This window comes from Equus caballus, chromosome 13 (genome assembly GCF_041296265.1).
Source record: "Equus caballus isolate H_3958 breed thoroughbred chromosome 13, TB-T2T, whole genome shotgun sequence".
NCBI classification, from domain to species: Eukaryota; Metazoa; Chordata; class Mammalia; order Perissodactyla; family Equidae; genus Equus; species Equus caballus.
In genome coordinates this window covers 4800936-4924291 of record NC_091696.1, presented here as the reverse complement: position 1 = coordinate 4924291, position 123356 = coordinate 4800936, and the positions used below count along the sequence as shown (strand labels likewise).

At 49.7% G+C, this 123356-nt stretch overlaps 3 protein-coding genes and 1 long non-coding RNA gene across 10 annotated transcripts; 2 read left to right on the top strand and 2 right to left on the bottom strand.

Annotated features, from left to right (window-relative positions):
• Positions 1–15957: 15957 nt before the first annotated feature.
• GRID2IP (Grid2 interacting protein) lies at positions 15958–51716 on the bottom strand. 4 transcript variants are annotated; one of them, XM_023655234.2, is made up of 22 exons: positions 51290–51716; positions 45441–45595; positions 36886–37134; positions 36579–36664; positions 33872–33941; positions 33288–33382; positions 32796–32979; positions 30130–30284; positions 28989–29132; positions 28655–28752; positions 28358–28475; positions 27278–27633; positions 26440–26856; positions 24459–24546; positions 23636–23713; positions 22918–23114; positions 22451–22606; positions 22221–22307; positions 21282–21411; positions 21074–21192; positions 20175–20339; positions 15958–19927 (listed from the first exon to the last, which is right to left on the bottom strand). In XM_023655234.2, the coding sequence occupies exons 1-22, from the start codon at positions 51701–51703 to the stop codon at positions 19856–19858; spliced, it is 3633 nt and encodes a 1210-aa protein (XP_023511002.2). In that variant the 5' UTR covers positions 51704–51716; the 3' UTR covers positions 15958–19855. The 4 variants fall into 4 exon arrangements, with proteins under 4 accessions (XP_023511002.2, XP_070086807.1, XP_070086805.1 ...); XM_070230706.1 differs by having other exon boundaries at positions 28989–29129; XM_070230704.1 differs by lacking the exons at positions 45441–45595; positions 51290–51716 and adding an exon at positions 39773–39925.
• Positions 51717–65240: 13524 nt separating this feature from the next.
• LOC138916971 (uncharacterized) lies at positions 65241–72921 on the bottom strand. The gene is made up of 2 exons (XR_011424248.1): positions 71970–72921; positions 65241–69682 (listed from the first exon to the last, which is right to left on the bottom strand). It is a non-coding gene; the product is annotated as an uncharacterized lncRNA (long non-coding RNA).
• A 28-nt stretch (positions 72922–72949) lies between these two features.
• On the top strand, positions 72950–86607 carry ZDHHC4 (zinc finger DHHC-type palmitoyltransferase 4). Of its 3 annotated transcripts, none has more exons than XM_001493488.6 (8): positions 72950–73102; positions 73511–73678; positions 74346–74469; positions 75241–75314; positions 75819–75997; positions 77614–77739; positions 79323–79567; positions 86260–86607. In XM_001493488.6, exons 2-8 carry the CDS (start codon positions 73620–73622, stop codon positions 86539–86541), a joined length of 1089 nt encoding a protein of 362 aa, XP_001493538.3. In that variant the 5' UTR covers positions 72950–73102; positions 73511–73619; the 3' UTR covers positions 86542–86607. The 3 variants fall into 3 exon arrangements, with proteins under 3 accessions (XP_001493538.3, XP_070086803.1, XP_070086804.1); XM_070230702.1 differs by having other exon boundaries at positions 73010–73124; XM_070230703.1 differs by lacking the exon at positions 72950–73102 and adding an exon at positions 74126–74227 and having other exon boundaries at positions 73538–73678.
• A 1174-nt stretch (positions 86608–87781) lies between these two features.
• On the top strand, positions 87782–101116 carry INTS15 (integrator complex subunit 15). 2 transcript variants are annotated; one of them, XM_023655231.2, is made up of 6 exons: positions 87782–88235; positions 88708–88929; positions 90973–91138; positions 95184–95708; positions 96540–96579; positions 100307–101116. In XM_023655231.2, the coding sequence occupies exons 1-6, from the start codon at positions 88044–88046 to the stop codon at positions 100506–100508; spliced, it is 1347 nt and encodes a 448-aa protein (XP_023510999.1). In that variant the 5' UTR covers positions 87782–88043; the 3' UTR covers positions 100509–101116. The 2 variants fall into 2 exon arrangements, with proteins under 2 accessions (XP_023510999.1, XP_023511000.1); XM_023655232.2 differs by having other exon boundaries at positions 87895–88205.
• The last annotated feature ends 22240 nt before the right edge of the window (positions 101117–123356 follow it).

The window sequence follows — 123356 nt, the reverse complement described above, 5'->3', positions numbered from 1 at the left end:
CTTGCTAATCTTAAGAGCTTTACAGGCTTTCTATCTTCAGGATTTCAGACAACGTGTAAGAGGAAAATAAAAAATTAATCCGTGATGTCATCACTTAAGATAAAGTCGATATTGGGGGTGTCTCGGAGGACGCGGCTTCTGTGAAGATTTTACTATTCTGGGGAAAGGGTGCAAAATTAGGTAGAAAAGTGAACATTTCTGTAGGAGGAGAAAATAAATCACAAGAAATTACTAATGGAATGAAGCTGACAAGCAGCATCTGCTGCATAATTTGCGCGGGCCCGGTGCAAAATGAAAACGCGAGGTCCCCGGTTCAAAAGCAGGAAAAAAGTGCTGTGAAAGGTACTAAAGAATAAAGCTTTTCCCTTTGTTTTGCAGCCTCTCTCGACTTGGAGCGTTCCCTGTTTGCTATTTAATGTAAAGAAAAAATAAAAATTTTTCTTCTAAGTAAAGAAAAAATAAAATTTTAAATTATGATCGTGAATATTAACATTTGTCTTTATATCCGGCAATGTTGGTTTTGAATGCAAATATCACAGCATTTAACATGGATGTGGAGTCCCTGAAAGTACATAATTTGTATTTTGTGACTTGCTTGGGAAGGTTGCCCAGAGCTGGCCAGAGGAGATGAACGCAGGCCGTACCCAGGAAGGTTGGAAGCAGGAAGAGGGAGTCCCTCAGGCACGGGACAGGCCAAGAGAGCACACACACCTTTGGGCATGGGGATACTGGTTGGGCCAGTGCTGTTGCTCCAGTGGGCTAGGGCCTGCCTTGGACTCAGATGAAGTATGCACATGGCCCTGATGGCTACTGGTTTCCTCTCCCGCCAGCTGACCTTGCTGGGACAGAAAGGTCCAGCCAGGCATCTCCCCTTTCCATGTACCACCACCTCAACCCATGGCAGAGGGCAGCTCTCAAGGTGCCAGGACACGATAGGTACCTGGATCAGGGATGGACAAAAGACTTGCCACTGCCAAGTTGACCACCAAATGGTGGGATGGGCACTGCCTTGCTTTGCCCAGAGAGACCACTGGGCACACAAGTTGAACCCCACCCACTTTGACACTGATGGACCACTCTGCACCTACGCCCAGGCCCCCACCTAAGTGGGGGGTGCCAGAGGTCACTGGACAGGGGCCGAGAGGATGAAGCACTGGTCGCTCACCCCTGAAGCCAGCCCTGCTGACAGATACCACAAACAGCACAAAATCCTGAAAATAACCCAATATTTTTATTAATTATCTCGCACACTTGCGTAATACTCTTTTTCCTACATTTTTTTCACTGCACACTCTTTGGTCTCCTCTTCATAGAACAATGATTTTTTTGTGTGTTGGGACCGACAACTTGAATAGTGCAGAACATTGTACTTTTTTCTATTTTTTTATTGAGATATAACTGACATAAACCATTGTATTAGTTTCAGGTGTATGACATAATGATTCAGTATTTGTATATATTGTGAAATGATCACCACAATAAGTCTCATTAACACCCGTAACCACACATAGTTACAAATTTTTTTTTGTTGTGATGAGAACTTTTAAGACCTACTTCCTTACCAACTTTCAAATATACTATAAATATACTACAAGGTATTATTAACTATAGTCACCATGCTGTACATTACATTCCAGGACTTATTTATATTTTGTAAATGGAAGTTTATATCTTTTGACTACCTTCACCCAGTTCACCCCTCCCCCACCCCAACAATGATTTTGAAATTTTGTTTTTTAAGATTTTATTTTTTTCCTTTTTCTCCCCAAAGCCCCCCGGTACATAGTTGTATATTCTTCGTTGTGGGTCCTTCTAGTTGTGGCATGTGGGACGCTGCCTCAGCGTGGTTTGATGAGCAGTGCCATGTCCGCACCCAGGATTCGAACCAACGAAACACTGGGCCGCCTGCAGCAGAGCACGTGAACTTAACCACTCGGCCACGGGGCCAGCCCCTGAAATATTTTCTACAGAAAGAATAGAAAAGTGATCTTTTCTCCAGCATAGTTGATTGAAATTTTTTTTTTTGATAGTTTGGAAACATTTCTTTCATCTTCTCAACTTGTATTGGTAATATCATGGAAATTTTGAGAACTGTTGTCACATCTGGGAAAACCTCCATCAAGTTATTTCATATAAAAGCGACGGGATTTCAGAGAATTTTTAGTTATCTGTGTAGGGACTAACATGTGATACTTTTCGAACTGGGGATGCTAATTAACCAGCTTGTTGGCACTTCTTGTTGTACTTCTGGTTTTGGTGGTTTTGCAATATGTCCACAAATTACTTGAACTTCCCTTAAGAGGAGAGCTTAATTTGTCACCCTTTGAATGTTGTCTGGACTTGGTCACTCACTTCTAACAAATAGACTATGGTAGAGATGAAGTCATGTCACTTCTCAGACTAGATCATAAAAGATATTCTTGCTTCCTTCTTGCTCTCTCTCTCTCAGATCACTCACTCCAGGGGAAGCCAGCTGTCAGGCCGTGAGGACACTCAAACAGCTGTCTAGGATAGGTTCACGTGGTAAGAAACTGAACTTTCTTGTGAATAGCCAGCAAGGAACTGGAGCCTTCTGCCAACAGCTGTGTGAGTGAACCATCTTGGAAGCAGTACTCCAGCCCCAGTCAAGCCTTCAGATGAATGCAACCTCGGCTGATGTCTTAACTGTAACTGCTAATGACAGCTAAGGGGAGAAAGATAGTTAAAGGGAATAATTAAGGGAAATAGAATTAAAAATAAAATCTCCTGCCAACCCAGTAAAACCTCTGCTCAAAACGTAGAAAAGAATTAAACAGTTTTCTTACGGAATAAACATCAAACCAAGCTGTGATGTGCGTCACAGGCAATCTGCTAAAGAGATGTCAAAGACAGAAAGGAATTTTACCCTTTTATATAGCCAGCCAGATATGACCTATCACATACACGCGAATTGTCTTTGTCCAAAAGGAGAAAGAAAACTTCTCATATATTTTCAACAAGCAGGAAGTTATAACTTGGAGCCAGGCACATAGGCTAAACTCCCATAGAGATGGAGATAAGGCGCCATCCTTTCTAGTGTTCACATTGCAAAGAGATGGCTCCAAGGCCTTCAAGAAAGACCGTCCTAGGATGCAAAACTGGCAAGAACCTTAGTTGGCTTTTAAAATGATTTACATACATCTGAAAGAGACAGAGAAAGGACTTAAGATGACAAGTTTTTACAGGAAATGCTGAAAGAAAAGGCATGTGTGGTGGGGAGGGGTGTCTTTCCCTTTTGGCACCATGGAAATTTTAATTTTTTTAGATTTTTAATTACCCAACCTCATGATCTTTCCTGAGCCAGAGTCACCTCACAAAGCTGCTCCCAACTTCCTGGCCTTCCCAAAACTGTGAGATAATAAATATCTACTACTTCAACATGCTAAGTTTTGGGACATTTTGTTACCCAGCCACAGACAACCAATACAGGAGTGATGCATAAAACATGCAACTTCATCCAAAAACACAAACACCTTTGTTTGAGTTCTACCAGAATTTGCGTCTCACCCAGGGGTACAGGGGAACTGTGATCATTCTATTTCACTGGGTTTTCATAAAAACAAGTGAATTATGTGTCCATAACTGTATATACTGGATTATTGAGTCAATTCATACAGAAGAGAATTTCTATTCTGACAGTGTATTCCTGAGAACCCAATTCTCCACTCACCACTTTATACTTTTACTGGTTGGAAGGATTTTTTGCAGGCTAGCTTCTGGCCCTGTACACTGCACACCTTGTTTCTCCCCACTGGACACAGAGATGTGCCCTTCAGACCCCGTTTTAGGAAAGGGCTTGCTGTCCAGCTACAGGAAGTGCAGTCAGGCTCCAGTTGTCAGCATCTTCGGGGTTGGCCTCAGCTACAGAGAGCCACCTCACCCAAGGTCACGCCTGTCATAGGGTAGCCCATATCTGCTTCCAGTGACTGAAGTGAAAGGAGATGTAAAGGCCTGGCCATTTCCCCTTGAAGAGGAACTCTAATGGACCATATTTAGTCTAGAACTCCGCAACATGTGGCCAAGACTTTGCTGGGCCTGCACCACCATTTGACTTCTCCATCTCCCTAATCCTGCTTCCTTTTCTTCCTTCCACAGGTGTGGATTCCTAACAAACGTCTCACACCCCAAACTGTCTCAGCGGCGTCTGCTTCTGGAGAACCCGTCCCTTGACAGCTGGAACAGGGTGGGGTCTAAGAAAGCAGATGATTAGATGAAGTTTTGGGGCTGGATCCCTCACTGCCTAGCTGGCAATAGAGACTCCAATGGTGGGTGGAGCACAGACAACCCCTGGCAGAAAGTAGAGGTCCAATTATGAAAGCTTTTACGGGTGGTGGACTGGGAGGTGTACCAGTGGAAGAGAATGCTCTAGCGGATACAACTTATCAGTCAGTTGAACCTTATGGAGGAAATAATAGATACAAGGTCAAAAGGATGGATCAGCTACTGCTAAGTGTCATTGATACTCAACATCTATACAAAGACAACAAAGCTGAGGGCAGGTAACAGGCCCTTGAAAGGCAAGCTGGAAAGCCAATGGGCCTCTCTGGCTATCTGCAAAGAAGTCCCCCAGCCCCTACAGTGGGAGGGCGGAGTCAGGGCTCAAGCTGGACCCTTCATAGTCCCGGGGCTGAACTTGAAAGAAATTTAGATGCCCAGCCAAAACAAGTCTGTTATGTCAAGATCAGGGCCTTGGCTGGGAAAACCTGGGACCTTGACACACGGGATGGAGATGTTTGGGAGGAGGCCTCAACAATTTCTGGCTCTCTAGACTACCCTGAAACTTTTGAGCCTGCAGAAGTGCCCCACTCTGCACCCTGCCCCAAGAGCTGGCACTCCCTGGAGCTGGAAGCCCATGCAAAGGCCTCTCCCAACCAGGCAATGTGTGCTCCCCCCAGGACCTGTCCTTACCTCCCCTTCGGGCCACTAGGCCTGTAACTAGAGTTAAGTCCAACAGAACCCCACTGGGGATGTGCTGCTGGGCCTGATAAGAGAGAAAACGGACTCTGCTCCAAGCTGCAAGACCATGCACAGAGTGGGGAGCCAGGAAAGGAAGAGGGAGTGGATTCTGAGGGTGCTCGATCAAGGCTGGGAATATAAAAGTAAATAGGGAGGGCTTTTTAGACTTGGGACTCCAGGAGATGGTATGAAGTCGCTCTTAGGATGTCTTCCAGAAGCCTGGAAAAATGATGGCTCTTGATGAGTGAAGTCAAAATGCTCGAGTGGCAGACGGTGGAGACGAGATTACGTTCTAGGGGAGAGCCCAGAGGACACACCCTTCACCGAGGCACGAACTCAGTTGTTCTCAAACGTGAATGTGCCTTAGAAGCACTCGGAGGGCTTGTTACAACACAGTTTGCTGGGCCCCATCCCCAGTGTCTGATTCAGTAGGTCTGGAGTGGAGCCCAACAATTTACTGCTGGCCTGGGGCCTGCACTTTGAGAGTTCTCCCGGAGGAATGAGTGGCGAGAGGGGCACCAGTGCCACTAACGAGCTCTGTGGTGACTCTCCTCCCTTGGCCGGCCTAATGACAGGAGGAGCCGTTACAGAGCTTGGCTCTTGGAAAGCATTGGAGATGAAAGGAACCTGCAAGAGAGGCCAAAAGCCAGAGGGTTGCAATGATCATAATGACTGGCAAGGATGATGTGGCAGCCAAGGGGCCTGATCCACAGGGAGCTACGGAGATGATCTGAGAACATGGTGTTCCCAGGGGCCAAAAGGATGGGCCTCTGACAAGGGTACCAGTCAGCTACTACCATCCTTTGCTGCCTGCAGAAATTTATTGACACCACGAGCTCAGAGCTAATTGATGTTTGATCAACAAGCATGGGATCCCACATAATACTGTGACCCCCTGGAGGACCCACTTTTCAGCAAAGGAAGTGGGGAGAGGGCTGGGGGCCCCTTGAACCATGGTGGCATCACATGCCACACCACCCAGAAGCTGCCACCTAGGTAGAATGTGATGGCACAGCCCGTGGAAGGCACAGCTGAAATGCCAGCTCAAAGGCAATGCTCTGCATAGTGGGGTGCCATCCCCTGGGACATAGTGTGTGCACTAAATCAGAGACTTCTGCATGACACTGTATCTTCAGAAGGAAGAATGCATGGACCTGGGAAGCAGGGAGTGGAAGCAGGAGTGGCCCTGTATATTAGTTATCTGTTGCTGCATAACAAATTACCCCAAAACTTAGCAGCCTAAAATAACAAACATTTATTATCTCATGGTGTCAGTGGGTCAGGAATCTGGTTGCAGTTACCTGGGGGCCTCTGGTTCAGGAGCTTTCACAGGACTGCAGTCAAGGTGTTGACCCTGGCTGTGGTCATCTTAAGGCTTGACTGGGGGATGACTGGGGACGTTCTGTTTCAAAGCTCACTAACATGTTGTCGGCAGGCCATGAGCCCTTGCTGGCGTTGGCTGGAGACATCAGTCCTTTGTCATGTGGTCCTCACCATACAGCAGCTCATGACATGGCAGCTGGCTTTCCCTTAAAGCAAGTAAGCAAGTAAGTACACTCAAGGCAGAAGCCCTAGTCTTTTTGTAACCTAACCTTGGAAGCGACATCCCACCACTTCGGCTGCTGCAACTTTGGGCTCTGCAGGGCTAGCGTCCTGGTCCCCAAAGAGAGACACTTTCACTAAGAGACACAAAAGAGTCCACATGGGAGTCTGATGGGACGGTAAGCCATGGCTGTTGCTTGAGCGCTTGGTGTTTCTTGTGTGTAGGGACCCCCATCTTCACAGGGGAAATTGACCCTCACATCAGGTGGAGGCAGGGCTGCAGGCAGGGCTGCAGAGCCCAGGTGATCCACTTGGAGCCTCCTGATATTCTCTTGCATGCCTGATATTTGCCTTCCTTTCCCAGGCATTGATCCCCAGTAAACCTCTTGCACCCAGCCTCTATTTCAATGTCTGCCTCCAGGGAGACCAACTTTTGACACCTCCAGTGCATGGTGTTCTAGGACCTGTTTGTGTCTTGATATGACCTCTGCCCTTGCGTCTGCACCAAGTGAGTTGGCATGAGTATTCCCGGAAGCCATGCATACATGGGGACAGCTAGCAGTCACACAACTGTACACGGACAGGATTGTGGACCTCATAAATGTATCCCACTAAACCTAAACCGAATGTGTACCCAAGGCAACTTCCTTGTAGCCAGACCACGGAAACGCCTGTGGCCTCTCCATTAACACTTAGAAGGCAAGGGAGGGAAAGGCAGAGGAGAGACAGTGATCCTAACCAAATGTGGTTCAATTATCTCACTTGTGCAAAATTTGCAAGAACACATGACTCTCTGAATGCATTGTTGGAGCCCCTCCCAGGGCCTCGGAAGTGGCCCCTGCAAGTGAGGGGCGCTGGAGCTTAAGCTCGTTCACTTCACAGTAGATAGACTGCGAAGGATATTTTGTAACATCATTTTTCTTTTACATGCACTGCATATATATAAAATGTAAAATTGCATCTTGTTTTAAAACAATTTAAAAAATTATAAGCATTCTTCCTCATCATTAATTCTTTCTGAACATCATTTTTCCATGGTACTTCTTAAACTTTTATGATATCTTTTTTATAATACAAAGGAACACATGCTCATGATAGAAAATTAAAAAATATAAAAAGGTATGAATAACTGGGGAAAAAAAGTCACCTGTAATCCAAAACTTGGAGAGAATCATAGTTAATGGAGAACTGTGTGCTCTGGAGCTGAAGCTCAGAGAAAATGTGGCGTTAGATGGGGAGCCCCCTCCAATGACTCCCCAGTTCCCGGGGGAGGTCTGGAGTTGCAGAGTCTTGCCGATTGTGGGGTGGGATGGGGGATTTGGACGGTGTCTTGAAATGAGGTGTCAGCAAATACAGACTTATTTGGTGAGACTGGGGGAAGCAGTGGAAGCCCAGCTCCAGACAATCCCTTGAGCCCTTGAGGGGCCTCCCTGTACATGAAGAGGGAGGAGAGAGTGGCTGGTACTGTGACAGCCTGCCCCTTAGTTATCCCGGCAGGAAGGTCTGGGCGGAGAGCCTGGGACGGCCGTTCTGCTGGAGTCTGTGTTTGAGGCTTCTTGGACACAGCAAAACCTGGGGGAGCGGCAAGGAGAGGTGAGTTCTTCACCTCTTCCCTTCACGATAGAGTGCCGAGTGGTTATGAGTCTCACAAGGTATTTAGAGACCTCTTAAAGGTCTGAAGGCTCCACCCCCAGCTCAGCCAGTGGGATGGGAGGGGGACTATCTGGCAGCTGTGGTAGAGGGACTTCAGCAGATGGAGTCCAGGGCTGGCCAGGGCCTCCGCGTTGGCAGGGCACCGGGGAGGATGATCATGTGTGGTAGCCCTCAGTAACCACCTGGTATGCATGTGCTTGTGTAGTCCTCTCCTGCTCTGAGTCTGGGCTGGGCCTGTGGTTCACTTTAACCCAAGGAATGAAACAGAAGTGATGCTGTGCTGGCTTGGAGCCTGGCCTTTAAGGAGAATGGTAGTTTTTGCTTCCTGTCTCTTCGGAAATGTTCTTATGCAAGCCCTAAGATGCCCCATGAGGAATATGGCTATCCTGCTGGGGAGGCCAGCATACAAGGAGAGACCTATCTTACATGGCTGAGCTAGAAGTAAGGTAAGATGTTCTCAAAAACCAGAATGACTAAAGGGCAGGAATCCGGAGACGGAAAGAAGCCCTGGATACAAAATTGGCCCTGCGGGCTTCTCTTGATGGCTCCTGGTTTAGAAAGACACAGGAGAAAAAGCTCGTGCAAGATGAGAGAGGGATAGTGTTGGACATTCCCACATAAAATAAAACCCTCAAGAGATGACACCCTCAGTAAATAAAGTAGGGGAGAAATCACACAGAGGGATAAGGGCTTGTCTTAGTCTTGGATCTGGGTGAAGGGAACAAAAAGAAAAAAATCTCCCCTGAGAATTCTTAATACAACCCCACCCTCATGTGAGTTTCAGACTGGAATTCACAGTACCTGGGTGGCCAAAATACCTCCCAAGAGAAATGCATTTTAAACCCAGACTTTAAAGAATTTCCACACTAGCAAGATTCTAAGAATAAGAGTTTCTAATAAAATATTACAAAAACACAAGGAAAAAAGCCACTGTGAGATAGAAACAGCAGAAATGAGAAACTGCAATATCAGACCTGCAAAAAACTTCAGTTACCGGAATTAGCAGACACACAGAATATGAAATAAATGTGTTTAACATGTTTAAATAGATAAAAGGACGGAAAATGTGCATGGGGAGCCAGAGATTATTAAAAATAGTCAGGCATATTTGAAAAAAGAACCAAATAGAACTTTTATGAAAGAAAACCATAATAACTCATATTAGAAACTCAATAGGTGAGTCAAAAACAGATTAAACACAGCTAAAGAAAGAATTAGTGAACTAGAAGATAGATATGAAGATATTAAACAGAATGTAGCACCATGAGGCAAAAAGACAGAAAACATGAAAGAGAAGGTTTGAAAGAGAGGGTTAAGAGACATTGAGAAGAGAGAAAGAAAGAAACAAGAATGTCTAATTGAAGTTTCAGAAGGAAGAAAAAAATTAAGAGAATGAGAGAGAAACAATATTCAGAAAGATAATTACTGAGACTTTTCCAAAACTGATTAAATATCCCAATTTTCAGATTCAGGAGTCCCGCGAATCCCAGATGAGGTAAAGCAAATGAAATCTCTTTCTAGACACTGAAGAATGTCAAGAGCAAAGAGAAAACTTTGAAATGAACCACACAGAAAAATACATATAATCTGCTGTACTGGCTTGGGTGGTGTTCCCTCATTCCTCGAAAATTCATGTCCACCTGGAACCTCAGAATGGGACCTTATATGAAAATAGGATTTTGCAGATGTAATTAGTTAAGATGAGGTCGTATTGGAGTAGGGTAGGTCCTAATTCAATGACTGGCATCCTTATAAAAGAAAACAGAGATGGAGACACAGACACACACAGAGAACACCATGTGAAGACACAGACACACAGGGACAACACTATGTGTTGGTGGAGGGCGGAATGGTGCATTCATGAGCCAAGCAGTGCCAAGGATTGCTCTTAACCACCAGCAGGTAGGAGACAGGCATGGAACAGATTCTCCCTCAGAGTCTGCAGAAGGAATCAACCCTGCCAGCATCTTGATTTTAGTCTCTGGTCTTCCAGACTGTGAGAGAATACGTTTCTGTTATTTTAAGCTATCCAGTATGTGGTAAGTTGTTACAGCAGCCCAAGTAAACTAGTACAGTTACTTTTTACAACAGAAGGATTATTGGACTGACAGCCGACTTCTCAAGACCAAAAATGGAACTCAGACACCTGTGGAATAAGATCTTCAAATTGATGAGAAAATATGACTGTCAGCCTAGAACTGTCTACCCACTAAAACTATCTCTCAAGAACATGGGTGATAAAAAGACATTTTCAGGTGCAAATACTGAAAGAATTTACTACCAACAGACTCTCACTACAAAAAATTCTCAAATAAAAACGATACTTGTGGAAAAATGAAAATGATCCCAGAAGGTGTGATAATTCAGAAGGGTGTGAAGATAAGAATTCTGCAGTGGTGGAAATTTTGGGAGCCCTCCAAAAACACAAGAACTCAGCAGCCAGCCTTTCATTAGGCAGAAGCTCTTAGTCCAGGGACAACGGGCCTGACTGTTTCCCAGGACGGAGTTTTCCACTTAGCGTGAGAAGAAACTGACAAAATTAAAAATGCCTGCTATACCAGTAATCCCTTATGACTCAGCAATTCAGTTGCTGAATCAGCATTTTATTAGTTACTGTCCATTTACACGGCATCTGTCAGAAATATCAGTTGGTTCTTAGTATAAGGAAAAGCTAATCAAGATTTTGGGATGAATTTCTTGAGCAAATGAGAAATGGCTCTATACCCATGATACAGGTATAAATGTTATTTATTTGGGGGATCTTTAGATAGGTTTTGGCAACTAAGTAATGTGTTTTCTGCAATTACTACGTATTACAAACACTTCTACCAATTGGTAAGTGTAAAAATCTGAGACATTCTTAATATTTTGGGCCACTCATTGGCAAGCATAATTTCTTTCACTGATCCCCTGTTTTTGGACGTCCTGGTTGCTTCTAATTTGGCCCACCCATTGGCAAGCACTGCAAAACAAATTGATTTGTATACTGTAGTAAGATGTTGCCAAATTGTATAAATATTTACATAGAGCATATACCTGTGTATTTCAGCAATATGACTGGGGTGCTATCACTTATTCTTTTTTTTTCTGTACGTGACAGAGATTCAGAGGAAGCACATGACAACTTTTCCTTCTTAAACATAGGTGCATAAAACAACCTTGTATCAGGGCAACACAAAGTTAAACTCCAAAAGTATCCAAAATACTTTGAAAAATTTGTCCTCTTGTCATCTCTCCCTCCATTTTGGAAATAGTATGTGCATATCTTTTTTGGTATAGAGTAGGCTTTCTGAACTTTTTTTTTTTTGAGGAAGATTAGCCCTGAGCTAAATACTGCCAGTCCTCTTCTTTTTGCTGAGGAAGACTGGCCCTGAGCTAACATCCCTGCCCATCTTCCTCTGCTTTATACATGGGACGCCTACTATAGCATGGCTTTTTGCCAAGCGGTGCCACGTCCACACCTGGGATCCGAACCGGTGAACCCCAGGCCGCCGAGAAGCGCAATGTGTGAACTTAACTGCCGCGCCACTGGGCTGGCCCCTCTGAGTTATTTTTTGGTAAAAAAAATATAGCACATTGGCTCATATTGACATAGTCATCCCTAAGAGGTTTGTAATTTATTTTCACTCTTTTCTACAGCTTATGAGATAAAGTTTCATTCTTAACTAAGCATCACCAAACGCTTCCACATACATTTCAGTTTGCTATGTAACGTAGTGCTATAAAATTGTACTTCGTTTTCTCTTCTCATTTCTTTTTGCATGTAAGTTTGCTGTGAAATGTGAATCTCTGAATGAGGTTATGGCTGAGATTTACTTCTGCATTTACGTATCTGAGTCCGTGATGTCTTCGGAAGGACCATGAATTATTTCCTTCGTGTGTGTGTACATATATAGGTAAATGCCCCAATACACACACTACACACACTTTTGAATAATATGAAATTATTTGAAGAGAACAACTTTCTGCAGACTCCTTCACCAGTTAGCATTAAATTAGTGATTGCTTAAAGACCCTTGACAATCTGAGGATAATTTTCCCCGGAAGTAGATTTAATGGTTGATAACAGACACTTAGAAATGGCAAAACAGATACATGGCATGTCCCTCCCTCTTCTCTTTCTCCATAGACTGGTTTTCTCTGCTTCTCTGGCCCACCTAGCAAGATTCCGTCTCTTGTGTTCCAGAGGGCAGCCATAGTGAGGCTGGAATCTCTAGTTTATTTTAAATTCTCTGGGGAAGGATTCTGATTGGCCCAGCTTGAGCCAGGGGTCCAAAGTCCAACAAACTAGCCAAGTGGGGAATGGCATACATTATGGAAAATGACTGCCAAGGGTCCGTTGGGTGTACTGGAGGCGGGGCAAGGGCGTGGCCAGCCCAGCCAACCCAGAGAGCACACCACCCCCCTCCAGGTAGCCAGGGCAGGCTTATTAGCTCCACTGAAAACATTCCAGGCATCTTCTGGCTTCAGAATTGGGGCCTTCAGTCTAGTCCAAAACCTGTTCTCTGATTCCACATTTCAGCCCCCAAGACTCACCTTTTTCCAGGATGACTGATAGTACGGTTTATATTTCCATGAGGAGAAAACCCACATCCCAGACAGACGATCACATAGAAGTTAGCATCAGTCGCTTCCCCAGCATCAACATTGTTCTGCTGTGAGTGGCAGACAACACCTGGGGACATCAACAGTCCAGGCCAACTTGGGTTGCCCCAGTTAGCCCTGTTTCTGCATTCTCTCCTTATCGACGGTTCAAAAGTCTTGTTTCATCCGAGTTCATCTTGTTACGTTCAATTTTGTATTTTTATTCTTTCCTTATTAAACCATAAGCATTCTTCCATGACCTTAACAATTCTTCAACATTTGAATTGCTGTGTTACATTCCAACACGTGACTGTTGCATAGCTTATTTCACTGGTCCCCTCGTTCTGGGCATCCTGGGTGCCTCTGACTCCACAAAGAACAACCACGTGTCTCAATGTCTATTTGCATTGCTGATTATTTCTGGGCAGTGAATCTCCTAGTAATTGACATGACCCATTTCACCGGATTGGGGTGTACAATGTCATCACGGAGTTTTTAATGCTTAAAGCACAGTGATTCTAAGACTGCTGTGGCTCCAACTGGCAGGAAGTATGGTCTTTCTCCTGGGGATTCCCTCCTCAAGGAGATTCTGGGGGATCCCTGAGGGATGTGGCCATGTGCTGCAAATCTGTGCTAGTGGCAGCCTGACACCCTGGCCTGGCTTCTATGCTCAGAGCCCCACTTCTGCCTGAGTGGTTTGCATTCCCGGAAACAATTCCCTCCTGATACATACAAGTTCTACCAACACAACTAAGGTCAGGTGATGGGGCAGGGAGCTTCCTGGCTGATGCTCTCATTCCACATCAGGGCGTCTCTCCCCTTAGCTCTCAGGGTCCAGCAGGGTCCAGCTCCCTGTTCCTGTCCGTGGATGCTTAACAATGGGGACATCCATTTCTTCTGTGAAACTTGCACACTCACCCCACACGGTCCAAGGACACACAATCACTGTGTTTCTTCAACTCTGGGGACATCAGGAATCCAGTCAAACTCTTTTTAGAGAAAATATTTTCCTTAGCTTTCGGGGCACTGTTGAGATGAAGATGCAGTTCATTTGCACGACCAAACATTTGGTCTGTGGACCAGCATTTGGTTTCACGATGACCTTACAGTTTCCCCCCAGAACACTGCCTGGGTCCTGCCTTCCCATGACTAAAGTGCCCATCGGGTGAATTTCCTAAAAACAAAGGGCATCTTCAGAATAAGGTAATCAGCGTCTTTCCACCCAGAAACCAGAACTGCCAACGAGCCCTAAGCACAGCTCCCTCGCTAAAATTTAAAAACGAATCACATCCCTTTCCCCCACCAACCCCCAAGGTGGTGTGAATGTGTCAAGTGGCACAGATGTTTTATTTCAGGGGTTGCAAACTCACAGCTGCGCTCCATCTGGCTCACAGGAGTGATTTCTTTGGCTCACAACTGATAATCTTCCTTAAAGTTGTAAATTGGTTGCCGACATTTCATCAGGACATTTTAAATAAAAATCTGGATTTCTAGGGGCTGGCCCCGTAGCCGAGTGGTTAAGTTCGCGCGCTCCGCTGCAGGCGGCCCAGTGTTTCGTTGGTTCGAATCCTGGGCGTGGACATGGCACTGCTCATCAAACCACACTGAGGCAGCGTCCCACGTGCCACAACTAGAAGGACCCACAACGAAGCATATACAACTATGTACCAGGGGGCTTTGGGGAGAAAAAGGAAAAAAATAAAACATTTAAAAAAAAAATCTGGATTTCTAGCTTCTGTTGAGAAAGCCTGAAGATCATGCGTTACAGAGCTTGCCTTCACGCATGTGCGTCCACAAGCTGGAGGGGTTGGAGATTCCCCTCTGCGGACAAGGCACCCACTCTCCAGCTCCCTGGTGCCCGGCCCTCTCATTGTCTCTCCCTGTCCCTGTGTGTCAGTTACGCGGCATCCTTGACCTGTGTCCTTGCTGTCTTACACCCGCCCGCTTCATACGTTTGCATTGCTTGTCTGGCGTCTGTGGACTCGACTCTGCAGCCTTGTTTCAGGGTTTCGGATACTTGTGACCAACTTTTATAGAAAGGAGGCAGTCATTTTCTTGAGCAACTTGGTAGCCTCCCACCTTGATGTTATTTCACTTTGATTTAATGGGGAATTATTGAGCACTTGCAGTGTGCCAAGGCTAGAAGAAGCTGGGACAGTGGGAAATCAAGCTGATGACAGGGTTGTCAGGGAGTAGACACCTGGAAGCTGAAGCCTGGGTGTGGGAGAATTTGCCAAGGGAGGGTACACAGTGCCCAGTGCTGCTTAAATAAAGGTCAATTAAGATAAGGCCAACGAGCACTCCCAGTGGCTTCCTGTCAGGGGCGATAGCAGGTTTCTGGGGATGATGGGAGAGAAAGCCAGATGGCGGTGTGCTGAGAGGTGAGTGGATGGTGAAGATGCAGAAGCAGCGAGTGTGGACAACAGCCCTGAAAGGTGTGCCTCTGAAGGAAGGCATGAGAGGGCCAGTCACCGGGGTCTAGACCGTTCTTAGAGGGCTTAAGGGGGAGGGATGTTTACAGGTGAAGAGGAAAGAGGCAGGGAGAGTGAGTTGTGGCCACTGATGCCGTGAGATGCCTGGGAGCTTGGGGAGGCAGGAATGGAGGACAGACAGAGAATTAGCTCTGAAATGGAGTTGGGGGCAAGACCTGAATTCCATGGGATGGAGATGAGGGCAGGTGCACCGAAGAGTGCAGATGGAGGAGAAGGGGGGGGAAAATCCTTTCTCTTTAAAGCATCAGCTCGATCCAGAGGTCTCTGAGGCCTCCTCGAAACTAGGACTATCACATCCTTGGCACCTGATAAGGGAGTGTTACGGGCTGAATTTTGTTCCCCTTCCCAAATTGGGTGTGGAATTCCCAACCCCCAATACCTGCATTTGGAGACAGGGTCTTTAGAGAGGTACTTAAGGTTAAACGAGGTCATAAGAGTGGGGCCCCAACCCAACAGGACTGGTGTCCTTACAAGAGGAAGAGACACCAGGGATGTGTGCACGCAGAGAAAAGGTCACGTGAGGACACGGCGGGAAGGCGGCCATTTGCCACCAAGGAGAGCAGGCTCTGGAAACCAAATCTGCCCACACCTTGATCTTGGACTTCCAGCCTCCAGAACTGTGAGAGGACAAAGTCCTGTCGGCTAAGCCACTCCATCTGTGGCATTTTGTTACGGTGGCCCGAGCTGACCAATACACGGAGGAAGAGAAGGGGAGGAGAAAAAGAGGCACGGGCTTTATGTTGAAGTCACCAGCATCTGTGGCCTTGGAATGCCGAGATATATACAATCATGTTAAGCAAAGAAAAAAAGAAGCTATTTTCACTCAAAGGATGGGCTTTGATGTAAGACAGACCTGAGTTTTCCATCCGGCACGTCGCAGAACCTTCCTGAATTTCCGACTTTATTTGTAAAAAGGAGATAACAAAACCCACCTCCGAGGGTCGCTGTGAAAGGAGAATGAAATGAAACGTGGACAACATTGAGCACGCTACCCGGGAGACAGCCGATGGGACGAGGAAAGGCAGAGGGTCACTAGGCTACGTTGTTTTGTTAGCGCGACTGAGCCAGAAATAAATTCCCAGGGCATAAGGGCTTGCATTCACAGCTTGTCATTTGGTGAGGAACGTGGGGGCATATGGCGCACACATATTCGCTCAAATCTAGGGCTCTGGACTGACTCGGGTGTAGAAGCATCATGAAAGATAACCCTAGGAAACCAAACTCAGAGAGGCTGACCTGTAAGATGTTTGCACCCAGCATTATGCCTGGCACATAGTAGGCAGTCAGAAAAGTGTTGGCGAATGCATTTATGAATGAAGAGAGCTCGCTGACGATGTTAAAAGACTGAACATCTATAACCACCTGTTGACGGGCGTATTAGTCAACTTTCTTAATGTTGCAAGTGACAGAAACCCATTCAAATCAGCCTAAGCCAAAAAATTAAAATAAATTTTAAAAGTTTACAAATGGAGGGGGAATTTGTTGGCTTAGAAACTGACAAGTCCAGGGGCTGGCCGTGTTGCCGAGTGGTTAAGTTCGGGCACTCTGCTTCGGTGGCCCAGGGTTTCGCCAGTTCGAATCCTGGGTGTGGACATGGCACTGCTCCTCAAGCCATGCTGTAGAGGCATCCCACATGCCACAACTGGAATGACCCGCAACTAAAAATACACAACTATGTACCCAGGGCTTTGGGAGAAAAAGGAAAAATAAAAAAAATCTTTACAAAAAAAAAAAGAAACTGACAAGTCCAAATGTCTGCTTCAGGCACGGTTGGATCCAGGGACAAAGAGATGTATGGAGAGGTCTTCTCTTCTCTTCTCCCCTCCTGTATTGGCTTCACATTCAGGCAAGTGCCCTCCACGTGGTAGTCCTGGCAGCTCCCTCTGAGCCTCCACCCTTTATACACCCAGCAATTCATCCAGAAGAAAGGGAGCCTCCCTTTCTAAACAGTTCTAACTTGATTCTTGAATTGACTCTGAGTCACCCAGCCAGAGTCATGAGACCATCCTTATCCAATCAGCACACTCCAGGGCCTGGGAGGAGGGGAGGGATAATTTCCAAAAGGAAGAACAGGGAGCTTTCCCCAACAGAAGGGAGACTGGTTGTTAGGCAGGCACTGCCCTCTGGACTGAGTGCATCTGGAGAGGAGTCCAGTAACTCACGGGTGACTAGGGAAGCGAGAGTGAAAAGCATGCCACCTGAAGGACACATGAGGACGGGGAATCAGAGCTGTGCTGGGTCCAGGCAGGCCCGGGGCCTCTGAGGAGTTTAAGGAGGCTGCGATCTGCACCAGGGTGCCCGGCCAAGGAGGCATGTTACGGTAGACCGATTGCCAAAATGGCCCTGATTCTCCGCCGGACCCTGAATCTACACTCTCTGCAATGTGGTTTTGCAGCACCTCTCATCAAGAGTGGAGCCTATTTCCACTCCTCGAGAATCTGGGCTGGCCTTGTCACTTGTTTTGACTATAGAATGTGGCAGAAGGGATGGTGTGCCAGTTCTGAGCTTAGGCCTCAAGGGGTCTTCTGTGGTTTACTGATTCTCTGGGACCTCCGCCTCTGCCATGTGAACCATCCTGGCTATCTGGCTGGAGGATGAGAGGCCACATGAAGCCATCCCAGCTGTCCCAGCCAAGGCCCCAGACGTGGGAGAGAGAGCCCGACACTACTGGCAAAGCCGCCTAGACTCAGGGGAGACTGTAGATATCCAAGTGAGTCCACTGGGGCCAGCTCAGATCAGAACCACCCAGATCAGAGCTGCTCATAGACCCACGAGCAGTAGTGGCTGCCATTTTAAGTCACTGAGTTTTGGGACAGTTTGTTACACAGCATCGTGTGGCAAGCAGATAACAGCTACAAGGCATGATAGGGAGAGAAGCCAGCTAGTGCCTGGCTTGCCAACTTGTGCCCCCTGGCACCGGGCTGGATCTCCTTGGAGAGGGTGTGTGTCTCCAACTTGCAGGAAAATGCCATATGAGCTATCAAGGGCTGGAAGATGGCCCGTTCACAGCCTGGCAGAGTCTATAAACTCTACGGATCTCACACGGGGATTTTAATCACCTTCTGACATGTTTTTCAGAGACACAGGCTTTGGGAATTCATGGAAATGACCTAGCTTGAACTGCAGGGGACAAATGTACACTACAAGCTGCATCTGGGCACATCCCCCCCTCCCCACTGAATTACACATTTTGGTTTAGCCAGTTTTATAGGGTGGCTGTGAGTGGGGAACAAGGAAAGAACATACATGGCCTCAAAGCGGGGTCTGTGGGAGACCGGGAAGGCCTGAATGGGTCCCAAATACCACGCGGGCGCAACATTAGCCATTCGACTGTAGTGGGAGAAAAAGAATCCAAGAGACGAGCCTAAAGCCCATTTCAGACTTCTCTGGAAGAAAGTTAAGGAAAGAGATAATGGACGCTGCCTGGCGCCCAGCGTTGCCAATTGGAGAATGGAACGGATGAGACGCGTCAGCACATCCTCCCTGCCCACAGCACCCTCTGCTCCCAGAATCCAGGTAACCTCCTCCTCTACCCCAGTCCTCACCAGGGGCTCCACACACTGAGCCTCTGGAATCCCAACTGTGTCCCGGATTGAGTCATCTGCCCCCTTAGCCTGTGCCACTCACCCAACCTGCTCCAGGGAACATCACCACCCATCCCCCACCTAAACATCTCTCTGTTCTCTCTGCCCCACCTCGATGACCCCTATCCCACTCCGGGACTCCCCACTTCTGAACTGGATCTAAGTTTGTCCACTGGATAGAAACCTCAGTTCTGCAGTCCGACGGAGAGTTTTCCTAGCCCTTCCCTACATCCCTGCCTGGCTTCTCTCCCGCCTGTCGCCGTTCTGGGCTGCAGCCAACAGCAGTTTCTTCCAGCTTGCAAGACGCAGGCTCGGGGCGGTGCGCGCGCCCCCAGGTCCCTGTACCTGGGGCTCTCCTTCCTGCCTGCCTTCTTCCGAGCAGCCCCAGGAGGCCCGGGCTGGGTGAGGGACCTCCAGGCCTCATGCCCACTGGTGCGGCAGTTCAAGGGGGTCTGCTCCTTCTCCAGGGTCCGTGCTCCGGGAGGTCCTTGCTCCGTCCGCGAGGGCGTCCCCCGGGCCGTTCAGAGCAGGCTCAGAAAGGCAGTTCAGACATCCTTCCTCGGGGCCGGGCGCGCTCTGGCCAAGCCGCCGAGGGGCGGACGCAGACGCTGCCCAGGGGCCGCGGCCACTTCGCAATCCCCGGCCGGTCACAGCGCCCGCTCCCCGGGACCCCGACGTCCGGAGCCAGCACTTGATCGAGGGCCCGGGCGCGCGGCAGGGGAGGCGCAGGAAGCCGGCGGAGCGATGGGGAAAGGCCGGGCCCAGGGCGCACGGGAGGCCGGCCTCGGGGTCCGCTCCGCCCCGAGCCCCAGCGCTCGGAGCCGGGAGGAGCGCCCGGGCGAGCCCCGCACCTCCGCGGGCGGGCGGCCGGAGCTCGCCGGCTGAGGTAGCTGGAGCCGCGGGCGCGGGGGGCGCGGCGGCGCAGGGTGGCCGAGGGCCCCGCGGGAGGCGCCAGGGGCGGGCGCGGGCCGGGCCTCGGGCGTCCGTCTCCGAGCTCGGGGCGCAGAGGGCGCGGGGCTGCCGCCGTCACCAGGCCAGAGGTGAGACCATCCCCGAGTTGCGCGTGCCCTCCCCGGCCTGCAGGTCGCTGAGCGCTCGCTGGGGAAGGAGGAGCACGTGCGCAGGGGCTTGATCAGCGGTCGCAAGGGGTCCCTGACACCCGCCCTGCCTCCTCTCCCCACCCAAAGAGCCGAGACCTACCGGCCCTGCCCCGGTTGGGGGGGGGGCGGGGCGCATCACTCGCTGGGGGCCCTTTCCCAACCCGGACTTGAGAAAGTTCCCCCTCTTTTGACCTCTGGCCGTGACCTCTCCTAAGGGGCCCCTTAGGCCTCCCACCGAGGCTCACCTCGAACTTGCTCATGAACTCCGCAAAGATGCCAAAGAAGGCCTCGGAGGTGGTGGCTTTGGAATCCTCGCCGAAGAAAGCCAGCGCCTTGCCCAGCTCCTCCATGGCTTCCCGCTGCAGCCCGTCCAGAGCCCGTAGCACTGGCTGGGCCGTCTCCAGGAAGGACTGACGGGCCTCCGTTAAGGAAACTGCAGGCCTTCAGGGTGCCCCCAGGTTCCCGGGCAGTGACCTCAGATAGCAGCCCTGCTGCCCCACTCCAGTCTGCCCCAGGCCCTTTGCTCAGCTGGCAACCATGCCCTGTTCAGAGGCTCTGGTCTGTGTGCCACTGCCGTCCAAGGTCCTGAAACCTGCCACTTGCAGTCCAGCCTCAGGCGTTGCACTGACTTCTCTCTCTGCAGGGCAGCTCTCTTCCCAGCTGGCTCTGCTCAGATGTCACCCACTCCTATTCCCCAACCATCCACTTACAGTAGCTCCCTGTCACTCTCTAGGCTTACTCTTTCTCCCTTTGTTTCTGTAGCATTTGTCACTATTTGTGCTCACTGAGAATGTTCTCTTCTCCTGACTGCCTTTGGCTGGCCAGGGCCTGACAGGCCTCTCCTTGTATCTTGTGACTTAGGTCTGTGCTCTGCCACCTATGAGGACAGATGGGGCAAGGCAGTGGCTTTAGGACAGTTGAAAGAGTGCCTCCTCAGTTGCACATAGACTTGGCATAAGTGCTTAGATTCTAAACAACCCAAGACGGACGCTCTTCCAGCACCCCCGGACGCACCGCAGCCTCTGCCCAGAATCTCTGCTGCGACTGAGACTGTTATGGTCTACAGTGGCCACCGGAGTCATAGCCAGCTACCTGACCACCCCAGGGTCCACTTGGGTACTGGGACAGGCTGCTCAGAGGATACCGCCATGACCACAGCAAACTTGTCCTCGCTGGAGGGGGACATGCTCTGGCAGGCGGCCTGTATCTCACTGATGGTGCCATGGAGGTCAGCCAGGTCGCTGGCCAGGGCCCGTTGGTTCACTGGAGAGAAGGGGACAGGAGTCTCACGGGGCCGCCCTCCAAGCCCAGGATGCCAGGGCCTCTGCCTCCCACCCGTCCACCCAGCCTACCTTTGGCAGCCAGGGGCACGGTGGGCAGGTCCTGAGCAAAGCCCAGGAGTTCGGGGAAGTGCTGGCTCAGGGATTTGGCAAGGATGTGCAGGAAGGTGGACTTCCCGTCCACCGTCTTGGTGGAGTTTAGCTGCAAGTGATCCCCAACATGTATCCTCCTCAAGGACCCCGTGAGATTCCTGGTCACATGGCCCAGGTACTCTTGGTCTTGCTTCTCCCGCACCACGGCATCCATTCTTGGCCCTTGACCCTCTCCAACTCCCAAGTTATAAATCAATTACTAGCATTCCTTCCTCGGAAGCTCTTATCTGTGGGATGCCATAGGCCTCCCCACAAGCTGAGGTTCCCTGGCCCACATCTTTGAGACCCCCCCCAGCTAGGGGAGGCCCCCCAGGTCTTCCTGTCCTTGTGAATTTGCCCTTGTCAGCAGGTACAGCCCAAGAGTCTCTCACCCCAGGGAAGGTGGGGAGCATCCCTCACAGATCTTCCCTCTTCTGGTTTTCTGGAACCATCTGTGGCCCACTGGAGCCTCAGACATCCTAAACCATTCATTTCTACAAATGAAGTTTTTCTTCCTCTTTTTTAAAACAACAAAAGGCACCCTGGGGAAAAGTCCCAGAAACACAGGGGGAAGGCTGGGTATTTGAGCTGTCCTCTTGTGGATCCTGGATCTTTTGGGGGTAGGACTGGCCTGACAGTGGTGGGGGTGTTGAGGGCACAGAATGTACCAAGTGGAGCTCCATCTCCACACACCCTCCCTCCCGCCCTTTGCTGTAGTCACATCCTGGCCTGCAGGCAGCCAGTTCTTCCTCCTGGAGGAAGGGCTCTCCTTGGTCACGATGTTCTCTCCCTCCCTCTGCCACGACTTGGGCTAGGCCTGGCCTCCCCATCCTCCACGGTAGACCAAGCTAATTGACTATTGCGGACTGGCCCCCTCACCTCCGTCAGGAAGTTGATCTTGAAGCCTGTGGTCTTGTTGGTTTTGGGCTGTCCATCGTTGAGATAGTTGCCCATGGCCAACACAAACTGTGGAGAGGAAGGTGGGCGGGTTCTGCCTAGGTCCTTACCCTGCTCCCCTAACCCCCTGGCCTATCAGGATGGGCCTCCAGACCGGAAGCCCCGGGGACAGAGAGGCAGGTACAGTGACCAGAGAGGGGGTGCGCCCTGACCTCCAGGATCTTGGCAAGCTTCCGGCTGTTCTTGAGCTCGAGGGAGGCCTGGCGCAAGCACTCCAGGCTGCCCCGGATCTCTTCTGTCTTCTCCTGTAGGGTGGCCTGGAAGTGGAGGCTGCGCAGGCGCGTCTTGTATTCAGGAACCGACAGCATCTGCCACGAAGGCAGGGCCAGGATTCGTGCATTCCCCCTACCTCCCCAGGAGACCCACTGCCCCACCGCAGCCTGGGGTGACGGTTAGCTGGCTGCCTGGGCCCCGTATTCCCTTAGGAAAAACAAGCATAACCTCTGGGGGGCACCCTTCCCATCTACCTTGGACCCCGGGCGGGAACTGGCCATTACAGGTGTAAAACTGGGGCTGAGAGTTGTGAGCGCGGGGGCGGTAGGGGAGCGAGACCCACGCAGCCCCCAGACATAGCGGGAGCCCGGATGGAGGCGGCCGGGCGGGGTCCCGGCCGCGGCACCTGCAGGACGAACTGGTCGGGCTCGCTGAGGCGGCCGGGCGCCTCGCGGAAGGCCTGGTAGCGCTGCTCCTCGTCGGCGTCGGGCGCGAAGAGCAGCAGCTGCGCCAGGTGCGCGGGCTCCAGGCGCCGGGGCTCCATGCTCATGAGCACCTGCCGCAGCTCGGCCGGGCTCAGCTTCAGGTGCGCCAGCAGGATGGCTGCGGGCGGGGCCGCCAGGTGAGCCGGGGGCGGGGCCCGGGCAGGAGTGGGCGGGGCTTCGGATTCACCTGGGCTATTGGGTGGAGCCTGAGGGGGCGGGGCAGGAGCCGGGCCAGAGATGGAGAGGGTCCCTCCCGCGACCCATCAAAGGGCGAGGGCGGGGTTCTGGAGGAGGTAGATCTAGAATTGAGAGGGGCCTGTGGGCGTGGGACCAAGGAACTAGGGAGGGGCCTGAGAGAGGGAAAGTAGAGGATGCGGCTGGAGGGGAGGCGGGAACTGGGGAGGCGATTACACAGTGATGGCGGAGCCAACAAGGTGGCGGAGCCAAGGCCGGCACCTGCGCCCAGGTGGGATGTGGCTGGCTGTGGGACCTGGGAGGGGGCCTTCGCCCAGCCAGGCAGCAGGTGTCAGGGCCCCCATGGCCTGATCTGTCATCCACCGGGGCAGATCCGAGGATCTGAGGCCCAGATGGAGGGCCGACTCCTGCCCCCCACCACCCCTGGACTCCCCAGCCCCTCACAGGTGTTGTAGGCCTTCTTATGGGACAGGATCTCCACCACCTCCTTCTTCCTGAACGGCTCAGGCCCGGGCACCGGCTCTGGAAGGGAAACTGATGGTTTAATGAGGGGAGGCTGGACTGAGGGCGCCATGGGAGGGCCCAGGAGGGGTGTGGCCACACCCAACAGCCTAGATGCCCCCTGACCAAGGCCTTGACTGAATCAGCTCCAGGTGTCCACACTCCCCTCACTCCTCAGCCTCCTACTCACGGACTTTCGGATCCAGTCTAACACACTCAGCATGCGTGGTGCCTGTCCCCCATCCTATCCTCTCTCCCCTGGGCCTTAGGACTGAGCTGGCCGAGTAAGGAGACCCAACCACCTCTCGACCTTTCAGATGCTTCCTGGATGGACACGGCCTTTCTCCTCCATCCCAGGACCACCTTCCACACACAGTATCCCTGGCTGCCTGGAGCCCCACCCAATGTAGAGAGGTACCCAGAGAGGGGTAAGGGGAGAAGAGACCAGAAGGGCTAAGATATCCACCTTATTCTGGCTGTGTGACTTTGAGTAAATTACCTAGCCTCTCTGCGCTTCCTCAGCAGTCAGTTGGGGTGATCACAGTCCCTACCTCAGAGTCATCACAGGATTTGTTTAGAAGCAAGAGTGTCTGGCATCTGGTAAGCATGCGATAAATGCCAGCTATTATTATTATCTCCATTTTGAGATGGGGAAACTGAGGCTCTGAGAAGTTAGGGACAATGGCACTCAGTGCAGACCTCAGGGACCCCAAGCTCCCACAGAGGACCTGGTTTCTGGGCTTCCCCGGGGCTCTCAGCCACTCACTAGCAGGCTTCTGGGTGCCAAAGTGGAGCTCCAGGTCGAGGTATTTCACCATGTCGCTCAACTTGTCATAGTCAGAGTCCTCCCCGAGCTGCGAGGGAGCGGGGGAGGTTCAGAGTGAGGAGGAACGCTGGCAGCTGGAGTGCCGTCCCCACCCCACCACCCTCTAAGGGCTGCCCTGGCAGCTCCAGGAGGGAGGGCCCCCATCAGGCCCCAGGATAAGCCCAGGGGCAGGAGGAGACGCAGAAGGACATCATCTAAGTTGTCAGGCGGTGAGTCAGCTCCTCTTGTGGTCAATACCACATTCACACCTGAAACACTCTCCGTGCAGAAGCCAGCAAGCTGTGCCGGGGCAGGGGAACAAGGGGCTATAAGGGACTGGAGCCAACCAAGGGGGCTTAAGGAGATGGCCGGGGGTCTGGCCCTGTTCCGAGGTGTCCTTTGCAGGGAGCCAGTTCTCCAGAGATGCCCTGGGTTCCTGACGCCGAGGGAAGGGAAGCAGGCAAATGTCCGGGGCTGGGAGCTGGACAGGTGGCTGTGACGAATGGTCTGGATGAGAGGTGACAATCTGGAAGGGCCCTAAGGGGCTCGGACAGGGAGTGAGGATGGAGTGGTTGCCAAGAAGGAGATCCCAAAGAGAGGGGAGGCAGAGAAACAGAGTCTCATAACACAGCTGCTGGGTGGGGACACCTGGTGTGGATTTGGACCTGGCGAGATGCGTGACCTGCATCCCTGTGTCCACCCTCAGTAACCAGTGGAAGGACCACTCTGTGGAGCAAGGCTTAAAGACCCATCTGAGGCTGGTAGGAGTGAGGTCTCCAGGGGCCCCAGTAGGTCCCTGTTTGTGGCTTTGCCCTGCTGAGCATCTTCATCAGCGACATGGAGATATGCACTGATGCCAACTTGGCTGGGAAGGCAGGAGACAGAACTGGGACCCAGGAGATGGCAATGGGAAGAAATGACAAGCATGTCCCACCAGAGTGTGGCTACATGTGAGGGCATGCTATTGGTCTCACGAAGATGAAGGGGGTTAAGGATGATGGTGGGCATAAGCACTGAGATGGAGCAGCCCCAGAAGCTGGAGAGATCCCAGGCCACATTAAAAGGAGTATCATGTCCAAGACAAAGGAGGTGAGAACACTGTTTTCTCTCCTGAGCTGGTTAAGCCCCACTAGGGGTTCCATTTGGGGCTTGCCCTTTGACAGAAACATGGCCACTGGACTGTGGGGCTAGAAACCACGCTCTAGGGAAATGATTTAAAGAACAGGGATGAGGCGAACCTTGCTCATCTGACAGACTGGTCGGTGTGTGGATAAGAAAGTATTTGCTCTGCCTGATTTCAAAGGACAGAACAGAAAGCAGGGCGTGGGAATCTTAGGGAGACAAGATTTCAGAGCAATACAAGGAGGGATGGGTAAAACTGTCCAGTGAGGAAAGGGATGCCTGGACAGATAGTGAGTTCCCCATCACTGGGGGTGTTCAAGTATATATTGGCAGTGTTGTTTGGGAGGGAATTCAAGCATCTAAGTGGACGGGTGGAGGCTGGTGTGTAGGGGTTTGGACCAGCTGTCCTTTTAAGAATCCTTCAGTCTTGCCTCCTGGGAATTAACTACTCACACTAGAATGTCCGACAGTTTGAGGACCTGTGATTCTCTAACCAGATGTCCTTCTCTTGGCTCCAAGAGCCAAGGGGAACTAGTCAGACCTCAAGAGTGAGGTTTCAAGGTTGAGTTAGTGCCATATCTGGGGGTCCCCATCGTGTCACTGGCTTAGGGACACAGATTGGGCTTTGATGCCAGCATCAACCACCGAGCTGGACGTGTCCCTGGGCTGGGCCTCCATTCATCTTCTGTTCAGGGGTGGGAGAGCCAGGGGACATTCCAGCTGATGATGGAAGAGGCCTGGAGATGAGTCTTGTCTTCAATGCTGCTGCCCAGGCCACCCACCCCTCGTGCTGGGCACCCCTGGGCCCCGGGTCACCTACCTGACCCCAGATGGTGCCTTCTGAGTTCTCCACCTGCTCCCACCGCAGGCGCTTGACGCTCATGTGGCTGGTCTCACTGCGGCGGTGGCCCAGGCCCCGGGACAGCATGGGGGGTGCACAGGGCACGGGTGGGGGTAGGGGGGGTGGGGGCGGTGGAGGGACTGGGTGGCTGTGTTGGGTGAGGGGCTTGGCTAGCGCCTGAGCGGGGCCCCGGGCACCGTCAGGGGTGCGCGAGCTGGGCTTGGGGTCATGGAAGGGCAGGGGCGGCGGCGGCGGGGGGCTGAGCGGGGGCGGGGGGATGTGGTCAGAGATGGAGGAGTAGGTCAGGGAGCTGCCTTCCTCACTGCTGCTGATGCACTCGCTGGCGCTGCTCCGCTCGTTGGTCACAAAGCTGGCCTGGTCGTCGTGGAAGCTCATCTGGTGGGGGCAGAGCAAGGTGAGGGGAGGGCCAGGCTGGGCCGGGGGATACTGGAGCATGGGGCAAGGTGAGGGAGAGTGGGACAGCCTGGGGACAAGGATAGGACAGTCTGGTGGGTTAGCCTGAGGCTGTGGGTGGGATGGCCCAACAGGGTAGCCTGGGACAAGCAACAAGGTAACCTGGGGCAGGGTATATGGGGTAGCCTTGGGTAAGGGGTGTCAGAGCTTGGGTCAAAGGTGGAACAGCTCAGGGAGTGGGGTAGCCTGGGACAGGGTCTCGGATGGACAAGGCAGGGAGAGGGGTAGCCTGGGGCAGATCGCAAGGGCAGAAGGCCTCTTGCAGGAGCCCACGGACTGCTCCCCTTCATAGGCCCGTATCATACCTGGCCCCCTTGCCCTCCACGTCTGCCTGCCCGCTCACCTCCTCATAGTCGTTCTCGGGGCTCAGGAAGTCATCCACGATGGCGACCCGGGGCCCCAGCTGCTCACTCAGCACGTCCAGGAAGCGGTCGGTATCCTGGCTTCGCGAGGGGTGGGAGAAGGTGAAGAGCTTCCTGCGGCTGGCTGGGCACGCAGGGGCCGGGCTGGGGGGGCTGTCAGAGCGGGTGGGCCCGGGGCCGGGCTGGGGGGAGGGCGCCCTGCTGCTGTCCAGGCTGGCGTACGGGTGGGACTCGGAGCTGCTGGGGGAGGCCGGGCCCCCTGAGCACAGTGGGTAGTAGCAGGGGGAAGACAGGAGCCGCTCGCTGGGCCAGGAGACGCTGGACGAGGTCCTGGGCCCTGGGGGAGGGGGGGATGGAGTGTGAGGACCCCTCTTCAGTGGGTACCTGGGTTCCAGGTGCAGGCTGGAGGGGAGGGGCCCAGCTCAGGCCGGTTCTGGGTTCCTGAGCACATTCCTTTCCCTCTCTGCACACCGCACAGGAAGCCCTTGGGTGACCTTGCCTCCCCAGGCTCTTCCCTGAGGGTGACCAAAGGCCAGAGTAGTGGGGGAGCACGGCCTAGCCCCAGGCCAGGCCAGACTCCAGCTCATCTTGAAAGGGACACCAGGGTGTCCAAGGGCCATGAGGCACCTCCCACACCCAGCAGGCCCTTGGTTTACAGGAGCATCACCCAGGGGTCCTGCCTTCTGAACTGCAGAGAAACCATCATGGGTGCCCTGTGAGCAACTGTCTTCCCAGCTGTGCCATTCACAGAGCAACGCATGCACTTAATAGTTTATCCAACAGCTCCATACTAACTTGGGGACTCCTTTGGGGCAGCCCTCTGTTTTTCTAGATCCACAGTGAAGGTGAGGATCAGAGGGGACATGGGAGGGGCCAGGACAACCCTGACCTTGATGGCCCCTAGCCATGGAGGCGGCTGGGGTTCCCCACAACTCAATTCTGTGACCATGGAGAAAAGACGGGGCTCCAGGAGGTATGTCTGGAGGTGGGGGCAACACCAGCCAGCCAGGAGGACAGAGGCCAGTGCTGCCCTCAGGAGCCAGGGCTGGCCGAGCCCCTACCTGCCGTGCCTGCCGAGCTGGGCACTGGTGGGGAAGCACGGGATCTGGATGTGGTCCCCATCTTCCCTTTGAAGCTGCTGCTCAGTCGGGACTCAAGCTCTGCATAGACAGCGGACATCTGTGCGGAGAGGAGGCAGGGGTGAGTCCACCCCACCCTCACCTCCCCCCACATGGCCCTAACGTGACCTCAGAGGCCAGGCCCAGGTGGTCTGGGAGGCAGGGGTCTGCCCTGGTTTCACGGGCCACCTTTCCCAGCTCCCCACTGACACCACCACCAGGAGGGCACAGAGGTCTCACCATCTTGGGGTTGGGGGTCTCAGGGAGAGATGTGCCGTCGCCTGCTTGGCGCTCGCCTGGGATCAGAGGAAGAGGCATCTCGGGGCAGTCACTGGGACCTGTCGGGAATCAGGAGGGTGGAGTCCCCCATAGGGGGTAGCCTGGTGACTGCTTCTGAGCCCAAGGCTCAGGCCTCAGCCAACCCCCAGCGGGGAGCCACGGAGAGACCCAGCAGGGCCACCACTCGGCCCACTCCCAAGCAGTGCTCATCTCACCAAGCCCACTGTGCAGGTGGGAGAATGGAGCCCTGGTCGCACCCTTCCACCCACTCCAGCCTTTCGGTTGCCGGCCTCACCACAGCCCAGGCTGGCCTCCAGGCCCTGGGACCGGAGGCTGCGGCGGCAAAGGGAGGAGGCCCTCAGGGAGCTCCGCGGCTGGGGCTCAGGCACTGGCTCCAGCTCTGGCTCAGGCTCCAGGTCCAGCTCAGTCTCCGGCTCTGCTGTGGGCCATGAAGGGGAGATGGGCCCCTTGTCCTCTCAGCCAGACAAGGAGCCTCCAAACCCCGGGATACAGGGAAGGGGAGGGCAGCAGCCGTCTGCGCCGATCTGTGACCCCTGGCCCTGCTCGGCTCTAGGACAGCTCTCAAGGGGAGGCCCTGGGGTGAGAAACTGGGTGCCGGAAACAGGAGGAGCACAGGGGTGGTGCTGGCCAGAGGCAGGAGGCCGGGCGGAGATGGCCACAGCCCACCCCCCAGGGCCTCTTCTCACGGCAAGAGCTTAGGACCCCAGGATTCCAAGGTTTCAACGCCTAGTCACTGCTACCTATAGGGGCTTGCACAGTGAAATGGAAGCTTCCAGGTCTAGGCAGATGTGTGGGACATCTGTCGCTCAGCCTGCACCCTGAGCTTCTTGCTAAAACCCTCAATGCTCTCCCAGAAAATTGTGGGTCCCTGGGACGGGGGATAGTGGGCACACAGAGGCCAGCACGCAGATCTGCAGGCTGTGAATCGCAGGCACAGAGTGCCTGGAACAAACCCACAGGGCTTGGCACGCTTTTGATTCCCAGGGCCTAACTGATGAAGAGCATGGTTCTGTGGGCACATGGGGCACAGTGTAACGGGCGGCAGCAGTGGGAAGCGGAGGCCGCACGTGGCCCAGCAGGCCCTTGTGTGTGTTTGTGTACATCAGGGCCCACCAGGCAGGTGTAACCTGGCGGTGTGCTCATAATCAGCTCTGTAAACAGTGACCACACGAACTTCTTGACCTGTGCCACACTTCCCGGGGTGCACAGCACAGTCACTGAGGTCACTGCTATTTTGTGGGTGAGAAAGCTGAGACCCGGGGCGTGGGACCAGCCTGGGTGTGTTGGACCTGTATCTGCATGGCACGTGGGCACATCCGAGTGTGGCAGGAGCCCGGGTTGGCTGTAATACAGCACAGGTGGGAACAGGTGTGTGGCTCTTCACCTGGCGGGCTGGGTGGTGGGGCGGTGCTCACCTGTCATGGCCGTGTAGCCCAGGAAGCAGGCGATCTTCTCCTGGCAGAGCTCCTGTTCCTCGTAGGTAAGCAGCTGGTAGATGAATTGCCAAAGGACCTGCTTGGCAGGTGTGTCCAGCACAGGGTACACATCGACGATGAGAGTGTCGATGTTCCTGTGGGAGAGGGCAGGAGCAAGGGGCTGGCCATAGGGGGCGGGGAGGGAGTGGACAAGGGGGGCACTTCCGGGCCGCAGAATTCGGGCTCAGGCCCTGCCCTCACCCTCACAAGACAGAGAGGAGGGCAGGAAGGCAGGCTCTGGGGACGGGCCACCCCAAATCAAATCCTGCCTCTGCCACTTACCAGCCAAGTGACCTTTCTCAAGTTATTTAACTGCTCTGTGCCTCAGTTTCCTCATCCATAGAGTGGGGACAAAAATAACCTCTACCACACAAAGCTGTTGTGAAGATTAAAATATAGACAGTGTACTGGGAAGACTGACTCACTCTATCAGGAATTGGCAAATGACGGCCCGTGGGCCAAAATCCGGCCCACCACGTGTTTTTGCAAACGTTTTATTGGAACACAGCCGTGCCAATTTGTTTATATATATTCTCTGGCTGTTTTCAAGCTACAACAGCAGAGTGGAAGAGTTTCAATAGAGACTGCATGCCCTGCAAAGCTTAAAATATTTACTCTCTGGCCCTTCATAGAAATAGTTTGCCAATTCCTGCATTATGTGGACAAAATAAAACTGGATTCTCACATAACACCACATCAAGATGAACTCTAGGTGGATAAAAGACCAAAGTGTGAAGGATAAACTTAGAAAATTAATAGAAGATAACTCAGGAGAATATCTTTTGACCTAGGGTCAGGGAAGGACTTAAAATTTCAAAGCCAACATGAGGCTCAAAGTGTATTGAATTTGATTATACAAAATCAATGCTGTCTGTTCAAAGAAGCGAAACTTGGACCCGTTCATATTAGATACAACACAAATAACAAGTGGGAGAAGATATTTACAACATCTAAAATTAACAAGGTTTCAGTATCTGAAATATACAGGGAACTCCTGCAAATCAACAAGAACAAAACGCTCAATAAAACAAAAACGGATAAAGAGTCTGAAGAGGGAATTTATAGAGAAGGAAAAGGAAAAAGTTAACAAGGATATGAAAAGATGTTTAAAATAATTAGTAACTAAAATAACAAGATGTCACTTTATGGCGAACAGCCTAGCAGGAATAAAAAGCTGGATTGTCCCAAATGTTGGCGAGCACGTGGGGACAAGGGAGCACAGGCACGTTGCTGGTTCAAGTAGGAGTGGTGCTCTGGGAAGCAATTTGGCACCAGCTAGTCAAATTCAGTAAACAAATATCTTAATATCCAGCAATTCTGCTCTTGGATATCAATTTCAAATGAACTGTACACAGTTCCACAGAGGAATGAACACAACAGTGTTCATCATAGTGTTGTTGTGGAAGCGACCTAGTGTGCATCACCGGGGAGGTAAATAAGCAAGACACTGGCTGCGATCCACAGGAATCCGGCTGCAGTTATAAACAATGGACTAAATGTACACAGAGCAACGCGGACTGATCTAAACACATAGCGCGCGGTGGAAAAAAGTCAGATGCAGAATGCAATATACAGCACAACGATGACGTAAAATAAAAATACATCACAGGAAATAGCAATGCCCACTTTCCAAGAACACCTTCAAACGAAAGGATGCCCATTAGGCTCATCAGACTGGAATCCTTGGGAGGGAGAGGGATGGAGACCGAAAGGGAAGGAAAGGTGGAAGCAGCCAAGTGTCCATCAGTTGGTGAATGGATAGACCAAATATGGTCCAGCCACACAATAGACTAGTACTAGGCCATAAAAAAGGAACAAAGAAGATGCTATGACTTGGGTGAACTTGGAAAATATTATGCTAAGTGGAAGACGCCACACATAAACGTCTACATAGTATATGATTCCATGCCTATGAAAGTCCGGAACAGGGAAATCTATAGAGAAAGAAAGTAGATTAGTGGTTGTGTAAGGTTGGGGGCAGCAAAGAAGCAGGGGGTGGTATGAAAGAGTGCGGGCTTCTTTTTGAGGTGATGAAAATATCCTAAAATTGGAGCGTGGTAAAGGTTGCACCTCCTTCTGAATATAATACAACCGGTACATTGCACACTTAAATGGGTGAATGGTATGGTATGTGAATTACATCTTAATAAAACTATTTAAACAAAAATGAAAAAGGAATGAACAAGTGAGGGGCTTCACACAGACCCTGTTAATGACCCTACGGACCAAGGAGTGTGATAAACGCAGCCTGCTGCTGCCGGGGTGCATAAAGAAAGACACCAAACCAACCCCTCAGGGTCTGGCCAGTGATGAGGGCCCACAGGCAAGGGTCTTATGAGGGTCCCACCAACAATGCTGCTGGTGGTCACTGTCTGCTTCACTTGCCCAGGTCACGTGACCAGGAGGTTTCAGAGTCAGGGTTTACTCTAGAGCAGCCAGAGTGGCCCCCACTCCCTTGGTCCCCTGGTTCCAGCTGCCGCCTTCTTTGAGCCTCTCCCAGGAGAAGGAGGCTGAGGAGGCTCAGGCAGGGGGACCCAGATGGTGAGTCTGGACAGGATCAGGGGCCCACCCGGGGCAGGTCCCCACCACCACCCGGGCCCGGCCACCTGTGCTGGAAGAAGCTCTCCAGGGCCCGGCAGACCCCATAGCGCTCAGGAGGCGTGAGCAGGTGCTCCAGCTGCTGGCTGAAAGTCCTCCCCTGCACCCGGATGCTGGACGGCAGGATCTCTGCCACCCACTGCAGGGAGGTGAGCGCCGACGACGGGTTGGGGGAGTCCAAGGAATCGGAGTCTGCCGAGGCCACAGGCATGAGAGGCACAGGTGACCCGGTGTCCCCAGGCCAGGTGCAATTTCCCTGGCAGCTGGGGCCAGGGGACCTCCTGAGCTGAAGTGAGCACCATGCATTGGAGGGCACACCCGCTGCCCGCCCCTGGGACAGGGATGGAGGGAAAGCCCGGGGCAGGGTCCCTGAGGCGGCCCCATTGGGGTCTACAGCCCCTCCCCAGGAGGGAAGCTGCAGGTCTGGGGGAAAGGCAGAGTCCTCTGCAGACTCGTCAATCCCACACACGGTGGGAAGCCAAGTGGCAACGGGGTCTCACCGCTGGCAAATGGGGTGAGACCCTCCTCCACCACCAGTGTGGGCATTGCACCACTGCCCTGCAGCATGGACACCAGCTTGTCGTGGGAGCAGTTCCTGTCGAGAAGAGATGGCCCAGGAGGGCCTGACCGGAATGAGCCCTGGCCACTGCCACCTGCCAGACCTCCCTGTCCCGCCCATAGAGGCCACACAGCAAGCCCACAGCAGGGACAGGACCAGAAGCCCAGGCCTTCTCTCTCCTGCTCATTAATCTGCGCAGGAGAAGCTTCAGGCCCAGGGCCAGCTGGACACTTCTGGGTCATGCTCGCGTCACCCCTAAGCAGGGCTCCCCCTTAACGGCAAGACACAGAGAGTTCATTCCACTCTGTGTCCCCAGCATGGAGCTGGGGTGTTTTCTGGTTGGAAGGATGAAGTGATGTCCCAGCTAGGATGGGAGGATAGATTCAAGAGTTCCCACAGGAAGATGGACAGACCCTGGGGACCAACTGGTCAGTGGAGATGGGGACCATGGCCCGGGCGGCCCAAGAGGCAGAAATCTTGGGGGGCAGTTTGTCACCAAGCTCTGATGTCCCAATAACCTCTGACCTCATGTCCAGTCCGTTGAGGAAGAGGATCCGGTCGCCCGACTTGAGGGAAGCATTGTCGGCCGGGCTCCCTGGGAGCAAGAAGAGAGGGCGTGCTGGTCAGCTGGGCAGGGCCCCGCTCCGCAAGCCCGAGACCGTTCTCCTGTCTCACAGGTGAGAAGTGGGATGGACGGCACAGGAGAGCCCCATTCAGCCCAGCAGTGCCCACATAGACCCAGCGCGTCTCTGCTCTCAGCTGCCCTAAGCAGGAAGTGATCCCCTGGAGGGATGGGAGTGCTGGGAACACGGTGTGGAGCACCGGGCAGCCCTGAGCTGTTGGAGAAGAGCAGAAACAAGGAAGGTCTTGAGAGCAGGAATTCTGGAGCATCCACACACCCGCTGAGGACCCCACTCCATATGCTCTCCTTGGCCCCCCATACAAAGGTACACATCGTAGATCCGTCCGTGCCTTTGTCACCAGGAGGAAATGTGTCTCCCCGGAGGGAGGCAGTGTCCTCCCTGAGACTGGGAAATATGGTGTATTAGTCATGTTTTTTATGCTCTGGCATCTTGGGGCCTTGCTGATACTGGACGCGCTGTCCCTCCCAGGGTTAACCACTTCTTAGAGAGTAAATGACTGGTCCGTGAGTGTGCCTTTCACTCACAAACCAACCACCCCAGAGACCGCACCCAACCCCTCCTCCCTGGGGCTCTCACACTCTGGGCCACTGTTCCCCTGCCCTCATCACTCCAGGACCAGGCACCAGACAACCAGGGACAGCCCTCTGCCCCAGAGTCCTCTGAACTTATTCAAACTAGCCCATCCTAAACCTGCTCACCCTGCCTTGCTAGTTCCTTCCTGCAAAAACCACAATAAAGGCTCTTGTCCACATCTCCCCTCGCTCCCTCTGCCTCCTGACTGACCCTGGTACTTCCCCACGTGGCCCTGTGTGGCGTGGGTGCCCCTTCCTCTGGGGAGCTGTAAGGAATGAACTGTCTTTTCCGTGGCGATCGTCCCCTGATCTGCCGGCCTCATCATACCTGAATAATAAAATTTACATTTTAAACACATGGCAGCAGCTAATTTTCACTCTTTGCCTTGAAGGCTTTGAAGGTCAGACTTAACCCAGTACCTAGTACCTGGGGAAGGAGGGGCTGGGAAGTTTGCTCCTGTGGATATAGATTTTTTTTCTCTTTCTGCCTCTTTTACTAGTCATCACTCTAAAGTTGATTTGGAAGTAAGTGGGGTGGGGGGAAATGATGCAAACCTAAATAAAATAGACTCTTAGACTGAGAACTTCTCTCTTGAGGCTGTGGGGATTGTCAGGAGAGGAAGGGGAATGATCAGGGAAGACTTCCTGGGGGAGGTGACGGAGGGGACTGAAATGGGAGAGGGGAGAGAGTTTTGGTTGTGATGAAGCCAACGTGGCCTCCTGGAGGCCTGAGCCAGCCTGGGGTGAGAGGACAGACGGATTGGGGCAGGCGATTAGAGGTCACTGGTCAGGAGTCAGGAGACCCCAGGTTCTGATCCTTGATTTGCCATGCCTCTCCAGGCCTCAGTTTCCCCATCTGTAAAAGCTCCCATTGAAGCATCCACCTGGCTTCTGACGACAAGGGAGGCATGGGGTTGCCAGCCTGGAGGCTGGAGTGGGATTCGAACACAGCCCTAGGCCAGGTATCTCTGGCTACACATGTGGGAGAGGCAGGGGGGTGCGGGTGGTGACGGTGGCACAGTTGGAAGAGACCCATCTCAAGAGGAGAGATTAATCATTTCTAGCGGAAGCTCCCTAGAGGGCAGCCTTGGGCCTTTTCCCTCCAACAGCATGCCACCAACTTAGTGATGCACACATCCGAGAAGAACCAGAACGTGTCAGTCATCAGGATTAGGTCTCAGAATGATCCGATGGCTGGAACAGGGGGGCAAAGGCACTGAGGCACTTTCCCAGGGATCACAAATCTGTGGACCGGAGACGTGAGATGAAGAAGGGTAGAGAGGACCCAGCAACGACAGAGGCACCGATGGGGATGTGTCTCCAGGAGCATCAGGCTACATGCTGGCAGGGGATGGGTGCAGGTGACCCAGCCCGCGGGGCATTACAGGGAGGGGAGAGTTCAAATCTGCCCCCTGGAAACCTGCTACAATGGAGCGGGCTGCCTCAGCAAAAAATGAGCTGCTTCCCTCCGCTCCCCCAACCCCACTGGAGGGGCAGAAAGGAGGAATTCCTGCACTGAGAAGGCTCTGCCTCCTTCAAGATGCCACCATTGCAGGAGCAGGAATGTGCAGGCTGAGTGGGAGGAGGAGGGGAACCCGGCCGAGGTGGGGGTGGATAGTGGGCAGAGGCCCTGGAGACTTGCTGCTTCTCCGACTCTGGCCCGCCCAGAAAGTGCCCAGCTCACAGTAAGCACCTGACACACGGAATGTTGTTTGGGGCTCAGCCTGGGCGGGCACCAGCTCTGTCCTTGCTGCCCCAGTGTCCCCAGAAGTGCCCCCAGCCCTCCCTGTGGACACAGGAAAGGCCTGGATGGAGAGCTGGGCTCACTGGGCTCACAGGTGACCTTGAACTAGGAGGGCGCTCGCCCTGACCGGGGCAGGTGGAGGATTTGGATCTGCTGCTCTGGACACTCGGGGGACACAGGCTACATGAGGCTGGTATCTGGGGGGAGGGGCTTATTGAGCAGTGGCCTAGCAGGGTTCTTCACCCCATCCCGGACAACCACCCACCCCTCACCAGGAAGGACAGACTCGATCCAGACAGGCCCATGGCCCCGCAGCGTGAAACCGAAGCTCTTGTTGCCCTTGTAGACTCGGACCGTCCTGGAGAGAAAAGAAGGGGCCGGGTGGGAGGCAGGCAGCATGCCTTGCCGTGCGGAGAGGAGGGCTGGGTGCGCAGGGGATGGAGATGTCCCGTGTCCCGCTCCCCTTAACCTCTCCTGTCCCCCCACCCCTCAAATGTCCCCGCCCCGCCGCCCCCGCCCCCTCTGCCCAGGTCTCCATCCGGGAGCCCACCGACCGGGAGGCGTCCGCAGCCCGGGTACCTGCGCGCGCCCCCCAGGCCGGTGCGGCCGCCCAGCAGCGAGGCGGCCTTGCGCGGGGGAGGCTCATCGGGGCGGCGCGGGGCGGCGCTGGCACGGGTGGACACCAGGAGGCGCTCGGGCCGCTCCTCGCTGCGGCTCCGGCGCAGCCGCTGCGCGCCCTGCGCCCGCCGGGCGCGGCACAGCTTGCCCAGCAGACCCTGGGACACCACCTCGTCGAAGCGCGCCCGGTGCTTCTTGGGGATGAAGATCCTGCCGGCGAAGACGGCAGAGTCGGGGCGCGCCCCCTGACTGCGCCCGGATCGCGGCCAACTGAGGCCCGAAGGCGCCTCCTCGTGGGCGCTGCCCTCGGCTCTCCCGCGCCTACCCAGGGATGGCGGAGGAAGCAGCAGCCCGCACACCAGTCTCCCCCTCGGTGCCCGGACTTGCGCCCCAACCAGCCCGGGCCACACAAGGACCATGGCGCCCCGCTCGGAGAGTCACGTTTCAACCGTCCCCATTACTCTGCCCTTGGGGGGCCTCAGTGCCTCCAAAGCCCGTCCATGCACCCGTTCCTCCACCTGCCTCTATCCCCCCATCTCTGGCCTCCCCACTACCCGACTCATCTCATGTTCTTGCACCAGGCCAAGCCCCAGCCAGGGATCCCCACCACCCACCTTCTCCCGGCCTGATTCCAGGCAACTCTGCTGGAGAAAACTGAAGCCACGATTCACCCAGACCCTCCTGACGCTCCCAGGCTTCCTGCCCGCTTCTCTGGCCAGCCCTCTCTACAGCTGCCTACTTGGGATGTGCCAGGACCACCACATCCAGTCCCACTGGTATGCTTCTGCCCAGGCTGTGGCCCTGTCCAGTGCATTCTCTGCTTCCTTAGCTAAATTGAGCTGGCCCTTCAACACCCAACATTGGCCTTCCTTTGGTTTAGCCCTCCATGTTTTAGGCAGTTCCTATTATCTGTGCCAGCCGGGCACCAGGCCTTAAAGTAGAAGGCACTGTGGTTCCTTCTCTCAAAGGAATCACCCTGGAAGAGGGGAGAGGCAGTGAGGAAGCTCGCATGGTCCCCTGTGCTGGGTCCACACCCTGGATGCTTCCTTGATGGCTATGGGTCTCCTCTGTGAGGCTGGAAGCTCTCTGAGGGCCGAGTCTGTAGCTCGGCTGGGAGCCACAGTGACCAGCCAGGGCTCCATATACAGGAGGGACAAAGTGGCTCAGTAAATGGGTCCACCACGGGTGGCGCAACCATATCTCTGAGTAATGGCAGCCGCTAACAGCATGGAGGACTCCCCAGTCCGTGGCAGCAGATTCTGAAGCTCACAGAGGATCTGTAACTTTCCAGGGTTACAGAGCTCGCCCTTGGCACCTCAGCACTGTGGCAGGGTCCTGATGGGGGCCCCTGAAGTTCTGGTTGCTAGCAAGGCCTTCCTGGCTGCATGCGTCCCAAGGCTCCCTTCCCTGTTCTTTGTACTAGGAGCCAGTGCCAAGGGCTTGGGGGGTGGGGGGAGGGGAGGGAAGCAGTGGCCTTGCAGCCAGCTGAAATACAACCCCTCTGAGGTTGCCCAGTGGTCCCCACTCAGTTCCCCCTGACCTCTGTGGGCAGGACTAATAAGGCCAGGTGGGCAGAATAAGCTACCTGGTGGGAGGGAAGGGGTATGGATCCTGGGGGAGGGGAGTGCATCAGGCCCTGCCCCCCAGCGAGCTCTGCTCCAGGTCTGCATGTTCCAGGCCACCATGAGGCCAGAATGAATGGCTTGCTCAACTCTGCCAGGAGCGTCCTGGCCTGTTATGCTCATCCTTGCCCACCCGCAGTGATTCCCAAAAATCCAGAGCCTCAGCTTCATTCCCCAGATGGTCACCCAAGGTCTCTGGAGCCTGACACCTCCATCTGCCTGGCCTGCACATTCCCCACACCCGCCTGGACCCACCACATGCCTCATCCTCAGGCAAAGGAGGGGTGACAAGCCACAAACTGTCCTCTTCACACTTTAGGCTCCAGCCCCAAGCTCCAGAAGGTGTCAACTCTTCACCCCCAGCCCCTGGGTCCAACCTGGGCAGGGGCCGGGTGACCATCCCAGCTCCATCCTCCAGCAGCAATTAGAAAAGGCCTTGCTCCCCCCTCCCCCGGTGGGAACAAGGGTGAGTCACCCACTGCACAGGTGGGAGAAGATCGGGTGACCCTTTCCCTGCTTGGCATCCTTGGGGCTGAGCCAGATGCCCTTCCTGGCTGGTGCCGACCCACCATGCAGCTTGGGCTGACAACCCAGCCCTAGGTCTGCTAACCCAGCAGAGCCAGGCACAGTGAGGTCTCATGGGCCATTGCGGGGATCACTGCCCCTCTGACCCTGGCAGCCTGACTATGGCTGCCCCAGGACTCCCAGGTCCCTGCTATGCCTTCAGGCTTCTCCGAGGCCATAGGACTCTTTTGGGGTCACACAATGACGTTGCACTCAGGGTCAGTTCTGTTCTCTCCGCCTGGGGGGTCAGGTCTAAATTCATCTCCAGACTCCTACCAGGGGCTGCTCGAGGGTCCTCTCCCTCCAGCAAATTCCCTGCCTTAGCTCTCTGTCCAGTTCCCTCGACCAACCCAGTCGTTCAGTCGTAATAAGGAAAGAGGGCTTTCCAATCCCAGCCGTTGGTTCTTGACTCCCATCCCGACCCCCTGGGCCGCGCGCGGGTATCCGGCACCCAACGGGGGGAAATTCGCCCCCATGTCCCCTTCCGGTTATGTCCATCCTCCCCAGCCCCTGGGCCCCAGCCGGGCCCCGTGAGTGCCCACCCAGGGCAGGGAAGCCCCTCAGTGCTCCAGCCCCACCCCCTTTTCAGGTCTGCCGGAGACAGGTCCGCGGCACCCAGGGCGCAAGGTTCCAGGGGGCGCGGGACGCGGTGGGGAAACTACCGAAAGTGTCGAGAGAAGCCTTGGTCCTTCCCCATCTGGAGCCGGCGACGGCGGTGCGGCAGGTGCCGATAGGCGCGGGGTGGCGGAGCCCACGAGCGGACCAAGGGCGCGGCGACTCCACGCGCCTCTGCCCGGCGAGCGCGCGCGGCCCCTCCCGAGCCGGCCAGGCCCGCGGCCCCGCGCCCGCCCCTTCCCGCGTGGCCCCGCCCCGGCCGGCCCCGCCCCTCCGGGGGACCCTTCAGCGAGCTCCGGGGGAGCTGAGGGCGGTTCAAGCCTGTCTCTTTTCGGCACCCTCTATTAGTCCCTCCCCAGACGCCTCGCCTCCGACTTCTTGGGCCTCTGCGCCCCAGCGCCCCGCACAGCGGCGAGTCCCCAACCCTGGCTGCAGCGGCCCTTAACCAGACAGGCTGCAGCGACCCCGAACCAGACAGTTCGAGGAAGCCCCGACTGCCTTATGTAGAGCACGGGAAGGCTTTCCGGAGGTGGTGGTCTTTGTGCTGGGCCTCAAGAGCTCAGCAAGAGTGGGCCAGGGAGAGGAAGCCCTCCTACCTATCCAAGGGGATGCGCCAACGGAGGAGAGGCTAGAGAAGGAGGTCTTGAATGCCACTGTCAGCAGCTGGGACTGCACTCTGAAAACAGTGGGGAGCCATGGGAGAGTCTAAGGATTTAATGGAAGGTGGAGGGACCCTACAGGTCTTGGTACATCATGCGAGAGGTGCCATTGGGAAGGGAGCAGGGAAGGGATGGAACAAGTGCCTAGATTCGAAGAACACAAAAGAAGGAGAGTGTGTGAGATCTGGTGAGTGAATGGAAGTGAGGAGAGGGCAGCCAAACCAAGGCAACGCCCAGATGAGTGGGGGCAGGGCAGGGAGAAGAGGGCCCCCCCCCTGAGATGGGCGTGTCCTACTGGGAGAGAGGAGGGGAGGGATAGCGAAGGGGAGGAGAGAGAAGAGGAAAGGGGTCGGGACTCTTCCTCTGACTCTGGGCCTGCCACTCCCTGGAAGTCAGAGCAGGAGCAGACCCCAGGGACCCCACGCCATTGTCATTTCTCACTGATCCGAGTCCTGACCACCGTCCAGAAAGGATGGATAGGCCCCAGGGAGCCAGCCCAGGGCATCCAGGGGAGGGCTTCTCAGGGGCGACCTCAGTGGGGGACATCAGCACAAGGCTCTCTCCTCACCAGGAGGAGGCCACCACCCAGACAGGCTGGAACCACAGAGGCAGGAAACCCCAGGGACTGTGTCTCTGCCTCAGTCACTGGGAGGAACATCTTACATGGTCCCGCCCGCGGGGTTCCTGCAGCCCGTCACAGGGAGGCCCTGCAGACCTGCCGGTCAGTCTCTGGTACTCTGTCCAGACCCGTGAGGCCGCCCCACTGCTGTGCTCAGTCAGGGCTGCATTTCTCCCCAGCAGCAGCAGCAGCAGGAAGCCAGGGCTAGTGCTCAGGCAGGGTCCTCCCCAGGCCTTGTCCTCAGCTCCGCCAGGGAGAGAAATGTCTGACAGCCCTCACAGTGAGCACAGCTCCCTGATATCGCAGGGCTGCAGCCATTCCATCAGGACAGAGCCATTTCTGGTTGTTTTGTGCCAGCTGCAGTGGCCCAGCATCCAGAACCAGGCCTACCCAAAGGCTGTGGAGACTGTCCACATTGCTGCTGCAGGCAGAGGAGATGTGAGCAGGGAGCAAATACCCATGCTCGAATCCAGACACAGCTGGAAGTGCACGCACTGCCTCGGAGCCAGGTCTCCCGAGTACAGTGAAGGCACCTAAGCGGCCAGCAGCTGGTGCATTTGGCCAGATGACCCAAGGCAGGGGGAGAGGGGGCGGGCAGGGGCCAGGCAACAGGTGGCCTTTGCGAGAATGTCTGCCCAGCAGGAGGGCACTACCAACGGCTGATCATTCTGGGACAGTAGCTCTCAGCTGGGGCGATTTTGCACCCAGGGGACATTTGGCATTGTCTGGAGACAGTTCTGGTTGTCAGAAAATGACAAGTGGGAGAGGGGTGTGCTGCTGGCATCTAGTGGGTGGAGGCTGGGGATGCTGCTGAACATACAGGACAGCCCCCAAGAAAAGAGAATTATCAGAGCCAAAACGTCAATAGTGTCGTGGTTGAGAAACCTCCCTAGGGAGAAAGAGATCTTCCCAGGGGGATACCCACAGTAACTGAGCACATACTTATGCCTGGCACCTGCACCCACACAGTTGCACAGAATTCTCCCAATAACTGTATTATGGTGTCCCCAACACTTGTCATTAAAGCAGAAGGGGATGAAGGAGGTACAGATATTCCCTCACATCCTACTTCCAGATTTTTTTTTTTTTAAAGATTGGCACCTGGGCTAACAACTGTTGCCAATCTTTTTTTTTTTTTTTCTGCTTTATCTCCCCAAACCCCCCCTGTACATAGTTGTATATCTTAGTTGCAGGTCCTTCTAGTTGTGGGATGTGGGACGCCGCCTCAACGTGGCCTGACGAGCGGTGCCATGTCCGCACCCAGGATCCGAACCCTGGGCTGCCACAGCAGAGCGCACGAACTTAACCACTTGGCCATGGAGCCAGCCCCCCTACGTCCAGATTTTCAACTCATCTCTTTTCGGCCTGCAGTTGGCAGAGTTCCTTTATGTGGTTTCCTACCAAGAACCCTGCTGGGAACACATAGGGATTACCAACCCCACTTACAGATAAACTAGGGGTCAATTAACCTGCCCAAGGTCACTCAGCTGTGAGTGGACTTAGGGTTCAAGCTAGGTTTGTTGGGATTCCAAATTCCAGCTTCCTCCACCACCTCTCGTTGCTTCCCTCCCCAGCGCCGCCCCAGCCCTGCCTGCCCCTCCCCCTCTTTGCATTTTTCCTGAAACACCAGCAGACCACAGAACTGACTCTGCTAGCTTGTTCTCTCCTAATCACGTCACATTTTCCAAAATGCCTGGCCTGTCCTAATTAGAAAGTCATTTTATCACTTCATCAAACGGGGATGCCCTTGGGGATAGACCCAAATTCGGCTCTGAGCCTCAGGATTAACTGCCGTCGTGAAGGAAGACCAGACTCCTTTGCTCACATTCCTGCCACTGACCCCAATCTCCCCCCCACGCAGCGCTGTCCCAGAGAACTTTCTGCAGTGATGCCCATGTTCTGGATGTGTGCTGTCCCGTATGGGAGCCACTAGCCGTATGTGGTCAGTGAGACTGGGAAGGTGAATTTTAAATTTTATTTAATACTTATGAAATTTACATAGCGACACGTGGCTAGTGGCTACTGTGCTGAACGGCACAGCTTCATGGTCTTACTGCCCCTTCTTCTTTCTCCCCAAGCCTTCTGTTTTGGCCACTGGGACCATCCCTCAGAGGCCACGTGGTGATCTGGGTGGGTTCCAGCCTTGGTCAAGTGCGCACACGCACAGACACACGCACACATACATATGTGCACCAACCCTTTGGCCACTCAACCTCCCATTCAAACCTTGTCTCTCCTCAATGGGGGGGTCCAAGGGTCACAGCTGTAGCTCTCCCTGGCCCCCCACCTCAGGAGGGTGGTTCACAGCTGGGCACTGCTTGGAAACCCAGTGTTGGGTACCCGTGGGCCTGTGTGGCACTGCCCTCACTTTGGCACTCGGGGGTCCACCTCTATGGCTAGATACCTGGCCCTGATGAGCTCTCCTTGGGGACTGTCATCCCACCCCCACTGGACACACTGACAGACCCCACTGGTCACTGTGGAGCCACAGCAGTGGCATCTGCTGCCTCCTCTGAGGAGCCTGCCCTGATTGCCCCCTGCTGAGATAGCCCTCGGCTGGCACTCAGCTCTCAATCAGAGATAACTGTGTCTTTGACTCCTCCATGCCCCCTCTGAGCTCTCCCGGGAAGATGCTGCCTGGGGATCACCACTGCATTCCTAGAACCCAGCAGGTAGGCCCCCCAAGCGTGGGGGTGGGGGTGGGGAGGTGAGGGGGGTGGGGAAGTGAAAGGGTGGGGGTAGGGCTGAAGCCACGCTGCCAGGGTACCCCTCTCTGTACAGAGCCCAGTTGGGCGCCGCCCCCTTCCTCCAGCAGCCTCCCCAATTTTCCTGTCGCACTTGACACGCGCTGACAACAGAGGTTGCTGTTTCATCCTCCCCAGCGGCGCCCCGGGGATGCTGCGGGACCGGGCATCCCCAGGCGCCCGGGGGGTGCCTCCCCCACCCCGGCTCTTCCTGACCGGCTGCCAGGTCGCTCGGGGAGACGAGCTGGAGACGGGAAAGGCAGACGTGGAGGCTCTCCCGGGAGGCAGACAGGCTGGCCCGGCAAAGGCAGCAGGGACAGAAGCCGGGGCAGCCCCGAAGGGAGATGAGAGGGACCGAGAGAGCTTCCAGCTGGGTCCAGCTGCTAGCAGCCTTGAGACACCCGTGCCAACTTCCAGGGACAGCCCGGCCGCCCACGCCCCTGGCGTGGCCCTGGTGGAGAGGGGTGGGGTGGGGGGCTGCCCATCCATCACCTCCCTAGGGAACCCGTAGCGCCAGCACAGCATCTCCACTGCAAATTCGGCTCCAGAAATAACTTTTTTTTTCCTCTCCAGATTTTCCCAGCAAGGGGCAGGCCCCTAACTCACCCCAGGCAGCTCATGATGGCCTCTTTCGGTGGCCTTCTGTGCTCCACTGCAGAGCCGAGACGCTGCTCTGGGGCTTGAGGATGGGGGGTGGCCAGCCCTGTCCCTGACATTGGCCAGGCCCAGAGGGAGGGGCAGGCTTCGAGGTGAATGGCAGCGAGGGGAGGGGGCGGGCTGAGCCCAGGAAGGGGGAGGGGCAGGGATGGGGGAGCGGTCGCCGGCCGGGGAGGCGGGGAGGGGAGAGAAAACCCTGCAGGATGGGGCAGGGGGCGCTTCACTGAGGCCCAGAGGGGTTCTGACCAAAGCTGTGCAGGGCAGGACCGTGAGAGCCTGGCAGGAAAGAGGGGCTAGGGAGATTCTTCCCCGACTCCAGGTGTGGACCCACCAGGAGATTTTTTTTTTTTTTTTTGAGAATAAACTTAGAGCGTCCAAAGCTGAGCAGAAGAGCAGAAAGTGCACAGCTGACCCAGTTCCCGTCCTGTGACTGCCACTCATTTGCTTTGTGACTTTGGGCCAGCCTCTTAACCTCTCTGAGCCTCAGTCTGCTTCTGCGAAATGAGGATAATAGCACTGGTGGGATTCAGCCAGAGAGCGTTCCTCCAGGGCCCTGGGGAGGTCCTTGGCACACAGCTGGCGTTGTCAAAGTGCAGAGAGCACACACTGTTGGTAGGATGGGAGTGTCAGGGATGGACGGAGCACACCCCTAGGCTTCCTTGCCTTCACATTGTGCCACTGCTCCATCTCAATAAAGAGCTAGGAGTATTTTGGCATCCCGTTGGAGCTTTCTGTGATCTGGGTTTTGGGATAGAGCAGGGCAGGCTGTGACTTCAGATCAGGAGTCGGGTCCTCTCTGTCCCAGCCCAGCAGGTAGCACGCTCTCCTTCCCACTCAAAGTGATGCCCCGGCATCCAGCAGAGCCATCAGCCGCCCTTCCCAGGGTCGCTGGCCCACCCCCGTTCTGGGGCTGACGGAGTGTTGGGGTCCAGTCCAGGAGCAGGCCGTGCAGCAGCAGCGCCTGGGGTGGCAGTGGGAGAGTGGACACCCTGAGTGAGGCACACCCTGCCTGCCCGTCCTGCCCCAACGGAGGTACCTGAGGTTGTCCAGAAGTGGCCCACTGGCCTCGTGGGGCAGCGCCAGGGTGAGGGCCCACACCAGGTCATCCACCCGCTGCTCGGCCGCGAACTGCTTCAGTGCAGCGAACACCTGCTCCTTGGTGGCCGGCTGGTCCCCTAAGATTTCGTCCACCTGCAAGGAAAGGTGTGGTGAAGGACCACAAGGGACCCAGGGCAGGACACTGGGGGATCGCTCACTTTCCTCAGCTTCCCTCCGCAGGATAGCTGATGTGGGAACACCGCCTGAGCACGGGTGTGAGCTCTTTGCCGTTTCAAACCTCAGCAGCCCTACAACATGGGCATGGCCAGGATCTGCATTTGACATCTAAGGAAACTGAGGCTGATAGAGGTGAAATGACTTGTCCAAGGGCACAGGGTCAGGACCCAAATCCAGAGAGAGCCCATCTAGTGAACATGGTAAGAATCAAAGAAATCAATGCAAGAGTTTAAACATGTACCGGGCACTCAATAATTGCTAGTTACTATTGTTAGAATACTACACTCCTTTCCACTACATTGTTTGCTGAGAGATCCCATAGAGAACATTCTGGCTCCACCGAAAGCCCTGGAGTGCACGCCTAGCCCTGAATTTTGAATCCCTCTGTGCTCCCTAAGGATTTTCATTTTCTCCGTGCTTGTGCACAAACCAACTGATACTAATCAAGGTGCATCTACTCTGAGGGGTCCGTGCGGCTGGTGGAGATGGGCGTGCACATAGGCACCGTGTTTCTGGAAGGCAGCTTGGTGAGTGTGTCTAAAGCCTAAAAGGGTACCCATCCTTCTAGCCAACGATCTCCATCTCGGAATGTATCCTAGGCTTGTCCTGACAAGCAAGATGAGCGCAGAATGGTATATGAGTGAAGAGGCTCACCTCTGGGTGGTTTATAATACTGAGATGTTGGAAGCAACATAAATATCTGACAATATGGGCTAAATAATTGTAGTGCAATCCACTGGAGGGATATGTGTAGTTTCTTGCCTACCAGCCAAAAGGGGAGAAAACCTCGAACTGGGTGAGAGGCAAGATATTGGGGGTTCTGTTGTAGCTTTGGCCAATTGCAGGCTCTTGCCCGGGGTTTTGGCTCTTGAAGGAATGATGCAGAGATGTGGGGACAGCAGAGCTTCTTCAGGGCAGTGGCAGAGCCCCGTAGCACACTCTGAGCAAACTCTTCCTGAAGGATGCTTTAGGACAGCTGTACTCCCGTTGCCGATCCTTTCTTGGTTCTAAGCCTGCTTCTCTCACGCTGATTCTGTGAACTGTGCCTCCCACAGATTCCTTTCCTGCCTAAGTCAGCGGAGCCAACTTCTGTTGTTTTGCGGCCACTCACTCCACACTCTGCAATGTTGGACATCATTGATTCTAGGGTGAGCATGTTTTTTTTTGTATTTTAACGTTGCTGAGATCAGGATGCGTCTAATGTGTAACTGTAATTCCCGTGCATATGTGAATTTGGTCATAGGTGTCCAAATTGTTACTTCCGCTGAGTTGTGTGCATTGGCTGGTACGAAATATGTCCAAATAAATCTAAAAGTCCCCTTTCAGTAACTACTAAGTGACAAGAAGGTGATGAGGAAGCGTGTGTCATGGGTTAACTGGCAGGGATTTTTCTGTCTTTGCGGTAAATGGAACAACGAGGCATCTTGCAATCGGTGATGTTTTAGATTTGACACAATGTGGTACTATTTGGCTAGTGAGAATGATGCTGTCAATCTTTATCTAAAACCATAAAATAGGGAGTGATGGCTAAGGGGTGTGGGGCTTCTTTTTGGGTTAAAATGTTCTAAAATTAACTGTGGTGATGTTTGAACAACTCTGTTAACATACTAAAAAACACTGAATTGTACACTTTAAATGAGTAAATTGTACGGTATGTGAATTAAATCCCAATAAAGCTGTTATAAAATACATGGGAAACTGTTTGCAATAAACAGGCAAATAGCAGGTTATCAAACAGAATACACAGCCTTACATTTTTAATATATATAATTACACGTATGTTTGTGTATAGGAAATATGCATTAAGTTTTATAGTGATTTGGATTTTTTAAAATAATTCATTGATTTGCATTTTTTCTACAGTGAACTTGTATGATTTATACAGTCAGGAAAAGGAATGTACATTATCATTGTTCCTTTTTTTCCTTTGTTTTTCACTGTGGCAAAAATGCACATAAGACAAAATTTACCTTTGTAACCATTTGAATTCCTACAATTCAGTGGCGTTAAGTACATTCATAATGCTGTGTATCCATCATCACTATCTAGTTCCAGAACGTTTTCATCACCCCAAAAGGAAACGCCATAACCATCACGCAGTCACTCCCAAATCCCCCCTTCCACCACCCCCAGAAACCACTAATCTACTTTTCTGTCTCTACGGATTTGCTTATATTGGATATTTCATGTGAATGGAATAACGCAATATGTGGGCTTTTGTGTCTGGCATCAGTTTCTTTATGCAGCACCTAACTGCTGTCCATCCACGCTCCACCACGAGAGCCCTCCCTTGTTGGTCGAGGGTCTAGGGGTGTCTCTGGGCACTGACATCCTGAGCTGACCCTGAAGCAGAGTGGGGAGGCTGGGCAGCTCAGTGACAGTGTGAGTGTGCCTTGGGGGCATGAGGGTGCAACTTCAGCCAGAACCAGAGCTGTTCTGTGCCACCTCTTTCACCTTCCATCCGCCTCCAAACTTCTCAACAGACACCACATCTTTCCCCTCCACCCTCCATTCTCAGACGATGAAGAGCCCTCTTCCTGGTCAAAGCCAACCCACCAGGCCACAGACACCCCACTCCCTCCCATCCTCATCCTCTGATCCTGCCACCTACTTGTCACTCAGCTCTCGAAAGTCACCCCCTCGGGGAGCCTTTCCTGACCACCCTGTCCGTGTGGCCCCCATCGCTCTCTCATCTCCCCTGTTTATTTCTTCACCTCGCTGATCATTATCTAAAATAGCTTGCTTATTGATTTGGCTGCTTCCTCATCGTCTCTTTCCCCACAGGAATGTCAGTTGCACGAGAGCAGGCTCCCCGCCAGTCCTGTACACAGAGGTTTCCCCAGTCCTTGCACATCTGAGGTCCATAATCAAGGACCGCTAAATGCATAGATGTCATTGTCTCTACTGCCTCCTTGCCTTCAACCTATATAAATGTTCAAGTCCTCCCAACCTATGGATAAATAAGTAAATGAAGTCCTTTTCACCCCACAACCTGATCACCCTCTTATTTTTTCTGGACCAGAGCTGTCTCCGCTTGCCATTTCCATACATCTGCCTTTGCCCACTACAGTCTGCCCCCTCGTTGCAGTACTCCGTGACAGGGCTCTGGCCAAGGGCCCCGAATGGTGACACTTAGGTCTTGATCTTCAGCCCAGAGCTTGCTCCTGAACCTCAGAACTGTATATCCAACTGCTTCCTCGATGGTTGCACAAAGGGGCTAAGAAAGGCTTTCCAGAGGTGGTGACACCATAGAAGCAGGGGGCTTGGAGGGTGTCCGGTCAGAGGCCACTCTCTATGCATGCCTGGGTCCTAGCACACGCGCACCACTAGTCCGTGTTTCTGTCTGTCTCCTCCACCAGAAATGATGGCCCAAGACCCAGACCTGAGGTCTTACTCCTGTCCAGTCCCCAGCACAGGGCCTGGCACATAATTAGGCCCTCAGTGAATGCTTATGGGACCGAACCAAAGAGCCACAAGTGGCCGGCCGTTCTCACGGTCCATTTCCTGCAGTTCCCCCGTCGATCTGTGCTTCCCCCGCGGTGAGGCGGGCAGGCTGCAGCACCAGGCATGCCGTCCTCGTGCACCCACCATGCCGACGAAGGTCAGTGGTTTTGAAATCAAAGTCAGCTGCAGCCTCGACTCAAAGGAGAACATGGCTCGCTGGAAAGACGTTTTATGTAAGAAAAGAGGAAAAAATAGTTTCTCCCTCCTGGGGCCTGCGCCACAGTACGGTTTTGGTGTCAGCTATTACCCAAATGCTCTCAACCTACATCGAAGCATGGGGTGCCATCATGGGACACTAATGGATTTTCTATTAAATATCAGGTTCTTCAAGGAGGAAAAACTGGGGCAGGGAGAGTGCTGGCGAGAACCTGGGAGCTGACTGTTGAAAACCAATGGGGGGAGGGGGTCCACAGACGGCCTTGATCTTCCCGAGGCAGTCTTTTTTGGGATTTGCTTTCAGCTTTTGGAGGTGCTTGGTGAGCTCTAACCAGAATCCACCACTTCCCACTCCCTTTTGTCAGAGAACGCATCATAGCTGGCCCGGGGAGCGATTCCCGCCTTGGCTGTTCGCCACCGTGGCCCTGCTTCTTGGCCAGATCTGCATGTCCACCTTGCCCTTCTAGGGGCTCTGACCATGCCCCCTTCCAACTCTCCAGGGATTGGATGGAGTCTGGGACAGGCCTCTGGTCCCAGAGCAGGTCATCTGGAATAATAGCAGACATTGCTAGTAGCTACAGGCTGAATGTTTGTGTTCCTCCTCAAATTCATATGTCAACAACTGATGTCCAATATGATGGCGTTAGGAGGTGAGGCCTTTGGGAGGCGATTAGGTCATGAGAGAGTGGGGCCCTCATGAACGGGATCAGTGCCCTTATGAAAGAGACCCCAGAGAGCTCCCTCCCCCCTTCAGCCCTGTGAGGACACAGCGGGAAGTCTGCAACCCAGAAGAGGGCCCTCGCTCCACCACACTGGCATCCTGAGCTCAGACTTCTGGCCTCCAGAGCTGTGAGAAATAAGTTCCTGTTGTTTATAAGCCGTCCACTCTGTAGTATCTTGTTCCAGAAGCTGGAACGGATTGAGACACTAGTCCTCAGCAATATTTCTAGCTCTGCCCTCCTTCCTGGACCACAGAAGACTGTTTCCCAGCACCCTTTGGGAGCAGCAGTGTGCCTAGTTCTGGCCAAAGCCTTGAGTGAAGGGGCAATAGTTAGCTCCCTGTAGTTCTTAAGAGCTGATACACAATTTCCCATGCTCTCTTCCTTTTCTACAGGGAATCCCGAAGCTTCACGTTGAGATGGGGGAGTCTGGAATGCTGAGACATCATGTCGAGATCAGCTACCCTGGAGAGTTGCCTGGATCCTTAGTGGACTTTGGGTAGAAAAATAAACTATTGTGTGTGCAAAGGCACTAAGATGTTTGATATTTGTCATAACAGCAAAGCTTATTCTTGGCATAGAAAGAAAGCTGCATCTTTTGAGGATCTGGACACTAGTGACCTGGGGAGGCCAGGGCTGAGTCCTGTGTGTATGTGTGAGTGACTGCATGTACCTAGCTACAAAGGCTGGCCTGCTCGGGGGCATGGGGCTGAAAGGCTCAAGCTGGGGTCTTGCCCAGACAAGGATCATGCATGGTGCATGGTGCATGGTGGGGGTGAGCCTCCAGAGGGGGAGTCGGTTTAGAAAGAGTGAGGACCAGACCAAGTTTGGGCGCTGGACGAGGCCAGGGAGGTGGGCATCTGACACCTGGGCAGTGGGCTGGGAGCCATTCCTGCAATAGCCAAACTCCAGCAGGACTTCCCAGTCCCCTGACCCCCCAAATTACACAGCCAAGCCCTGCCAAGAGCATGGACGACAAAGAAGAGTGTCTGTGAACTCGTGTCCCAGTCACCAACCAGATACTGAGTTTCTAGGATGTTGGGCTTGGCATCCACGTGGAACCCGAACCCTAGGCAGGGAGAGGTAGGTGTCTGGGCTCGAGACCATTTGCAGTCTCCTTTCTTGCTCTGTTCCAGTCTCAGCCAAATAAAGCCCTGCCCACACGAGCCCCGCCCACGATGGCCCCGCCCATGCCCCTTCCACAGGGGCCCCGCCCCGCCCTGCGCCCTACCTTGCGGCTGAACTCCTGGGCCTTGCGCCTGCGCTCTCGGTGCACGGCGTCCGGGCGTTTGCGGCCAGCCAGGCGCAGCAGCTCGCGGCCCAGCGAGAGGCCGCGGCCGCAGCGCAGGGGCCGCAGGGCCGTGATCTGGAGTGCGGGGCCGGGTCCTGCGCCGGGGCCGCCGTCGGGGCCCGGGAGCACCCCGAGGCTGGGCGGTACGCGCGGGCAGCTCCGGGCCAGGCGCACGAGGCGCTCGCGGCTCAGGCCGCCCACAGCCAGCCCCTCCACCTCGAGGATCTGGTCCCCTGGCCGCAGACCTCCGGCGTGCGCGCTGCTCCCTTCGGCCACCTCCAGGACGAAGCAGGGGCCCGAGCCGCCCAGCTGGAAGCCGAAGTCCTCAGGCCAGCCCTGGTTGGTGGCCAGCATGGCAGTGGTGCCGATGCTGCTGGAGAGGAAGAAAGGCCGCACAGGGGATTGTTTGCAGCCCTGTTTGCGGGGCTGCATGCTGCTCAAAGGCCATGGGCCAATAAGGGCCTCTACTTCTCTCTGCCTCCATATGGAGGGTCCCTTCTTACAATATTGTCTGAACTCCTGGATCCAGCTGTGCCTGAAATTCACCAACTTCCGTGTGACAAAAGGACTTCCCAGTGCCGTGAGCTCACAAATTCCTGCTGACTTTTGTGGGTATTTGCCCTTTGAGTTGTAAGACTCTCCTTGACCTCCTTGAGGAAGCATGGTGTGGCTGATTTGGGGTTTCTGGACTCCTGGTTCTAGGATAGGCCCCCCGGGAGGTGGGGGAGGAGATGCCTCTGTCCTCTAAAAGAGGCCAATTGTGTGGGCTGATGAGGTGGGCAGGAGGCACAAAGACAACCTGGGGAGGGGAGGACGTCTGTTCTGGATGGAACAGTCTATGTGTGTGTGTGTGTGTGTGTGTGTGTGTGTGTGTGTTTAGAGCAGAGATTCCTCACAGGAGTCCATGGATGGCCTCTGAAATTGCACGCAATACGTGGTGCAAGGCTTCGTTTTCTGAGGGAGAGTCCGTGGTTCTGGGGATTTCCCGACCCTGGCCTGGAAGAACCTCTGAGGGCTGGATTTTGAAGGCCCGGGTCTGGGGTGCCCCTCAGCCTTCCTCAGATGCTTGGAGACCTGTGCCCATAGGAGTCCTCCTCCTTTTGGCTCCCTCTCCCCAGAACTGGCCTCTCCCAGGAGCCCTGAGGAGCAGTTGGACCTGGGCAGTTGGGATGGGGGGAGACCCAGGGTTCCACAGCATCATGGACCGAGAGGAAATGCCCTTGAGTGACATCTGTGAGAACCTGTATCACCTGCCACCAGAGGGCATGGCGTGAGAACTCCTCACCCTGGGTGGAGGCTGTCACACCCCGAGGCTGGCAGGGGCCACCCCAGGGGCCCTCGTCCTCCTCTGCCAGGCAGTGGTGGACTGGGCATGGAGCCCCAGAGATGCTTCCTCTGTCACTTGGTGGCAGCCCCAGACTCCTGGGTCCACTGGGCCACGCAGGGTGGGAGCATCACCATGTCTTGGAGGGGCTTGTACCACGAGAGAAGCAGTGAGCTCCTCTACCATCAAAGAGGGGCTGGCTGGAAACTCTGAATTTGGGGCCAGGGCACACGCTGCCCCTCCACATGCAGACCTCTTCTGTCCAGCACACCTGTGGCAGGGCTGCCTGGCCGAGGCCAGAGCAGGCAACTCCTAACACCTTCATATCCAACCTGCAGAGGCCACACGGCCAAAGATGCTGCCAGCACTCAGACGCCCTGAGCTTTTGAACCACGTCAAGCACACCAGTGCATCCCCAGCCCTGCAGACCGACCCACGCCTCTCCTACCCACCTATCCAGAGCTCCCAGTCTGGGCCACTCTCTCCTGTCTCACCTTCACCTGGAAACAGGAATCCAGCCTCCTGACAAGGCTGACTGGGCTATCTCTGGGCCTGAGAGGGAGGCATCCCAGGGCCCCCCATCCCAGAATGCTGGGTGCCACCCACCCCCCAGGTTTGCTCACCTTCCTCACTGGTGACTGCAGTGGCTGTGATGACAGAGCACTGCGCTTGTGGAATGCCTGGGGACACTTGCTTGCTGCCGGCCCTCTGCTGCTGTGGGCCTTGGCATCGGTTACTGATGCGCCCGAGGTGACAGCTGGAGTTTCTAAGGCAAAGTGATCCTGTGAGTAATCTGAGAAGGCCTCAGTTACCAGGTAGACCAGGAGGATGACTGGACAGCTTGGCCAGGACCCAGAGTGGCCAGCCCCTGTTGCCTGGTCCTGGGGGGCGAGCAGTGGTCCTCAGGCAGAAGCAAAGGCTGACTGGAGCTGGGCATTGGGCCGTGTCCACCCACGAGGTCATAGAGCTTAGCAGCTGGGTGGAGAGGATTCAGCTGGGTTGTTCGGGGATGGGGGTGTCACTCAGTCCAGTGATGGCAAAGGGGACTGATGAGACTCATTAGGGCATGCGGTCCAGGCCCCACAGAGAATATCACTGCTGGAGCCCCACAAGCCAGGTTTATTGGCAGAAGAAGGGAAGACCCAGGCCAGGAAAAAAGGTTTGGGTGGGAGAAAAGCTGCTGACCTAAGTAATTTTGGAAATGAGTGGAGTCTGTAAAGCTAAAGGCAAAAGGGACTGTACATAGCGCTGTGCTCTAGTTGGTCAAGTTGTTTCCCCTGGGGGTACAGGTTGACAATTCTGAAATCACACGCTTCATGTGTACTGGAATCAACAGTTATCATGGGAGCCAGGTTTCTCTCTGTTGGAGTGGGAGGTCAGACAAGCAAAGGGGGAAAGCTGGAATGATCCATGTCGTACTGGATTCGAGTTGGGGACATCAGTATGAACTCGCGTTTAGCTTACTATAGCTGTGGATGGCTACATATAGAAATATTTATAGATATGTTTATATATGGGTTAGTATATGCCCATATTTGCTTGCTCTGTCAGCTGAGAGGACCTAGAAACAAAAACATCCCAGCAGCAATTGAATGAGCACATTCAATGCCAGTTCTTGATTTCTGATATCATTCCCCCACTAAAAGGAGCCCGGGCTCCTTGGAGAAGTGACTAATTATAGGGCTGGGGCAGGAAACATACAAGATGAGCCTGGAGCATCTTCTAGTGCCAGAGAACAAGGAAGTGCTAAATGCACACACACACACACACACACACACATACATGTGTGTGCGCACACACACAGGATGGGGTTTGTCAAAGGGACACAGAAGCCAAGTGAAAGTGCTCCCAGTGGCCAATGCTGGAAAATTTGAGCAACATTAAATAACAGAATATTGACTTATAACCCAAAGTATTGACTTATAACCCAAGTCCATACTGATATAAACAGATGATTGAGTAAATAAATAAATGGAGGAAAGAGACAAATCTCCCATGCAGAGGAACTCCGATAATTTATGTAGCTACTTCTCCTTAAGGAGGTAGAGTGTAACTCCCCACCCTCAAGTGTGGGCTGTGTATAGTGACTTCCTTCCAAAGGGGACAGTCTGAAGGGGTGGGGGAGAGAGTAACTTTACCGTGGAGAACCCTGATGAACACCATCTCAGTCCGGTGGTCAAGGTCAACAGCAAAAGGGGCAAATCGGCTTGATAGCATGTCCCCTTTATTTGACGTGATGAGAAAGTCACTTTGCTTCGTCGGCCTTCCTCCCCAAAACCCATAACCAGTCTAACCATGAGAAAAACATGAGGCAAGCCCAAATTGAGGGGCATTCTGAAAATACCTGACTCTTTGAAACTGTCAAGGTCGTCGAAGACGAGGAAAGTCTGAGAAACTGTCACAGACTGGAGGAGCCTGAGGAGATAGGACGATGAGGTGTAGTGTGGAATTCTGGGACTGAGAAAGGACATTAGGTAAAAACTAAGGGAATCTGAATTAGCTAATAGTAATGGATCAACAGTAGTTCCTTAGTTGCGATCAATATACCCTAGTAATGTAAGATGGCGGCAATGGGGGACATTGGGTGCAGGGTAAAAGGGAACTCTGTACCATCTTTGCAACTTTTCAGCAAATCTAAAACTATTCTCAAATTAAACACTTATTTTTAAGTGGTCTTTTTGGGATTTTGGGCATGGGGATCACATCGATAAGAACATATTTTTAATAGGTCACCGTGATTGAGCTGGCTGTTTTCCCGAGTTTGCTTTACCCAAAGGTGCTCTGCAAGTTACCGTGTGCGTATGTGGGTGTGAGATAGATGTGTCTAGATTGTCCTCTAGCCTCATGTACGTTATAAACTCTGCTAGGGAGCTTACAGTATATCCGCATTGAAAACAAATAAAGGTGAGAGAAAAGAGTGTCCCCAGAGCATGGTAGATGAGTGACCGATGTTGTAATAGAGTGCATCTCAAGCACAGCTCCAAATGCTTAACAGGCTGCGTAATTGTTGTGCGTCGTGGTCATTAGACGTGGGCTGCGGCAATCACATGGGTGAATTGGCATGCTCTTTTGTCTTCTTGCATTAACAAACTGGAGTTTCTCTAGATGGTAAGAAACGGGGTTTCCTGACACTCCTGACGGGAACGTAAAATGGTACAGCCATTATCTTAAAAAGCTAAACACTCACTTATCATGCGACCCACCCCTCCCACTTCTAGGTATTTACCCAAGAGAAATGAAAGCATCTATGTCCACACAAAGACTTGCATGTGAATGTTTATGGCAGCACTATTCGCAATAGCCAACGACCGGGAACAACCTAAATATCCGTCTATTGGAGAGTGGATAAACAGATTGTGGTACGTTATACAATGGAATGCTGCTCAGGAATAAAAAGAAATGAACTCTTGACCCAGGCAACAACACGGGTGAACTGCAAAAGCATTATGCTAAGCGAAAGATGCCAGTAACCAAAGGCTCTAATGATTCCATTTATATGAAATTCTGTAATATGCACATTGATCTATGACGTCAGAAAGCAGATCAGTGATTTCTGGAGCCGAGGTAGAGGGAAGCATGAATTGCAAAGAAGCATGAGAAAACTTCTTGAGATGATGGAAAAGTCTGTGTTTTGATTGTGGTGGTAATTTTACAGGATATGCGTGTCAAAACGCATTGAACTGAACACCTTAAATGTACGCAGTTTATCATATATAAATTATACCTCAATAAAGTTGGTTTTTAAAACTTGAATTACTTGAGGGGTACACTCCTAAACCCTCTAACTTACAGAGGATGGGGAAAGTGATGCATACTGAGCCAGACCCGATCACGTGCCAGGCAATTGTCATGTATTTATCTCGTTTAATTATCACAACTCTCCCAAGAAAGTCAGAATTGTTAGCCCCAATTTACAGAGGAGAAAACAGAGCTTCAGAGAGATGAAGGGACTGGTCCAGGATCACATGAGCTCATGAGCAGCTGACGTGGTGTTTGACCGTCTCTGCCCTGCTCTCTCTGAGCTGTGAGGGGACTCAAGAATGCACATCACTGCACTCTGAGCCTGGATCCTTTCTCCATCCTCCAGGTTGCATCTTCTTTAAGGCTCTGCCCAGGACCTCCCTGTAGGCTCGAAATGTGTCCTGGGCATCTCCCGCCTGATCTCAGAAGGTCGAGCCAAGCCATGGGCATGCCAGCAGGTGGAGCAAGGGAGACCGGATCCAGTTTCCTGCAGGTGGTGGGGGGTGCCTGCAGGTACGGAAAAAGGAACCCCTAGAGACTCTTGGGCGGGGGCTGCTGAGAAAGGCTGACATCCTTGACTCCTCTATTTTACCTCCCAAATTCAAACATCAACAAATCCTATGGACTCTACCTCTACTTTCAGCTTTTAACCAGAACCCACCCACTTCTCTCCACGTCCACCGTCACCTCCCTGGTCCAAGCCATCATCATTCCTCTCCCGGACTGGTTCCTCAGCCTCCTCATTGGTCTTCCCTTGCCCCCTGCAAGGTCTATTGTCAACATAGCAGCCAGAATGATTTGTTAAATCGAAAGTCACATCACATCCCTCCTCTGCTCAAAACCCTCTTCATTGTGTAAGTCCTCACGATGGCCTGCAGGACCCTACCCAGTCAGGCCCCCGGCACTTCTCTGACCTGATCTTTCCCCTACTGCAGTGCCCCTTGCTTGCTCCCTCCGTGCACAGGCCGGGCATGTTCCCACCTCAGGGCCTTTGCACGAGCTCCTCCCTCCACCTACACTGTTTTCCTCCAGATGTCTGCATGTGCCCCTCCCACCTCCCCTTAGAGTCTGTTCAGATGCCTCCTGTTCCAGGAGCCCTCCCCAGCACTCCTCCTCTCTCTTCCCCTGCTTTCTGTTTCTCCACCGTGCTTCTCGCCGTCTGATTCATGTTGTTTATTGTCTGTCTCCGCCAATTAGGTTGCAAGCCCCAAGAGGGCAGGGATTTCTCTGTTTTGTTCATTGCTGTACCTACAGTATCTAGAACAGTGCTTGGTGCATCGTGGGTGCTCAATAGATATTTTTGAAATGAATGGATACATGAATAAACCCTAAAGTGAGGCCCCGTCCCTCTCATAGAAGGAAATGCATTCTCCCCGCAAGGCTGCCCTAAGTAATCTTAAGGGAATCTCAAGGATGGTCCCCAGTGCGGCACGTGGTGAGCATTGTTGTGTAATGATGATGACAATTTTTGGCTTAAAAAGCAGAAATTAATTGTCCCACAGTTCTGGAGGCGCAAATTCCAAATCAAGGTGTTGGCAGCGTTGGTTCCTTCTGAGGGCTGCGATGATTATTATATTCACTTTTATTTTGTTCTTCTGACAATTCAAGTGTGTTCCCACAAGTTATAAATCATTTTTAAGGAAATAAACTTTTTATTTTAGACTCCCAGAAAAATTTCAAAGATAATACAGAGTTTCCATATACCCCACATCCAGTGTCCTCTGTGGCTGACGTCTTACATTACTAGGGTACATTGGTCACAATTAATGAATTAATATCGATCCATTATTACGAATTAATTCACAGTTTCTTAGCTTTTTCCTAATGTCCTCTTCTGTCCCAGGATCCCATGCAGGATACCACATCTTGTTGTCATGTCTCCTTAGTCTCCCCCAATCTGTGGCAATTTCTTTGATTTTGATTACCTTGACAGCTTTTTTTTTTTTTGGAAACAGCTCATAACAGATTTACTAATATGTTCTTTAGTACTCTTTTTTTTTTTAAGCTTGTCAGTTTTGAGGTCAACTATTTCATAGACTGTTCCTCAGTTGGGTATGCTTGATATTTTTCTCATAGTTAGACTGGTTATGGGTTTGGGGAAGGCAGACCACGGGGACAAAATGCCATTGTCATCGCATCATATCAAACGTACACGCTACCGACGTGATTTACATGCTGCTGGCCTTGGTCACCTGAGGTGGCGTTCGTCAGCTTTCTCCACTGTAAAGTGTTCTTTCCCCCGCCCCTTCATACTGCCCTCTTTGGAAGGAAGTCACTATGCACAGCCTACACTTCAAGATGGGAGTTTTGCTCTACACAAATTATTTGGAATTCTTCTACATGTGAGATATGTCTCTTCTCCCCTATTTATTTATTCAATCATTTATTTATATCAATATGGACCCATGAATGTTTATGTTATACTTTATAATTCAATACTATGTTATTTATTTTCTTGCTAAAGTTGTTCCATCTTTGGCCAATGGGTGCTCTTCCAGTTAGCTCCTGTGTCCCTTTCTTTTTCTTTTTCTTTTTTTTTTTGAGGAAGATTAGCCCTAAGCTAACTGCTGCCAATCCTCCTCTTTTTGCTGAGGAAGACTGGCCCTGAGCTAACATCCATGCCCATCTTCCTGTACTTTATATGTGGGACGCCTACCACAGCATGGCATGCCAAGTGGTGCTATGTCCACACCCGGGATCCGAACCGGCGAACCCTGGGCCGCTGAGAAGCGGAACGTGCAAACTTAACCACTGCGCCACCAGGCCGGGCCCTCCTGTGTTGCTTTGATGAAACTCCATTGCTCGGTGTGTGTGTGGCATGTGTGCATATGTGTGTTTTACTTGTTTGCTGGCACTACAAGATGGTCCAGGCTCATCCTAGTCCAAGAGTCAGCCATTTCGCCAAGGAACTCTGGTTTCTCTTATTGCAGAATGATATTAGAATCTAAGATCTGGGCACTGAATGTGCTCATTGCTACTGGGGTGTCGTTGCTTCTGGGCCATCCCAGCTGACAGAGCAAGGAAATATAAGTCCCTAAGTCATAGAGGGTCAGCGGGGTTGACTTACCTCAGCATCTTTTCCCTCATCCCCTTCATTGAGGTTATTTCATACATTTGTAATACCGTTAGATTTTTGGGGGGCCACATTTTGTCTTTCATCTTGGGATGCCCCAACTTCCCAAATGATTTTTAAAATTTGCATACATCAAGTTCACTCTTTGTGCTATAACTTTCCACAGATTTTGACCGTTAAAAAAGAAACAACAGGCCCAAAACGGAGTCACTTGTGCTAAGCCCCACATCAGCAAACCAAGACATACTGCAGCCTCAGCCTCTCCCGGGAGCGCGCCCTTTAACCAGCCCATCTGGAACTTCCTGCTCAGCAGTAGTGAGGTAATCCGCCTGATAGAACCCTACCATCCCCTAAAGAACGATGAGGTAATCTGCTTGTTCTTTGTCCCTGCTCCCTTCTGCCTAAAAAAGTCACCCATTTTGTACAGCTCTTCGGAACTCCTTTCTATTTGCTACATGAAATGCTGCCCGACTCACGAATCGTTGAATAAGGCCAATTTGATCTTTAAATTTACTCAGTTGAATTTTGTTTTTTCTAACATGACAAATGCTTAATGCCATGTACCCACCATTACTATATCATACAGGAGAGTTTCGTGGCCCGAAAATGTCCCCTGTGCCTCATCTATTCAACCTCTTTGCCCCCTCACCCCCACCCCCCAGTCCTCTGGCAACCACTGATCTCTTTACTGTGTCTATAGTTTTGCCTTTTCCAGATTGCCATATAAATGGAATCAGACAGTATAGAGCCTTTTCAGACTGGCTTTTTTTCACTCAGCAATATGCATTTAAGATTCATCCATGTATTTGTGTCTTGATAGCTCATTCCTTTTAATCTTTGTATATCATTCTGTGGTATGGATGTACCACAATTTCTTTATCCATTTGCCTATTGAGAGAGATCTTGGTTGCTTTCAGTTTTTGGCAATTACAAATAAATCTACTGTAAACATTCACGTACAGGTCTTAGGGTAGACATAATTTTCAAGTCAGTTGGGTAAACATCTGGATGTACAATTGCTGTATCACATGGTAAGATAAGGTTTAGCTTTGTCAGCCTGTCAAACTGTCTCCAAAGTGGCTGTACTGTTTTGCATTCCACCAGCAATGAATGAGAGTTCCTGTTGCTCCACATCCTTGGAGGCAATTGGCATGTAAAGGTTATTTCGAATTGTAGTCTTAATGGGTAGTAGTGGTACCTCATTGATTTTTTTTTTTTTGAGGAAGATTAGCCCTGAGCTAACTATTGCCAGTCCTCCTCTTTTTGCTGAGGAAGACTGGCCCTGAGCTAACATCCGTGCCCATCTTCCTGTACTTTATATGTGGAACTCTTACATAGCATGGCCTTGGCCAAGCGGTGCCATGTCTGCACCCAGGATCCGAACTGGCGAACCCCGGGCCACCAAGAAGCGAACGTGTGAACTTAACTCCTGCGCCACTGGGCCGGCTCCTCATTGATGTTTTAATTTGCTTTTTTCTGATGTTAAATGACGTTGAGTATCTTTACATATACTTATTTGCCACCTATGTATCTTCTTTGGTGAGATGTCTGTTCAGATATTTGCCCATTTAAATTTTATTTTGTAATTGTTGAGTTTTCAGGTTTTTTTTTTTGTGTGTGTGTATTTTGGATACGAGTCCTTTATCCGATGTGTGATTTACCAATATTTTCTCCCAGTGGGTAACTTACATTTTCATTCTCTTAGCAGTAGTATTCACGGAGCAAAAGTTTTAATTTTAATGAAGCCCATTTATTAAATTTGCCGGAGGGGATTATGCTTTTGGTGTCGTACAAGAAACTCATCGCCAAATCCAAGGTGGTAGAGATTATCTCCTATTTGTTTTCTTCTAGTGAACTCTGGAAAACATCCAGCCTCACCATGGTGCCCTGTTAAAAGAGTATGTTGTATTGATCTGACTCCTCCATGAGAAAAGGTTTTTTCCCCCTTAAATAATCTGCAGAAATATGACTGTGAACAACACAATAATAGATCCTGCTTGTTGTGGCTGAATTGTTTCCCTTCAAGTTCCTATGTCGGAGTCCTAACCCCAGTACCTCAAAATGTGACTGTATTTGGAGAAAAGGCCTCAAAAGGGAGGAAGAAGTTAAAATGAGGCTGTTAGGGTGGGCCCTAACCCAGCATGACTGGTGTGCTTATAGGAAGAGGAAATGTGGACACAAAGAGTCACCAGGGTCGTGCACGCACAGAGGGAAGACCGTGTGAGGACACAGTGAGGAGGGCGGCCATGTGCAAGCCAAAGAGAGAGGCGTAGGGAGAAACCAACCCTGCCGACACCTTGCTCTCAGACTTCCAGCCTCCAGACTGTGAGAAAAAATAAATTTCAATTGCTTAAGCCTCCTAGTCTGTGGTATCGTTTTATGGCAGCCCTGGCAAACGAATGCAGTGCCATAGTGAAATGTTGTCAGAATACAGCTACGAGGCTCTTCATTCAGGATGCGTTGAGAGCTGGGTAAGTGGCCTTGGCCAAAGGAGGGCAGACGGATTGATTGGGAAAAGCCGGACATCAGTTTAAAACAGGCTGGTGTCTTCCGCTCTCCATGCCAAGTCTACCCTGACGCATCCAGCCACGCTGGACTGAACAAAGTCCAAACTGAGAGGTACTATCTCGCAGTCCTATATCATGTACTCCTACCCAAAACCTTTGAGGATATCTGCACTGTCGCCTTAAGACCTCAGCTGACAAAGGCAGGGGAGTAGGTGACTGCCTGCTGGCTGAGGGGATGGAGGGGTCCATTCCCATGAGATGAAGTTGACCAGTGACATAATGGCATTTTGAGGGCAGGATTGATGATTGGCCTGGGGCTATGCGATAGCTTTCACCAACAACTTGGCTAGTGTATTAGTCAGAGAGATTAACACTAGCCGCTGTAACAAACGACCTCCAATCCCAGTGGCTTAACGTAGTAACATTTCATTTATCACCTATATCACATGATGGATGGCTCTCCTGGGTCGGGGTAGGGCTGCCTCAAGGAAAAGATGCAGGGTTCTAGATCCTTCCATTTTGTGATGCTGACATCTTAAATATGTGGCTACTTCTCCAGAGGTCACTGCAGAAGGAGAAGAGATTGCCAGGGGATGGCGTGAGAACGTTTTAAGGGCTCGGTCTAGAAGTGACCTACATTTCTTCTGCCTACTTTTCAATGCCCAGAACAAACTGCAAGGGAGCCTGGGGGATGTAGTCTTCCCTTGTGCCCAGGAAGAGGAAGCCGTGTGGCAAATGCCTGACATTGTCTCTACTGGATAGGGAAACTTGATTTCCTACCCAGCCTGCAAATGTTGGGATGTTGGGGAAGATGGTGGGTGGGGACTCAGCCTCCAGAGTCAGGGATGCTGGTTGAAACAACCACTTCAATCTAACAAGAGTTGGCTTAGCAGTAAAGAAGGCAAAAGTTGGGGGCTTACTTGACGACGGATCTGGCGTGAATTAAGGAGGGGGCTTGTCGGGGGTGCCATTTGGATAGGAGGGTGGCATGATGAGCAGCAAGGAGACTGTCAATCCCACTGGCATGCCACAGGGAGGGTTAGCAATACAACAGTGAAGAACGAAATAGCTGTCACGCCCGGGTTGAGGCAGGCCTGACCCTCTGCTCAGCCCCTGTCCCAGGTCAGAAGTCAGATCAGCCCACTGGGCGCACGTTGTCTCTCTTACTTTCATTTCCCCTGTGTCTGTTTCCTCTCTGCTCACTTTAAAGTCACTTTATCTTGTTTTGCACGCCTATGTAAACCATCTCCAGGCCTGCCTGGAATAAGACAGGGTGATATAAATAAATGTCGGGGAGAGAGTCTGAGAGAGTGAGAAGCTGCCCTTCCCAGCCTCAAACCCACCGTTCTTCCCCCAATCGCCAAGGCATCTTTAGATGGGTACTTGGGTTGGGGGGCGACTTAGCCTGAAAAGAGCCACCTTTTCATCTTTCAACCTATTCTATAGACTTTAGTGTGTCTGTTGAAAAGACAAATGTCTGAAAGCCAAACTCTTTTTTTTGATGTCAAGTTGGGGATTTGGGAAGAGAAAAAAAAACTATCGCAAAAGCTTATGGTTTACGCCATAAACCACAGAGTGGGACTGCTGGCATGGGGACCATGAGCCTCTGTCATACCCAAGAGAAGTAAGAGTCCCAGCAGTAGGCCAGCAGGGGAGACTCAAGAAGGAGGCTTGGAGGAGCAGACCCGCTCCCCATTGGAACCTGGGTCAGGGGAGCCGAGCTAAGGCCAGCTATGGGGAAACAAAGGAGGTTGCATTTGGCACATCCGACTGTGGGGTTGTGTGAGCTCCTACCAGCTGCACGTGCTCCCCTCTCAGTGCTCCACTCCACTCTCGGGAGCGTCATCAGAGTGGGACGGTCAGGGTGATTAACGCTAGCTGCTGTAACAAACAACCTCGCTGTGTTTGTGTGTGTGACAAACAACAAACTCTGTGTGTCCCACACGCCTCTCCCTCTGGTTCCCTTGCTTTGGGCTAATGTGCAGAATCACTTCTGACACTGCAGGCTCAGGGCTCTCCCTCCTCCAGGCTGCAGAGCTTGTAAACTGCTAGTCCTACTAATCTTGGAGCTCTTGGCCAGCGATGCGCCATCTTTGTGGGCTCTGAAGAGGAGTTGCCCTCGTGGCTCACTGGCCCAGAGGAGGCATCAGAACCTAGTGGGCTAGTCCAATGTCATTACTGGAGCCAGGATAGGGGGCGCCCCACTCCCCCAGGGGCATTTCATGGAGTCTGCGGTATGCTCGTTCCAGGCTGCTCCCAAGGGCCTCCCCTGTCTGAGCCTCCATGGAGAGATTAGCGAACACTTCCTCTGTGTGGCTTCCATGGTTCTCAAGTCAGGTTGACCATCCTAACTTGGTTCTTTGCCAGCTCCTCTCTTTCTGCCAGCCCTGTGATGTTGGAGAGCATCTGCCCCTTCTCCGTTTACGCCCTCTTGCCCTTCCTAAGGAATCGCATTCGTTCTGGGTGACCTTGCAGAACTGTGTGGCTGCAGTTTTGTGGCTAAAATTTCCTCCCCCTTCCTTTGAATATACATTTCCTTGAACCTACACTGGAGACGGCTGCCAGGAAGGAATTTTATTAATAGATTTGCCTTTGCGTCTGGGAAATGAAGGACAGCCACCACAAGCTCCTGCCATGCCTCAAACATCCCATGTTTTCACTGTCACTCCTTCATTCATCCTGGGCTCAATCTGAAATTTTTTTGGACATTTTTGACATATTCCTCCCATCAGTCCAGCTATAACAACATATCAGATCCCCATTTATGGAGTGCCTACTCGGCATTCAAGCCCCTTTCTCTTGTTACCCAAGTCTGTCTGGCATCTTCCTCTCCCCTGAGCAGCTCATGTGATTTGGGAGAATTTGGTACCCCCTGCAGCTTCAGCAGGGGGCCACATTTAACTCACCAAATGGCACATTCCATTCTCCTGGCACAGTCATTGTTTAGGAGTGAGCCTATGACTCAAGCCGGCCAGAGTGAATTTCAGCACTCCTATCTGGAATGCCAGGGTAAACCTCCCCACTCTCCCCTCATTGGAAGTGAATGTGGAAGCATGAAGCCCCAACTGTGGCTGGCAGCCATGCCAGCACCAGGAGGAAAGCTGGTTTGGGGACGAAGCTGATACTCGGGTAGCAGAGTGAGGGACAAAAAGAACTTCTGTCCTTCATGATGCCATTGAGCTGCTAATTCAAACCATTCCTGAAGCCCACCCCATCTCTGGACATGCAGTGGTTGAGGCCAAGAAGTCTCTTTAGTTGTTTAATCCAGTGCATTGGGCTTAAATTACTTGCAACAAAAAGAACCCCGATAGCCCAAACCTCTCGTGCCAGAAATACTTCTCACTTTGTTCTTCTGTATTGATCACATTTGTTAATTGCATCGATGATGTTAGTGGCCAATAGTGATTGAATGGGCTTTACCTGCATTACCTCACGTAATCCTCACAACAACCCTTTGCGGTAGATTCTCTTGTCCTTACTTTAGGAGATGAGGAAACTGAGACTCACAGAGATGAAGTAACTGGCCTAAAACCATACAGCTAGAAGAGAGATGGATCCTAGACTGGACCCCAGGAAGCCTGATTCCTGAGCTCAGACTTGTAACCTCTTTATGACCTCCCACCCAATATTTTCATTCTGAATTTCTTCCTGGAATGATATTCACATCTGCCCTTCACAGAGCCCAGCGTCAGTCCTGATTCACTTGGTGTCGAGAGAGTTAACGAGAAAGTCATGACTCTGGGACACTAACCAGAAATTACCTTTCCACTTCTTCCCCACGGCTCTGAGACAGCATTTACAATTTCGTCCCTCATCCTCCTCTGGCCTCTTTCTGTGTAACGGACAAATTAAACAAGTGCAGCACAAATCATGTGCACTTTGTCTGCAGGGACAGACCGTCTTCCATCAGTCGCCTGTGATCGCTTGCTTGTCTGTCTTTTCTCTGGTTGTCAGGTGACTTCTCTTTTCTGAAAATGTCTCAGAGGTCATCCTGGGACAGCTCAGCCCCAACTCAATGTCCAGGGCTGGATGCTTCTCTTGCTCAGCACTGCTAGCCAAAGGATGACCAGATTGCAGCTACAAGACTAACTCCTGGTCTCGACTAGGGTAGAAAACCAGTCTCTGTTGAGAGGCATGAAGATGGCGGCCAGAGATAGAATCTCCAGATTCAGCACATAAAAATACAAGATGCCCAGTTAAATTTGAATTTCAGATAAACAACAGATCATTTTTACTCTAAGTATACTTATACCCTAGTTCTAGAGATACCACAGGTGATGGTGAACGGCAGTCTTGGTGACCAGAGTAACAGAGCATGTGGGGTGACGAGGGCTGAGCAGTGCCCCAGGTTAACACCAGTTCAGAAAGGATCAGGAAATGGAGATTCTGTCAAACTCCCTATTACGTGGTAGCTGAATCCAGCTGTTTTAAGGGGCAGCAATCAAGGTAGAGGAGGCCGGGTGGAAATTCAGAAGTGTAAGCGGGCCACACCTGCATTGTGCTCCAAGCTGGCTAATGGTGACACACAGTGGCCCCACCTACTGGCCAGAGGAATTTTTGTTTTGGTGATATCCAGGATATAGATTTCGTTTGGGTGTGATTCATCCTTTTTCTTTCATGCATTCAACACATTTTTATTGAGCAGCTACTATCAGATAGGCACTAAAATAATTGCTACTAATACAATAGCAAGCAAATACAGACCCAATCCTTGCCCTCCCACAAAAATACTTTTGTTATATCCCTTTGAAAGTTTTTCTTCTTTTCTTTTCCATTGTAAAATTCCTCCCAACCAACAAATCACTGATTGGAAACAAGCAACATGCGCCATTTGCCTGTTGCGAGGGTGGCTATGATGTCCTGTATCCCATTTCCACAGTGTTGCCTCAGTCATTCCCTTGGGGACAATAGATGGTGGTATAAAAGGTAGTTGATCCTGTCAACCGATCTTGCGGCAGGTAAAAAACCGATACCACAGGTCCAGTTTCAGGGGCTGACAGGAGGGCTTAGGAAGGCTCCAAAGAGGGATCCTGTGCCTCGTGTTTCACAGGGGACACAATCCTTTCTATCACACTTGAATTAAATTTTGGCTTTTCAGCTTAAATAGTGTGTTTCTCCTATGCTATTTATAAAATACAAGTGTCAAGGTTCATGCTTTGAGGTATTGAAGAACAGAGGTGAAGAATAAAATGCCAGAAACACAGGAGTTTCAGGAACTGACCGACCACTGAGAAAATATGCGAATATGTTACTTGCAAAACTCTCTATAATATCAAAACGTAGGAAATAATACAAATGCCCAACAGCAAAATATTAAGTGAATTATATTGCATCCCTGAATAATAATTAAAAGTACATAGATACAGGAAAAACACTTATGATAAACTAGGTAAAAGAAGCAAAATTCGAAATTATCTAGACACTATGATTATAGGTATGTAAAGCTTTTATATGAATATAAAATTCACGTTTTAATATGTTTATAGAGATATACAATAATAAAGTAGCAGTGAAGATAGCAATCTAGGGGACTTTTGGCTCATCAACCAGAAAGTCCAGTGCGCTCAGGGCTCTGACTGCCTTTCTCTGCCCTTCTCTCAGGTCAGCCTCTCCAGGGTGTAGGCTTGCTTCACAGTGCCAAGATCAGAGACGTGAAGCCACAGGCTTCCTCTTTAATATCTTTATTCACATTTGGGGGAAAGGAGGTACCATGGAACAGAATCCTAGCTTCATTCTAATTGATCCGTTTGCCTCCCAAAGGCCGGCCATGTCTTCGTTGACTTTTGCCTGGAAAAATCCTTACGATAAGGAGGACAGGATTATCCTGATTGGCTGGGACCATCCCCTAGAGCTGGGGGTGGTTGAGAGCATTTGGAGAGCGGTGTAGCAGACATGTTGAGAAGGAAACCTCAGTGTCCACTATGCTGTGTATACACAGAAGATTGCCATGAAAGGCAAGAATGTGAGTTGGAAGGCAGTTGAGAATTTAATAGTTAGTGCCTTGGCTGCACACTTTAAATGTCTCCTTTCCCTTCTGAAATGATCTCAGTCATCACAGGAAGAAGTTCCAGATGAATTAGAGATGAAAGTGTAAATCAACTATTTAAAAAAATTGGAGAATATATTCGTGCGTATGTGTGTGTGTTGTTGTTTTCGTGGTTTTGGTGATGGAATATTGGAGTAAAGAATACTTTGTTAAATTCTGCTTATCAGCCTTCTTAAAGGCTAATAAATGTGAGTACTTCAGAATTTGAAACCTCTGTATGACAAAGAGACCATAAACAAAGTTAACAGATATGTGACATGTGGGAGAAAATATCGGGAATTTATGTTAGAGACAAAGGATTAACATCCAGAATGTGATAGAGAATAATCTCCCTCTATTTCTTCTTTTCAGTAGTAACAACGTTCCAAATATTAGCGGAACACACGGCAGCACAGCCAGACACTACATTTCCCAGCTCCCCTTGCAGCCAGGTATGGCCATGTGACTATGTTCTGGCAATGGGACCCAAGCCAGAAAGGCTAAGTGCAACTTTCAAGTTCCATTCTTACAAGGAAATGGCCTTTCATTGCCTTCTTTCCCCTTTCTCAGGGGTTGGAAGGTGGTGACCTTGGGGTAAGGACAACACCCTAGTGCTGTGGCTCCAAACCGTGCACAAAGCACCCTGGGGTGCCACAGTGAACTCACAGGGATGCTGTGGGATATCTGAAAATTTTGAGGAAACAAAGCAATATTTATGTTGTATATGAAATGCTAGCTTGAGCTAGTTCACATTTTTAACATCAGATTGCTGAATTCCTGACGTCGCATCTTTGCAAAGATGGATTTAGAAAGCAAGTGCCACTGGAATATCTATGTGGAACAGGAAATGAGAATGGTGGTTTCCAATCTGATTATAAAGTTTGATAAACTGCACAGTGTGCAGGGGGCACTCAGTTGTTTGGACACAAATACTTATGGAGGTGTTTAGAGCTAATTAATAGATGGGATTTTCAGATATTTCTTTTTGCCTAGGAGCTCTGTGAAAAAAGTTCTAAGTCACTTAAGGATACTGTGACGAGGGAAAGTTTGGGAATTTTTGCTTAGTGGTGGAGCTAGATAGGAAAAATCTGGGTCCTTGTGTGATCTCGTGGCTCCCCCGGAGCAGAAATGCCTACCACTCCTGGACTGTCCACCTACCACTGGACCATTGCATGTGAAAGAAACTTCTTTCCTATTAAAGCCATTGTGTTTGGGGGCCTCTCTGTTACAAGAGCATAGCAGACATTGTGGGTGCCCTGCCTATATCCCCAGAGCCCACGTGAGGTCCCCTGCAGAGGGTTCCTGTACATGCTGATGGCTTCCTGGGTCTGCCCGAGGGTATTCTCTGTACTTGGGCTGGGCTGGCCTCTGTGTGGACAGGCCAGAAGGACCAGGGAGTTACCGCCCCTGGAGTGGCTGGGTGGATACCCCATCTGCTTTGCTCCTCAGTGGAAGAATTCTGAGGCATTTCTATGGAGCCTCTCAGAGGATCCCCCTTGGGGCTGAGCCCCAGATGCCCACCGCGACTCATCAACATCAGCTTTCTTGGCCTTCCACTCTTCTCTCTCACTTCCGCCATCCCTCACAGTGTCTCCCGGGAACATCCTCCAAAATGAACTACTTATACCAAATCCTTGTCTTGGGGTTTGCTTTTGGGGGGAACCTAAACAAAGAGAAGCGCCTTAGCTTATACTCTAACAAATACAGAAAATATGTAAATAAGTACCGCAAAGCAACGAGAAAATGGTAAACAACTCAAATAAAAGTGATGAAGGATAATGGTCAGCAATTCACAATAGAGGGAAGACAACTGACCAAAAAACACGTCAGTATAAGATAAACAGCATCACTGGAATCTGGCCAGTTGTCATTATGACAGCCCAGCACAGTAATTAAGAACACTGACTGATTCTTGAGCCCAATCGTCTGAGTTTGAATGGTGGCTCTAATGCTTTCTAGCTCTACGACCCCGGGAAAATTATTTAACTTTGCTATGCCTCTGTTTCCTCATCTATAAAAATGGTATCGTAATAATAATACTTATGTCACAGAGTTACTATAAAGATTGTGACAATTATTAAAAATTTGAATGTGCTTAGAACAGTACCTGGAATACAGGAAGCGCTATATAAGCGTTTATTGAGCCAATAAATAAATAAAATGCCATTTCACCCATCAGAATAGTAAATATTAAAGGAACTGATCTATTAAATATTGACAAGGGTTTGGAGAAACAGGCTCTTTCGCATATTTGTAGCTGAAGAGGACTTTAATAGCATTTACTAAAAGGACAAATGCCTGTATATTCTTTTTTTTTTTTTTGAGGAAGATTAGCCCTGAGCTAACTACTGCCAGTCCTCCTCTTTTTTGCTGAGGAAGACTGGCCCTGAGCTAACATCGTGCCCATCTTCCTCTACTTTACACGTGGGACGCCTACCACAGCATGGTGTGCCAAGCAGTGCCATGTCCGCACCCAGGATCCGAACCGGCAAACCCCGGGCCGCCGAGAATCGGAACGTGCGAACTTAACTGCTGTGCCAGCGGGCCAGCGCCCAGCCTGTATATTCTTTGGCCCAGAAATTCTACTTCCTGTAGCTGCCCTAGAAAAATACACCTAACTATATGTGATGACGCTCATGCAGGTATTCCCACTGCAACAGTTTGTAACAGCAAAAACTGAAATTAACCCAAATCTTTAGTAATAGAACAGTTCTATTAGAGGTTGCAAACTGGTGGTCCTTGGGCTAAATCTGTCCGGAAGGTATGTTGTCCTTAGCTGAACAGTATTTTAAATCTTGAACCAGTTGCCAACATTAAAACATTAGGAGATTTATGTTATAAAAATCTAGATTTTCAAATACTCTGAAAATACTGGGATTCAAGTTAACAACCCTTTGGTCTGTGTAAATAGCTACGTCTGCTTAGAATGAGACACACATGCTCCACTTTGTCACTTCACTGATTAGTTACCCACACAGCCCTGTAGGCACTGGAGTTTGGGACCCTGGCAGATGAGTTATGGCTCAGCTAAGTAATGAAATGTAGACAGTGAGGAAAATACAACATGGCACATATATACCTGGTGGTGTGGAAAGATCATCAAGACAGATTCTTGCCGTTTTTCTAAAAATTTTTTTGAGGAAGATTAGCCCTGAGCTAACATCCACCGCCAATCCTCCTCTTTTTTGCTGAGGAAGACTGGCCCTGAGCTAACTTCTGTGCCCATCTTCCTCTATTTTATATGTGGGATGCCTGCCACGGCATGGCTTGACAAGTGGTGCATAGGTCCACACCTGGGATCTGAACCGGCAAACCCCAGGCCTTGGAAGCAGAACGTGGGAACTTAACTGCTGTGCCACTGGGCTGGCCCGAAGATTGTTGAGTGGGAAAAAAAAAAAAAAAAAAAAGCAAGGTGGAGAACCATCATGTCTAAGATGATGCCACTTCTGAAAATAACAACAAATTATATATCTGTGTATATATACACTAGAATGTAAACTATAAAGTTCAGGGACTTTTCTCTGTCTTAGTGCTATGTTCTCAATGCTTAGAATAGTGCCTGGCATATATTGTGTACTCAATTCATATTTGTTGAATAAATATGTATGTAAATGTATAAAAGAGTTTTGGAGAATACACACTAAATAAGTGATTAATTCTGTCAAGGGCCTGGGATTGGGAGGGGTGGTGATCAAGGGACATTTTTGGTTTTGTCTTGTATAGTTTGACTTTTTTACAAGGAGAAGAGAATATTGCACGACTTGCAGAAATTTTTTAAAAATCGAAGAAAGGCAAGCCAGCACAAAATACCGGAGGTGATCAAACCGAAATTCAAAGTTAGTCTCAACTGAAACCCATCCAAGAAAAATGAATGGGGATAAAAATAAAGTTCTGTGATTATGAGCAAAAAAAGCTAGCTCCAAATACTTCACCACCAGCTCAGAACTAACCAGCAGGGTCATGAGTCAGCTGGAGACGCTGATGAAATCCAGCCCAGTCTGGGTATCCATCCACAGCCGCCGTCTTCCCTGGTGGCATTGCATCCTCTGATTTTTGTTTTACAATTTTGTGTCCATAAGTTCATGAAGGCCTTGCACACAATGTATCAGGAGAAAGTGCCCAGCTTGATAAGTTTTTAAAAAAAGAAAAAGAACAGGAATCAAGGAACTAGGGTAGCTAGCAAAGACAGGAAAAAAGAAGCGCTTTAAGGCCACAGTGTTTGGAGATCAGACATCTCTCAGAGGGAGGATAGGCCTGGCTCAGGTACAGACAGGTTTTCAGAGGCATCCGGAATAGACCGGTCTCAGCGGATTCCGAGGCGTTCAGAGCAAAGAAACGGCCCACAGGGGACTTCTCAAAGCTATGTTCGGAAACAGCTCTTCTCACCCCAGGTTCAACTATCATTAAACAGCCTTCCTTCTTATCCTCCAGGTTTGTCGTCAATCAACTGTCACTGCGCCCAGGGGGAGGACGTTCAGAGCTATTCCGAGACAGCAGGACCAAAGACACTCGAACGGTTCGGACAGATCCCAACGGTGTAGTGGGCAGAAAGCCAAGCAAACTCTGTCCACTGCGAAGACACAGCGCACGAGCCCCTAAGTGTCCCCGCCCCGGGCCGCCCGGGCCCCCGGCCGGCTGGGAGCTGGGCGCTGGCCGGGCTCGACCCGGGCCGCTGGACAGCTGGGCAGCTGGGGCCGCTTCCCAACACTGCCGTTCTCGCCCGCCCAGGCCTGGGATGGTCTTTCTGGAAAGTTTCTCGCAAGAGCGCTCTGAAGTGCCACCTGCCAGGGGTCAGACCAGACCACGCGCCAAAGCCAGCGCGGCGGGGAGAGACGGGTACCCCCTAGGGCGCAGAAGGCGACCAGCGACCCGGCCCCCGCCGGCCGGCCGGCCGCAGCCACTTCCGCCGGAAGTCGGCCTGGCTACGGTCGTCGCGTGATGATGTCACGGGCCCGCCCGAAGTCTGGGAGCCCGCCCTGCAGGCGCAGGCGCAGTGTAGCTGGCGGTTGGCAGGTCCCGGCGGTGGGGTCGGCTTCGTGGGGCTCTCAGACTGCCCGGCTGGCGCAGGGGCGTCCGGCTCCCGGTCTGACCTGCTCCTCCCCTTTGTGTGTGGGGTCGCAGCCCCACCTCCACCCCGCCCTTGGCCCGGGCCCCCCCAGTGTCCCCCTTGAGCCTTCTGTCCCCCACCCCGGTTCCGGTCTCCGGGAAAAGCTCCGGCCAGGCCGATCCGCCGGGACCCTCGGATAGAGAGTAGCCTCGGGGAGGTCCTTTTATCGGGTCCCCAGAGTGGGCACCTCAGGGATGAGGTTAAATGTGGGAATCCAAGGCTTCGGCTGATTTCTTCCCAGTTAAGCTTTTTCTCCCGAAGTCTTATAACCCTGCACCCTGCGGGGTCTCAACCTCCCCCGACTTCCAAATTCTTTTCCACAGTGTATGCCCCCTGCCTCCTACCCTGTCTTATTATGTAAGTGTCCAATTGCTGTCTCTGCAGCCAGATCCAGCCTCCTGGAGGAACCATGTCTCCTGCAGCTCTGGGTGCCACCTGTTGTGCCAGGCGCACGCCGCTGCACAAGAAGGGGTGCCGTTTGAATGGTCTGTGAATGTTGGGAGGAGGAATGCCCGAGCTGCTGGCTGGAAATAACCCAAACGAAAGACATATGTAAGCCTGGGGACCCTGAATCGCCTCGTGAGAATTGCTGCTCTTTGTTTTCTCCGTCTTATCTCATGAGTAGTTTCTAGTTTGGTTCTCTCAATTGAAAGTCCGGCCCAGAATCATATCTGCTAAGGGTAGAAGTAACCATTTCCAGTTTCTTAATACGGGCCTGTGTGTTGACGCTAGTCCCCATGGGTGATCTCTGATTGTTGTGGTCACTGACCTGTAGGGATGCTTCTTAGGATAGGAAGCCTGATCCTGGACGTGGGCCCCTGACTCCCTCTAGGGGATGCTTATTTCAGTAGCATTGTCACCAGATCCTTTGGAGTACATTCTGTATCCATATCCGTGTGAATACTTATATCTAAGAAAGTAGAAGAATGATTTGTTGCTAGGGGGTGGAAGGTGGGTGTATTTTGTGTATTATTCCCCACTTTATTTTGAAATTTGCAGGCAGGCGATGCCCCAAAGCAGACCGCAGTGGTTTGATTAGGAAACTCTTGAAGCATCGAGAGAAAGAGCTCAGGACCATCTGGGATGCCCCACTGAGAAGCAGTGTGTACTTGAGGGCAGATAAATTGTTTTGGGAGCCATTTAGGGAGCTGATGTCTGAGAAAATGCGCCAGGGAATACATCCCTCAGTAGTAGCCACACTCTTTCTGTTCCTTTGTAGCCCCAGGATGGACTTTCTGGTTCTTTTCGTGTTCTACCTGACTTTGGTGCTCATCAGTGGTGTTATGATCTGCGTCTGCTCGAAAACCGGTTACTTGAAAGGCCCGGTCAGGAGAGGAACACAGGTAACAAGGATGCTTGGAGACCACTGGATTTTGAATACCACCAGCCTAAAAGGCTCACCAGTTTCCTGACAACAAAACAGAGACACCGTTATTGTTCATTTGTTCACTTGCTCTTTGATTTATGGCAGTAGTGGTATATTTGAAAGTCACTCTCTGTTCTTTATTGTTGTTACTGTTTCAAATGACCTTGTGATGATGCTTTGAGAGAAGGTAGCATTCTCAAGGTTGGCTCTTTTTCTCTGGATTTGATACCTGTCGTTGGGCATGAATGTGAGCAATGTCTTCCTGGAGGGGCCTGATGAGTGAAACTGGGGGATGTGTGAGCAGAAAGCTGACCATCAGGCTGCCCACGCTCCTTCTCAGGGATCATAGTGAGCCAAATTAGGGTGAGCAGCCTCGGGAAGGGGTTGACTTGTGAGGGATCTGGGCTAATGCCCAGTGATCTGGAGGTGACTCTGGAACCTGGGACTGAGCTCAAGGCAGGGAAAGGAAGGGTGTTCACATTAGCATTGCCTGATCCATCCCCTCTGCTCGTCTCCCTTTGCCTGGAGACTCTGACCTGGTGCCTTCTTTGGGGTCAGGGTGGAAATGGAGGAGTTGGCATCAAAGTAAGGCCTCCTCTTTATTCTCTCCCAAATTTCTTCTCTGCCCATATGCAGAAACACAACTTACCATCACCAATATTGCCAGCTGAAAGTGAAGCATCGAATTTGTTTGGGAGTGGGGTGAATGAGAAATGAAACTGAATCTTTCTCTTTTCTTTTGTTTCAGATATTTTCCTATATAATTCCAGAATGCCTGCAGAGAGCCATGCTAAGATTGCATCATTACCTCTTCCATACACAGTATTTATATTTCAGAGTTTCAATATGACTTTCTTTTCTGTTTTGATTGTCAATTGTTGCTATCCTCTAGCATCGGGAAGCTCCTCATGGTTTCCAGCGTGGTACAGGGCAGGATGCTGGAAAGGATCAGGAGTCCTGCCTGGGTTTAAAACCCCTTGTTCATAGATAACCTACCTTTTATCTCTGGGGTCTTGGCGTGTCTACTTTTAAATATAAATATTTAGAGAGTGGGAAAATATTGACATGCATTTCTGTAAAAGAAATATATTCTGATACTGAGACCTCAATTCCCAACAAAGATGATAATAATAATAGATAACATTTATTGAGCACTTAATGTATGCTAGGCACTTTGCGAAATGCGTCACGTGGTTTCTTCTGGAATTCTTACTATTATCTCAATCCTGAAGGAAGTGGTTGACCCTTGGTTAACTTTCCTTAGTGTTGTATGATTTCTTCATGGAGAGGCCCCCGTGAGCAAGCCACGTATCTGTTTCCTTTCAGAAACCGCACCTTCATTCTCCTGCACCTCACCTTGCAAGGGATGGTTTATGCTGAGTACACCTGGGAAATATTTGGCTACTGTCAACAGCTGGAGTTCTCCTTATATTACCTTCTTCTGCCCTATCTGTTGCTGATTGTAAACCTGGTTTTTTTCACCTTAAGTAGTGTAACCAACCCTGGTAAGTTGAGGCTCTCAGGACAGACTGGTGACAGCTCAGATGTCACTCTTGCTGATAGTGCCTCCAACAAGTCGTGCTCCCTCTAAGGGCTTTGCAAAAGATTTGCTATGTAACCTTTTCATGATTTTTCAGTTTTGACTGTTTTCTAATTTTTTCCTTCTCGGACCCATGGGTTATTTAGAACAGTTTAAAATTTTCCATATAAATTTTTTAGTTTGATTTTTTGATACTTTCACTTAATTGTGTTATATAGTGAGCTTGTGGTCTGTAAGATACTGTTTCTTTTAGAAATTTTATTGACATTTGCATTATGCGTGGGTGTTTGGTCAGTTTTTGTAAGTGAGCCATGTGTGCTTGAAAAGAATGTGTATTTTCTAGTTCTTGGATACAGAGAACAATGTAAATATGTTAGATCAAGTTTGTTAATTATGTTCAAATCTTTTATATTCACACTAATTTTTTTGTTTGATCGATTAGTGAGAGAGGTGTGGTATCTCATTCTGCTGGTAGACTAGACAGATTTCTCCTTTTAGTTAGTTTTTGTTTCACATACTTTGAAATTACTATATGTGTGTGTACATATTAGTTATATATATTCTTATTAGATGCGTTCAAGTTTAGAATTAATATTATCTCTTGAATCTTTTTTTAAACTACACTGAGTCTCTTTGTCACTGGTAATATTCTTTGCTCTCAAGTCTCTTTTTTTTTTTTTTTTTTTTTGAGGAAGATTAGCCCTGAGCTAACTACTGCCAGTCCTCCTCTTTTTGCTGAGGAAGCCTGGCCCTGAGCTAACATCCATGCCCATCTTCCTCTATTTTATATGTGGGACGCCTACCACAGCACGGCGTGCCAAGCGGTGCCATGTCCACACCCGGGATGCAAACCGGCGAACCCTGGGCCGCCGAGAAGCCGAACATGCGCACTTAACTGCTGCGCCACTGGGCCGGCCCCTTCTCAAGTCTCTTTTGTCTGATATTAATATTATTACGCTATCTTTCTTTTGGTTGATATTTGCTTGGTATTTTTTTCCATCCTTTTACTTTGAACTTTTTCTGCCCTTGAAGCACCAAATGTCCATGGAGTGATCAGTAAATAAATAGAATGTGGTTTACCTGTATGATGGAATATCATTCAGCAATAAAAAGGAATCAAGTACTTATGCATGCGACAACATGGATGAACTTTGAAAACATTATGCTTAGTGAAAGAAGCCAGCCACACAAGATCACATTTTGTATAATTCCATTTACACAAAGTATCCAGAAAATGCAAGTCCACAGAGACAGAAAGTAGATTAGGGGTTGCCAGGGGCTGGGGATTAGACAGAAATGGGGAGTGACTGCTAAAGGAATTCTTTTTGGGGTGATGAAAATGTTCTAAAATTGGTTGTCACGATGGTTGCACAACCCTGTGAATATACTAAAATAGCCATTGAATTTACGTTTTAAATGGGTTTATGAGTTACCTCTCTTGTATGAATTGTTAAAGATGATAAAATGAATTATTGACGATATCAAATACACCAGTTTCAGTTGTGCAGTGTCAGGACAGATTTTGTGAACATCCAGTGCTCCCTATTGCTGGAAACTGATGTTGGTCCTTCGTTTTTTCAGGTACCGTAACAAAAGCGAATGAGTTACTGTTGCTTCCAGTTTATGAATTTGATGAGGTGTTGTTCCCAAAGAACATGAGGTGTTCTACTTGTGGTTTAAGGAAACCTGCGCGCTCCAAGCACTGCGGTGAGTGTGGCTGCTCAGGCTCCAGCGCCTCGCAGCAGATGTGGGCTTCGTCTGTAAGGGAGTGTGACGGAAATCTGAAGACAGGGCCATCTGACCCCTAGACAGCGGCGGCCACTGCTGGTAGTGGCTGGAGAGTCGTTTTTTTCGGGACATGTGGTCTTATGGGCAACCCTCAGCCCTGGGCCTGACAGCCCTTCCTTTGCCAAGTGGCAGGGCATATGGCCCAAGAGATGTTTTCTGCAGGATGTTGTGTTTGCAGATTTCAGTCCTGGCAGAGCCTGTTCTTCTGGGGAGTGGCCAAGACTATAGACTAGCGCTGTCCAACAAAAATATAATGTGAGCCACATATATGATTATAAATTTTCTAGTAGCCACACTGCAAAAGTACAAAGAAATAGGTGAAATTAATTTCAATGGTATATTTTATTCAACCTATCTAAAATACCTTTTTTCTTTTTTTGGTGAGGAAGATTGGCCCTGAGCTAGGTCTGTGCCCATCTTCCTCTATTTTGTATGTGGGACACCACCACAGCAGGGCTTGATGAGTGGTGTGTAGGTCTGTGTCCAGGATCCAAACCTGTGAACCCTGGGCCACTGAAGCAGAGTACACAAACTTAACCACTATGCCACTGGCCCCTAAAATGCCATTTTAACGTGTAATCAATATAAAAAAGTCCTTCATGGGATTCTCTTTTTCATACTAAGCCTTTTGGAATTTGCTGTGTATTTTACATTTACAGCACATCTCAATCCATACACTAAGTTTTCATCAGAAGTACTTGATCTGGGGCTGGCCCGGTGGTGCAGCAGTTAAGTTCGGCAAGTTCTGCTTCTCAGTGGCCCAGGGTTCGCCGGTTCAGATCCCGGGTGTGGACATAGCAGTGCTTGGCAAGCCATGCTGTGGTAGGCGTCCCACATATAAAGTAGAGGCAGATGGGCATGGATGTTAGCTCAGGGCCAGTCTTCCTCAGCAAAAAGAGGAGGATTGGTGGTAGTTAGCTCAGGGCTAATCTTACTCAAAAAAAAAAAAAAAAAAACAGAAGTACTTGATCTGTATTTAGGTTTCATAAAATTTACAGTTGGAAGAGCAGATTCATGTACCCAAGCTATTCCAGACATTCTCAAAAGTTTTCTAGCAACTGAATCAATACCAAAAAATCATTTTCCTTTAATATCCACATTGACATTCATATAATGGTTCATCTTTATCAGAAGGGTTGATTTGACTTTTAAGCAAAAGTAATGTTTTAAAACTGTCCAAGTTAAGTAAATTCACCAACTCTTATGTCATCTCAGTGTTATTCACATTGAACTCAAAAGATCCTTGCACAAATTGGAAAACAACTGTAAATTTATCAATATCAACAAAGTATTCTTTCAAGGCTGTCAAGTGCTCAGTACCCACATATGGCTCGGGGCTACGGCATTAGACGCTGCAGTTCTGAAAGCTTGGTGACAGCAGCTGCCATTTACCTCGGCTCATACTGCCAGTGGTCAGTTTGTAAACCTCTCAGGAGGTGTGCATGGTGTCATTGTGTGATCGAGGACCGACCCAGGGCTGTGGCTCTCCCATTTCTGTGCAGCTGTGTGTAACCGGTGCGTGCACCGTTTTGACCATCACTGTGTTTGGATGAACAATTGCATCGGGGCCTGGAATGCCAGGTACTTCCTCATCTACCTCTTGACGTTGACGGCCTCTGCTGTCACCATGGCCGTTGTGAGCGCTGTGTTTCTGGTCCGGTTGGTGGTGGTGTCGGGCTTGTACCAGGAGACTTACGTTGATGACCTTGGACACTTACAAGTTATGGACACCATCTTTCTTATTCAGGTAATTAATTATTCAGGTAATTATGTTGTGGGCTGTGTGCTTCTAACTTTGGGTTTCAGAATTAGAAAAAGGATATTGGTTTTCCCAGTAAAAGCATGAAGCCATTCCTTTTTCAAAGATTGATATGGAATTTTTTGAATTGATAAATAATTCACATACCATAAAATTCACCCTTTTGAAGTGTACAATTCAGTGGCTTTAGTTTATTCACAGGGTTGTGTAACCATCACCACTAATTTCAAAACATTTCATCATCCCCAAAAGAAACCCATACCTATCAGCAATCACTCCCCATTCCCTTCTGCCTTAGACCCTGGCAACCACTCATCTACTTTCTGTCTCTATGGATTTGCCTTTTCTGGGCATTTCATATGAATTGAATTATACAGTGTGTGGCCTTTTCACTGAGCATAAAGTTTTCAAGGTTCATCCATCTTGTAGCATGAATCAGTACTTCATTCCTTTTTTTTTTTTTTTTTTTGGTGAGGAAGATTGGCCCTGAGCCGACATCTGTTGCCAGTCTTCCTCTTTTTCCTTGAGGAAGATTGTCCCTGAACTAACATCTGTGCCAGTCTTCTTCTATTTTGTACGTGGGGCGCCACCACAGCATGGCTTGATGAGCGGTGTGTAGGTCTGAACCTGCGAACCCTGGGCTACTGAAGCAGAGTGTGCCAAACTTTTAACCACTGTGCCACGGGGCCAGCCCCAGCAGCTTATTTTTTAATTGGATTGTCTTTTATTCTTGTGTTGTAAGACTTCCTTTTATATTTTAGACACTTGATCCTTATCAGATATATGATTTTCAAATATTTTCTGACATCCTGTGAGTTGTCCTTTCATTTTTTTGGTGGTTTTTTTTTGAAACACAAAAATTTTTGATTTTGATGTTCAGTTTATTTTTTCTTTTGTTGCTTGTGCTTTAGTGTCATATATAAGAAACCATTGAGTAATCTAAGGTCATGAAAATTTACACTTACATTTTCTTCTAAGTGTTTTATATTTTTAGCCTTTACATTTAGGTCTTTGATCTTTTTTTTTGGAGGAAGATTATCCCTGAGCTAACATCTGCTATCAATCCTCCTCTTTTTGCTGAGGAAGACTGGCCCTGAGCTTACATCCATGCCCATCTTCCTCTACTTTATATGTGGGATGCCTACCACAGCATGGCGTGCCAAGGGGTGCCATGTCCACACCTGGGATCCAAACTGGTGAACCCTGGGCCGCCAAAGCGGAACGTGTGCACTCAACTGCTGCACACCAGGCTGGCCCCTAATCTTTTTGAGTTAATTATTATATATGGTGTGAGGTAACGTTCCAGCTTTAGTAGGTGGATATCCAGTTGTCCCAGCACCATTTGTTGAAAAGACTATTGTTTGCTCATTGAATTGTTTTGGCACCCTTGTCAAAAATCAATTTACCGTAATGTAAGGGTTGAAGCCATTCTTTTAAAAACTCATTTGATGGCTAAAAGATTTCTGCTTCATTTATGAGAAATAGCTTATGAACAGTTATTTTTTTAGGTAACTGCTTAATTCTCCTTGAGTGTTTTTTTCCCTTTTGTTTCAAAGAAAATAAAATGTCATGAGCAAGTGGGGTGTATTCCATGAATGCAAGGTTGGTTCATTATTAGGAAATAGATTAATATTTTATACAGCATTATTCAATATAAGGAATAAGACATAATTATTTCTCTAGAAGCTGAGAAGCCTTTCACGGTATTCAGCATCCATTCCAGTAAAGGCATTCAGAAAATAGGAATTAAATGATATTGTCTTATTATGATAAAATACACACATAGCCCCAAAGCCAGCATATTTTTTAAAAATTCGTCTTTTGAAACAATTATAGATTTACAGGCGGTCACAAAGAAATAGACAGGAGTCCCAGGTACTCCTAAGCCCTCCCCCATGCCAGCCTCCCTGTCCCACTACACACAGTGCCGAAACGAAGGAATCGATGTGGGCACCATCCGCAGAGCTGATTCCGATTGCACTAGTTGTATATGCGTCTTGTTTGTGTTTTGTGTGTATGTGTTTGTACAGCTCTGTGCAATCTGTCACATGTGTAGCCTTGTGTAGCCACCCCTACAGTCCAGATGCTCTGCTGTCCGCCAGAGACTCCCTCGTGTTACCCCTTATAGCCACAGCCTCCTCCACATCCTTCACGTCTGGCCACCACTCATCTGTTCTCCATCTCTATTATGGCATTTCACCATTGGTACATAAATTGAATCAGGCAGTCTCTTTCTGAGATTTTTTTTTTCACTCGGCATAATTTCCTTGAGATCCATTCAAGTTTTTACTCATATTAGTAGTTTGTTCTTTTTTGATTGCTGTATAGTATTCCATGGTACGGAGGGACTGCAGTGTTTTAACCCTCCACCCTTTGAAGGACGTTTGAGTAGTTTCCAATTTTTGTCTATGATGAATGAGACTGCTGCGAACATTTGTTTACTAGTTCCTGCATGAAAATAAGTCTTCAGTGTGATTGTTGGGTGGAAGTCCATTTTAGGTTTCGAAAAGGACTCCTGTACTATTTTCCAGAGCAGTTACACCATTTTACATTCTGCCAGCGACGGCCCGAGGGAGGTGGTCTGGTTTCTCTGCCTCCTTGCCAGCATTTACTCTTATCCCTGGTTTTCCTTTTAGCCGTTCTGATAGGTGCGTAGTGACGCCTCATTGTTGTTTTAACCTTGAGTAGTTTTTATTCTTAAATTTTTTTCCAATTATGTAAATTTCCAAACATACTGAAAAGTTGAAAGAGTAACAAAGTGACTACCCATATACCTTCCACTTAGATTTAAACAATTGTTAGTGTTTTCATCTGTTTTCTTTCTGTGTGTATGTATTTTTCTGTGTTAGTAGAAACAAGTTGGAGATAACGTGTTGCTTTACCCTTAAATACCTGAGCATGCATCTTTTAAGAATGTCAACATTCTCCATAACTACAGTTCTGTTATCCCACCTAAGAAAAGCAATAATAAATGTATGTACTATCAAGTCCATATTCAAATTTCCCCATCGTTTCAAATATATCTTTTATAGCTCTTGTACCTTCTTGAACTGGAAAACACCTTATAGTTATGCATTGCATTTGAATGTTACGGCTTTTTAGTCTCTTTGAGTCTCAAATCACACCCCTACTTTTTTCCATGAAATTACCATGTAGTAGTCTAGTTGGCTCTTAGAATGTCTCCTGTTCTAGATGTGTCTTTTTCCTAATTGCGTCATTTAATTTTTCTCTATTTCTTTATAGTAGTGTAAACTGGAAGTTAGTTCTAGAGCCTTGATTAGATTCAGGTTAAATATTTTTGGCAAAAATGCTTCCTCGGTGGGGATGTGTATTTCATACTGTGTCCCATTAGGTGGGATATAGGATCAGCAAAGCCTGGGTTGATCCATTGGTTAAGGTGGTGACCACTGGTAAGTGCATTTTCCCCTTTGCAATGGCTAATCTGTATATATGGTTATGTTTTTGTATTTAGAACTTTCTTTAGGCTCGATTCCAAAAAATATAAATACTGGGTCAAAAATTATCAACATTTCTAAGTCTTTTGATATTCATGTATATTATCAAAGTGCTTTCTCAAACTCATGCATAGAGCAATGTGTAAGTGTTCATTTCATTGCATCAGGGCAGGGTTGATGCTGCTTGGGGTGGGAAAATATGGTGTACCCCCCTCTTTTTTTTTTTTTTTTTTGCAAATTATTTCAATTATATTTAGAGGAAAAAAGCAAAGTGATCAGGGTTAATATGACCCTTAAATATATTTTTAAAAATGTTTGTGAACACCATGATTAGACAGTAAAAAAGTGCTGAAAAAATTTCCAATAACTTGGGAAAGAAACTCTTACTCTTCCCTTTTACACATTATTTTCTAGTGGGAAATGTAATCAGAACTTTAACATTATTTCACATTCTCCGGGCCTGTTTCCTCATTCAATCAGTTATTCATTCCATAAACATCCACTGAGCACATGTCTTCTATGTGCCATACACCATAATTGGCATGTAGAGGAGGAGAAGCTGAAATGACAGGGGTGCTCCTTTTGCAGTAGCCAGCCTCCAAGTTGGCCCCCAAAGATCTTTACCTCCTGATAGTCACACCCTTGTTTAGTCCCTTCCCACATTGGATTAGGATGCGTTTATGTGACAAACATACAACAAAAGTGAAGGTATGCCACTTCCAAGACTAGGTTATAAAAGGCTGTGGGTTCTGTCTTGGGTTTTCTCTCTTTCTTGGACCACTTTTCTGGGGAAGCGAGCTGCTGTGTTGCAAAGGCCTGCACAGTGAGCAGCTAAATTCTCTGGCCAACAGCCAGTGACGAACTGAGGCCTGCTAACAATTATGTGAGCGGATTCTTCAACCCCAGTCAAATCTTGAGATGGCAGAAGCCCCAGTCAATATTGTTTTTTTTTTTTTTTTTTTTTTAAGTTTTTTTTTTTTTTTTATTAATGTTATGATAGATTACAACCTTGTGAGATTTCAGTTGTACATTTTTGTTAGTCATGTTGTGGGTACACCACTTCCCCCTCCGTACCCTCCCCCCACCCCCCCTTTTCCCTGGTAACCACCGATCAGATCTCCTTCTCAATATACTAATTTCCACCTATGAGTGGAGTCATATAGAGTTCGTCTTTCTCTGACTGTCTTTTTTTTTTTTTAAATACTGATTTAATTACTTGTGCTATTTTTTTTTAAGATTTTATTATTTTTATTTTTTATTTTTCCTTCTTCTCCCCAAAGCCCCCCACTACATAGTTGTGTATTTCAGTTGTGGGTCCTTCTAGTTGTGGCATGTGGGACACCGCCTCAGCATGGCTTGATGAGCGGTGCCATGTCCGCACCTAGGATCTGAACCCGTGAAACCCTGGGCCACCGCAGCAGAGTGCATGAACTTAACCACTCGGCCACGGGGCCGGCCCCCTGTTGTACCCTTTTAAAAAACTATATTTCTTTCATTACTTTTGATTACTTTCCTTGTCTGTCAGTCATTTGTATATCTTTGTTTGTGAATTATGTCCTTTAACTGTTGACCTCTTTGATATTAGAAAAACTTTTGATTTTAGTTCTTTACATGATAGTGATAGTTCATTCTTACTGTATTTTTCTATTTTTAATCTTTTTTTGTGTGTAAAAGGTTAGACATTCTTCCTCATCAAATCTCTTTTCTTTGTAACTTCAGTTAGAAAGTCTCCCCTATCAAGAATTTTGATAAGTATCTACTTCTCTTTTCTCCTGACTTTCAGAAATTCTTCGTTTTGCTTATTATAAAAAAGAACTTATAAAAAGTCGAGCAGTCCAGAGTGTTTAAAAAGAAAGGGGGGAGGGGAAATAAATGAAGGGGGTCAAAGGATACAAAGTTCCAGTTGAAAGATGACTAAGTTCTGGTGAGTGTCATCTACAGCATGGTGATGGTAGCTCGCGATGCTCTATTTTGTATTCGAAAGTTGCTTAGAGAGTGGCTCTTAGAAGTTCTCACCACCCCCCCCCCACACATAAATTGTAACTATGTAAAGTGATAGATGTGTTAACTAATCTTACTGTGGCCTTTTCACTATATCACATCATTACATTGTGCACCTTAGACTGCCACCATGCTATGTGGCAATTATATCTCAATAAAGCTGGGGAAGAGAAGAAAATTTAAAACAAAACACCTTGGAAGAAAAAATAAAATAAAATGCAAACTGGGAGTTATACCCCTCCGCTCCCAACAGTTTGACTCCCCGGAGGCAGCCACTTTTGTAGTCGGGCGTGTTGATCTCAGGCTTTCTCCTCTGTGTGTTCACACGGCTGTACACTTTCGCAGAGACAGTTCTGTTTTTGTACAAGTAGGATGCCCTTGTGATCCCTGCATCTTCTCTTTCTCATTGGGCAATATATTACCAACATCTGTTCCAAATCAGTACGTAGAAATTGACCTCCTTTTTAATCGCTCCGTGTTATTCCATAGTATGACTGTCCCAGAGTTTGCCTCTTCTTTGTGGATGGACATTTAACTTGTTTCTTCTGGGACGCAGGGCTGTTAAAATCAGTGCTACAGTGAATACCCTTGTACATATATTCCTGTGACTGTGGTTTTAAGGGAGAGAATGCTCCCTTCTCTCCATCGGGACTTTCTTTTCTTTTCTTCTTTTTTTTTTTTTGAGGAAGATTAGGCCTGAGCTAACATCTGCCAATCCTCCTCTTTTTGCTGAGGAAGACTGGCTCTGAGCTAACATCCATGCCCATCCTCCTCTACTTTATATGTGGGACGCCTACCACAGCATGGCTTGCTAAGCGGTGCCATGTCCACACCCGGGATCCAAACCAGTGAACCCTGGGCCACTGAAGCAGAACGTGCGCACTTAACTGCTGCGCCACCGGGCCCTGAGACTTTATTTTCATGCAAGAACTAAGATCTACATTTCTTTCTTTATTTTACATGTAGCTGACTGGCAGAGCACCATCTCCTGAGTATCCTTTCCCTTTTCACTTCATTTTTCTCCTATGAAACCACCGTACATCCTAGCACTTCTCCTGGGCTGTTTGTTGTGCCGTTGATGGTTCTGATGTGTGTCCAGTGAGTCAGATGTGTATGGAGGTGGGACCGGGGAGGCACCTCTGTCGCGGCTGTGGATGGTGGGTGCTGAGCGTTGCTTGCGTCACAGCCTGGCTGCCTAATGTGCTGCTTCTTCTGTGTCCCCAGTACCTGTACCTGACCTTTCCACGGATTGTCTTCATGCTGGGCTTTGTCATGATGCTGAGCCTCCTCCTGGGGGGCTACCTGTGCTTTGTGCTGTACCTGACCGCCACCAACCAGACCACTAATGAGTGGTACAGAGGTCACCAGGGCTGCTGCCCCCATGTGGCCCGGCCCCCATCTGCACATCCCCAGGTCTACCAGAACATTCATTCCCACGGGCTTTGGAGCAACCTTCGAGAGATCTTTCTACCTGCTGCTGTGCATTATGGGGGAAAGAAGAAATAAGAGTGGGAAGCGTTACTTCCTTTTAAATATGGCAGTTTATTTATACATATAGATACTTTCTAAGTATTGGGTTCTGTCTGTTTTTTTCTGGTGTCTGCCTTGTGTTTATAAATCAGCCTTCAGTGGGTAAGGAAGAGAAGGGAAAACTAATGTTTACCGAGTGCCTAATCCTTGCCTGGTGCCATGCCAGGTCCCGGGGTGGGGTAGAAATACCCCTTGCTCATCTTTCGTCACTCTGCCTGTTGGACGGAGCATCTCTGAAATTCTGGTGTCAAGGGGATCAAAGATGACTTCTCAGAGGTTCCAGTTGACCTTGGTCTCCCACTTTAGGCTCCTGGACAGGAGGGACCTTATGGGTGTGTCCCCTGATGTGCAGGAGAGTCTCAGTGACTTGAAGTTGTGCCTGGTTGCAACCCCTCAGATGCCCTTCCCATCTCTCTCAGGGAAAGCCCTTGGGTTTTATTTTAGTCTCCTTAACCAGGCCCAGCATCCTCACCCAGGCCTGCCCTCAGGCCAGCATGGGCCTTTTACACAAGGCACATCCCCTACTTGTGGGTTCCCGCCCTCCACTGGCCTCTGGCTATATTCAAGTCTTTTCGATCCTAGTTTTAAAATCCCAGACTAACCACCCGGTTAATTCAGCGCAGAGAGATCAGTGTGGGAAGGGAGATTCATAGAAAGTGCTGAGGGTTTTTAGGATGGGAGAGCCTTTAAGAGCAGGAGATCTAAGATTCCCACGGCCCTCCCCGGCTAGGCCAGGCCACTCTGGAGGGGGTTGGGGTATAGGGACTCGGGACGGGCACTGGGAGTCAGGGGTAGAGGAGCATCATTTATCATTGCAGCCCCTGAGTTCAGACCGGACATGACCTTTAAAATAAATTGCTGAGGCCTGAGCCCGGGCCCTGCACCACCGCCCTATCGTTACTGGTGGGAAAGCACGGGGGGAAATCAAACGAGTAGGCTCCGAACGCCGCGCAAAGGAAGCCCGCGGAGCTCGGGCACGTCTTGCGGCGGGTGGGGGAGCGCGAGACCCGGCGAGCGTTCAATCGCGGGTGTGGCCCCCAGCGGGCGGCCCTGCCAGCTTGGCCGCAGGTCCGAGGGCGGGCACGGGGCCGGGGGGGGCGGGGCCGGCGGGGGCGGGGCCGGCGGGCCGAGCCGCCAGGGGGCGCCCTCCCGAGAGCCGGCCCGGCCGCGGCCTGCGCTTGGCCCCTGCGGGCCGCCGTCGCCGCGCTCGGCGTTCCGCGCCGTTCGGCCCCGCGGCGTCGGGCTCGCGCGGCGCTCGCTGGCCCCGCAGTCGCACGGCTGGGGCGCCCGCTGGCCGGGGCGGCGGCGATGGCCTCCTGAGCGGGCCCGAGCGCGGGCGGGCGCCGCGGCCCAGGCCCGGGGCGGCGGGCGGAGGCCGGGTCGTGGCCTCTTTGTCTCCAGCGCGGCGGGCGCGTCCGCGGGGCTCGGGGCGGAAGTCCCGACGCGCTCCCGTGGCCCCGGGCCGCCGCGGCCGCGCCATGAGCGACATCCGCCACTCGCTGCTGCGCCGCGACGCGCTCAGCGCCGCCAAGGAGGTGCTGTACCACCTGGACATCTACTTCAGCAGCCAGCTGCAGAGCGCGCCGCTGCCCATCGTGGACAAGGGCCCCGTGGAGCTGCTCGAGGAGTTCGTGTTCCAGGTGCCCAAGGAGCGCGGCGCGCAGCCCAAGGTGCGGCGCGGCCCCGGGGAGCCCGTGCCCTCCCCGCCCTCCCCTCCCCGACGGGTCTCTGCCCCGCCACCGCGCCCCGGCGCCCGGGCAGCAGCCAGACGCCCCCTGGTCCCGAGTCCTGAGCGTGGCCCCCGCTGAGAGCCTGTTCTTTGGGCGTGTGACAGCCTTGTCTCAAGGGGCTTCAAGGAAGAGGCTTTGCGGACTGCCCACGAGCCGCACTAAAGGCCTGTTTCGGAGAGTCTTGCAGCTGTGAGGTCATCCTGAGTCCCCCAGGATGATGTCTGATGAAGTCTGATGACATTTCCTGAGGTTAACAGGAGACTGCTACCCCCTGGCGCCTGGGCTTTACAGGGGTGGAAAGTTCCCCGGGGACGATAGTGTATTTTTGGGTTTTTGTTTTTGTTTTACTGTATGAATTAATACACGTGTTAAAGCCAAATTTTTTGTTGCTTCTCCTGGGTTTGTTTTACAGAGATTGAATTCACTTCAGGAGCTCCAACTTCTTGAAATCATGTGCAATTATTTCCAGGAGCAAACCAAGGACTCTGTACGGCAGATTATTTTCTCCTCCCTTTTCAGTCCCCAAGGGAACAAAGCCGATGACAGCCGGATGAACTTGTTGGGGAAACTGGTCTCCATGGCGGTGGCCGTGTGCCGGATCCCGGTGCTGGAGTGCGCGGCCTCCTGGCTCCAGGTACTTGTCTAGAAACAGCCTGAGGTCTCTGAAGAGTTGTTTACTGTCAGGAATTTCCATTTAATTGGATTTTGGGAGAGGTCTTTTCCACATGTGTTATCTCCTTGATCGTCACGACCCTGTGTGCTGATGTCCCAGTCCTGTTTTTACATACAAGTAGTAACCATTCTGGAGAAAATAGTAGTTTGGAATGGTAGATGAATTTTAAAAAGAAAAACAGAAGTGTCTCCATCTGCAGAACAAGTGAAAAATCCTTAAGGGAAAAGGATAAGGTAGGATTTTGAAAACAGGTATGCATGCAGCCTCACAGATAGGATTTTTTTAAAAAAGATCGTTATGTGTCAGATGGTAGTAATGTTTGTCTGTTTTATATACAGTTAGGTCAGTAGGCATGTGAATTGTTGTGCATTGTTCCAAGTGACGTTGCAAAGTTGATGACTCTTCTGATGTATATGAACATAAAAGCCTTCTAGAGTGTCTTTAAATTGAAAGAAAAAAATGTATGTTTACAATGGATTTCGCAGTAGATGGTATTTTGGAAGATCCATTTTGTTTTACCTTTTTTTTTTTGATGAGGAAGATTGGCCCTGAGCTAACATCTGTGCCAATCTTCCTCTCCTTGGTATGTGTGTCCCCGCCCCAGCAAGGCTTGCTGACCAGTATAGGTCTGTGCCTGGGATCCGAACCCCAGGCCACCAAAATGGAGCACACGAACTTAACCACTATGCCACTGGGCTGGTCCCTGTTTTACTTTTTTGTTGCTCAAAGTCTTTGAAAAATTGATAATTCACTTTGAGTAATCAATAACTCAAAATTTTGATTAATCTGATCCTTAGCTAAGCTTACAAGATTTGCTACATTCAGTTTCACAAACCTGCTTCATTCCCAAATACAATCTTTTTTCTTTTCAATTTAATCAAATATTTTTCTTGTAATCTTGTTTATCCTTGAAATTTGGTTAACATAGATATTGTTCTTTGTAGCACATAGGTAAACCTCAGTGGAGTCTGTACCTTAATTCTTACCAGTCCGATTTCTGGGTCATCTGAGTTGAACACGTGTGTTATATTTAACCTCAGGATTACCTCTATCCCTTGACAAGCTAATGAAGTCAAGTTTAGCATCCTCTAATTCATAATATAATTTTCCGCTTGTCGCTTGTGATGCGGCTGTGCTGGCGAAATGAGCAGATGTCCGCGACAGGAAAGGGTCTTCGTGGTCTGGGTCCGGCTTGGCCACACTGCGGCGTGCGGCTGCAGCTTCCGCCTGAGGAAAGGTAGAGATGGCGGTTTAGTGTCATGGGGGCACATTGCAGCCTGAGTGAACAATGTGGCCTCCTGTCTCCTTGCGGTTTCCCCTGCAGGCCGCCTTGGGGCCCTGGAACCATAGCATCCTGAGCAGCTATTGAATGTGGCGGTGGCTACAGATTGGCATCTGAGTGGGAAGGAAAAAGGCAGGGATGGTGGTGACGTAAGATTCGAAGGAATTAAAGAAACCTGTGATAGGAAACCTGTAAGAGGATGGGATTGTAAGAGAAATGGAGAAAGTACTGTTCTAAATCACGTCGTAGTTCACACACTCTCCCAAATCTCTTCTAAGTGGTAGCAACTGTTAATTTTTACCTTAAGAGTCTCACCTGTAGGGTCAGAGGAGTTGTCATTTCCTCACCTGAAGTCAGAAGTGATCTTTCCTAAGTAAACTTCAAAGCCTTTTATGTAAAGGGCGAGATAGTAAATATTTTAGGCTCTGCGGGTCAGATAGCCCCTGTCACAACTACTCAGTTCTGCCCTTGTAGTTCGAGAGCAGCCCCGGACAACAGGCACACACATGAGCAGGGCCGTGTTTCAATAAAACTTTATTTACAAAAACAGCTGGCAGGGTGGATTTGGGCTCTGGGCTTTAGTTTGCCAACCCCTGCTTCAAAGTGAGCTGGGAGCCTCTTTCTCCTTTCTTGGAAGTGGTTCTGCCAGTTCTGGTGGTCCATAGATGCTGGTCTCCTAGCTCACGATTCCTGTAGTGAAGCAGACTGTGGCTTCTTTCCAGCGGACGCCTGTGGTCTACTGTGTGAGGTTAGCCAGGGCCCTCGTGGATGACTACTGCTGTCTGGTGCCGGGATCCGTTCAGACGCTGAAGCAGATATTCAGTGCCAGCCCTCGCTTCTGCTGCCAGTTCATTACTTCCGTCACTGCGCTCTACGACCTGTCGTCAGGTAAGCTGTAAACAGATTGCTGCCGATAAAGAAGGTTCAGCTGATTGCCGGTGTTATTTCCACTGAACACCCGGGTGAACTGTCCGGTGAAGGCTTTGGCCTCTTTTGCTCACAGGGAGCCTTCCTTGGTGGTTCTTAGTTGCTTGACTCAGAATGGTCCAAGTGGCAGACAGCCCCAAAACTAGGGTCTGATGGCAGAGAGATGTGGCTTTCTCCCTACATGTGACTTGCTTTTTCACCCCTCGCTTTTTTTTTTTTTTAAAGATTTTTTTTTTTCCTTTTTCTCCCCAAAGGCTCCCGGTACATAGTTGTATATTCTTTGTTGTGGGTCCTTCTAGTTGTGGCATGTGGGACGCTGCCTCAGCGTGGTTTGATGAGCAGTGCCATGTCTGCGCCCAGGATTCGAACCAACGAAACACTGGGCCGCCTGCAGCGGAGCGCGCGAACTTAACCACTCGGCCACGGGGCCAGCCCCCACCCCTCACTTTTTATTTTGAAAAATTTTGAAGTGTCAGGAAAGTTGCAAGAATATGACAACAAGCATTCACGTACCTCTTGCCTAGATTCACCAGTTATGAACATTTGCCATGTATTCTCTCTCTCTCCCTCGCTTCTTTCTCTTTCTCTCCCTTTCTCTCCACACACACACACTTGCAGATATTTCTTTTCTGAACTATTGAAAGTTTGTTGCCAGTATCATGTACCAGCCACTTAAGCATTTATCTCCTAAGAACAAGAACATTTCCTTACTTGACCGTGATACCGTCATCACATCCACGAAATTAAATAGTGACAATACTGTGATCTCGTCAATGGCCTGTGTTCAGAGTTGCCTGGTTGTCTCAATAATGTCTATTATAGCTTTTTTTTACTCCTCCCTTTAGGGGATCAGGAGAATTCAGGATCCAATCAGGGGTCATACGTTTACATAGTTGTTGTATCACTTCGTTTTTTTGAAATCTGGAACAATTCTCAGCTTTTAAAAAGATTTCTTATCGCATTAACGTTTTAAAGAGCTCGGGCCTGTTGTTTTGCAGAATGTCCCTTGATTTGGTTTGTCTGATTGTTTCTTTATGAGCAGATTCGAGTTAAACGTTTTTGGCAACACTAGTACTCGGTAGGGTGTGTCCTTCTGGGTATGTCATGCTGGGAGACACGTGTCAGTTCTACTGCTGGTGATGTTTTTGAGACTTTCTGAACGAGATGCCAGGAGAGGTCGTCTGGGTGGCCATCAGATGGTATTTGACTTCAGTTGGGAGAAGCCCAGGTCCCTTGTCCCTGTCCAGCAGCAGTCTTCTGGTCACATCATTTTACGCAGACCGTCAATAAAGGGAACCAGTAGAAGTTGACCGGCTCTGGTTGAACTCGGGCAGGAGTCTCAGGCCCCATGTGGGCTCTTCTGCTCACTTTCCTCCCCCATGGGTGGGTTCCAAGGAACACGGATCGACCAGCAGGCCTTTACGCTGCACTGAGTCCTTCCACATCTGTGTCCTGGGTGACCCCCACAGCCTGCGTGGGCCCTGGGTGGGGGCTGTGGCCCTTGTCTTCCACATGGGGACGTCAGAGCCTTGTCAGGTGAACAGCTTTCTCTGCAGAACCAGACCCAAAGCCCGCTTTTCTGTTTCAGGTTCCTCCTCCTCTGCCCTCGGCTCTTGCCGCTCAGAGGGCTGACCAACAGTCTCCTTCTTATCCTGGTCTGAGAGCTAAGCCAGCAGCTCCGGGACCTGTGACCACATTGTCCGTTTTTGTTCAGTGCAGAATTGGTCTCCCGCCTGCACCCTGATTGCACTTGATTCTCCTTTGATTTGTAACTTTTTTTTCTTGCTGTTAGACTTTTTCGTTCTCTAGAGAAGGTTAGTGTGGACACAGTGGGATGTTCAAGTGCATGTCATGTTCACTCGCTGACTTATGGCTTCTTCCAGGGTGAGTGCCCCTGGGGTGGGAGGCAGGTCTGTCGAGCCGTGCCCGCTGCCGGAGTGGACTTCTCCCTGGCCCCCTGCTGCAGATTCTTCTGAGAGCTGTTAACACCGGGGCACAGTATTCAGCCTGTTGTTTCCAAAAGGAAAGGCTCATTTAAACCTAGTTTACAGCATCCTAGTTACCCTCCAGGTCATCAGTTATCCCAGGTCAAACAGGACAGAAATTGGCCTTAACGTTGGGAATGAGGTAATTAACATACAGAGAAAGAAAGAAAGTTCAGAGTGTCCACTAACATTCTAGAATGGATATGAGATATGGGATTTTCCTCTTAAGCCAGTTTGTCAGTCTGATACGTCGGTGATTTTTTTTTTCAACCACTTTATTGAGGTGTGATCGGCAGACAAAAAGCTGTACGTATTTGATGTCGGCGACTTGATGAGTTGGGAGATGCGGAGGTCACCGGGCATGCAGTGGTGGCCCTACAGGGCTGGGCCCACGGTCGGCTGTCAGAGTGGTGATGGAGGCTGCTCTTGGGCGCTTCTGGTAACAGGAGCGCATTCCTGGGGTGTCTGCCTTCAAAGCCACAAAGAGGAAGAAGCTGGCCTATCAAACAGAATGTCCTCTTGCCCGAATGGTGCAGAGAACTCTGGGTAGGAAGGTCATAGGGATTATTTGCTCTCAAGCACACACACTCACGTGTACACACAGGGCACGTGTGCACACACTGCCTTCAGCTGGGGGAGGGGAAGGGATGCCACAGGAGTGGGCGTCAGACTGGCACTTCCCAGACAGAAACATCACGGGGGGTCAAGGGGCTGGACGCGGGGTTGCCTGGTGTTTATTTTGCCAAGTAAGGATCATAGACAGCTGCTACCTCCTGCTGCCGTCATTTCATAACAGAAGGGAGGAGGCAGTGGTTTAACACCGAAACAGCAGGTCGGCGTAATCTCAGGGGAAGAGGCCCGTGTCTCCTGAGAAAGAGCAGCTGAGACCACACACCCACGTGTGTCTGCCTCACCCCATGCTCTCCTTCCTCTTGCGTGGTTGGCTGTTGGAACTCAGAGCCTGGCAGGGGCTCTGTCGTCCTTAGCTCTTCCGTGAGCTGAGGGGGCACAGCCCCAGAAATAGGAGCGGGGACCCGCTCCCCTGTACAGCCAGCCAAAGGGCATCACATGCTGATCCCAGGATGGGCAGTATAGCCTGGTGGTTAGGAGCCAGGCCCCCTGGGGTCAGATCTGAGCCCCTCATGTGCTTCTGATGAGTCCTGGGGAAATTACTTAACGTCTCTGTGCCTCAGTTTCCTCTGGGGTTGTTTGAGGATTAAACCTGTTAATCTGTGTAAAGGGGTTAGACCAGTGCCTGGAATACAGTAAGCCCAAAATAAACATCAGCGTTTGTTTTTATTATTATTGTTCTCTGTCTAGGCCGTAGAACATGCCAGTTCTCAGGGATCACGGGAGGTCAGGCCGTTGCTTAGACAAGGGTTCCACGTTTAGGGCTGGACCATGGGTGGGACACTAAATGCAGGAATGAAACCTACTCACAGGGAAAGGATGACTATGGTGATACTTTTGGACATAAAATGTGTGGAATTTTATTTAAATAGACACACAGGATGAACTTTCTTCACAACCTAACGGAGTTCTGGGGAATTGTTGATTTAACAAATAGTCAGTCCTGTGTCACTTAACGATGGGGCTGTGTTCTGAGAAATGTGTCGCTAGGCGATTTCGTTGTTGTGCAAACATTGTAGAGTACGCTTATGCAAACCTAGATGGGATAGCCTGCGACAGACACGCCCAGGCTCTCAGGTGCTAATCTCATGGAAGCACTGTCATCCATGTGGTCCATCAATGACCAAAACATCTTTATGTGGCACGTGACTATTTCCTGAGCCCTACGTTGGCCAGACAGTCCTGCCACCAGGGGTAAATATTGAATAAGACAAGAGTCCCGGCCCTTGTGGAGGGGATGTTCTAGGAAAGGAGATAGGGAATAGATGAGCAAAGAAGTCCGTAGCCTGAAAGCCAGAAGGGGAGTCTTCTCAACTTAGGGGTCCGCTCCCCTCCATCTACCCCTGTCCCTGGGGCTGGAAAGCCTCCTGACCTGACACCTCTGTTTGCAGATGATCTCATCCCACCGCTGGACTTGCTCGAAATGATTGTCAACTGGATTTTTGAGGACCCACGGTTGATTCTCATCACTTTTTTAAATACCCCAATTGCAGCCAACCTCCCGATAGGATTTTTAGAGCTCACCCCGCTCACTGGATTGATCCGCTGGTGCGTGAAGGCCCCTCTGGCTTACAAAAGGAGGAAGAAGCCCCCGTTATCCAACGGCCACGTCACCTCCAAAGTGAGCCAGGACTCGGGGGAGGCGGACAGAGACTCCCACCTCCTGTACTCGAAGCTGCATCTCAGCGTCCTGCAGGTTCTCATGATGCTGCAGGTCCACCTGACCGAGAAGAACCTGTACGGCCGCCTGGGGCTGATCCTGTTTGACCACATGGTCCCGCTGGTGGAGGAGATCAACAGACTGGCGGATGAACTGAACCCCCTCAACGCCTCCCAGGAGATCGAGCTCTCTCTGGACCGGCTGGCACAGGCTTTGCAGGTGGCCATGGCCTCTGGGGCCTTACTGTGCACGAGAGGTGGGTGATTTCCTGGCCCGAGCCTTCCTGGGGGCGGGAGGAAAGTAGGGGCTCCTGAGCAGGTACTGTTTTCTGTTTCTTCCAGGCTTCTTTCCTCTTAGTGAACACAGGGAAGAGGGTAGAGGCGCGCAACGCATCCGGGCAGAGTGCTGTGACCATGGCGTCTGCGTGCCTCCTGGCCGTCGTCCCAGCACTGGGCTCCTCCAGAGCGTGGATAGTGGCTTAATATCTTCCTCTTGGGGAATCTTTTTTTTCTTTTTTTGAAGTCCTTTTTTATTGAGGTGTAACTTCCATACAGTAAAATGCACAGGTTTAAGTGCAAAGTTTGATGAGTTTTGACCAATGTAACCACTGCCCAGTCAAGGCATAAAACGTTCCCGTCACCAGTTTTGAGGGCTCCTTAATTCTGCATTTCAGAACTTGAACTCGTCCAGGAGAACGGTCTGATGCTGACGACATGCTTGTGTTGGCTTTGTAACTGTTGGCTCACTGGGGTTGCCAGTGTCCCCAGGCGGTGGTCACTGGTGGTGGGTTTCCCTCTTACCGCCGTGGACGTCTGATCTGCCCAGTGAGAGCCCTGCCTCTGGGCCCTTTCCCAGCCATCCTACAAACTGCCGACAGAGCTGCCCACATCCCTAAGTGGTGTCTTCTGTTTGGCGCCTACTTTGTTAAAACAAAAATAGGAGGAAGAACCCAGTTTCTAAATGATGCTGGGAAAACGTAGCGTAAGGCACTCTTACTGTCTTGCTAGCATCCTTGAAAAGAACGGCAGGGACATTTCACCTTGTTGTCTCCAGTCTGCTCCTTAATTCTGAGCCTCCTTTCTTTCAGATGACCTGAGAACCTTGTGCTCCAGGCTGCCCCATAATAAGTAAGTGCCTCTCAAGACTTCTCGCTGGGCGGGCGGTGTGTGGGATGTGAGGCAGGGTGGACCCCTTGTCCTGGCTTCTTTGGGGAGAGCTAGTCTGCAGGGTCTAGAGCTTCTGTATGTAAGGAGCCCCTTAGGGACCTGACGATAAGTAGGGGCAGATATGGCAGGGTAACCCGCATGAGAGGAAGCCCAAGTAGAGAGGGAAATCAAAGAGATGAAGTGGCCATCTTGCTTTTAAACTGAGTGTCATTTATAGCTCACTAAAGTGGCACACCTATGTTTGGTGGGGACGTTGGTGCACACACACTGTTGGTGACGCTGTGAATGGCACAGCCCTTTGGGAAATGCTGCAGAGCCGCGGCCCTAGGGCACAGCGTGTCAGTTATGGCAGCACTTTGGCATCAGGTGGCACAGACTGGGTTCTGACTGCAGCTTTCTGGTTTTCTGTGACGCTTGGCCAGTCTCTTCGCCTGTCTCTGAGCCTCAGTTTCCCATGTAAAATGGGCGCAGTGATATTGGGTTGTGGTAAGGATTCAATGAGGAGGTGTTGGTAAATTTCTCAGCATGGTCCATGGCACGTGGGACTCTCCATAAATGGTGGTCACTCGCATGATTTTAGGGGAATAGTGATAATAATGGGGAAAAGCAGGAACTGTGTGGTGGCAAAGCTGCTGGTGAGAATTCCAGCCTTGCTCCTTCCTGTCTGTCTGAGCCTGGCGAGTTCCTCATCTCCCTCCGCCTCCATTTCCTCTGTAAAATGAGGAAGCAGTGTACCTGCCTCATGTCCCCCTGCCTCCCGCAACCCCTGGACCCCCTTAGGGTTTCTGTGGGGATTACACGAGTCAGGACACAGGAAGCACTTAGCACTTGGTATATACTAAGTATCTAACAAGGGTTAGCTGCTGTCACTCTTGCTGTTATTTTCATAACTTAGGAATTTCACTTCAGCCAATTAATTTCACTGAATCTAAGAAGCAAAAAGCTGTATGCACAAAAATGTTTCATGCAAATGCACTATCGTTAGTAGCAAGAAAACTGGAAGCAACTAACCGTCCCACAGCATGGGGATCCTTAGTCAGTCACTAGTGATGTCAGAAGGACGGAACCTTGTGTGTCCACCAGAAGTAGTCATTGGGGCCACGCTGTATGGACGTGTTTGTAATTGGAGGCGGACTCCCCTGCCCCCTGCAGTGTGCACAGGGACAGGGTTCACAGGGTGCAAACACCCCGGCGAAGCTGGTGGGGGATTCATGTTCCTTCTTCAGACGTCACTCTGGTCTTCAGCAGGGGTAGTGTGGCTCTAGGGCTGGCGTTGGCAGGCGGTGTGGACAGAGGGTGAGCGAGCCAGCCAGGCCCCACTGCACCGCGTGTGCTCACAGCCATGCCAGGGCCTGCGAGTCTGGGCAGGTGTGGCTGGGGCAGAAGTATGCGTCATTTGAGGCCAGAGGATCAGCCAGGTGCAAATTCACAGGCTGATGGCCAGCGCAGCTGTAGCCGGAGGCTGGCGTCCTCGAGCTGAGGTTGGGGCTCCGCGTCGAGCTCTCCGGGGGAAGCTTCCGTCAGGCGTCAGGGCAGATACAAGACCAGAAGGTGGAGTGGTTCCTGGTGAGACAAAGTGGTCCTGCTTGAGATACCATATCAACAGGACAGACAGCTCGTCCAGAGGGCCACATCCCTCAGGAGCCCACACTGTTCCTTTTCTTTCTTTCCTTTTTTTTTTTCTGGGCTCCAAGAAAATTCCCTGGCATCTGAGGACTTGGTAGTGTAAGCTGGTGTCTTTCTTCCCCTCTGGCAGTAATCCCTTTGTAACATTTCCCTTCTTTGTGCACAGCTTTTATTTAATGTTTTCAGGGCATTAAAATAATGACAGGGTATGAATCCTTAATCGGCTCAGTATCATGACTAGGGGTCCCCTTGAGAATCCCTCTGGAGCTTCTTAACACCCCCGCCTGGGCTCCCTGGAGCCTGGGGCCGCCTCTCCTGAGGCCCCGTCTCAGAGCCCAGCCTCCCAGGGGCGGCCTGGCACTGACGTGGGGAGAGAGAGGACACGTCGTCACCTGGAACGCTGCTTTGATTTCTGATCGTCTCCTTTGTGTTGTCTTTCTGACTAGACCAGAAATTTCTTGAAACCCTTCTGTCCCTGGCAGGATGTACAGGTTCAAACAAACCTATGACCTAAATTTTGCCTCTATGATACTCCCTCCTTAGATTGATTTGTTGGCTTATTTTGATTGGATTTCTCACCCAGAGTTATAAACAACGAGTAACGTAGGTGAAAAGAGGTTCAGAAGACCTTCGGGCCACTAAAAGGCACCCGCTTTCTTCACGCCCTCCGTTTACTGCCTGAGCCGCTCCTGGGGGCTCTGGATACCAGCCTTTGTCCTGGGGGGCCGGGGGGAGGGTCAGTCTGCAGAAGACCTTGCCCGTCCCTCCGAGCTCCAGGGAGTGGCCGACAGTAGGCAGGGCCCACCAGGGTGAAGTGGCCCGGGGTGGATTGTCACAGACGGGGAAGCTGAGGGGCGGATGGTGGGTGGGAGAGGACCTGGCAGCTGAGATTTGGTGATGTGGGAAGACAGGCGTGGACACTCCACACTCAGGACCCAGCTGGAGCTACGGCCTTGGGGTGAGGCGCAGAGAGCAGAGGCAGTCTGTGTGCAGCAGAGGCTGCATGCGAGGGAGGAGGCCTCTGTGCTGGAGCACGGAGGGCTGAGCAGCGGCTCTGCTTGGGGCAGAGCTGGGGAGCTGGTTGTTCCAGGCTGACCGCAGGATGTGGACGGGCTGAGTCCCTGGAAAGCTAGAGGTGGTGAGGAAGTGAGGAAGCTCTGCTGCCCTCGCTGGAGGGGAGCGCGGAGCGAGAGAGGAGACTGATGCGGGGAGACTCGGCGAGGACTTCCAGAAGGAACCGCGTTGGAAATGGCATAGAGTTCAGGAGGGAAGGGGATTTCTGGGAGGAGGCTGTCCATGTCCCAAACCACGGAGGGGAGAACGCAGGCCGGAGAAGGCTCCTCAGGCTCGGGCGTCATGGGCTGCGCCGAGAGTGAAGGAGCGAGTGAGCCAGAGGGTCTGAAGCCCTTTGGGGGCTGGAGTGGAGGCTAGGGGCCCCTGAAGGTGGGCGGGGCTGGGCCGAGGCCTGGGCCATCTGAGGGTGGGGCCTGCACAGGCTCTCCCTCCAGGCTCTCTGGAAGGCCAGCTCTCAGGTGGCTTTGCCTGGAATCCAGTTAGGACTCAGTCGTTCAGGACGACAGAAAACCAGCCTGCTGTCCTGTTGGCAGTCACAACCCTCATGAGTGTAGACACTCGAGGCTGGCACAGCTGCTGACCTCCGTCCTGAGCTTCTGTAGACCGCAGGCCCGGGTGCAGCCCCTCCATCCTTGGGCACCTGCACTTCCCTCAGTCGCCTCCCTCTGCTTCGCCACCTGCAGGATCCTGGCTTTTCCCACTGCTAGCCCCTCCCCTCTTCTCTGCCCAGGGCCCAGTCTAGACCCTGCCACCCCTAGGCCACCTCCTGCTCCTCCCCAGATACGAGCTGGCAGTGTCCCCATCTGGAAACGTGCAGATTCTGTGCCTTCATCTGGTGCCTCTCCTAGGACCTGTGAGGGCTGCCATGGTGTCCAGGCCTTCTCCTTCTCCTCTCCTCTCCTCTCCTCTCCCCGGTGGCGCCAAGCCACAAGGTGGACAGGGCCAGCCCCAGATCAGCACATCCTAATCCTTCTTCTTGTGTTTGCAGCCTGCTCCAGCTGGTGATCTCGGGCCCAGTGCAGCAGTCGCCACACACAGCGCTCCCCCCTGGCTTCTACCCTCACATCCACACGCCCCCGCTGGGCTACGGGGCCGTGCCGGCCCACCCGGCCGCCCACCCCGCCCTGCCCACACACCCCGGGCACACCTTCATCTCAGGCGTGGCGTTTCCCTTCAGGCCCATCCGCTAGGCCGGACCCCCGTGGCCCGCCAAGTGGCAGTGTGCCTTCTGCGCCCGGGTCGGAGGAAGCCTTCCAGGGAGAGGGTGGCCGACGCCATAGAAGAGGATCTCTGGGGGGCCGCCAGGCAGCCCCTCCGCACCGGCAGAACGGCTTGGTGCAGAAGTTCTGTGACGTCGTGGTCCAGGTACCTCCTACCTGGTCACATTCGTCAAAGTCCAGATTGGATAGATGAGAAGAAGATTGTGCAGCTCTCTGCAGAGTGACGTGGGCGTCTTTAAAAGATGCCAATTCTGTGAGCCTGTCGGCTCGTGTGTCTTTTCGGACACGCTCTGAGCCTGTGCTGTCCGTAACGAGGATGTGAGGAGCGGCATCTGCAAGTCCATTTGTCTGGCTTCCCTCCTTGTGGACGGGGTGTGTCCCTGCCACGAACACAGGCTCCTTTGCCAGCTCCGTGAGCTCGAAGCTGGCAGGCTGTGACCGCAGGCTTACACGCAGCGCCTGGCACTGTTGAAGGAAACCTGTGAGGACTTGCCGTCGCCAAGGAAAGAACTTCTCTGTTTTATTGGGGTCTCTCAATTTACTTTTCATATGTTCAAATAAATTTTTTCTAAACAGTTTCATAGACTTTATGGAATGTATTTTAAAAGCTTACTCCGTGTGAGCTGCGGTGGTCTCCTCCTCAGCCTGCAGTGATCATGGTAAGAAGATTGAACACAATTTTACCCACTCCTTTTGACAGAGACCCCACAGATGGCGTCCCCACCCTGTGCAGGCATCTGGGGTCTGTTTGCTTCAGGTACGCGTCTTTCTTCCCTCAGGGACAAAACACAGCCCTCAGGAGTTTCTTTTCTAGTTCACGATTGGAAGGTATGTGTTTTGAGTTCTCATTTACTAGTTTTGGCAGGAAAGAAAGATACCATAACCATGTCACTGGGCTCCCCCGGGCTGAAAGTGAGGAGTGAGCAATGGTTACAGCAAATAATGAGCGTCAGAGGACCACGGGTAACTCGCAGGGATGACATTTGGCCTTGTGGTTTGTTTACCCTTCTGTTGCTGACTGAAGGCCATGACCTGGAAGACTAGACCTAGCCAGATTGCCTAATAAATTCCTGTGTGCCTGTGTGTGTGTGTGTGTGTGTGTGTTTTCTGTCTGGAATTTAAGGCATCCCTCAAGATAGTGCAGTTGTGCTGTCAGGGCCATCCGTGGTTGGCGAGGACCTTGACCACATGTGCTTTCTCGGAGCCACGAGCCCGTGGCTTTCCTTGGGCCCCGAGTGCTCAGCCGGGCTCCACAGCCACAGCTGGCGTGTAGGAACTGGCCTGCAAAGGACGCCTATCGGGATGCTGTTTCAAAATTGCTTTTGAGAGCCATGGACTAGAAGGAAATGTCCTTTTCTCTGAGTTTGACTTCGTTGTCTTTGACTGATTGCGTTCCCCGCTTATGTGTGAATCTGCTGACGTCGGGTCAGGACCTGAAGTGAAATGCCCGCTTCCATCTTTTGGTGGGACACACGCGTGAGACTAAAGCGGTCAGCACGTGGCTGGTCCTTGGTATTTTTAACTCTGGTACCAAGTCTTCCTGAGAAGGGTGGAAAAGAAGCTCTCACGTTGCTTTGTAGTTCGAGAAGGTCTCTGAGCCTGGCCCTGTCTCGGAAGACAGCCTCTACCGTACCTGTCCAGGGGCTGGGTGTGTGTTAGCTCCTCTCCGACCCAAGGGGGTTTTTACCACAATAAACAAAGGAAAAGTGTAGGAAATAAAGCCACTAGACCCACAGACTTCCTTTGCTGGTGTTTTCAGCAGTGTGTGAGCAGTTATGTCAACCTACGAAAAACGATGTTCCTCCTGGTTTGTAATTATGTGCCAGGCACCTGCTAGGTATTTTACGTACATTAAAAATTGATATGTGAGAAAATATTTGCAACATATAAAACAAAGTATATCTATACCAAATGTATTAAAAACTACAGATTAATCAGAAGACGTTCCATAAAAAAAAAAAAGGGGTGAAGGAGGCCAGCCCTGTGGCCAAGTGGTTCAAGTTCTGTGCACTCTGCTTCAGTGGCCCGGGGCTCAGGGGTGCAGATCCTGTGTGTGGACCTGCTCCACTCAGCCATGCTGTGGCAGCATCCCACATACAAAATAGAGGAAGATTGGTGCATGTGTTAGCTCAGGGCGGACTTTCTCACACACACAAAATGGGTGAAGGACATGAAACAGCATATTCATAGAAGAGAAAATACAAATGGCCAACAAATGTGAAAAGATCCTAAAACTGGTAACCAGGGAAATATGACTTAAAATGAGATGCCATTTCTTCACTTACCCATCAGATTGGCAAAACAGAAAGCGTAGCTAAAGGTGTGGGGGAGCAATGATCACACTGTTTGTGGCAGAGAAAATCGCTTTAGCCACTGGAGAAATCAGAAGATAAAGTGAGCCCATGACCTAGCGATTCCAGCAGCTACAGATGTTTAAGGGTGTTTACAGCAGTATTGTTTGTTTTTTAAGTCATAGTTTTATTGAGAGAATTCACAAACCCAATTCCGTCATTTAAAGTGTACAAATCAGTGGTTTTCAGTATACTTACAGAGTTGTGCAACCATCATCACTATCCAGTTTAGGACATCTCATCATCCGCCAAAGACACCCCACATCCATCGGCAGTCACTGCCCCGTCTGCCCCCGGCCCCTGGCAACCCCTAGTCTACCTTCCATCTAGATGGATTTGCCCTTTGTGGACATTTCATATCAATGGAATCATACGGTATCTGGTCTTTTGTGACTGGCTTCCTTCACTTAGCATAGTGTGTTCAAGGTTCATCCATGTTGTTGCATGTTTCGGGACTTCATTACTTTTTATAGCCAAATAGTATTCCATTGTGTGGATGGACCACATTTTGTTCATCCATTCATTAGTTGGTGGATGTGTGGACCCTTTGGCTCTTATGAATATTGCTGCTATGAATATTTGTCTACAAGGCCTGTGTGGACATATGGCCTCAATTCTCTTGGAGATATATGTGTACACACACACACACACACACACACACACATCTATATGGAAATGGGGGGTGCAGTGTTTTTTTAATAAGGAAAATCCAGAAACATCTTCAACAGCCATCAAAGAGGACTGGCCGACTAGGAGTTGTAAACTCAGACATCCCTAGGGACCAGGCAGGTAATGTCAATGGATGAAGCTTCCAGAATCACACACAAGTGGGAACTGGGAACCGTGCTAAACCGGAGAACACCTGGAGCTGGTCATTGACATAGCTTGGCACTTGGGCCAAAGTGAATGTTGCCAGGACTTCTGAGTTTTCAAGAGAAGATGGAAATAGGATTTTTTTTGTGCTGTATTTTCTTAATTTAAAAAACCGCATTTGGAAACTAATCTGTGATGTTAGAAGCCAAGATAGTGGGGGAGGGTGGGTAAGGACTGGAAGAGGCTTCTTAGGTTACACAGGTATACACAGTTTGTGTAAATTCATGAAGTCGTACACCGATGTGTACTTTCCATATGCTATTACGCCTTAATAAAAAGTGCCTCCCTCGCCAAAGAAAAACCCCACAACACAGATTGGGCTAACCTTACCACCTTCATTAACCAGATCGGACTATAGACTTCCTGTTTTTACCCCGTGGGCTGCTGACGTGGAAAGATCCTTGAGAAATATTGCTAAGTGAAAACTTGCACAGCATTATGAAGAGTGTAATATCATGCATGTGAAAAACACAGGGTGGTACTACAACTTTCCCACGGGTATAAGTATATGTATGTAAATGTGTCAAAAAATGAGGTACACCAAACCAAGAGCAGTGGAAACCCCTGGGGAGGATACTGGAAATGGCGTAATGGCTGAAGGAGACCTTGCCTTATCTGTATAATTTTAAAGTTTCAATTTGGTTCTTAAATTTTTAATTAAAAATTTCAGAGTCACAGTGAGAGACTACAAGACTTGAATTAGCCCCCGACTAACGTAAGTAAGAGAAGCCCACTTTTGCAATATATTGCACCTACTTTACTTTTTTTATAAGGATGGTGTATTCATGTGTTACATGTCTAATTAAAAGTTAATTTTTTAAAAGTGCATTTTAGAGCTTCTATTTCTGGTAGTGATGGGCCAGATTCTTCAGACCAACCTTTGTGCTTTAACTAAAAATGCTGATAAAGTACAAAAATATCTGGAAGCAGTGAAGAGCCGACAAGGTTGGAAAGACCTTCCGGGTCAGATGACGGGATGGCAGCCAGAGGCGGGGAGGGTGCCCTCAAGCACTTTCGCCCTGAAGGCCTCAGGGAGTAAGGCTTCAAGGTGGGGCCTAATGGGAGACCCTGTCCATTTTGCTGGAACCCCAAGGGCTACACTCTCAGTAAGAACAGAAGACTACAGTGATGGTCGCTTGGCACTAAGCAGAGTTTGGGAAGAACCAAAGGAAAGTCTTGTTCGGAGAAGTGAGGGACAGGTTGGCTGCAGCCCAGTTAACAGCGCTGGTCACCGGAGGGAATCTCTCGCTATGACCTCAGTTTGTGGGGGTCCCTAGACTTGTAGTCCTTCCAGGTGCCCAGCAGGAGCAAACACACATCCTCTGGAGGAAAGTCATTCATCCTAGGCGTCAAAGAGGCCACAAATGATTGTTCAAGGACAAGGACCAGTGTGCCCTGAAAAATGAACGAGCCACTGTGAGCAGGAGCCAGCAGATGCCACCGACAGCAGAAACAGATTCAGAACCGTCAGGGTCGGACTATGAAACAGTCACGCTCATTGTTGAAAGGAATAAAAGGCAAGTGTGAAACTACAGGGAAGAGGAAATTAATGGATTACCTAGCAGATTTGAAAAAGAGCCAGATAGAACTTCTAAAAACGAAAAGTAGAATCATCTATTTAATTCAAAGGAGCCGGTGGGAATGCAAAATGGCCCTGTCCCTTTGGAAAGAAATTGGGCAATGTTTAGCAAATTACATATGCACTTGCCCTTTGACCACGGAACATACTAGGACTGTGCTAAAGATCCAATGGCAGAAATACAAAATAGTCCATGTAGGAGGGCTTTCATTGCAGCATTTTGTGTATTAGCAAAAGACTGGAACTTCCTAAAAGTCTGTCAACAACCATTTTATCCGCATGGTAGAGTATTTATTATGCCGCTGTTTAAAAAAAAAAAAAAAGATACTCATATTCTGCTATAGAGCAACGGTGAGGATTTATTGTTAAGTCAAAAGAAGAAAGCAGGTCCCAGAAAAGCATTTATAGTGTGCTATCTTTTGCATAAGAAAGGAAATGGGGGAACTAGAAATAAGGAAGGAATAAGGGAAAATCTAATAAAATAGTGGCCTGGGGGAAGGGAGGAAGAGCAGGGCGAAGCGGCAGGAACAGAGACGAGACTGCTGAATGAATGTACCTTGTTTTGTAGTTTTGACTTTGGGACCGTATAAATGTTTCACAGAACTAAGTCAGAAATGCAAAGCAAACTGAGACAAATGAAATTAACTTGGTATGCGAATTGCTAGCATACCCACCCTGAAAAATTTTCCAGTTACTTTAAAATACAGCATTTTCGTTGTACCTGTGCCTTCTTCAACTTATGAAATCGTGTTCAACATCAAGAACTTTTAAAAATGCAAATTAAAGCAATGAGGTAACTTTGCCTATCGAATTAGCAGTTGTTAAGAAAATGTGTTGTTGGCAAGTGTACGTGGCAGAATCACTGGCCATCTCCTACCGGCCACTGCCTCCCTCTTCTTGATAAAAGACATCATCCGGGGCAAGCACCAGTCAGGCGCCTGCTCCGGGGAGGCAGGGCTCCTCCCATGGAGTGCATTGTGATGGCTCTAAACCACATCTCCCACCAGAATTTGATTCTCCGGGCAGGAGATGTGATTCTGGCCAATGTGGGGCAAGTCTGAGAAGATGGATTCCTGGAAAGTTCTCCTCTAACCCAAAGGGACCAGGAGTAGGGACACACCCAGTTTGGTGTTGGACATTGTCATTGAGGTCTGTTCTGAGGCACTGGGCATCTCACAGTCCTCTTGGGAAATGGGTCATTGAGGTGTCCCCTGGTCCTTACCCAACCCCAGAACGCCCTACCATTGCACTTCTTGGTAAGCGAGATAATAGCATTTCCTCTCTACGCCAGTTTTAACTGGTTATTTTTGAAGTTTGGAGCTAAAAGTACCCTTGATACAGCAGAGTGGTGGGGAAAGCGGCACTTTTATTCTTGGCTGGCGATGATTTAAATTGGTACAACTTTGTCAGGGCAAGGTCTATCAAAATTTAAAATTTATGTATGTCCTGTGACCAGAAGTCCCACTGCTAGGGATGCATCTAATAGAAGGAGTTTCACAGTTAAGTTTTTTATGTACAAGCGGATTTGCGGTAGCAAAATTTGAGAAACACCTCCGATAATTCATCAGTAGGGACCTTGTTAAATAATTTAAGGTATGGCCTCACGATTGGAGGCTAGGGGGAATTTTTTCTAATTATATAGATAATTGTTCTGCATGGACAAATGTCCAAAATATTTTTAAAGAGAAAGTTGTTGCAAGTCAATGCGTATAGAATTAGGATCTCAACTATGTAAACAAATTATAAACAAATAACAATGTATTCTAGTTATGATGGACCTCTGTTGTTTCTGCCCACCTGAAATCCAGTCCCTCTTTCCCTTCTAGTAATAATGTCTTGATTTCATCCCTGAGGCCCTGGGGTGGGGACACATGCCCCAGGCCTGGCTTAGCTGAGCCCTGCAGCCCCCACAGTGATGGGCTGCAAATGAAATTGACCCAGACAGGCTAATGAAACCCAGTTCCGAGACTCTAAGACTTTACTCAAAACTCCTGGAAAGAGAATCTGTCTTTTTCAGTTGAGGCTGGAAGGATGGAAGGATGGAAGTCTGCAGTTGACGGTGGCGGGAGGTCATCACAGGGATAGAGGCGGCTGTCATAGAGAAACAGAAATGGAAGGAGCTCAGAAATGAAGAGGTCCCCAGCCTCATGATGCTTGAGGCTGGATCTTGATGTGTTTAAAGATGCTTTTTATACCCTGGGCTTTTAAAGTATGAGTCCATAGATACTTTCCAACCTTTTTTTTTTTTTTCCTTCAAGACAGTTTGAAGTGATTTTCTTTCACGTGGAACTGAAAGATTCCTGATTGATTCACAAATGTACACATCTGTGTATTTTTATAGGAAACATCTGGAAGCCTGCTCTTTTAGCTGTTGAGAGTGGGTATCTCTGGAGGTTGGGATTTTAGGAGACAAACTTTCTAAACTATAGAGATGTGCTGTCCAATATGGAAACCTGTAGCCACATGGGGCTACTGAGCCCTTGAAATATGGCTACGTAGAAGATTTATATAAAAAAAAGAATGAAAAGTTCTCATTAATAATCTTGAAAATCAATCATGTGTTGAAATGGTACTATTTCGGATATATTAGGTTAAATAAAATATATTACTAAAATTAATTTCACCTATTTCTTTTTCCTCTTCTAAACGTAGCAACTGAAATTTTTAAAATTACGTTTATGGCTTGCATTATATTTCTATTAGGGCTGCTATAGAGAACACAGGAAAGCCAACCTATAAATATGTCTCGAGTGAATACAATGTTTAAAATGTTTGCAACATGCAGTACTAACTTTGTAATCGGATAAAGAAAATGAAGTTTAGAAACGTAACACAGTTGCCGATAGTTGGGTAGTGATCTCCATGGCGCCTCAGTCACTAGGATTTTTCAGGAACCTTCTGGGTTGGGAATTAGCTTCGAGGAGTGGTCAAGAAAACGGGCTTTAGATCCACAGACTAGGATCTGCCCCCAGCTCTGCCCACTTAGGGCCTTAAGCAAGTTAATTTACCCTCTGAGCCCTGGTTCCTTCAGTCATAAAATGGAGTTAGACACGCTTTCCTCCGTAGGTGTAGCTTGACTGTGTTTGAAAGGAGAACTTTCTCCCTCCGTGCTCCTCGGTCTTGAGGTCCCACGAGCCCCAAGCTGTGCTTTTCCCCCTGCCTTTGTGGAGCTGAGATTGCTAGCTGTCCACCAAATTCATTCTCTCCTTCCGCCGCAATAAGACGGTAGCCAGACACACCACTAGAGTCCTTTTTCCAGCCTCCCTTGCACATGATCATCAACCTCGGGCAGTGTGGATTGAAGAGCGGAACTAAACGGAGCCACTCAGAAGCTTTCCTAGGAATTTAGATGTGGCGGCCAGGAAACATGCTTCTCAGGTGTCCTGCCATGGGGAGCAGAGGTGGCTTGTAGCCCAGCCGCTGCCTCTCTGGATCCTACAGCAAAGTTATGCTTCCCGCAACTGCTCCCAGCCAATGATGTGCGTGCTGGGTACCAGAGTAGGCCCATTCTTGGAGGAGAGGAAGGCCACTAATGGCTGATTTGCCTTGCAGACCCCCGTCTGCCTGGCTGAGACTTTCTCAGAGATGCCCTGAGGCTCTGAGGTCCGCAGTTTTCCCTACAGCACCCCCCATCCTTCCCCCTCTCTTTACGTGGGCGGCAGGCCTGTCTGGACATCTGCTCCTCAGAGGACTGAGCTAATGCATTAGAACTGGATTTTAGAGTCACTACATGTGGCTGAAACTGAGAAATTGTGGGGTAGCCTTCTTCTCTCCGATGTCCTGGTCCCAGGGCTGAAATCCATATTTTCCAAGCTTGCTTTGTCACAAGAATCAACTGGCTGCTTGTTAAAAATGAGAATCTTCTAGAAGAATCCTATTCAACAGGCCTGGGTGGAGTGTCTGGGAATCTATTTGTTTAACAAGTGTCCCAGGTGATGCCTATAATCAGACAATTTTAAGAAAGACCTAGATAAATAGTCATGATAACAACCCAATACACCCTGCAAACAACAGAGGAAGAAAAATTGGATATGACTACCTGCAAAGAAAGAAACCAGCTCCAGAGAACACGAATTGAAACTTCAAGTGTTCCTTTTAGAAAAAGGCTCTGCAGGAAAATCCCTATGCAGCCCCACAACAGGCACTGGTGTCGCCAGAGATTATATTTCATAGGTAGGAATGGTTTGGCAAATGCAGGACCAAATAACCAGGACGTCCTTTTCTTGATGCATGTACTTGGCAGTGGAGGGAGTGCCCTAGTCAGCTGGTTCTGCTCACTGAGAGTACTTCTCTCCTCCAGTATGTTCAGGATTCCCTGAGGGACCCTCACCTCCTAATTACTGCATTCATTTTTTTAACTGAGATAAAATTCACAGAACATAAAACTCACTATTTTGAAGTGTACAATTCAATGGCTTTTAGAATATTCATAATATCTTGCAGCCATCATCATTATCTAATTCCAGAACATTTCCACCACCCCAAAAAGAAACTCTGTACCTCATTCTCCCCTTCCCATCCCTTGGCAGCCGTTAGTTACAGTCCCTATAGATTTGCCTATTCTAGATATTTCGTATAAATGGAACTGCCACCCAGGAATAAATTTAAGGAGGCGAAAGACTTGTACACTGAAAACTACCAAACACTGTTGAAAGAGATTAAGACCTAAATAAATGGAAAAACAGCCCTCACTTAATATTGTTAAGATGGCATACTCCACAAACTGATATATAGATTCAATAGATTACCTCTCAAAATTTCAACTGCCGTTTTTGTAGAAATGGACAAGCTGGTCCTAAAATTCATACGGAGTTACAAGGGAGCCTCGATACCCAAAATAATCTTGAAGAAAAGACAAAGAGGGACAACTCACACTTCCCAACTTCAAAATTTGCTACAAAGCACGGTAATCAAAACAGCATGGTACTAGCACGAGGCTAGACAGAGAGAAATGGAATAGAACTGAGAGTCCAGAAATAAACCCATACATCTATGGTCAATTATTTTTCAGCAAGGGTGCCAAGACCATTTAATGGGGAAAGAATAGTCTTTTCAACAAACGGTGCTGGGACAGCTGAATCTCAACATGCAAAAGAATGAATTTGGACCCCTACCTCACACCATACACAAACATTACCTCAAAATGGATCAAAGACCTACATGTACGTGCAGGGCCACACCGCCAACACTCCACCAGGCAGTTAACAACTCTGCCTTAGCCTTCACTTCCTGCTTGCACACAGCCAGAGGCAAAAGCTTAGAGCCTTCTCAGGTCTTTCCTGAGCGTGTGCACAGCCCGCAGCATGCACACGGCCTATCAGATTCCCAGGAATATGTCAGGGATTTTCAAAGTCCTTATTCTCCCAAAGCATTTCGTCCCCAAGTCTTTCCTCCCAAGTTTTTAGTTAGTTTCCTCAACTATTATCCATTGCATCCATGAGCTACTAAAACCTTTTCCTATGAATATTTTTGACCAGTGCCTCTTGGTAACAGCTTTAGCGTTAGACAGATCAACAAGCACAGTTCTTTGCAAATGTGGTGTATTCTGTTCTCCCTCTGACACTGCCACCAGGAACTGGGCTGTTATTTTCAAGACTATCACTGAGCTGGGGAGCAGAGGATGGCATAGTGGAAGATAAAAAGCCACCAAGCTCACTGCGCTCACCAAGACCAGCCATTTTTCTTGAATAAGCACTTTTTGGTTTGCTGCAAGTTTTTGGTTAGTTTCTAGAGTTCTGAAAAGGTTGGTTCTTGTAGCTCTTGCCAGTTTTTTCATTGCTTTTATGAAGGAGAGTTCCTTATTCCACCCCTTTCACTAACCTCAGTTCCTTAATATTCCATTTTAATTTATCATTTGATGTTTTGGCAATATCTCTGGTTTTTGTTTTTTGTGGGTTTTTTTTTTTATGGTTTCTCTAGGGATTATAATTATGCACACCCAACTTACCACAGTCTGCTTATAGTAAACATTTTACCACTTCAAGTAAAGTGTAAAAGCCTTACAAGATTTACCTGCCCCTTTGATGTTATTGTGGCCGTATGTATTTCATCTACTACACTGAAAACCCCACTAGACGTTGCATTTTTTACTTTCAATGTCATACATATTTTAAAGAGCTCAAGAGGAGAAAAAATAGTCTGTTTATTGATATATTTGTAATTTCTATTGCTCTTTCTTCATTCCTGAAGTTTTAAACTTCCCTCTGATTTCATTTCTCTTCTGCCTGAAGAACTTGCTTCAGCATTTCATTTAGAGCAGATCTGCTAGTGATTAATTCTCTTAATTTGCTTTCATCTGAGAATGTCTTTATATCATTTTCCTCCCTGAAAGATATTTTTGCCTGACATAGAATTCTGGGTCGATGTTTCTTCTATTTAAGTTCTTTAAAGACGTTCTTCCCCTGTCTTCTAGCCTCCGTGATTTCTGATGAGAAATTTGGTATTTGAATTGTTGTGCCTCTAATTGTAATGTGAAGTTTTTCTCCGGCTGTTCTCAAGCCTTTTTTTCTTATTTTCGGTTTTCGGCAGTTTGACTATGATCGTCTTTTCCTTTGTGAATTGGTTAGATTTTCCTGGTTCTTGGTATGTTGACTAATTTTGGACTATATCCTATACATCTGCGCTACTGTATGTGTGTGTACCTATGTTAAGTATGTATGTACATATGTATGTATTTATATTTGAGACTCTGGGTCCCTTTACATTCTCTAGAGAATGCTGGAATGTTTTGTTTTGTGTTGTTTTAAGTAGGCAATCAGCCTGGTTAAGACCACAAATTCTCTCTCTCCTTCTGGGTGCAGTGGTTCCAATGTCAGTTCAGTTTTCAAAGACTTTGCTAAGCTGTTTGGCTCTACCCCCGGCAAGCGCCATTCGGGGACTTAGGTGGTGGTTTGTTTCACAGTTCAGTTTTCTCAAACCCTTGGCTGTGTTTCTTTGGGTGCGTTCCACGGAGGCACCGTTGGGACGTGCGTGAGCTCATCTGTAGAATTAAGGGAATCCGTTCTCAAGCTTTCTCCTCTCCAGGATTTCCTCCACACCCCCTGCCTCCCAGGGACCCCTTTCCAGATTCCTCTGACCAAGAAGATGAGGTTCTCTAGGAACATCAGCCCCCTGAGCCGTGGCACCGTTCTCTGTGACTGGGCCTCCTTTGGGGTGAAGCGGTGAGAGGAGAGACAGAAAAAAATCACAAGGATTCCTGTCACTCTTCCCACAACAGGGACCCTTTTTCCTGGTTCCTCAATCCAGAAATATGGGTTTTCTCTCAGGACTTTAGGTGCCCAGGCCCCACCACCGCCTTAACAATAGGATTCCACAAATGGCGCTGTGCTTGGTTGGGGTAGGACTGGCAGAGAAAAATGTGCAGCTTCTCCGCCCGCTCTCCTGCTCGCAGGAGCCACTTCTCCCGTCTTCTGGCTAAAAGACTGGTCCTCTTGAAGGGTTTGCCGTCTCCACCTGCCGTGCAGTTCCCTGCTTCAGCCGGCCCGCAGGCCAAGGCCAGGAGATAAAGGACAAACAGGAAACCTGGCCTGCCACACTGGTTTTTCTTCACTTTTGACTTTCCTTCCCAATCTGCCTGTTAGTATTTACTTTTCACAACCTTCAGGTCACTGCTTTTGGGTTTTTCCAAGTTTTCTGTTGTAGTCAGCAAAAGAGGGTGGCGATTCTTATCTCCTCAGAAACCCTTCCCACAGCCACCATTGCTCTTTCCTTGGGCCTGGGGATTATCTAAGAGGCTGAGAGCCAATGATAGACCCCTGTGCACCAGGCTTGGGGTTTTTCTGGTGATACAGTCTCACAGAACCTAGGTCGACTGCTAATTAATTTCATTTCTGGGGACCCAATTATACATTTACCATAGCCAATGATTTCTGCAGGCCAGGCCACTCTTGAGCCCCCAGGAGCATCTCGGTGTCATGTTGTATTGACGACCCAGCTTGGCATGGATTGGTTAACTGCCACCCATCCCCAGAGTCTTCCCTCTAGTGGCCTTGACCCAGGGCCTGTATGGGGAACCCAGGTTGGGGTGGGATGGCAAGAGTCCATGATGGACAGCAGGATGCGTGACCCAGCTCCTCCTCCCCTTCAGGGATGAAGGGTGTGTGCTGCTGGCAGGCTTCAGAACTGCATCTGCTAAGGGCAACACCTTGCCCAAGGTCACAGCCCCTCCCCAGGACAGCCGTATCTAATGATTGATCCAGGTTTATAAAATTGCAGCCCCCCTGTCCCATCTTGTGACACCTCGGACGAGCCCTCCTGGCTTCAGAGGTCCCGATGAGGTCTCCTGGGGCCTTCATTGAGACTGCATCGCATCCACTCTCCCTCTGCTCAGTCCTGCTTCCTCCCCTTCTCCCTTCCAGTCCCCAAGCACTGGTTTCAAGAACCCTCCCTAAGGGCGAAAGACGATACTCCAAGCTAATGGCAAACAAAAGAAAGCAGGTGTCACAATACTTATATCAGACAAAGTAGACTTCAAGATAAGACAGGTAAAGAGAGATAAAGAGAGGCAGTATATAATGATCACAGGGACACTCCATCAAGAAGAAATAATGCTTATAAATATCTATGCACCCAACACAGGAGCACCAAAGTTCATAAAGCAACTATTAACAAACCTAAAAGAAGATATTACAAATAACACAATAATAGTAGGGGACCTCAACACCCTGCTCACATCATTGGACAGATCATCCAGACAGAAAATCAACAAGGAAACAGTGGAATTAAATGAAAAGCTAAAACAGTTGGACTTAATAGACATATATAGAACACTCCATCCAAAAACAGCAGAATATACATTCTTCTCAAGCACACATGGAACATTCTCAAGTATAGACCATATGTTGGGAAACAAGGCAAGTCTCTATAAATTTAAAAAAAATTGAAATAATAACAAGCATCTTCTCTGATCATAATGCTAGAAATTAATTACAAGAAAAAAGCTGAGAAAGGGACAAAGACGTGGAGACTAAACAATATGCTATTGAACAAGCAATGGATCATTGAAGAAATTAAAGAAGAAATCAAAAAGTATCTGGAGACAAATGAAAATGATAACATGCCATACCAACTCATATGGGATGCAGAAAAAGCTGTATTAAGAGGAAAACTCATTGCAATACAGACACATCTTAACAAACAAGAAAAATCCCAAATAAGCAATCTTAAACTATACCTAACTGAATTAGAGAAAGAAGAACAAACAAAGCCCAAAGTCAGCAGAAGGAGAGAAATAATAAAAATCAGAGCAGAAATAAATGCTATTGAAACAAAAAAGGCAGTAGAAAGGATCAATGAAACAAAGAGCTGGTTCTTTGAGAAGATAAATAGAATTGACAAACCCCTGGCCAGATTTATGAAGAAAAAAAGAGAGAAAGCTCAAATAAACAAAATCAGAAATGAAAGAGGAGAAATAACAACAGACTCCACAGAAATACAAAGGATAATAAGAGAATACTATGAAAAACTGCATGCCAATAAAATGGATAACCTAGAGGAAATGGATAAATTCTTAGACTTGTACAACCTACCAAAGCCGAGTCATGAAGAAACAGACCATCTGAACAGACCAATCACAAGGAAAGAGATTGAAACAGTAATCAAAAGCATCCCAAAGAATAAAACCCCAGGACCAGATGGCTCTCCTGGGGAATTCTACCAAACTTTCAGAGAGGATTTAATACCTATCCTTTTCAAGCTATTCCAAAAAATTAGGGAGGATGGAACACTTCCTAACACATTCTACGAGGCCAACATCATGCTGATACCAAAGCCTGACAAGGACACCATGAAAAAAGAGAACTATAGGCCAATATCGCTGATGAACATAGATGCAAAAATTCTAAACAAAATTTTGGCAACCAGAATTCAGCAATTCATCAAAAGGATCATACATCATGATCAGGTGGGATTCATACCAGGGACACAGGGATGGTTCAACATCCGCAAATCAATCAACGTGATATACCACATCAACAAACTGTGGAATAAAAACCACATGATCATCTCAATAGATGCAGAGAAAGCATTTGACAAGATCCAACAGCCATTTATGATAAAAAAAAACTCTTAACAAAATGGGGATAGAAGGAAATTACCTCAACATAATAAAGGCCATATATGACAAACCCGCAGCCAACATCATACTCAATGGGCAAAAGCTGAGCGCCATCCCCCTGAGAACAGGAATGAGACGAGGATGCCCTCTATTACCACTCTTATTTAGCATAGTACTGGAGGTTTCGGCCAGAGCAATTAGGCAAGAGAAAGGAATAAAAGGAATTCAAAGAGGGAGTGAAGAAGTGAAACTCTTGCTGTTTGCAGATGACATGATCTTATATACAGAAAACCCAAAAAAACTCCATTGGAAAACTAATAGAAATAATTAACAACTACAGTAAAGTTGTAGGGTACAGAGTCAACCTACAAAAATCAGTTGCTTTTCTGTACTTCAATAACAAACTTACAGAAAGAGAACTCAAAAATATAATTCCATTTGCAATTGCAACGAAAAAAATAAAGTACCTAGGAATAAATTTAACCAAGGAGATGAAGGACTTATACAAAGAAAACTATAAGACGTTACTGAGAGAAATTGATAATGACTTAAAGAGATGGAAAGAGATTCCTTGCTCATAGATTGGAATAATAAACATAGTTAAAATGTCTGTACTACCCAAAGCAATCTACAGATCCAATGCAATCCCTATCAGAATCCCAATGACATTCTTCACAGAAATAGAGCAAAGAATCCTAAAATTCATATGGGGCAATCAAAGACCCCAAATTGCTAAGGAAATCCTGAGAAAAAAGAACAAAGCTGGAGGCATCACAATCCCTGACTTCAAAATGTACTACAAAACCATAGTGATCAAAATGGCGTGGTACTGGTACAAAAACAGGCACACAGATCAATGGAATGGAACTGAGAGCCGAGAAATAAAACCACACATCTATGGTCAGCTAATCTTCGACAAAGTTGCCAAGAACATACAATGGAGAAAAGACAGTCTCTTCAATAAATGGTGTTGGGAAAACTGGACAGCCACATGCAATAGAATGAAGTAGATCACTATCTCACGCCATACACAAAAATAAACTCAAAATGGAGCAAAGACTTGAAGATAAGTCCTGAAACCATAAAACTCCTGGAAGATAATATTGGTAGTACACTCTTTGACATCAAACTAAAAAGGATCTTTTCAAATACCATGTCCTCTCAGACAAGGGAAACAGAAGAAAAAATAAACAAGTGGGAGTTCATCAGACTAAAGAGCTTCTGCAAGGCAAAAGAAACCGGAATCAAAACAAAGAGACAGCCCACCAATTGGGAGAAAACATTTGCAAATCATATATCTGACAAGGGGTTAATCTCCATAATATATAAGAAACTCACACAAATGAACAGTAAAAAAGCAAACAACCCGATCAAAAAGTGGGCAGAGGAGATGAACAGACATTTTTCCAAAGAAGATATACAGATGGCCAATGAACACATAAAAAGATGCTCAATATCACTAATCATCAGGGACATGCAAATCAAAACTATACTAAGATACCACCTTACACCTGTTAAAATGACTATAATCACTGAGACTAAAAATAACAAGTGTTGGAGAGGGTGTGGAGAGAAGGGAACCCTCACACACTGCTGGTGGGAATGCAAATTGGTGCAACCATTATGGAAAACAGTATGGAGATTCCTCAAAAAACTAAAAATAGACCTACCATATGACCCAGCCATCCCACAAGTGGGTATCTACCCAAACAGTCTGAAATCAACAATCCAAAGTAACATAGGCACCCCTATGTTCATTGCAGCACTATTCACAACAGCCAAGACATGGAAACAACCCAAGTGCCCATCGACTAATGATTGGATAAAGAAGATGTGATATATAGATACAATGCAGCCAGAAAAAAAAACAAATTCATCCCATTTGCAATAACATGGAAGGAGCTGGAGGGAATTATGCTGAGCGAAGTAAGCTAGACTGAGAAAGACAAACACCAGATGATTTCACTCATATGTGGAATATAAACAAGTACTGGGACAAAGAAAGCAGTTCAGTGGTTACCAGGGGAAGGGGGCTGGAGGGCACAGGGGGTGAAGGGGAGCACTTATGTGGTGACAGTCAAGAAATAATGTACAAGTGAAATCTCACATTGATTAAACTATTATGAACTCAATAAAAAAAAAAAAAAAGAACCCTCCCTAAGGAGGCCCCTGCACGCTAACCTCCATCCCAGAGTCAGCCCCCAAGGGAACCAAACCTGCGACAGCGCCTTTCTCTGCCAATAGGCTTAGCGTGTGTCCCCAGTCCGCAGTCATGATGCAAGGCTCAGGCACAGGAACTAGACGAGAGGCCGTATCAGCCAGCATGGAGGCCTGGGCCAAGCTTTTGTTCCACAGACTCAGAAAGGTTTGGGTTACACACATCAAGTGTTTTCTTTCTTGGCCGCTCGCTAGTTTTTACTAACAACAGCCAGCCACCTCTGAGTGTTAGACTGTTCCTTTAGAACTGATTTCCACTGCACCCAGACAATGCCTGACGCGTGTGAGGCCCCCCACTTTGGTGCTTTGGTGCTGTCTCCTGGCCAGTGGAATGTCCTTTCGTCCCTGCTCAGACTAGGAAGTCTGTTTCAATGGTCTGGTCGCACCACGCCTGGCTGACAAAGAGCTTTTCAACAATCCCGGTAGTGCCATCGCTGACCCATTTCTCAAATCAGGGGCGAAGTCCTCTGAACCTCCTGGGGAGAGATGAAAGAGCTGGGGACTGGGGCAGTGGCAGGACACCTGTGTTCCGTCCAGCCCAGCATTCCTGTCTCAATGTCTCTGGATTCTTTCTCAACCCAGGTCAAGGACAGGGCCCCTAAACACAGGCCAGTGTTAGATTCAGGTTGGCAGTGGCTCCCTCGAAGGGGCTGCGCCATGCCCTGTGGACAAGCTGGCACAAATCCACATTCCCGCCACACGTCAGCCACCCGTTCAGCTTGACCTGAGTCACAGTCGGCTCCCTGTGGCCCAGTTCCCTTGGGCTGCCTTTCACCCCCACAAACCGGTCTCAGGCTTTTAGAGATACAACTTGGTTCATCCTTGTCATCTTTTCCTGAGGCTTCCTCTTCTTCTCCCGCCTCTGATTCCCAGTGCCATCCTTGGGGCTATGTTGAGCATAAATTCTGATTATGCAGGGAACAGCAACGGAGGCGAGGTAGGAGGGGAAGGGTCAGCCCTACAGGGGCGTGGCTTTCTTGAGCTTTGAGGATCTCTCAGAAGAACTAGAAGATGTCCAGTCCTCAGTCTCTTACATTCCTTCCAAACGTCACTGCTCCAAAGATCGGCGTCCCCACTTTCCTGATTAACGCCCCCAAAATACCTGGCAGGGCTGTGAGTCTGTTACAGGTTGAATCGTGTCTCCCTAGATTCATATTGTTGAAGCCCTGGCACCTTATTTGGAAATAGCATCATTGCCGATGTAATTAGTCAATGAGCGAGGAGGTCATTAGGGTGGGCCCTAACACAGTATGACTGTATCCACATAGAGAGGGGACATTTGGACACACAGACACACACAGGGAGAACGCCGTGTGAAGATGAAGGCATAGCTTGAAGTGATGCTTCGTCAAGCCAAGGAATGCCAAAGATTGCCAGCAAACCTCCAGGAGCTGGGGGAGAGGCCCAGGACAGGACCTCCCTCAGATGGAACCAATCCTGCCGCCGCCTGGATCTCAGACTCGTAGTCTCCTGAACAGTGGGACAGGTCATTTCTGTTGTGTAAGCTGCCCAGTGTGCCTGGTACTTTGTTACGGCAGCCACAGGAAATGCATACAGAGTCCAGCTGGAGCTCCCTTCCAGTGACCTGGGAATTAGACCCAGGTTTTCAGAGGTCTTAGCCCGTGTCTACCAGTGTTTCGGGATGCTCTTAGAGTGGCCCCAGGAAGGCCTCCTTCAATCCGGGCCTCAGCAAAGGAACACTGAGATCTTACTGGGAGGGGACCAATGCCATCAGGTGGAACCACCGTATGCTGTGGTCCTGGCTTCCCTTGTTCCCTTTAAATTGATCCTCTAGAGCTCAACATCAGAGGACACGTGATCCCAGGGGACCCAGCTGACACTTTGATTAGCCATTTAGACAGAACTCACTTCCCCATCCGGGAACGTGTATAGGAACCTCCTTGCCCTGCCCCCATCTTGGCCCCATCACTATTTCCATATGACCCCCATTTTCCTGGGATGTCTGCGCCTATATATGCCACTTCTAGTGCCAATTTCTGAAGTTGTTAAAGTTCTCTGTTTGCAAGCAACAGAAACCAATCTTGAGTGAACTAGGCAGAAAAAAGGGGTTTCTTGGCAGGATGCAAGGGCAGTGCAGAGGAAGGGTGGGAGCCGGGAGAAATCTGGGGTATTCAGCAATGGCAACCCTAGGGACTGTCTCTCTAAAGTGCCTCCATTGGTCCATTCGACACAGCCACCTTTGGTTCCAGTGTGTCTCTGCACCAGATTCTGGGAGAGGGAGCGTGTGATCCACCATCTGGGCTCAGATGCCCCACCCCTATGGGCTGGAGGTGGAGACCGGATTACTAACTGAATTGTTTTTGCTCTGTTAGCAGGTATAAAATAGCATCTCCAATTTGATTTCGTTTGTTAATTCATTTAACAAATACTTATTGAAAGTCTGCTCCACTAGGCACTGGGGAGACAATGGTGACCAACAGAGACAAACTCTTTGCCCTTACAGCTGGCAGTCTCGTGACGGAGGCAGACCCCAATCAGATTGTAAAATCAGAATCATGCAAGAGTCCCAGGTTGCTGGTGCTCTGAGGGCAAACTGTGGGGGCTTCCGCCTGACAGAGCGAGGCCCGACCTTTGCCCACTGGGTCACCCGTGTGCAGGCTCTACCACCTTCCTGGTAGTCAGTGCTGCTCTCTAGTCTGGCACTCTTCCCCAGGGCATATTCCGAGCCTTCTCCATCATCCCCGTGGGAGGTGGAACTTCCTGCAGCCCCAGAGCTGCAGTGGGGGTGCAAGTCTGTCGTTCTTCCCTCCCCCTCGGGGCCCTTGCTCCTGGCCCACTGCCTTCCCTTCTCTCTGTCTCTCCTCTCTGTCTCTTTTGCTCACTGTCTCTGTCTGTTTGTCTCTCTCAGTAAGGAAAAAAATCAAAAGCACAAACCCGCAAGATTTTAGAAACTGGGACAGAGATGAACTAAGCTTTCCAAGGGGGAAGCACCAGACCCCCAGAAAGCCTGGGGCACCCAAGGCTCCCAGGATGGCCGAAAACAGAAAGGTTTGGTACAAAGTATTCAAAGGAGCCAGTGGGCCCCCAGACCTCCCCTCCCGCTTCACATCCAGCCACCAGACCTCTCCCCATCCATGCTGGCAGAAGCCTGGAACCACGCAGGCTCTTATGTTGGGAACAGTGGGCAGAGCCAAAGGCAGGGAGAGTTCATCCTGGAACCAGGGGCATTTGTGAAATCCGCTTTCTGAAACGTGAGGTTCCTCTTCCCGTCTCTTTGCCCCATTTGTCTCCCAGAATGCTCATGGCCAACTTACTTCCCAGGCAAGAGGTTAAATGATTCCTATCTAGGGGAACTGAGTGGCTCAAGAGAAAATACTAGCAGATGTTTGAGTGAGGACACCCCTCCCCATGACAAAGTTCTCCAGTTGCCCAAGTCCCCCTCTTGCACGCAGAGGGACTTACTCCACACATATGACTGAACAGCCCAGGGTCATCTGTCATCTTAGGAAATCCTCCAACAGGAGAAATGAAACATGCACATTTAAAAAAATGAACTTGGGGCAAACAAACATGATGGAGGGAGCAGGAACAAAGTTAACTGCCCTCAGAAAGATGGGAGCGAACGTTGCCATCGTGAAGCAAGAACAGCATGCATAGGAAAAGCAACAGTCTGAGAATAAGAAAGTTCTGGCAAATGAAAGACAGGGAGCAGGAGTAAGAACATTCAACAGAAAGCTTGGAAGATAATGAAGAGAAATCTTCTAGAAAGTATAACTGAGAGCTTAAGTGATGAAAAAATGGAAGAGAAATTAAAATGGCATTAGAGGATCAGAAGGGCCAACATTTGAATAATCAAAATTCCAGGAAAGGAGAAAAGAGAAAACGGAAGGGGGACACTATCAAATAAATAACTCAAATTCATTTCTCAGAACAGAAAAACATGTTTCCAGATTGATGTGGTTGCCTGAGGGTCTATCATCATGGAATTTCAGAATACAGTTTTTTTAAAAAAAATATTTAACTGTACAAGTTTTCAGAGAGAAAATATCAGCCACATGCAGAATGTCAGGTTTCTAAATGGCACCGGACATCCTCAGCAGCAACAATGGAAGGTAAAAGACAATGAAACAGCGTCTTTAAAATTCTGAGGAGAAACAATTGCCAGTCTATAATCCATACCCAGTTACATGTGAGAATGTAGACTTTTTAGACACGAGGGTTCCCAAAATTCTGTTGCCGTACAGTCTTTCTCAGGAAGACCACTAAAGAATGTGCTCCACCCAAACCAAGGTCAGCATAATCAATGCTAGCTACAGCATTCCTCTCAGTGGCTTAGCTCCCAAACGTCTACATTTCCAACACGGGTTGGCAGGCGGCTCTTCTCTACAAAGTCACTAAACCTGGCAGTTACTTGTCTGTTGCCTCTTGACTCAATTCCCACACTTCCACCCGCCGCTCTGTGTTACGGGAGGCTGGAAGATGGCAAACTACATTTCCCAGGCTCCCTTGCCAGCTGGCCTCAGGCTATACTCTGCTAATGGGAAGTACTCAGGAGAGATCAGAAGTTGGGATGGAAGAGATCTTTCCTGCTTCTGGTGGTTGGTGCCTCCAGTGGCTGGTGAGTCTGGGCTCGTGGGTTCTTGCTTAGGTCTCACAGTTCCAACCGTGGCTACAACAGCCTCAGTCGTACAGGATTGTGGCTCTCTAGTCTCATTTTCCCCTTTTCTCCTCTAGTCCTGGGGGTACCAGTCTCTGAGTAGTCCCATCTTCTCCTTGGTCATACTGCAGCCCTTTTAACGTGTTTGTAACCATTTTCCTGTATTAAATGTGATATTTAATTACTTAAGAGTTCTGCTGTTTTCCTGACTGGACTTTCAGGGGCTCAGGCTAACTGAGGTTCCACCATCTTGTGGTCGCACCATCTGGAGCACATGTCCTCCAAGGCCACATGGCAGGAGAGGAGCGAGGTGGAGGGGGCACACCAGCTCTTAAGAGCTTTGGCTTAGAAGTGGGATATGCCACTTCCTTTCACAGTCCTTCGGCCAAATGAATCATGTAACCCCAATTTAACTGCATGGAAGACTTGGAAATATAGGGGAGCCCCTGGGATATTTGGTGAGCATTAAGTGTCTCTATTACAATGAGTTGATCAAGAAGAAGAAAGATGGTGGTGTAAAGAAACAGAGATTAATGCAAGAGAGAGAGTAAGAGAGTCAAAGGAAAGTTCCAGAATGATAGTAATGGAATGTCCCAGGCTAATGGCAGCAGTACTGAGGGCAACCTGCCCAATTTGAATCCAAAGGAAGGAGGCTCTAGAAGGGATGTGTCTGGAAACAAACGGATTTTCTGACCAGTTAGACCCTGTGGAAAGTTGGGTTGAGAGGCATTTGTAGAGCCAAAGGAGGATGTGGGAAGACATCAGTAGATTCTAAGACTGAATCAAAGGAAAAAAAATGAATAAGTAAAAGAGGAGTGATGAACTCTAGGAAGAGCTAAGAGTTGTACAAGGAAACATAAAAATAGTTTTAATGGGCTCAGCAGTGAACACTACATAGATGTAATTATGGAAACAGTAAACATGGATTTACACAAAACCGATTCTCAACTCAACTCTGCATTGAGAGGTGCAGTACTGACTGCAATTATAACGCTAACCGCCAGAGCTGGCACAGACTCAACATGTTAAATGCATGGTCCCCAATAAGACTGCCCTTACTTCAAACACCAGCTGTAAGTCCCAGGGTCCCCAGGCCAACTGCACTTCTGACCAACTGGCTACAAAT

Bases quoted from the DNA above. Each gene is read 5' to 3' on its own strand.
- GRID2IP (XM_023655234.2), bottom strand. From the start codon at position 51,703: ATGCTGGCCACCAACCAGGGCTGGCCTGAGGACTTCGGCTTCCAGCTG. The intron at 36,665-36,885 runs GTACCCGGGCTG...TTTTCTCTCCAG, and splicing joins GGCCTGGGGGGCGCGCGCAG to GACGGTCCGAGTCTACAAGG. The intron at 21,193-21,281 runs GTAGGCTGGGTG...CCTTCTCTCCAG, and splicing joins CGTGCCCCTGGCTGCCAAAG to TGAACCAACGGGCCCTGGCC.
- ZDHHC4 (XM_001493488.6), top strand. From the start codon at position 73,620: ATGTTGGGAGGAGGAATGCCCGAGCTGCTGGCTGGAAATAACCCAAAC. The intron at 73,679-74,345 runs GTAAGCCTGGGG...GTTCCTTTGTAG, and splicing joins AACCCAAACGAAAGACATAT to CCCCAGGATGGACTTTCTGG. The intron at 75,998-77,613 runs GTAAGTTGAGGC...TCGTTTTTTCAG, and splicing joins AAGTAGTGTAACCAACCCTG to GTACCGTAACAAAAGCGAAT.
- INTS15 (XM_023655231.2), top strand. From the start codon at position 88,044: ATGAGCGACATCCGCCACTCGCTGCTGCGCCGCGACGCGCTCAGCGCC. The intron at 88,236-88,707 runs GTGCGGCGCGGC...TTTGTTTTACAG, and splicing joins AGCGCGGCGCGCAGCCCAAG to AGATTGAATTCACTTCAGGA. The intron at 91,139-95,183 runs GTAAGCTGTAAA...CTCTGTTTGCAG, and splicing joins GCTCTACGACCTGTCGTCAG to ATGATCTCATCCCACCGCTG.